The sequence below is a fragment of the Ambystoma mexicanum genome, chromosome 1q, assembly GCF_040938575.1.
Source record: "Ambystoma mexicanum isolate Mex_15411 chromosome 1q, UKY_AmexF1_1, whole genome shotgun sequence".
NCBI classification, from domain to species: Eukaryota; Metazoa; Chordata; class Amphibia; order Caudata; family Ambystomatidae; genus Ambystoma; species Ambystoma mexicanum.
This window is the reverse complement of record NC_090922.1, coordinates 1,381,813,064-1,381,957,242: the sequence shown is the minus strand read 5'-3', so window position 1 is coordinate 1,381,957,242 and position 144,179 is coordinate 1,381,813,064.

The following is a 144,179-nucleotide window of genomic DNA, read 5'->3' as shown; positions in this document are numbered from 1 at the left end:
CAGCCCACTTGAGGCACACCCAGGAATTGGAACCCACTCAAACACAGAAAACTAAACCGATCTGCACCACGTCATCTGCTAGCCTGAGGCCTCCCAAAAACCCGCACCCATAAGCCTCTGGGAACTGACCTCAGAAACGCGAGCGGCTAGAAACAGCGGAAGAACTGGGGCTGGGTCCCCAGGTAAATTACCAAACAAGTGCCGGAGCCGGGCCTGCACTCCGCAGGAGATCGCATTCATAACCTCCAAGCCGAGGGATGTCTCCCCCCAAGATCAAACCGAAACTAGTCACGATGGACTCCTTTACAACAAGCAGATCTCAAAGACAATCAGCACAACAAGACCGGGAGACCCCCGAAAACTCGCCCCAACAGGAAGAGGACCTTAAACACACGCAAGTCCTCCAAGCAATAGCTGCCCTCCGCACATCACTCGAGGGACGACTGGAAGAGGTAAAGTCGGATATGCAACTCATGCGCCAGGATGCCCGCAACCTAACGGAACGAGTCACTCTGGCAGAGACTACCCTACATGAAAACACTGAAGACACCCGAGATCTAAAAAAGTTGGTCAGAGATTTGGAACAAAAGGTGGCAAGACTGGAGGCCCGCTCTGAGGATGCCGAAGGCCGCGCGCGCCGTAACAATATTCGCATACTGGGAATTCCTGAAGACCTGGAAGGTTCGGACCCGACGACCTTCATTGAAACGCTCCTACAACAAGAGATAGGGGCGGGAAACCTCTCCCAGGGGTTCTCTGTTGAAAGGGCCCACAGATCTCTCCAGAGGCGTCCTCCTCCCGGATCTCATCCCCGGCCGATCATAGCCAAGATCTTAAATTTCAGAGACCGCGAAACCATACTACGGTTTTCCAGAGAAGGCGGGGAGATAAAAAGAAAAGACTCAACAATAGTTATATATCCGGACTACACCCCGGCGGTGCAGCAGGCCAGAAATTCCTACATTCCAATAAAAGCTCGGCTGAGAAAGCTCAACTTGAAATATATGCTGCTCTACCCGTCACGTCTCAAGATTTTGTATAACGGAAAGGCGACATTCCTGGAAACCCCGGCTGCCGCCAACTTGTGGCTCGAGCATAATAATCTGGCGGACGACAAGGAAACACCACAGAACCCAGATCGGAGATAACCGTTCTCCCCCCGGTGAAAGCAGGCAAAAGACAGTTCCCTCCCCAAAAATAAAAGCACAGGCAATAACGAACTGCAGACGAATGAATCACCCCGTAAGTCCTGCTGTGATGTATGCTACATCGGACGAGAGCTCGGAGGAACACACGAGCGGCGGACAAGCAACCCACCCCACCAAAGAAAGGTGTAAGCACTTTGCTCACACACAACCTGATCCGGAAGGCCAGGACTGGCCTGGAAGGCTCAGGAACCCCTGAGCGCTGCAAGTTAAAAGCAACTGCTAGGGACAGTTTGAAAAGTTTTGTCCAGTTTTTCCCCATTTAACAAGATGGGAGTTCCACAAGTTCAAAAATCTCCAATCAGCGGAAAGTTCGAAGTCGGAATGAGAGCCCAGACGATGAGGAGGCCGGGACACAGCGGAAAAGATGGTCGGCAGGGGCCAAATAACTGTAAGTGTAACTCAACTGCCCCGAAATGTCGTCTAATGCTAACATAAAGATATTGACCTGGAACGTGAGGGGCCTGGGCTCTTACCTACGCCGTAATAGAATCAAATCCTATTTGACCAGAAAGAAAGTGCAGATAGCGCTACTGCAAGAGACACACTGCACGGCGGAATCACTGGCGAGGTTGAGGGAGCACTGGGGAGGCCAAGGGGTCGGAACTTCGTACTCCAAATATGCAAGAGGAGTATTTACCTGGATTCACCCACAACTCCCTTTCCATCTAATTAAGTCGGAGACAGACCCAGAGGGGAGGTTCGTAATACTATGGGGCAGACTAGAACAAACAGAAATCTGCATATTCAACTCTTACCTCCCTAATACCAACATCCCATCCCACTTAAATTCTATGTACGCTAAGATTGCACCATACAGACATGGAATCCTTTTCTGGGGGGGAGACTTCAACTGTGTCCATGATGCAAAACTAGATAGGTCCCTCCCGCACCCAAAGGGACCTTCAGCAGCCACAACTGCCCTCTCCCTACTAATACATAGGCTGCACCTATCAGACACCTGGAGAGAGTGTCATCCTGACGCCCGGGGTTACTCATATTTCTCCTCCCCTCACGGTCTCCACACGAGGCTAGACTATGTCTTCATAAGCAATGAACACTTGCCACAAATAGCCGACGCCCAATATCTAGGCAGAACCATTTCCGACCACTCGCCACTCCTGGTGGACTGGAACCACACGGGCCCCAGGCCTCCCATTCCAATGTGGAGAATGCCGGTAGACGCCCTTGATGATCCAGTATTCAGAGATGACCTACACGAATTTATAGAGAGCTTCATTGAAAGTAACACCGGAAGCGTGGACCGAACAGGCACGTTGTGGGACGCCCTAAAAGTAGTGACAAGGGGGGAAATCATAGCCAGAGCAGGGGGCATTAGGAAACAACTTAGAGGCGAGCTGAACCACTGGGAACAGCAGATTGAACAACTGGAAAGGGCCCCGGCTACCACGGAGCAGAGAGAGATCAACCTCAAAGAACTTAGAAATAACACCACTTTAGCATGGGACAGGCTCGCCAAATTTGACTATGCCACCAAAACCGACAGAATACACACTGAGGCAGATAAACCTGGTAGAATGCTAGCTTGGCTCTGCAGGAAAGAACACCCCAGACACACAATCATGGGGCTACAGACTGAAGACGGAGGGGTAGCACAGACACAGCAAGCCATAAACAAAACCTTTAAGGACTTTTATGAACACCTTTACTCCCACAAGGATCAGGTTCCCCTAGAGCAAATCATGAACACCCTGGAAGAAATAGGGCTCCCAAAGATACCCCCGGAACAATCGGAGGCCCTAGACGCAGACATTACACCCGAGGATATCTCTGAGGCAATCAGATCACTGGCCACCCGTAAGACTCCTGGGAGCGACGGCCTGCCCACTGAATTTTACAAGGCATATGAGTCCACCCTATCGCCCCTCCTACACGAGCTCTTTCGAGAAGCACATGAAATAGGAATTCTACCCGACACCATGAGGGAGACCCTCCTGATCCCGATCATTAAGCCTAATAAGCCCCCTGATAGATGCGACTCTTACCGTCCGATAGCAATCCTTAATTGCGACGTGAAAATCCTAACGACAGTATTAGCGAACAGATTAGCCAGAATCATAGGGGATGTAATACATGAAGATCAGTGCGGCTTCGTACCAGCCCGAAATACTACCATGAATTTGCGCAGGGTGCAACATGTTATTGACCAAACTGTAGACTGCACAGAACCGTACGCCCTGTTGTCCCTTGATGCTATCAAGGCGTTTGATTCGATCTTTTGGGAATGGCTAATAGCAGTATTGGAGGAGTTTGGCTTCGGCCCAGGGTTCATTCGGTGGATCAAGATATTATACACAGAGCCTAGAGCCAGAGTAAAAACCGGGAAACATATATCAGAGGTTTGGAACATATGCAGGGGAACCAGACAGGGTTGCCCTCTCTCCCCTATGCTCTATGTGCTGGGACTAGAGCCCATTGCAATCTACTTCCGTAAACAATTTTTCGACGCTGGAATCCGGCTGGGCAACTCGGACCACATTATCTCCCTCTATGCGGACGATGTTTTACTATTTGTCAAAGACCCATACAACAATGTGCCCACGATGATGGACGTCCTCGACAATTTTGCGAAGTTTTCAGGTATACAATTCAGCCGAGCAAAATCCTGTCTTTTCCCCCTGGCCAACCTTAAGGGATCGGTTACATCGCAACCTCCCCTGGCGGGAATAAAATGGGAACACACCTCGTTCAAATACTTAGGGTTACACATAATGCACTCCCCAGACCAAATGCATGAACACAACACTAAGGCTGCTCTTCCCGCCTTAAGAAAATCCATGGCCTTTTGGGCGAAACTTCCCCTATCCATGATGGGCAGGGCCTCCATAATCAAAATGATCGTCCTCCCTAGATTTTTGTATGGGTTCCAAAACGTACACTCCTATATCAAAGCATCCTTCTTTCGCCTAATGGAAAAGTTGATAAGAGACTTCTTGGTGGGGAAGGGAAGACGTAAGATAGCACTTACTACCTTATCATTACCGTACACCCAGGGGGGAATCCAACTCCCAAACTTCGAAAAATACTATCTGGCAGCTCAACTTGGCTTTATCACCAAATGGCTAGCTGACGATGCCACCTCAGAAACACCACTCTTGCTACCGCTGATCTCCCCGCTGTATATGAAAGAACTTCCCTGGGCTCCCGCCCACCTGATACTTAATGCTCCAATGTTGGTCACTCTTGGCCGCAGGGTCTGGCGCAGGGCTGAATCCCTTGCCCATGCCAAATACCAATACTCCCCGAACATACCGCTGATCTCGAACCTATGCAAAACCCCAGAGGACTTACAGTATCTCAGACACTGGGAACAAAAGGGGATATACTCATGGGGGGACCTATACACAGAGGGGGAGTTCAAAGCATTCGAAACCCTTCAGGAAGAAAATGATGTTCACGCTGGCCAGTTTTTGTGGTACCAAAAATTGAGATCTACTGCAAGAACCAAATGGCCAACATGGCCAGAAGAACCAGAATCAAGCCCCCTGATCACGCTACTATATGAATTGGGCGAGCGAGGAAGACTGGTGTCTCAGATCTATGGCTGCCTAAGCGACTCCCCCAACCCACGCAGCGCCAGCCTGAAATCCAGATGGGAAGCAGATATAGGCCGAGAACTATCGGATGGCGAATGGGAAAGGGCCCTGACATTTCCTAGGACAGTGTCTAGAAATCATAGATTTAGACAAATACAACTGAACCTCTTGCACCGAACATACTTAACCCCATCCAGGCTAGCCAAACTTCACACAACTCAGAGTTCCAAATGCACATGGTGCGAAATGGACAATGCGGATCTCCTTCACACATTCTGGCACTGCGCCAGGTCACAGTCCCTGTGGTTCTTTATTCAACAAACCAGTGCGAAACTGGGGCTAACCAGATACGAATGGTCTCCGGCGGTATGCCTATTGGGCACATATCCCAGACCAGCAAAACTAAAACACCTTGCCAAATTAATGGACATCATGTGCATCCTGGCTAAGAGGACAATCGCGATGTCCTGGAAGAAACCATCGGGGCCTCAACAGAAAATCTGGCACAAGGAACTTAAACGCTGGGTGCTAGCAGAAACAAAAGCCTGGGAGCAAAGTGTGGCCAGATCCGCAGAAGCCTCGAGCATGACCTTAGACGCCTGGAAGGGACTCACAGACCCCTTGTTCTATCCCTCCGATGATAAGCCCCCATGAGCCGACATGAACCCACCACAAGAAGATTCATAGACTAAATGAGAGCCCCGGAAGCGGTCCGCCTTTGGCCGCTTGTAGTCCCGACCCGAAGCCCCACCCTCCCCGGAGGATTTAACCCCCCTTTACGCCCCCATCTGACACCGGATTCTCAGGAAACAGAAACTGGAGATAGTTAGTGTTTTATTGTTTTAATGTTTCAATGTTTTAATGTTAAAGTTGCTAATGTTATTGATCCAAGATGCTATGCAAGTCATCCTCCAATGGCAGTTGAGATAACTGCCCTGTGTTTGTACTTAATAACAAATGCCAATAAACAAATTTTAAAATAAAATGCACCTTCTAAAAATGTCTATTACAAATCCTGTTAACACCAACTGGTCAGTATTTGTCACTCCTTGAAGCATGTGGTGGCCCCCTCCTTTGGAATTTGCTTCTATCAGCCAGGAGTTTCCTGTGCTGCAGCAGTTTTACGGTCTTTCACACCTTTAATGCACTGGGTTGGAGAATGGTCATTGTTCCTTTGCCCTCTGTAGACCAGATTCTGTTCAAACCCTGCAATTAACACCTCCCGTGAGTTTCTGCTGAGAGATGGCCTTCCTTCTGGGAGAAAAACCTGCTTTTCAAGTTATGGCAACTTCAGCCAAGTTAATTAACGTTTTAAACCTAACAAAACCCACATTTGTTGCATCACATACAAATACATTTCTTTCTTGGCCTTAAAATCTGTGGAATCAAAACACAAATAAAATCTGTATTCCTTTTTGCAACAATCCTGTTTATGTTGCTACTTCAGCAGACTTTTGAGTTTTAGGTCACTATAAAGCTGCCTTAGTGCTCCTCTAACAGCTGTCATTCAGGTCGCCCCGGGGACTGCACCCCGATTTTGGCATAGAGGCTGTCAGTTTTCAGATTTTGTATGTTTCACAGTGTTCCATTTGATTCATGGATTTAGCACCAGGCAGGATTGTGAATGTTGAAAGCATATGTATTGTGTTGTAGGCATTTTGGAGTTTTTGGCAACAAAGCAACTGACAATTGTAGGCACATTTTTGGGTTTCATTTGCAAAGTGCTGCTTTTCTCTGTGCACTCTGTTTGCAGGTCATGGATCCCACTGGCACACATCTGCAGGGAGTGCTCTCTTCCACTGCACATGCACCATGGGTGGCAGGTTGTGCCTGCCTCTTTTTGTGTGCTGAAGCACACGTTTTTCTGTAGGTTTTTGGCACGCACAAGGGTTGTGCCGCCATTGTTGCTGTTTCTTTCCCCATAATTGGCAGGGTGATGCTGCATAGAATGGCGGAGTGGGTCAATACATCCCACAGAGCCCCGTTCTCGACTTGATTGTGACTGCCGTCAAGGGGAAGTCGGGAGATTAGGATGTTCTTTTCTTTGTCCGTGTGGAGAAGTTCAGCTGCTTCTCCCGTCAGTGCTGAAGGGACACGCTCTCCTCACAGGTTCTGGTCAGGAGTCTTGCTGGTCTGGTTGGGAGTATGGAGCAGCACTCCTGGCTCCCTGGTTCTTTCCTCCCGGTCCCCGGGTGGTCCTTCTCGGTGATTAGATGATTCTTAGTTCCAATGCTAGAAAACAGAACATAGCGTGGTTATGGAAATTTCCCCACTACTACTCCCCTAGGGTGTAGTGGGGCAGATGCATGCATTGAATACAATTTACAATATTCCCCATCTATGTTTACTAATGGTTTTAACAGGTGGATTCTTCTAGGTTTCCGGATTTTCCCCCTCTGGGTTTCCGGTTGGTTCCTCTATTAGCCACAATGTATGTCTGGGATGGCAACTCTTCAGCTGGTTTGTGTGGACCCACTTATCTTCCCCTTCTGCCAAACTTACCTTGGGGATGTGGATTCTGTAGGCGAATGGTGAGATTCTGTCCACAATTTCAAAAGGACCCCACCAAGTTGGGAGGAATTTGCGCTCTTTGGCTTGGTTCCTTTGGAAATTGTACAAGTAGACCCAGTCTCCTACTTGGTATTCCTTTTTAGTTGTCTTAAGATCATAGTGGGTCTTCATACTGTCTGCAGATCTTTCTAGATTCCGCTGAGCATAGGCAAAGGCATGTTGAAGGTGTTTTCTCAGATTCTCAACATACTCATGAGTTGTGGAGTCATTTATTAAGGTTTGCTCAGGGTTCTGTAGAGCAGATGCTGGGGTAGCACCATCCTTCGTCATCATCAGCTCAAATGGAGACATTTTTGTTGCAGAAGAATGGGTAGATCTGATGGCCATCAGGACAAGGGGTAATCGAATGTCCCAACTTGGCCCAGAATCTGCCAAAAACGTTTTTTAATATACTCACAGTAGTTTTGTTGTACCTGTAAACTCCACCACTAGAGGATACCGGTAGGCAATGTGAAGTTTCCTTTTGACCCCAAGTATCTCTCACATCTTTGTCATCACTTTGATAGTGAAGTGGCTACCTCGGTCTGACTCAATCCTTCGGGGTAGTCCAAAACTCGAGAAGATGTGATTGATCATCAGGGCAGCTGCTGTTTCTGTCTTGCAATTTGGGGCCAGGAGACATTCCACCCATTTAGTGAACAAGCATGTTACGGCCAACATGTACTTGTTCCCCCTAGAGGAGCAAATCATGGGCCTGAAAAAATTGACTTGCAATTCTGACCAAGGCAGTGTCATCCCACTCTTTTGGAGGGGAGCACGTTGTGCGAGTGATGTTGGCTGAAATTGTGCGCACACAAGACACCCCTTCAGGTATTGGTCAAGGTCCTGCCTTATGTGTGGCCAGTATGCAAACTCTCGCAAGATTTCTAATGTCATATGAAACCCCTGATGACCGGCTGTGGCCGCATCATGGGCGTGACTTAGCATCAGGCTTCGGTATGAGGTGGGGACCACCCACTGGTCATGGCCAGATATGGATCTCCTCACCAGCAAACCGTCTTGGATTCGAACATTTTTGGACATTTCATCAACGCTCTGAGGTCCTCTTTCCCAAGGTAATCGGTATCCGTCAGGGGAAAGTTCTCATTGTCCTCAAAGTGTTGATAAAACTTAACAAATATTGGATCCCCCTTTTGAGCCGTAATCAAATCAGCATCTGGGGTCTCCTTACTCCATTGTGCTGTTGAGTGTTCATTGTGAGCATTTGTCTGGAACCTAGTGATAGCAGTGACCTGGATTTCCCCCAACAGGGACTAAATCTCAAGTAGATCCCCTTGGATGGCTCCGGTTTTGGCCATTTGATCAGCTAGGACATTTCCAGTTTTGTCTGGTCCCTCTACTTTAGAATGACCCTTGATCTTTTTCCAGTAGATGGTCACCCCATTCGAGGTGACCAGATCATCAATATTTTGTATTAATTTTCCATGTTGTAAAGGTTTATTATTAGCACATAGGATGCCTCTGGTTTTCCAGTTAACCATGTGCTCCATAAACCCGTTCCGTACATAATCTCTATCAGTGATTATGACCAGTTCATGGAGTTGGTGTTGGACAGCAGTGAGAATGGCTTGATGCACAGCCATCATCTCTGCCACTTGACTACTTCGGGGACAGATTTTGTACCCAGTGGAGGGTTCTGGGGCAGCATTCACCCATGCATTCCCTACGCCGGCCACAAGTTCCTTTTCCCTGGTGTTGTCAACATGGTAGGAGCACCCATCCACATAGACAGTGGAGATTCCCTCACAGTTGTCTTCTTCCTTGTGTGGGGAATTAAGGTATGCCTCCATGTTGTCCTTGATTTTAAGACTTTCGTCTTCAAGACAGTTTTCTCTGGCACAATCATGCAAGCCAGCCATACCTTGCGCGAGGGGACTCTTCTTGTTTTGGCCATATCTGACCTCCACAGGAATGCCTTGCATTGACAGAATCCAGGAAGTAATTCGGGAATTACTCACATTTCCTGCCCGGATTCTGTCACTTTGAAGATATTGCAAAGGTTGGTGTGGAGTCTCCACTTTGATGTGTTCCCCATGGATAAACGGGCGGTAATTCTTCAATGCCCACACCGTTGCCAGGAGTGCCTTCTCACAATCGTTGAATTTTTCCTCCACAGCGGATAAAGTATTACTCGCATAGGAGATTACTTTAATGACCTTGTCATGCTTTTGATATAGTGCTGCAGTCAAGCATGTATCTGATAACCCAGTCTCCAAGAAGAACTCCTTGTTATTGACCGGGTAAGATAGGCAAGGCACTTGTTAGAGGCTTCTTTTGAGTTGTTTTACTGCCTGGGCTTGTTCCGGACCCCACTCCCACTTGACCACCCCCTTCAAAAGATGGCTCAGAGGTCTTGTGATCTCTGCGTAATCCTCAATGAACTTTCTGCTGATAATTAGTTAGTCCAAGGATGCTCCTTAGATCCTGTAGAGTTGTGGGGTCTTTTATTTTCTGGAGTGCTTCTACTTTCTTTTCCTGGGGGACAGAGACCCTTAGGAGTTATCTCATGCCCCAAGAAATTGACACAGGTCCTGCACCACTGTGCCTTTTGGAAAGAGAATTTTGCTCCGGCTGCCCTCAACTGGGTCAGAACATAACGGATCTCCGCTATGTGTTCCTCCACAGTTGAGCTTTTCATTAGAACATCATCTACATAGGCCAGGTTGCCCCTTTCACCCAAGTCGGCCATGGCCTTATGCAGAAAGATGTTAAATTCATTGCCGGAGTTGATGTATCCGAACAGAGTCCGGGTCAAAGTGTACTGCTGCCCCGAAATTAAAGGCCAGCTTGTATTGGTCCTCCTTACTGAAAGGCACAGTCCAGTACCCATTGGTCAGGTCAATTGCAGTGAATACCTGTGACCCTTGGATCTGGGCCAGCCCTTGGTTAATGTAGGGAAGAGGCCATCGGGAATATATGGACCCATTTCTTGAGCTCCCTTAGGTCAGCACAGAGTCTCCACTGGCCGTTTGGTTTCAAAATCCCCAGCACCGGATCATTGAAGGTGCTGTGGACTGGACGAATTATCCCACGGGACTCAAGGTTCTTAATTATTTCAGTAAGGTACTCTATTGATGCGAGAGGCACGTGATACTGCTTCACAAACACTGGAGTCATGCCAGGGTCTGTGGGAATTGTTGTTGTGTGGATGTCGGTGTGACCACAGTCATATGAGTCCACCGCAAAGAGATCTTGAAAATCTAAGAAAATGTGTTTCAATTTTTGCTTTTGCACCAGAGTCTCACAGGCATCAGCTAGGCTGACTCTCTCTTCAACCATTTGCCTGAAGCCCAGAAAGACTTCTGGTTTGGCTATCTCAGCAGCCTGCTCCAGCTGGATCCCTGGTCAAAGTACTGATTTGGACTTATGGCTTCTGGTGGGGAAGGCAGTCCTTGTGGACTTGAAAGATCACCTCATCCCTCCTAAAGTCACAGGTCCCATCTTCCTTACCATAAGGGCAGGAAGAGTACACCAGATGTTCCCCCTATGCCGGGTGAAGATCCTGTCTGGTGTTGTGTCATTGTCGCTATCACTGTCAAAACAGTCCTTGGGGATTGGTCCTAACAGTTTGTTACCTAAATGTATGGAAAAATGTCAGTCATCAACCACCATTCCAATAATTGCGCCTGCGCCCAGAGTGATACTCTTTAGGTCTATGTTATCCACCTCTATTGGAATGGTGTTGTGTTCTATATTGACTAGTGCTGTTGGGTTTACCCTCAATCCCTGCTGTTGGAAATGAGCACTGAGATGAAAATAGGCATCAGGATTTTACAGTTTCTGTCCGCTTTTAATTTTTACTTCCAGTGAGAATTGTCGGGTCCGTTATGGGATGGTGACTTCCTCTCCAATCTGAATTTCGACTGCATATGGCAGCAGTTGAGCTGACTGAAATGCTTTTTCTGGGTCATCAAAGTCCATGGGATTACCTGCTAATCGGGACCAGGTTTTGAAGTTTATTAGGTCCAAATTAATGGCAAAGCGATTGAGAATGTCACTGCCTAAATAAAATACAACAGGGACATTTTACTATGGAAATTTTAGGCATACACCTGCTAGGCAGGAGATGTTTGGAATTGGGTGTTTCCAGGTCCATTTCCCATTTGTCTACCAATTTAAATGTGGGAATGGCTGGATCTTTTGGGAGTTTGTGGAACATGGTCTCGCTGATGAAGCTCTTACCGTTGTTCACACACACTTGGGCGAGAACAGAGTCCTTCCCTTCATTTAACTGAATAGGGATGAACAACTGCTCTCTAATCTTCTGAATATCAGCCAAACTTTGTGCCTATTTCTCATCATTTTGGACTATAGGAGGAGGATTTTCTAATTGTGAATTTGTATAGAATTTCAGAGTGTTCCCTTCCAGTGTGGAATGCCACCTTAGACTGGAAGGAAGGTTGATTTTCAAAAATAGAGAGGACTCCCCCTCACCAGTTTGTTGTCCTACTGCATTTACTGTCACGTCTGGGATTTGGTTATTCTGGAAGTGGAATTCAATTTGGTCAGGTTTTTGTTCAACCATGTGGCATGTGCCATTTAAACTAACATGGTTGAAATTTTGTTTCAATTTTATTGGTCGGTTAATCTGGGTCCAGAGGACCTTGTTTACACAATCTATGAGGGAAGACAACCTACACATGATGTCATTCCCTAATAAATATTGTGTGCCCTCTGGAGTCACAACTATAACTGGGTGCTTCACCTTGTGCCGTCCAATTTTGATGTCTAAATCAGCAGTCCCTTGGACAGGAATTTCCTTCCCATCAAAGTTCTGAAGTTGTCCAGGAAGAAGGGTGAGAGGGATTTGGTATTTCTCCCCCTTCCCGAATTCAGCTGATCAAAGGCCCTTTTTGACAGAAGGGTGGCTTGGGATCCAGTGTCATCCAGTGCCAAAATTGTACATTTCCCCTGTATTTGGACCAGGGCATAAAATGTTCCCTCCTTTTCCTCAAGGGAGCAAAGATGATGCACATTTTCAGCCAATTGGTGGGTTAATTTCTTTGCTTTGTATTCTGATAGAGGGGCGATTTGGGCAGGATTTTGTTTGGGATCTGGAGAACCTGTAAGAAAAAGGTAGCAAAATTGGATATGGGGGAAGTTTTGGGCTCCCCTGGTTCTGATTCTGGGCTGCCCCCCCCTTTTTGGAGGCAGTCTCCAGAATTGTTTTGCATCAAGTTATTTTCTTGCTGGTCATTCTGGGGTTTGATGATGGGCGGTTTTAACTCAGTCCCCACTGCTACCCAGTCTTGATCAGGATCTCTTGGGACCCATTTTTCTTTGGGAGGAGTTCCCCCATCCCTGAAGGAGAAGATCCTTTTCCCAGAATCCTCTGAGGACCCCTCTCCTTCAAATTGGAAGATTTGCACCTCCTCCACAAAGTGGGCCTTTTTAGGCTCTTTATTTCTCTTACCCACCCTCTGTTCCTTAGGTTGAAGACTTTCGGGGGCAGGAAATTTTGGTTCCGGTTCCTGGGTTTCCAGGGGCTTTTCACAAGTGGGAAAGTAAGCTTCCTCTAAGGCGTTACACCCCCCATTCCCTTGTGCTTCCTCCCTGGGAACCGGTGGGTTGTCAGGGTTGTCTCCTGGTCATTGTTCTGGAGCACCAGACCCTTGATTTGAGGAGTTCTGAGTCACCATGTTCATTGGAGGGTTTTGCTGCGCCCTCAACATGCGACCCAGATCCTGTGCCATGTTCTGGATCTGGCGCTCCAGTTGGGGCACCCGCTCTGGCTGGTACGGGGTCCTCTGGTCTACCCTTTGTTCATCACGCGAAGGGTAACTATCCCTTCTTCCATAATACCCCTTGTTAGGATAGTTTTGGTACCCCTCCACCCTTGGCCTTCCCTCTCCTGGATTGGGCTGTCTGGGCTCAGGAAAGTGTGGAAAGAAAGAAGGGTTGTTGTGGGGGTTGAGGTTTGGCGGGAAAGAAATTCACCCGGCATTTGATGAATTACTGCCCTCCTGGGGAAAGTGAGGAAGGAAGTTCCCTGGGTTAGCAGCTGCCTGGTTGGATCCCCCACCTTGGGCTGGAGGAGTCCACACATAGCCCAGGATGGATCTGTTGCCCTTGTAACGGGGGCTGATGTAGTCAGGGGAGCTAGGGTTCCCATTTGTGGGGTTACCTCCCTGACTCCCTGTTTGGGTCTGGGGTTGGTAGGATTCTGTGTGGGAATGTTTTTAGGCCCTCCATCTCCAGATCTAAAATGGGAACAACCTTCACCTCTGCCACCTTAGCAGCAGCAGGGGTATTTGTTGGTTTTGGGCTTTTGTTAGTATTTTTACTTTCTAGTGGCTTCTGCACTTCATTGATGCGCGTTGCTTGTTCAATGACCCAGTCTAGTGATCTTTTCTCATGAAAGTCCCTCACCGCGTAGGTCATAATGTATTTAGGGAGGGCATGAAAGAAGGTGCTCCATACTGTCAGTGCGCACCCTTCTGGTGGTCTGTGCAAAGGCACGTTTCAGTTCTTGGACACATTCTTGTGGGGCCTGGTCTTCCCCACATTGCAGGTTGTAGGCTGCCTTGCGGGCCTCTTAAGGGTTTCTATGAATAGAAAAATGCTTTAGGATGGCTGCCCTATAGGTGGACCATCTTGAATGGTTCTGATCCTCCAACCCTGCAAAGAAGCTGGAGTATTCAGGCGAAAGTGTCCACTCGACATACTGACTACAGCTTTGGCTGTCCTTCAGGTAAAAAGTCTCCATCATTTGCTCAAACAATTCAAGGTGCTCTCAAACAGAATATTTTGCATTTTTGAGGTAGGGCGTGATGACACTCCCAATAGCTTTGATTTGCTTCAGGGGATCTTTCAGCAGAGCCCTCTTAACTTTGTTGGCCTTTTTAGTTCTGGTCACCCTGGTCCACTCATCCTCTGACTCAGAGGCACTGCTGCCAGAGGTAGCTGTCTGTTCCTCTAGGCTCTCCCTGATTCTGCAATCTTGGGAATGGCTGGCAGAATGTGGGGGCCTAGTCTCTTGGGACCTTTGGCACTCAGCAGAGACTTCTCATTCTCACTTGCTCCCAGGATTGGCTGAGTACCCCCACCCCCACTTTCCTAGCTGGGAAGAGGTTTTTTTGTATGCTTTTAGTGGGCCTAGTCTCATAGAATTCCCCACCAAATTTTATTGAATTATCTCTTGGTAGGTGATATTTCTGAGGGCCCAGTTCTCTGATGCTCTGCTCACTGGAGTCTCCCTGGTCAGAGAAACTGGCCCTAGCATTTGGGAACCTGTACATAGACGCCTGCCCATCCATTTCTGTGAGGCGCTGACCTGTCAGTCCCATGTTTCCCATTGTGTTGAAGTCTACCATCCCTGTGGCCCTTGGTTCATATGAGCCAGTGGACATGGGGGTGGCAGAGTCCATGCAATTGAAGGGATTAAAGTCCCTGATGTCAGGGTTCCTGAGGTTATCAGGAGTTTCTCTCTCCCATCTTACTTCATCTCTTTCAGCCCCTACTACCTGATGATATGCCAGAATCTGACCCTTTTGTTCCTCTATTAAGGCCTTACTGGTCTCTATGAGTCGTTCTTGCATGGCTATCTGTCTATGGAGCCTGTCATTCTTTTCACGGAGAGCCTATTGTCTCTCTGTGCTTCCTGCCTGCATTGGGAGTATTGGGCCAATTTCTGCTGCAGGAGACTCACCTCCTGAGTTTGGTCCTTACTGGCCGATTATTCTTTGCAGGAGCATCCTCCACCCGCCTGGTGTGCTCTAACAGCTTTTTGTAATTCACCAAGTTCCTGAAGGGACGAGTGATTTTCTTCTAACTTTGTTTTTAAATAACTGACTTCCTGGCCTAAGGGGTTTGTTTGTTTGTTTGTTTGTTTGTTTTATTCACTTTTTATGTGCCCCAAACCCAAGGGTAGCAGGGCGCAGTGGCAAGGAAATGCAAAATTTACAGGTTACATCATAGCATAACGTACAGTAGAGAATACAATAGGTCTCTGGAACACAAATAATTACAAAATATACAAAGTTCAAGTAAGGTCAATCAGAGTTGCAGATGTATAGAGTCAAGAGTTAGTGCAAGTAATTCCAGTAGGAGGTAGGTGACAAAGGTCAACTGAGGTCAGTCGAGGTGAGGCGTTGAATGACATTTTTTCTGAAACGAAGATAGGGCAAGTCCGCTCTCAAGTCTTGTGGTAGTGAGTTCCAGGTTTATGCAGCCTTTACCGGGAAGCTATTTCCTCTGATCGTAGTGAGTCTAAAGTTCAGTACTGTGAAACAATTAGAATTGACAGCTCTGGTCGGTCTGAGAGATGTTCTCCTGTGGAATTTGTCAAACAGGTATCTAGGGGCGGAGTTATTAAGGGCTTTGTGGGTCAGGGATAACATCTTGAGATTTATTTTATTCTCTGTGGTCAACCAATTGTGATGGCGTCTGGCGGAGGAGATTTGGGATCTTTTGTTTATGCCTAGTACTGCTCTCAGGGCATTATTTTGTAGTATTTGTAGTCTTTGAGTTATTGTTTTATTAGCTCCGGAATATAGAGCGTTGCAGTAATCAATTCTGGAGAGTATTAAAGCTCTAGCCAGGATTCAGCAGCTCTTATTGGAGAGGAATGGTTTACCGGTTCTTATCAGTTTGCACATGTAATCCGTGGAGGAGGCAAGGGATTTTAGCTGTATATCAAGTGAAAGGGTAGAATCAAGATAGAATCCCAGGGTTTTTACATCCTTGGACACTTGGATGATATTCCCATCTATGTTGAATGAGGAGAATTCCTGGCCTAGTTTTTTGATATTGGCTTGGGTGCCCAGGATAATCAACTCTGTCTTATCATCGTTCAGACAGAGGCAATGAGTGGCCATCCATGCCTGGATGATAAGATATACATTGTTCACCAATTCCGTGTCTTTCGCATGATCCCCAGAAAGCGGGAGGAGGATCTGTGTATCATCTGCATAATTAGTGTAGGTGATACCGAGATGGTCCAAATCATCAAACAAGGGCTTGGTGAAGATATTGTATAGAGTTAGGAGACACAGGAGCCCTGGGGGACACTGCATGAGATGGGGGTGGGATCTGCCGCTGCTGAGGGGGAGAAGACTATCATCGTTCTTTCACTCAGGAATGACTCGATCCATCTAATGGCTTCCGGGGAGAAATGGGCGGCGGAATCCAGGTGACTACAGAGGACTTTATGGTCCACCAAATCAAAGGCAGCTGAGAGGTCCAGGAGTAGCAAGAGTACTGTTCTCCCTTTGTCTCTCAGCTCGTCAATTTGGGATTTCAAGTCAATAAGGGCAGTTTCTGTTCTGTGTAGGGGACGGAAGCCCGATTGTCTCTCTCCTAGGAGGTTATGTAGTTCTAGATGCTTTTGAATTTGGTTGTATGCAGCTTTGTCCAGAATTTTGAGAAGAAACGGTACCGTAGTGATAGGGCAGTAATTAGTGGGGATGAGGGGGTCTAGTGTCTGCTTTTTAAGGAGGGGGGAGTACCCAGGACTGTTTAAGGTTGGCAGGGATGGTGCCTGAGGCAAAGGAGGCGTTAATCAATTTAGTGATAAAGGGAGATAATTCTCTGGCAGCGTCTTTTATTAATTGTGCAGGGCAGATGTCACCTTTACAATTAGATGGTTTAAGCGACAGGATAATTTTTTCTACTTCCAAGGTGGTCATTTTGGAGAAGTGGAAGGTATTACTATGCACCATTAAATTATTGGTATGGGTCATTTTAGGCGAATCCTGAATTTTGAGTACCCCTTTTTTTTTTTGCTGGACTTTATTTTGGAGTGTGATAATTTTATTTGTTAGGGCTTGCTGGATATCTGTGCACCAAGGTTTGTCCTTGGTACAGGCGTCCGGTGTGGCGATAGGAGACTCAAGTTCCTTTAGAATGGAAAAAAGCTCTTTCATGCTGGAATTGGATTTGGCTATACGATCATCATACGAGTTACGTTTTGCCTGGCAAACTTCTTTTTTGTAAAGTGAGGAGAGAGACGTTAATTTAGCTTTGTTATCGACTGAGGGGCAGAGCCTCCAGGTGGTTTCACTCTTTCTTTTCAGAATGCGTAGGTCTCTTAGCTGTGGAGTAAACCATTTATTTAGATGAGCTTTCGGTTTGCTTGATCTAAGTTTGAGGGGTGCCAGTTTATCTAGAGTAGAGAGCATGATATTATTAAATTATTGCACTAGGGTGCTGGGGTTCAGATTAGCTGATAATGCATTGAGGGTCGGTAATATAGCTGGGATCACTTTCTCTGCTGTGATACATTTTTTATTTCTGGTTAAGCAAAGTGGCACTAGTGGAAGGGCCGTGGGGTTAGGTCTGGAAGTAGCTAGGTTAAAGGACACCAAAGAATGGTCTGTCCAAGGTAAGGGCATTATGGACGAAATAGTGGCTGAACAGTTACAGTCAGCTATCCAATCTAACGTTCTTCCCTTCAGGTGCATAGGCTTGTCAACTCTTTAATTAGGCCTAGTACGTGAATAGTATTGGCTACCACTGTAGCATTAGTATCCGTGGTGTCGTGGAAACCTAAGTTAAAGTCCCCAAGGAGGATTAGTTGAGAACAAGGTTTGAGGTTATTAGTGAGTAGTTTGTGGAGATCCTCTTCAAAGGTGCCTAAGGGGCCTGGGGGTCTATATAGAAGGTGAATGGTGAGTGCTTGATTATTATTTATCTGGAGTTTGGCAGATAGGGTTTCGTAGGATTGGATCGATTGGGTGGGTATTAGTCTGAGTGAGAGGCTCGTTTTAGAGATTATGGCGATTCCGCCACCTCTTGCACCTTCTCGGTCGTGTCTGATAATCATGTAGCCATCCGGGATAGCTAGCATGAGCGAAGGTCCTGCTGCATTATGTAACCAAGTCTCTGTGATTGCGAGAAAGTCAAGGTTACCTTCTGAGATTAGGTCGGCAATGTCTAGGGCATGGGCGACAAGCGATCTCATGTTAAGGAGTGCTCCAACGATAGTTGGAGTCTTAGTGACATCTGTGGCTTGGGGGCATAGAGTAGTAGATGTATTAGGTGTTTTAGTCTTGTTATTCTGAATTGGGCAAATATTGCAATTGGGTTGAAGAGGTAGCCTAGTATAACGAGGTTTACAGACCTGCTGAAAGTTGGTTTTGATGTTGGTAGGGGGAAGAGACCTGCGGAGAGGTTTGTGCAGTTTAGTTAGTCTGGCACGGAGTCTAAGATTTCTACTAAGTGTGTCACATGGGAGTGATACAGAGGTGGCTGTCTCAGGGGACCCATGGCTAGGATGTAGATATTGGCCAGGAGAGTTACAGATCAAATGTATTGCAGACGTCAAAGGAGGCAGGGTGTTAGGTAGGTTAGCATCTAGCATGATAAGTGAGTGTAGGATAGTCCTCAGTAGGACTGTGTAAATAGCTTTCTTGAGTTAGAGATCCCCTCTGTGCAGCCAGGTCATCCCTCTGTTTTTTAAGGGCACAAGATTTCTGGCGCTCCTCATCAAACTCTGTTTGGGATTCTAGATCCTTAATAATTAATGTATTATTGTCCTCTTTTAAGGATTGTAGGTGGTTCTGTAATGTGACTACCTGCTCTGCGCAGGCTCTATTAAAATGTAACTGTTGTGCCAGCTTTTGTTGGCTCCGTTTTAAAGAGTCCAACCTTTCTTGACATTTTTTTTGCAGTTTCAGTACCTGGGCATCTTGCTCTGAATTATTTTGCAGTAAGAGCGTCAGATCTTCTTGCAATTTGGTTGCATACTGCTTAGCCTCTGTTTCAGCTTCTTGGCTTTTCTGTAGCCTTTGCTCTGCAGAGTCCAGATTGGGCTGGATTTTCTGCAGAGCTTCCCATTGCCTCTTTGTGAAGTATACATGGTCTGCATACTTTTCCTGTATGACTCCTATGTGGAGGTACAGATAGGGCGCTATTTTGGCAATTTTGCATTGCTCCTCTTTTATTTTAGTGGTCATGTACAGCTCACTGAGTGCTTGATGTAATGGCCCCTTGTCCTGCCAGATATTAAGGTTGTTTTCAGTGACTTCTTGTTTTATTTCCTGAATCCATACCTGTTCGTCCTGTTCTACCCATTCATCCCTGAAAAACAATTTGTGCAGTAGGTGTTCCCCTGCAATATGGATTTCCACTGAGGTCACCATTCCGGAAATATTAATTTTCTTCTGACTTATCTCAGGGTTACTTCACTTTTGCAAACAGGCCCAACTCCTTTGAGTATTTCTTTTGAAGGGTGTTTTTACAGGGTAGCACAGTATGGTAACCTAACAAGGTGTATGTACCCCATCAGCTAGCACGCTGTGTTAGACTGTCACGAGGGGTATGTCTAATTCAGGATCTCGCGACGAGCCCCCAAGTTGTAAATGATTTCAATCCAGCACAGACCGAAGTCAATAGCCCAGCATGTAGTGCACAACTGAAACACTTATTTATTTTTGTCTAAAAGTATAATATTCTGAACGATATACCACTCATATCACACCCTTCTCCTGGAACCTCCCCGGTCACACTGAACCAGGAATCAGGATGGTTGGCAAAGGTAAATATTTATTTATGTATTTAAAATGTAATCACAATATGTTTTAATAGGTAAACAACAATCACCAATGGGGTGACAGAACACTGAATAATATCTTTAGTAGACTAGGAATAGGGAAGAAGCAAAACAAATGCAGCACAGAAAATAATACTTTTGTGTTGGTTCAAATCAGATAGCACTGTGGTTAGCAGTTCCCCCTGCAGCACCCCTCAACTCCCCAATAGGCAATGTAAAGAGATAGGAGGAGAGAGCAGGTATTCAGGAATGGCACAAATGAAACAGAATATCAGTCCCACTTCCCCCCTTTCAACACGACAGAAAACGAAATGGACTGCCCAGCTGCCAGAATGGCTTTTAAGATTGCCTTTAGAATGGACTGGGCCAAAACACCAAATAAGGTCAAAATTGTTGAAATTGTTATACATTCTTATGGGAGTCACTTTGGATAGTTGTACACAAGCACAAGTAATGATTTGGTCAGCAGAAAACAATTGAAATCTTACGGTCCAATGCAGAAGCAGTTAAGAGCTATTTTACACGTGTAAACTTTTTAGATTTCCAAAATCGCGGCACACTTTTCACTGCGCGATATTCATGATAACTGGAGAATTGCATTGATTTGGGTGCTATGGATAGATATGTATGATGGCTACAAGTAGGAGTTGAAATTTCGTTTCTATCACAAAAACTGAGAGAGTTACATAGTTTGTTAGTAAAGGTTGTTTTTGTAAAATAGGCGCAAAAATGGAAAACAGAATGCATTTTTAAAAATGACAAATGAGTTTGCTTACACGAGGGGATGACTATGAAGAAGCGACTACCACACAGGGATTACAGTCACTGGATCAGGGTGACCACCTGATAAGGAAACCCAACTTCTTCAGATGAGAAAAGGGGCAGCGCAAGCATATTTCTAACAATACTGGTTCTGAAGGAAAGATAGGATGGGTTTGGTAGGGATAAGACAAGGCAAAGATACTCCTAACAATACTGGTTCTGACTGAAAGATAGGATGGGTTGGATAGGGACAAGACTATGCAATTATACCATGGGACACAGTTCTTCCTATTTATACTCACTGGATACGTTTTTAAATGGGACCGTCAGCTCTGGTCATGGAGTTGGTCTGGTCTAAGAAAGGCAGCACCTCTGGCACTGGACTGGATCATCTAGGCTGGTCGCCAGATTGGCACAGGATCTGTTCTCCTACTGTGTGGGTATTTAGAGCAGCTGTATGGTGAGTTCCTCAGGCAAGCCTAGTGGTGGCAAGCCAGAGAATTTCTGGATACTGTTTCAAAAGGCCTTCTCACACCACACAGCGCTATACTGAGTGGGGAGAATACATTTGAGGATTTGGGGCCTTGCTGGAAATCAATAGTCTCTATTGCTGGCAAGAGATTTGGCATCTGGATCTGGAAGAATATTTAAAGCTGGATGTAGAATGCTGGATCAGAGTGCTTCGCCGGAATCAGGAAGGTGGCTGGATCTGAGAGTCCCCATGTGCTCTCAGCTGTCTCTATTTATGCCCCAAAAATGACATCACAAAGAGGTGTATGGGCCGGCTTAGCTAAGCTTGCCCCTTTGAAAGGTGATTGGGTCAGAGTCTACTCTCTGCTTTGATAGGAGGAGAGAAACAGAGTGTCATCTTTATGGTATCATTTTATGATGCTGAGAATCCACCCCTAGCGACTGGAACACAAAGTCAAATTTTGGCAAAATACATATTTACACATGTGCAAACTCTATAAAAATCGCATTTAAAGATTGCATAGTTTACATAGCAGCTATTCCTCAAAACCCTGTAGCTGTGGAATCATGTCTCCCCTTTCTACAGACATTTGCCCTTTTCGCTATGAACACACTTTTCAATTTTTATGCAAGTTTCCACAAATGTGTGTGTTTAACATGGGAATGAGTGTATAAAGTTTCACAATTCTAGTGGAAATACAGACCCCATAAACCCACATTCATTGCCATTCCTGTTCAGAATAAGCTACATGGTTGTACTAAGTTTTCAAAGGTAGTGCTAAAAATTAGGTTAATTAATCTGCCATTTTCAGATTTTGCACCCCTTTTGATAATAAGTTATGCACCTTCTAAAATGTCTATTACAAATCCTTTTAACACCAACTGGTCAATATTTGTCACTCCTTGAAGCATGTGGTGGCCCCCTCCGTTGGAATTTGCTTCTGTCAGCCAGGAGTTTCCTGTGCTGCAGCAGTTTTATGGTCTTTCACACCTTTAATGCACTGGGTTGGAGGATGGTCATTGTTCTTTTGCCCTCTGTAGACCAGATTCTGTTCAAACCCTGCAATTAACACCTCCCGTGAGTTTCTGCTGAGAGATGGCCTTCCTTCTGGGAGAAAAACCTGCTTTTCAAGTTATGGCAACTTCAGCCAAGTTAATTAACTTTTTAAACCTAACAAAACCCACATTTGTTGCATCACATACAAATACATTTCTTTCTTGGCCTTAAAATCTGTGGAATCAAAACACAAATAAAATCTGTATTCCTTTTTGTATCAATCCTGTTTATGTTGCTTCCTCAGCAGACTTTTGAGTTTTAGGTCACTATAAAGCTGCCTTATTGCTCCTCTGACAGCTGTCATTCAGGTTGCCCTGGGGAATGCACCCCGATTTTGGCATAGAGGCTGTCAGTTTTCAGATTTTGTATGTTTCACAGTGTTCCATTTGATACATGGATTTTAGCACCAGGCAAGATTGTGAATGTTGAAAAGTGTTGTGTTATAGGCATTTTGGAGTTTTTGGCAACAAAGCAACTGACAATTGTAGGCACATTTTTGGGTTTCATTTGCAAAGTGCTGCTTTTCTCTGTGCACTCTGTTTGCTGGTCATGGAGCCCACTGGCACATCTCTGCAGGGTGTGCTCTCTTCCACTGCACAAGCACCATGGGTGGCAGGTTGTGCCTCCCTCTTTTTGTGTGCTGAAGAACACGTTTTCTGTAGGTTTCTGTAGGTTTGTGTAGGTTTTTGGCACGCACAAGGGATTTGCTGCCATTTTTGCTGTTTCTTTCCCCACAACTGGCAGGGTGATGGCGCATAGCGGAGTGGGTCAATACGTCCCACATAGTTTAGTTCTATGTTTAAGGGACAGGGATAAGGACATTTTAACACACAGCGGGGACTCCTTAAGTTATTTGAAGTTACTAAGATATCAAAGATGCTTAAAGGTGAAAGACTATCCTACTCCAAATAGGGTTTAGATATCAGAGTAAAACCAATAGAAAATAATAAGCTTAACACAGCATTAACACATCAAGAAGAGAGCATCTCTTAACAAGTAGGTATTTATTTCCTTAACATAAGAATAACATGAATTCAATGGTTCAATGTACTTAATATTTATATTTTACATGTTTGCCAACTGATGACATTTAGAAATATAATTGGAAGATGTAATTTGCCAATACATTACTTTATCAAGAGAGTGTTATTAGCTTAAACATTAAAATAACACAAAATCAGAAGACAATTCATGATGTAAACTGATACTAACATTTTCATTTTTTCTTTTCATCTGCCTATGTTTTTCCTCTCCCGTTTCTCTCTACCAATTCTGCTACTTCATTTTTGAAATTTCATTAGCATATGTAACAAAAGAAACTTTCAATTCAAGTCAGGAGAAAAATTATGAAAAGATCACATGACCAAAACAGTTGTGACAATCACCCATACACACACATACTCAATTACAAACATACTCCATCCAACAATTAAGAACATATCACAAATTCCCAAAAATCTCAATGTAGCCAAACAAGAGATGACTTATAGAATTCATATTTCCATCTTCAGGCTATTTATCATGGACCGACCAGTTTTGACATATGAAATACAACTTAACACAACTTCATCAGGGATACATAATAGACCTGCAGTTTTGACATAGGGAAGACCATACTGCATTGTAGGTGGACCTAAAGATTCCAGGCTGACATCAATCATTTTATGACTGCATTTATGTATCAACATCATTGGAATTTATAATGCTGGGATTTCCAATGGCTAATAGTGGTGTCCTCCAGTAACACAGCCCCTTCAGATCCAGTCAAAATGAGCTACAATATGAGTTGCTGCGCCACATTTTATAGCAGCGAATAATGGTATCAGTGCAGCCAAGCACACAAAAACATGCATAGTTCTGTCATATATTTATGCTGCTCAGACTCGTGCCCAGCTTGTGATGTTCCCTATTAAACATTAGGGCCTGATTCACAGAGCATTTGCCAATGGGATTGCACCATTATAAAACTCTTCTGTGAATCAGGCCCTTACACTGGGAAACTCACTGAAGTAACAAAACAATTTGTCTTAGTAAATGAAAAGTATTTATGGGCCTGCACGATCAGTGTCCCCTGCACTGCCTCCGGATTTACTGTGCACTTAGAGACTGTAATGTAATGCTATGATCCTCTGCCTCCTTGCATTTACCCAGAGCCGTGCTGCCCTGGCTGCACCTACTTAGAGCAATGCTACCCTGATTGCCCTTCCCTCTTGCTGGCACTTCACCCTTCACTTCCCCTGCATTTTGCATTGTCACACTTGCACAATCTGAATGTCACAAGCACTAGTAAGATTGTTTGTCTTGTCCTCCCTCCGTCTCCCCTCCCTTGTCTTGCCACCCATAGAAACACTTGTGTACAGGCACACTATAAATGACTTATCATATCATGTTCACATTTATAGGAACTCCAATTATACAATATAAAACAACTCATTTGATTTCATTCTCCCTGAGCAAGAAAAGTCAGATACTGAATTTTTTTATTTCACTTATTTATTCTATAGTACATGCCATAACACATTCCTGAAGTGCATCGACCTATAATTAAATTGCATCAAATCCAAGTAGTAAAGTGACTGTGCTTCTACCAACGATTATGAAAGGATTAAATGACACATGATCTGAATACAAAATGACTTAAAAATGCAATGGCATTAGATACACAGAGTTATGCCAAAATAGATTATAATTTCAAAATCAAAACTTAATTATGCCTAACTAGCATTAGACCATTGATTAATTTGGGGGGGGGGCAGATGATTTTGCAATTAAAATGTGTCGCATAAAACCATTTAATAATTTGCCGCAATTACATTTTGGCGGGTGATGTTTGCACCACACCACTGCCTCTATAGAAGACCACCTCCATATATTCTTGATTACCCTTTCACTATGCTAGATAAATCACAATGCTAAAGAAAGTGTTGAGGCCATCATCATTCACGCTTGCACTAAAAACAGGAATCTTTTTGTGAACAAGACAAACCTAAGTCTCCTTAAACTGCATTCTGTTGCCTATCTGAAATGAAGGTCTTGGATGTCATAACACCGACTTAGAATTGCTCCAGAAAAAAAAGAAACACTACTCGAAATGATCGACTCAATAAAGCCGAGGTTTGCAACCTAAGTCTCACCAGATATTTTAAACTACGACTACAAACTCTCAATAGTGAGGGATTTTATGACTATTGACTATGTTGGCTAGGTCTGATGGGATTTGTAGTCTAAAACATTTGGAGAGCCAAAGATTGCAGACACCTGCGCTAAAGGATCTGACACATTTTAGGTTGTTTCCCAAAGGTCAGGGAAAAACACTGCAGTAAAATACATGTTTATCCTGCAAACTACCTGCAAATAGAGGATCTCTTGTTCATAGAGGCTCTATGATGAAATCCAGCGTTCAAATCTTGTAACCTCTCCAAAAGCATAAAAGAACTGCCTACTTAGACGAGAGATAGCTATTTTACAAATTATTGTTATGAAGCTAATGCCAGAAAATAGACAGGGTACATGCTACCCGAAAAATACTTGGAACAAAAAGGGTTATTAAAACATGATGCCCTCAAGAAGCCACTAAGCAAAAGGATCATACTCGACTTTGTGATTATAAAGCTGTTGATGGTGTTGGGGCTGGGATCTACCGGCAGGTCTAACCTAGTGTAGGCCCCTACCGCCAGCCAATTGCGGCAATCACTGACATCAGTGTTACCGGTGGCAGCAATTGTGGCATCCCCCTCCCATGGGCTCTATTTTAGTCCACCAGTATCCTGACAAAATTACTGTTGGGACACTGGGGGACTTGTAATGAGCCCCATTGTCTATCTTCCAGAGCATAGTGCAAAAGGTGTCTAGAACCGGACTCCAGAAGGCAAAGTATCTTTGAGGTGTTGTAAAGCCTGGTTGTAGATATGGTCGAAAAACAAAAATAGTCTGATTGGAAGCTAAATGAAAACCCAGGAATCTCATCAAAACTTCAAACACAAGATGCAATGAGTAAGAAGCACTTTAGGCACCTTCAGATTCATCTCAATATTGCCCAGTGGTGGCATCAAAGATTATCTCTACCATATCTCTGAGAATGTCCAAACATTACACATGTTGTGAAGAAAGAAGGATACAGTTCCCATTTTTCACAAAGCAGTGATCAGAAATTACCCTAAAGTCAATTTAGAAAGTGTGCACAATAACCACATTGTGCCAAGGTTGAATTTAGAAGTATGCCCAATAGCGTAACTGTGGTCTAGTTCAATTTAGAGAGTGTGTCTATTAACCTCACTGTGTCAAAGATTGAATTTAGAATGTGTGCCAGTAGCGTAACTGTGGTCTAGTTCAATTTAGAGAGTGTGTCTATTAACCTCACTGTGTCAAAGATTGAATTTAGAAAGTGTGCCAGTAGCGTAACTGTGGTCTAGTTCAATTGAGAAAGTGTGCCCAATAACCACTTTGTGCCAAAGTTTGATTTAGAAGCATGCCTAATAGCGTAACCGTGGTCTAGTTCAATCTAGAGCATGTGTCTAATAACCTCAATGTGTCAAAATTTGAATTTAGAAAGTGTGCCAGTAGCGTAACTGTGGTCCAGTTCAATTCAGAAAGTGTGCCTAATAACCACATTGTGCCAAAGTTGAATCTAGAAGTATGTCTAATAGCGTAATTGTGGCCTAGTTAAATTTAGAGACTGTACCTAATAGCGTAACTATGGTCTATTCAATTAGAGAGTGTACCTAAAAACATGACTGTCAATTAGTTCAATTTAGAAAGTGTGCCTAATAACCACATTGTGCGAAAATTGATTTTACAATTGTGCTTAATAGCGTAACTGTGGTGTAGTCAATTTAGAGAGTGTAACTAATAGCCTAATTGTTGGTGTAGTTCAATTTAGAGAGTGTATCTTATAACCTCACTGTGTCAAAGTCTGAATTTAGAAAGTGTGCCAGTAGCGTAGCTGTGATCTAGTTCAATTTAGAAAGTGTGCCTAATAACGACATTGTGCCAAAGTTGAATTTAGAATTGTGCGTAGTAGCGTAACTGTTGTCTAGCTTGACTTAGAGAGTGTACCTAATAGCGTAACTGTTGGTCTAGTTCAATTTAGAGAGTGTGTCTAATAACCTCACTGTGTCAAAGCTGAATTTAGAAGTATGCCTAATAGCATAACTGTGATCTAGTTCAATTTAGAAACTGTGCCTAATAACCACATTGTGACAAAGTTGAATTTAGAAGTATGCCTAATAGCGTAACTGTGATCTAGTTCAATTTAGAGTGTGTACCTAATAGTATAACTGTGGTCTAGTTCAATTTGGAGAGTGTACCTAATAGCGTGACTGTGGATTAGTTACATTTAGAAAGTGTGTCTAATAACCACATTGTGCCAAAGCTGAATTTAGAAATATGCCTAACAACGTAACTGGGATCTAGTTCAATTTAAAGAGTGTACCTAGAAACCACACTGTGCCATAGTTGAATTTAGAAACTGTGCCAATGCCGTAGCTGTGGTCTAGTTCAATATAAAAGTGTACCTAATGGAGTAACTGTGGCTTAGTTCAATTTAGTAAGTGTGCCTAAGAACGGAACTGTGGTCCAATTCATTTTAGAAAGTTCGAATAATCCTACCCTATGGCATAGTTGAACTTAGAAAGTGTGAATAATATTTTCCTGTGGTAAGACTGAACTTAGAAATTCTAAATAATATCAACCTGTGCTACTGCCAAACTAGAAAGCGTGCCAAACTGCGGTGTAGTTAAACTCTGAAAGTGTGAAAAATATCCTCCTGTGGTACAGCTGAAGTTAGAAACCGTCCCTAACTGTGGTATAGATAAACTTAGAGAGTGTGGATAATATCTTCCGGTGGCTCAGTTGAACATAGAAACTCAACTGACCAATTTCTCAAACTTCTCTCCGCCCACAAACCATCCGGCTCCCCGCTAGACCCCTGCCCAGCCATAACCCTCAAAGAAATATTTGCATCTATCTGCGCAGGTGAACACGCAAGAACCATCAAACGACTCCCTCTCCTCGGAATTTTCCTGACGCGTTCAAAACTGCTCATGTCAAGCCTCTTCTAAAAAAACTTCCCTCGACCCTCTCGACCCCAAAAACTACCGCCCCATTTCAAACACCAGGTTCCTTGCTAAACTCATTGACCGAACCGCCTACTCCCAACTAAATGCCTTTGTCGAAGCCAACAATCTCCTAGACCCCGCTCAATCAGGTTTTAGACCCCGACACAGAACCGAAACCACCCTAACCTCAATCTGGGATGACCTTAAAAACACTGCAGATTCTGCGGGATGCACTGCATTAATCCTTCTTGACCTATCCGCCGCCTTTGACACAATCAACCACTCAATCATCCTCGACCACCTCCACTCCCTAGCAATTCGTGGAAACGCTCTCAAATGGATAGCATCCTTCCTCAACAATAGGAACCAAATAACCCTACTCTCCTCCTATGGTTCCCCCACCCGACCAGTCAATACCGAAGTTCCACAAGGAGCATGCCTATCAGCCCTCCTGTTCAACCTCTATATGTCCACCCTTCCACGAATAATCTGCTTGCACAATATCCTGTGCTACAATTACGCCAATGACACCCAACTAATCCTAAAACTCCTTAATTGAAAACCCAACTGCCAACCCGACCTCGCCGCCTGCCTCCTTGATGTAGATCATTGGATGACCACAAATCACCTCCTGTTAAACCCCTCTAAAACTGAAATCATGGTATGTGGAACACCAAACTTCTTCCGCAGCCCCTATCCTGGCCATCTGCCATGGTCAATTTCCAGACAACCTCAAATTCAGTAAAAAAACCTTGGATGCACTCTCAACTCTGACCTAACCCTCTCGCTCCAAGTCAACAATGTCTCTAAGTCCTGCCACTACCACCTCAAAATTCTTCTCAAATTTTTCCATACCTCTCCTTTCCCAACAGACTCTCTGCGGTCCAATGAATTGTAATGTCAAGACTGGACTATGCTAACCCCCTCTACCTCGTAGTTCATGCGTACCACCTGACCAAACTACAAAGAACACAAAATGCTGCAGCCAAACTGCTACTAACACTTGGCCCAAGAGATCACATCTCCCCAGCTCTCAAACCTCTGCACTGGCTTCCGGTTGCCCGAAGGGTAACCTTCAAAACCTTATGTATCTCTCACCAAGCAATGCATAAAACTGGACCTCAATATCTTCAGGACAAACTAAAACCCTACCATCCACCACGCACTCTAAGATCAAGCTCTGCCCACTTCCTAGTGATACCAAAAACCAACTCAGTCAGGTTAGGTGGATCATCATTCTCAGCCCTGCTCCCACTCTGTGGAACTCACTTCAACCCCACATCTGACTCATCGAAGACCTCATGTATTTCTGCAATTACTGAAAACGTGGCTCTTCCCCTAAAAATCAACACTTAACACAAACAGTATAACAGCAACAATAAACAGTAGCCCAAGGGTGCTGTATCAAAAATAACTATCCAGCATCGAGACCCGATTGAGAAAAATGGAAAACTAAAACTGCTAATGTAAATTAAAACGGTTAAACTGAATAGAACAAATGAAGTGGATGAAAGGAATGAAGTGGATGAAAGGGATGAAGTAGATTCAGTGGGTGAAACAAATGCAGTGGATGAAACGGACGAAATGGATGCAGTGGATGAAACGGATGAAGCGGATGAATCGGATGCAGTAGGTGTAACGGATGGAACGGATGAAGTGGACGGAACGGGTGAAGTGGATGGATCGGATGAAGTGGATGGAACGGATGACATGGATCGAACGGATGAAGTGGATGGATCGGTTGAAGTGGATGGAACGGACAAAGTTGATGGAATGGACAAAATAGATGGAACAGATTAAGTGGATGGAACAGATAAAGTGGCTGGATCCGATGAAGTGGATGTATCGGATGAAGTGGATGAAACGGAAGAAGTGAATGGAACGGAACAAGTGGATGGAACGGAAATAAGCGGATGGTACAGAATAAGCGGATGGTATGGAATAAGTGGATGCAATGCAAACGGTTATAGGTTAAAGGATGGAATCAAAAGGATCGAATGACAAAAGGTTTGAGTCAAAAGGACCAAAAAAAAGGGTTGATTTTTTTGTTTTTGTTTTTGGACAGCCCCCTAACCCCCCTTTTTGGTGTAAAAAACTATTTTTTTACCTATACGGAAGCCAAAAAAAAAATATACATTTAAAAAAAGGCATTCAACCTTTTTGTTTTCGGTCCTTTTGACTCAAACCTTTTGTCATTCGATCCTTTACATTCAATCCTTTGACTGGATACGAACGGAAACAAGTGGGTGAAACGGAACAAATGGATTGATCCGGAATGAGGTGGATGGAACGGAAGAAGTGGTTGGAATGGAAGAAGGGGTTGGAACGGAAGAAGTGGTTGGAATGGGAGAAGTGGTTGGAACGGAAGAAGTCGACAGAACGGACAAAGAATTGGATAGAATGGAAGAAGAAAGGATTAAAAGAAGTATCCTGAATAGATTAAATGAAATGAACGGATGAAATATAAAGTACAGACCAAGTAAACGAAACAGAAAAGTAGATCGAACGCATGGAAAGGATGGAGTTGACAGATAAAGTGGACAAATGAATAAAATGGATAGAAAAGGTGACTGAATTGAGCAGAGGGAGTAGATGGAACAGATGGAGTTGGTAGAAAGGATAGAGCGGATCAAACACACAGAATGAATCATGTGGATAGAGTGAATGCAAAGGATGGAACGAAGAGCTAGCAGGAATGCGTTTTCTTGTCAAAACGAATGGATGAAGTGGATGGAACAGACTAATCAGATGGAACGAGGTAAACGTACTGGCTAGAAGAACGAATGGAACAGACAAAACACGTAGAGTGTTTAGAGCGGATGGAGTGGGTGGAACGGATGGAGTGGGTAGAACGAATGAATGGATGGAACAGACTGAACAGATGGTAGGCGTTGAACAGATAAAACGGATGAGTGGATTGAATTGGTAGGACTACCGAGCAGATTGAACAAATGGACAAATTAGTAGCTTTAACAAATGGGACCGATCAAATGGATAAAGTAGACAGTATAGATGGAGTTGATGAAACAAATGGAGTCGAGGGAACAGATGGACCAGATCAATCTGATGGAGTAGATGGAATAGATGAAGAGAATGGAACAGGTAGAGTGGGTGAGACAGGTAGAATGGATGGAACTGATGAAGTGGATGGAACTGATGGAATGGATGAACAGATGGCGTGTATAGATAGATGGTGAGGATGGAAAAGATGGAGTGGATGGAGCAAAAGGAGTGGATGGAACAGAAGGAGTGGATGGAACAGATGGAGTAGATGAACTGATGGAGTTGAATGAAAAGTTGGAATAGATAGGACGGATAGAGCAGATGGAACGAACAGAGCAGACTAGAGTTGATGGAAAAGATCGAGTAGATTGAATAGATGGAACAGGTGAAGTGGATAGAACAGATAGAGTGGCTAGAGCGTATAGACCAGATGGAACAGATATACCAGATGGAACAAATAGAGCAGATGGAACAAACAAAGCAGATAGAACAGATGGAGTGGATAGAACAGATGGAGTGGATGGAACAGATGGTGTGGAGGGAATGGATGAAGTAGATGGATCGGATGGAGTGGATGGAACGGATGGAGTGGATGAAATGGATGGAGCTAATGGAACAGATGGAGCAGATGGAACGGATGGAATGGATGGAACGGATGGAGTGGATGGAAAGGATGGAGTGGATAGAACAGATGCAGCGGATGGAACTGATGAAGTGAGTAAAACACATGGAACAGATCGAATGAATAAAAAGGATCGAACAGATGGAACACAATGAACAGATGGGAAGGATTAAATGGATCAACAGATTGGATGGAGTAGTTTATGTAGATGAAGGATCGATTGATGGAATTAATGGAATGACTAGTAAACTAAATGATGAACCAGACGAAATGTATGAGCAAACGAAGCTGAATGAACGGACAGAGTGAATAAAACGGATAGAATAGATGGTACAGATGAGCTCTCGATTTCAAGCACCTTACTGAAAACCACCATATCACTCCTCCACGCTTACTCTCTCCTATACACCACCGCTCAAATAGAACACAGCGATACTATGATACATTCGGTATAGCTGTTCTCATACTAACACCCACCACATTCTCCTCATCATCCTAATTAAACACAGCTAGCTGAGCACACACCGCTAGCCTAAGCGTCTCCTCAGGCCTAACGCAGCCAGAAATCAGTCTGGGTATCAACCCACCAGAATCAACACATATTCCTGACCTCCCAACTACCACACCTACCGCTAAGAAGCATCTATCATGCAAGTGCCACACCAGCTGCACACATATCCGGTGCACCCACTCACCTTATGACTCTCTCTCTCTCTCTCTCTCTCTCTCTCTCTCTCTCTAATGACTTGAACTACGGTTCCCGAGGGTGTTCAACCTACCATGACTTTGAGATCATACCAATGATACATAAGGCGCTATATAAATGCAAAGTAACATAACATAACATAAAGTGCCTGGATACTCTCAGTGATGAGTAGACTCACTGAGAGCCTTTGCGTAACGCCTCTCCTCCTTGCCAGTCGGTACACTGTACCCCTCCTCTTTTCCCCTCTATATCCTACCGCAGGCTCCATATCTGTTCTGTTGCTACTCCTGAAAAGTGCTATGTTATGCCTCTGTAATGTTTTACACTTCTGTAAAGAGCTCTGTTATTTATCTGTATTGGTGTATACCTCTGTAAAGCGCTCTGTTGCTTCTCAAGGCTAGGTCCACGTTCAGTAAATACCATAATAATACTAATAATAACAATAATAAAAGACTATCATCAAGGTGCACACAACTTGCACAGAGAAAAGCTACTACCAGCCTTAGAAACTTAGTAAATTAGAACAGGCTGCCAAAGGGCGAAATGACAGACAAGTGAAATGACACAACATGGATTCCTCAAGAAAACCACTGCTTCAGTCCCTGCTCAGAGCAGTTAAATAGGCACCTGTCTGATCTAGCTCAACCATTCATGAGGAAGCAGTATGTCTCCCATGTGAGAATCTCTTCCATTTAAAGTGGAGGGCAATGACCGATTTATTGAGATGCTCGAGATCAATGAGATAATGCAGCTCCCTGAGAGCACCAGTTGCCTTCATGTTGCTTTCTCTGAGATAGCAGGACAGACAGAGCCTTCACAGCCAAACATAAACTCTGTGGGGATCCCTTTTCCAATCATAGGATGCACCATCTTTTCTATCAAAGACTGTTTCCTTGAACATTTCGGAAAAGCGAGAGTGCAGTGACTTCAGCACGTGCCTACCTTAGTCGTGTGTTTAGGGAATTCATTTTGCACTTCAGTCCCTTTCTATCCACTTCCAAAGTGTAGAAAGACTCAAAACATAGTGTTCATCACTGTGCTTTCTTCCAGCATTTTGGATTAGCACTACGTTTTATGCCTGCAAGATATCTTCAGGCAGGCGTAAAATGAATGGATTCCTATGGAATCCACATTGATTTAGCACCTGCTGAGGAGCACATCGATTCCATAGTTTTACTCTTTACTTTTGCTCTCTGCCTCGTAGAAGTTCACGTTTGTATGCAGCAAACCCAACAGCATGTCAGTGCTAATGATGGAGGGCCTGTGTGTGCAATTTCCAATCAATTTAAAACACCCAGGGGCTGATTTACGGAATTTGTGTGCCAAAAAACAGGGATTTGTGCGCCATTCTGGCCACAAATCCCTGTTTAACAAATGGGGATTTGCGGGCAGAATGGCGCACAAATCCCTGTTTTTCGGTGCTCAAATTCCATGAATCAGCCCCCCAGGGTCATAATCAATAGAGTGTTGATTTCAAATACTGCCATACTCTATTCCCTTCAGTCCCATGTCCTTCTTCAGGACAGGAGCCCTCTGCATTCATCCATTATAAATTCTCGCTCTTTGGTAAATATTCAATCTTCTCATGCCCACAGATCGATGCTCTGTACAGGGCTGCACTTTGGGCTGCATCCTGTAAACATCTATGGATGGATTGACATTTTGCCTCCTAATTTTAATTTTTATATAGATTTATAGATTCATCTTAAACTTCAGACTATACTGAGAAATGTCACATAATGGTGTCATATTGTTTCAGATTACTGTCCCTGATAGGATAGGATAGTATCTCTAGGAATTGTTTTTTGAGTGTTATGTGCATATTGCGTGTATGTGCTTTATTGTGGCAATAAGCCACGAGACTGCGGGCCAATACCTCCCCAGGTAATGCCCCCGGGGCCGTAGTTACAGCAAAAAAAATGGCCCGCCGGGAAAGGGAAAACATAGTCCTTTTTTCCCTTTCCATGGCAGCCATCGGGAGCGGGCACGCTGGAAACACTATATTCCCAGCGCGTCCACTCCCGAGAAAAGAAGAAAAAAGAAGGTAAGTGGTGTATGGAAGGAAGAAAAAAAAAACATACCGCGGTCTCCAGCGGGGACGATGGAAGCCTCCAGCCATGTGGAGGCTTGGAGTGGGGATGCCCCCGCTCGAGTCTCCACACGGCTGGAGGTTTCCATCGTCCCCCGCCGCAGACTGCAGGATGGAAGGTAAGTGGGGTGGGGTGGGGTGGGAGGAGGGAGGAGGAAAGGGGAAACAACACAAAAAAAGTCTTACCCGAGTCCCCGGCGGGGGACGAGGGAATCCTCCAGCCATGGGGAGGCTCGGAGCGGGGATTGCCCCGTTTCGAGCCTCCTCATTGGCTGAGGGGCTGCCACGCCCCTCGCCGGGAACAGAATAGCCAGCACGCACGGCGTAAAAGGGAATACCGTGTGGTATAGCTTGCAAATGAGCCAATCACCACGCTGTATTCCCGTTGCACCGCCCGTGCCGGGTACTAATGATGTTGAATACTAATGATGATGTGAATTTATATATTTTGTGTAAGGTTTAAATGTATGAACCAAATTACAATAAGATTTTTTTTTTTTTTAAATGATCGTCATCTTTGTTTCTAATGTCAAGGTGCCACAACCCCTCAATTCACCTTTCACTGACAGATTTTGTCACAATCCGTTTCTACTTATTCAGACATCCAGCTAGTCAAAATATTTGACTTATCGTGTTGCATCTATTTTGTGCGCTAATACCCAAGCCTTGTTCCTCACAAATAAACTCTAGTACATGGAAATTGTTTGTGGCAACTGCCCATATTCAAATCATTTCATGAATTAGATTTGGGACATCTGCTGCCAATGTTGAAATTTAATTTGCCCTGTTATTAATATATATTATGAACAGCAATTGGGCCAATATAAAACACCTTACGCACCTCAGCCTCTACCAGAAATGGAGCTGTTACGTCACCACCTTGCCAATATCCCAGAAACACACATTTATTTGTATGCAACCTTTCTATTGCTTTTATTAAATTACATTCCACTTTCAGACCTTTTAAAAATCTCAAAGTAAGAATATATTAACACTATCTATAAAAAGTAGGTATAATATCCCCATGTATTACTATAAACAAATGCCTCGATTACAGTGCAGAGTCTAAATACCTGGTCAACTGGATCAGACCTTTTTAAAAAATCTGCTTGTAGAGGTGTTAAAATACTGCTTTCCTTCACATGTTGCTCAAGTCGCTGTGCCAACATTTTATCATCAACCTTCCCCGGGCATCAATGAAAGAAGGTATCAGGCAATAATATCCCTATATAGCTCAGGCGTCTCCTCAGGCCTAACGCAGCCAGAACTCAGTCTGGGTATCCACCCTCCAGACTGAACACATCCAACTGATTTCCTCAGCACCACACCCTGGTTCCCGAGGGCGTTCAACCGACCAACAGCGCTTTGAGGTCATACCAATGGTATATAAGGTTGCTATATGAATGCCAAGTAACATAACATATATATATGGTTGTCATATATAATGTCACCGGGAAAAGGTTGTGCGACATTAGATAGGTGACCATATATATAGGGACGGGAGAGCAGTGGTTGCAGGGGTGTCCCCGCATGTTCCATGTAATAATGTCCCAGCAAGAAAAATTGTATTTTTCATCAATTTTTTTACATGGCAATATTTTTGAGGGGACATTATTACATGGAACCTGAAAGAAATGGGACAGTAGTTCTCTGCTCTTTTTCTCGGCACCTTTTTATAAATCGATATGATCTTCGCACTTACCAAGGTCCTTTATGAAATGTGAACGCTGATGGCACTTAGTTAGTTTGTGAAAAGGAGACCCCCTTTCGATTTCGGACTTAAATCTATGGGACGCTCTAAAAGCCCATAGCTTTTCAATTTTCGGACATTTAAGCTCCAGGTTGAAACATCTAAAAAACAATCCTCTATATTATTCTGTGACATTTTGATCTACTGATGACAAACATATTTAGAGAGTTCCAAAGTGATCACGCCATTTGTGTAAGCTGTTCTCGAAGCTGAATTATTTGGACCATTCGCTACCAGACGCTACAACGTTTTCTGGACCTTAGTGTGTATTGCTGAGTTTAATATGCCCAGCTTTTATCCAAAGCTGCATTTCATTCTTGTTTAGATTGCATTTTTGTCTTTATTGCTCCTTGAGGACTTTAGATACATCTCAATGGCTTGAGTCCCTCACAAAGGCAGGAGCAGGTCCATTGTACAGTCCAGTGTTTGAGAACTCTGCAAATGTGGCAGCAATGATATAGTTGTTTCAATGACCCAGTCCTTATAAATATATTGTCTGACATTGGTTTAAAGTGCAAGGATTGTTTTGATTGGTCTAGAGGCAGTGTCCCTTTAGCATTTAAGGAAAGTGTCCCTTCGAGTTGAATGTTTCTCATTCATGCTCTTCATAGAACAGGGGTGTTCCATGATGTGCATTTTCTCACGGTTGTGTGGCATTCTAGTACGTTCCCCTTTTTGTTTTGTTCTGTTCTCAGGTGCGGGCACCCTATTCTCTGTCATGTGGCATTGTCGCGCCTTCAGCATTGGTCTTCACTGAATTGCAGCTGTCCCGATCCCCATTCTCGTCATTTAGTTGACATTGCTAGACCTTAGCGCCGGGCTCCCTCCTGTGTTATTGTTTTCTGATGACAGCATTGTTGAGGACCTCCTGTCACTCTCAGCACTGTTTCTTCTGTGCTGTGTGACATACTGTTTGTTGATGATGTAAGTGCACAGTGTCAAGATTCCCTTCTTGTCCTTTCACTGGATTAGGCCATTGTCAGCTGACTGATGGTGGAAGGGCACTGTGCTCATTCTTTTCTGGCCCATTGTTCTTTCAATGTGTTAGTTTATGTCCCTCTCAGTGATGCTGGAAGTGCATTGGGTTCAATATTTCTTTTATCTTTTCCTGCTGGTGCCGCTGTCATTCCTGGGTTATTGTGTTCAGTGATATTTGCCATGAACTTTGGTTGTTTCTTTATTCTTATTATGATGAATGTAGGTCCCACTGCTTTGATCACTCAATAACAGCACACATTATTTTATGCGAGTGATACCATCTGACGTGTGTCTGTAGAAGTGGGAGGTGGACATGGGGAGGGTTGTATTCTTCCGGCAGGTGTGATGTCTTTGGCCCCCATGCTGGCTTTCCCCTTTTTTTATTTTGAAAAAATGGTATTATTTGAAGAATTTTATTATTTGCTTCACACCTTTTAGTTGAAATCCCTCGTACCGTATTTCTTGCCTATTATAAAGAAAGGAGGGATATGGTGGCTTCGGTATGTCACTACCCTGGCCCTGTGTGAATAGGGTGGAATTCATGGCCCCACCTTGGTCTGCTTGCACCCATGTCATGCAGATGACATCACTAGTGGACCTCTGACCTTTGCTGACTTATATACCACTGGTGACAGTAGGGAACAGTTGGGTTATGTCCATGGTGGTGGACACCGGTGTTGCCCAACCTCCTTTGTAATCTACGCTACTCATGATGTAATATATAAGAAAAGATCTATCATATTCTGAAGCATCTGCCATCCGATACAGAGAGATATCCATGGTATCAAATAGTCCTCCCCCAGAATATAAATTCCCTCGTCCCACTAGAGGACCCCAGAACCATGGTCCAAGCCCAAGTAATCTACTGCTTGAAGGAAGAAAATGCCCTCCTCCTCATAGGCATCTCTGCCATGCCAATGGCCATCCGAAGAAATGTTCAACATGGCGCTCCATTCCTGCTCACAAGAGCAAAGAAATATGATCACATATCTCCCATCCAAAGGGAACTGTGCTGGATACGTGTGCCAGGCAGCGCACTCTCGGCAAAGCCTGCATCACATACAAGGCAACCACCACGCATGCGTCCACCTACCTTGCCACGAATATCACTGACTCATCTGGAAAATGCACACTCAGGAGCCAGACCATTAGAAGGCACACCACCCTTGCAGTTCAGCAAAGGGATTGCCTAGAGAACATCTGGGAACCTCAGCTCTGCCTCCCAGAGCACAACCACACTTGTGGGCCAGGACCTCTGATACCGCCAATCGGAATGTATTTCCTCTGAGGCAGATCTACCCTTTCGTTGTAATCCTCAACCAACATTGTAAATTGTTCTATTGCCCTTATCAATGCTAATACAGTCATAATCAGACCCGGCATACTGCTGTTCAGAGAGGGGAGGAAGTTACTGATGGGCCCATAGGTCAGTACTCACCCTCCTGAGCTTGTAAGACAAGATAGCTGCACCATGTGATGACAGGGGGTGCAGGATTCACATACTCCAGCACAACTCAATAATGAGGACTCGGTAAGTTGGCAAAGGGAAATCTGTTTAATAGCAAGTACATCAAACAGAGAAAACAAATGGAAATCATCAGCGTTGCGATCACCTCTCTCGTCCTGACTTCCTCAAACTTCAGTTGAACAGCCACTTTTATGCATAAAACTCATCATCATTGATATCTAACTTTACAAAAATCATCATGCAATATAATTGGTTAGGAAAGGTAACTTAAGTATAGGTGCTATATCTGTATACGGTAACAGAGCACGTGGATTGGATAACTCTTGTCAGGTGGGCGTCTAAGTCCAACCCTCTACATTACTCGTGATAGACGTCACTACAAGTACGACGTCTCATTGGTTCTACTGGCTATAGGACCCTAGATTACTTGGTCTATTGTGATTGGGCGGTTTACACCCCTAGACATAAATCCGCATTTTAGTTAGCAGCATGCAGAATGGAAACCCAGGTGCCTGGTGTCCCAAGTTTCACCCTGCCTCCCTTCTACCAATCAGTATCTTAGGGCTATGTGTCAATTAGTTCATTGGGTATGGCCTCGGAACTGTAGTCTCTTATCAGGAGAGGTTATGGCATCCTCGGGTTCTGGATGACATCAGGCGGCGGTACTTCTTTGCGCCTGGCAGGTCACGTGTCTGTTCACCATGAATCTGCTTCAGTTTCCAGCTTTTATTGTATTTAATTCTGCTTCGGCTCTGCCACCTGCCTGGGCCTCTCTTATCTTGCCCTTCACGGGCGAGCTGGTATGCTCCAGAGCCTGATTCTTGCGAGTTGATGCTCTCCTCCGCTTCACTGGTTGACCTCGATTTCCTAGGCATGAGCCGCTCTTTGTTGAGTTACGATTCCGCTCCTTCTCTTCCCTTTGGTTGGGTTTCAGAAACTTGGCCTGTCAGGCCTCCGGCCACCTTGGTACATTTCTGCTTTTACAAAATGGAGTTGCACTTGTATAATGTGCTTCTCGAGGTAAATATATAGTCGGCGCATGCCGCTTCTATTATTCTACTAAGCATTGCAAGCAGTATCGGTTTCTTAGCATCTTGCGTTTCAAGCCAATTTACACACGTTTAACAGGACAGTTGCTTACATCTTGTCTTGCAGCACCGTTTCCTTACGTTTTAACATTGTCTCTTCTCTGTGTCCATTACATTTATTTTCGTAGCTACTCGCACTGGCGTGCTTGTCTTCGATTGCCACTTTTGTTCATTTGCGAGTCTGTTCAGGCATTTATGTCATTTCTACTGGCCTTACATTAAGGCTTTTGGGGTCTCTTCGTGGACCGCATGATGGTACTCCTCATTTCATATCAGCGGCTGGTATGGCTGTCTGATAGGGTACCGCGCTGCCCAGGGTTGTCTTGTTATGGGCACTTCAACAGGCACGGATCTCCTAATGTATACTGGGCAGAGTCCCAGTGCGGTTCTCTGTTGGTTCATTTGCACTTCATATATCTCGCCCCTTGGCGGGTACCTTCCTGGCAGATCGAACTGAGGGGTGCAGGTCACGTCTGGAACCTCCTCTACACTGCGATTCTCGCAATTTTGCAAAAACACCTGCGAAAACGACAGTTTAGACAAAAACGACTGTTTTCTAAACAAAAAAACAAAGGGTCATGTTCTCACAACTTATTTGGGCACAAGTAATGAAGCGCTACCACATCTCGTCACTTGTGCCAAAAAAGGAGCAGCCTGATACACAAAGAAAAACTGACGGGGCGCATTTCATATACGCACGTTCAGATGGCCTTTTTACCTCTTTGCACAAATCAGTGCATCCCAAATTCACAAACAGGATGCACTTTTAAATGTGCAGAAAACTAAGGCAACCCTATGTGCTTAGTCTTTCCTGGAGCAATCACGCAATTTCTTTGTAAGTAACAGCAGCAGTATGACCAGCTGCTGACTCACTTGTATTTCTATTCCTCAAACAGGATGGACATGTGTTTATTTTTTGGATCAGAATTTGCAGGTACAGGCCTTTTAAGGGCCCATCAGAGTGAAATGCACGGCAAGGCGGCTGACCAGAGTGTCATGTGCGCAACAGTTCAGTCCCCAGGCAAAGCGCCGGTCACCTTTGAGGATAAGGAGACTTATTCATTTCCAAAAATGTGGTATCTAGAAACAGCACATCCAGTGCTCTATTTTCAGATGCTCAATTTTTTGAGAAGCTTGCCCAAAACCTACATTTCTAAAACATTTTAAAATTGTCAGAATATGAGGGGGAAGTCAAGGTAGGGGAGTGATGGATCAGGTGGGGAGAGATGGGCAAGAAAGCAGGGGGAGAGCAAGGGGCCAGATGGTGATGTGCAGGGCATGAGAGCAGAGAGGGAGCAGTGGGCCAGAAGTGGAGTGGTCGGCCAGAAAGCAGAGAGGGAGAGGTGGGCCAGAAAGCAGAGAGGTAGCAGAGTTCCAGAAAGCAGAGATTGAGGTGGGCCACAGGGGTAGCGGTGGGTCAGAAATCAGAGAGAGAGCGGAGTTCCAGAAAGCAGAGATTGCAGCGGGCTAGAGGGGTAATAGTGGGCCAGAAAGCAGTGAGGAAGCAGAGTTCCAGAAAGCAGAGATTGTGGTGAGCTACAGGGGTATGGGTGGGCCAAAAAGCAGAGAGGGAGCAGTTGGCCAGAGAGAGGCAGTGAGCTGTAGATTGGGAGAAAGGATGGGGGAAGAGTACTGTAATAAGCCACAAAATGTATAACTGCATGCAACAATATTCTGAAGGGTTTGCATAATTCAATACAAATATGCAATAAGGATGAAGCATACAATTCTATTGCATGACCCAACAGTAAACACACAGCTGCTACCACTATTGTGAAAAATGGATGAACTGCATTAACCCCAAGTGCACACCTTCATGGTGAATGGGTCTTGGTCAGAGCAGTAAAGGTGCTAGCATACTTGCAAATTACACTGCCCATGTGTTCCCTCGAGAGATTGCCAGTATCTACAACTGGGGTTCAAAAAAAGGCATCTCAGGGAGTTTGGAATACGTAGTCTCAGGAGGATAGCTCAGGGGCAACGTGCTCGCCTTGGAAGCAAGACGACACGGAGCAACACAGGTTCGATCCCCGGGTCTGCGCTTAGAAACCTCTTGGTATTAAGCGCGTTATAAATATCATATCATGGGACCACAGGATGATAGCAACACTCTGTGTGGTTACCAGATCACCTCTGGAGCTGAGTTTATGCCTTGCCTATACATTTAGCAGTCATTCAAGACTTTTTATATGGGGGACTCCGGATGTCTACTTTGGTTCCCACAAGCCTTGTAGACACCTCCTGCTTGGCTAAACACTTCTTTTCTTAGAATGGAGGGGAGCCACCCTCCAAAATGGTGAACTAGATCTCTGAAACATAGAGAGAATATTGAGTTGTAGCTGAGTTCACTCCCTTGACTACTGGGATGGCATGTTCATTATACCTTGAAATCATACATGACCTCAGAAACTGCAGAGGCAGTCTTCTCTAGGAGAAAATCCTTAAAATACAGATACCATAGAGGAGGTTAGGTCCTAGAAAACAAGGACCCACAATCATTGTCACTCAATCTCTGAAATTCAGAGATAATAAGTGCTTGTGTCAGTAGTGTGAGCAACATACTAGAGGCATATTTAAGTGATGTGTTGGGTGTTCTGACCCACGTTTGGACTATTATGCTACAACATTTGGTGCTGTGGGTTTAGGAAATCCAAGATGGCCGAAAAAGCCCACATGTGCGCCAGAATCTATGAAAACCGCGCAGTTGTGCACACTAAAATGGTTGCCTAACTTGCCACCCACCAATGCAAGCAGGATGGGCCGGGGTGCCATGAGTGAAATGTGTGCCAAAGGAAAAACCGCACTTTAAAATCACCTTTTGTTTCTCTGAATGCCAGCTCAAAATGCCTATTTGCAACACATCCAAAAATCTCACTGAACACCAGCGGACATCTGGCAGAATAAAGTCTTGTGGGCATACAAAATCTGGAAAGAGGATGAGCCTAAAACAATGTTCATCACAAAACTGGCTGGGCTATGCATGTCAGCAGCCTAACTGAAACTGGATTAAAACCACCAAAATCGAAATGTTTAAATTAAATGAGTGACCTACTTTTGAGTGTCACATAGGTTGCAATTGTTTAAATGTTATAGTTTTGAACTTAGAATCAGCATTCTAGCTGCATATGTAAAAATTGTCTTGACTTAAACTGGGGAACGAAAAGTGACATTTTATCTGAAACCTGGCTTAAGGAACTGAATTCTGCCCACCAGCTACCCCCGACAGGAGTTGAGACTTGCACAACAGCTGTGTTCCCAGGCCGACCTGCATTTTGCTGCTCCCACCAAAAGGGATATGACATTTCTCTGATTGAATTACCTGGCCTCTGCAGGAAATTGAACAAAGCCCTGTCCTGACTCAGGCAAATGTTTTATTATGGGGGCCATAAATGGCTTCCTATTGAACAATGGGCCTTCCAGGGCCCAGGCAGATGGTTTATTGCAGGTGTCGTAAAACAGCTTCCTCTTGGCAGAAGCTGGGAGGGGCAGGGTCTCTGAGCTTGGCAGAAACTGGAAAGACTGGTTTCTGTACCATGAGACCTGAAAAGACACACCCCTGTAGCCAGAATATGGTTTTAGAAAAAGATGAATAACTCATAGTACGGACTTTTCATAATTATTTAAATGATACCATAATTCTTGTGATTTTTCTGCCCACATTTTAAGAGGTTTTTAGAACCGGTGGCATGATCTGGGGTCAAGCTAGCAGTTAAGAGGGTATTACTTAAAATGTATGCATGTTAAAAATCTGACACTTCATCAATTAATGTCCATACTCCTTGCGCACATGTGTATAAATTTGGGGTAATGTCCGATATTGCGAAACCAGTTAAAAAGTGCAAATGTCGCCATTTCTGAATGCAAGCTCCCAGGAAGAGCAGATTTGGACAGGGTACACCTCCTGTGATATGTGAGGGGTGCATATGATTTTAAAACAATATGTACCTCTGCAAATATGTATTTGGTTCAAATCTAGATTTGTGTGCAAGTTGACAGGAGGAGTGGACTTTCTGCAGGCTGTAAAATGACATCACTCTGACACAACTTAGCTCCCCCAATCAGGGGAGAAATGAAAGCTTGGCCAATGACAAGTGGAGAGGGGTAGAGCTTAGTGATGCTGCTCACACACCCACTTTCAAAACACATAAAAGCAGACAGACAGGACAGATAGGGACTTTTCAATTCCATTTGCTGCAACGCGCTCTGCCGGACCATACAACATCCAGAGATCCAGACTTCAAATCCATCAATCTCCAGAATCCAGAGAGGCTAGACCAGCAGAGCAGAGCTGACCCAGATCACTGTGAAGTGCAGAGACCAGACCAGAGTCCAGTCTAAAACCTGACCAGATCCGTGGCGAGGCCCATTTAATTCAAGAATATAGTGTGAGTACCTAGCAGAACTGTGCAGAACCAATCTCTTAGTTAAAATAATATAATTCAATCTATTTAATCTAAGTAGAACTGCCTCCTAACTGTCACCTGTCATTTGTAAAGCTGTCACCTGTCATTTTCTAGTTGCAAGCTGCACTTGTCACTTTGAATTTTAACATTCCAAATCCGAAAAACTACCTTTATTTAATCGCTCATATCTCCGTGACCGTTTGTCCTAGAGACTTGCAGTAACTTTCATCTGGAAGCTGAGATCCTAGGCTGTCCTAGGACCCCAAAACGATAGTGCTCGTCCTTGTAGTTCCTCTGTAGTCGCGACAAACGCACTCGCGAATTTGCCGCGATTTGCAATTTTCTCAACGTGTGAAAACAGCAGTTTTCTTGCTTTCAGTTGCCAAAAATTCGTTTAACCTGCTAGTTACTCCTAGATCCTTGCTAAAGTGAGTCTGGACTAATATTAACTTGATACCACTCACCCTGAACCTCTAGAGGGAATTAAAAGCATTTTAGCGTATTTTTCACTTCATTGCCAGCACATATAAAAGCATTTTGGGCCTGTGTTGTAAACTTCTGTAGTCTAAGTTGCTGGGGTGAACTGAATTACATTTGATTGCATTTCTGAGAACTGTGTGCTTTCCTTCCATTTCCTTGCATTGCATAAAGGGGGGAGGGGATTGCCAGAGAAAAGTGATTACATTGTTTTGTTGAACGCATATTGAGTATTTTCTGTACTGTATTTTCATTTCACCTTGCATCCATTTGAAACCATAAAGTATTGTTGCTATCTTATCCATCCTATAACCACTCATCATTGATTATAAAGAAGTGTGCTAGTGCCAGACTATCCATTATTGATTACTGCTCAGATTCAGTGTGATATTCAATTATTAAATTATTATAAAGTCTGATATATATATATATATATTGTTTAAAAAATCAAATAAACCTTTTAACTTGCAAAACAGAACTACTTCTTGGCTCAGGGGGGTCAGGGGGATTCTAAGAGAGGGGTGTTATATAGGGGTAGTCATCCAGAACGCATGAACTGGACATAAATATATATCAATAAGGGTTTCCATTCAGTATCCCAGACTAGGCATTGACTTAGCTGTAGTGTTGAATTGAATCCTCTTACAGATGTTACTTTCTTCCATAAGAAAAGAGCTAACAGTCTCTAAGAATAAGATGTGTTAGGTTGAGTTTAGTGTTTAGACAGAGGGGAATCAATTGCAAAGTTATTGACAAAGTGATTATACAAAAGGCAGGCAGCAAGCTGAGCACAAGGTGTACTATAGCCTTACCTGTTGTCCTGAATAGTCCTTGTGACAGACTCCAGTGAGGTGCATACCCCAGACCTCTGCTGTGTACCCGAGGAGTCTCTTAGACTGACCCTCATGGACTTTCGAGGATAACTTGGCTGTCCCACCATGATTACATCAAAACATGAATAGGTCGCCAATGGCAAGATGGGCCATGAAGGCCGCTTTCTAAGTCTGGCCTATCCATTGCGTATATATACACAGCTAATGCAATGTGTGATCCCTTGTTATCACTGTTTCTTTAACATAAAATGTGAAATACTTTCTATGTTTATCTTTTCAACAAAAAAAGCAACGTGTGATTTCACAATTAAGACTGCAATTTTGCGATCAGCATTAACATCCAAATACCCATTGACAATACATACTTTAAAAGAGGAGTTGGGTAGCCTGGCACAAGGAACATCCTTTGCCATTGAGCTGAGGAACCTGCCCAACCCATTCACATGTAAGTTAAAGAGTAAGAGTGATATAACCTTGTTCTATGTCTCGTCCAATATTAAAAGCGGAGGTTGTGTCTCCACTAGGCCCAACAGGAACAAAGGTTGTTGTGTTAGTGTACAGTTCTGCTATTGGACTCAGTGGTTTTATTTCCACCCCAATGGCATTCAAGGTTGTCTGTAATGAAGGTTGAAATACTTTATCAAACGCCATGAATGCATTATAACGTTGTTCCCCTTTTACATGACAGCATTTACCTATTAACGGTGTTAGATGTAGGTATTGGTCTGTTGTCCTCCTAGCTAAACCCAATACACGTTGACAGTCTGTTATTGCATTGGTATTTTCAACCCAATCAAGTAGCATATTATTAAAGTGCTTGGAAGAATTTTTTGGCAGATGTCAGCGCTATTGTCTTTTAGTAGGTGAGCTAATTACGTTTCCCCTTCTTAAACATGGGGGAACTCACACTAACGAACCAGGCTGCTGGATGAATCCTTGATCTTAATGACCCTTAAAATGATTACAAATGTGTGATGCCCAGATGTAAGGGAATGTCTTCTTCAAATCTCTAGGGACCAGATCTGGCCGGGTGCTTTCTGATTAACTAAATTATTAATATCATGTTTGACTTCTGTTATATTAACTTGGTCTTCTGGATGTATTGTTACAGTAAAAGGCATAGTTTGAAGATCACCCTCACCCGCATTGGAGTTGTTAGAGCACTCTTAAAATAATCCAACCACTTTAACTATGGCAGATACATCTGATGTATTGTCTGTCTGAAGTATTTGCTAACATTTTCCAATTTTGAATTATTCCAATATAATTAAGAAATCTCTGGCACTGCGATGCGCATAGTATTTTCTTCTTGCCAATTGCTGTATTGCGGTGTGGTGTGTGCACCAGGAGACAATTAATATAATTAGATCATAAAACTGTTGCTATTCTGTAATGCATTCATTTTTGCTTATTATTTTCCATGAAGATACTTACATTCTTAAACATTTGTGTGGAAATATGTCCTAATGATTTAAGTCTGAGCATCACATACGGAATAAATACTTATAACATGACATACCTAGAAGCACTCGTCACTACATGAAACATCTATGTACAGATAAACATAGTGCGAGCAATTCTATGCTACATACATAGATAGCATATCCCCACACGCCCACATGGAGACTTTTATTGGATGAAACCATGCAAAACCATAGTTGTTGATTCTTGCATGTGCAATTTGAGGCAGAAACGTTTAGAAGCGAAAGTAATAGTTATTTCATATATGTTACCTAAAATGGATGCTGCGAGTGCTATGATAAGTGACAAATGTGTGATCGTGGAGTCAGGCTGATGAATACAACTAGCAGGGGTTAAAGGTGGCTAATTTATAACGATATTGTCCATATTTGCATTATCACTGGATATAGATGATAGAATGCCTTTATGAAGAGCATGTTGTAGGACTCATAGAGGACTCATATTAATTCAGGATTTGGCATAATAATTAGATACTAGCAGACTTAAACTTTCGATTTTCAAGAGTAGAATGTACTGAGCACTACTTTTGGGGATCAGCGAACGTTAGCACGTTCATTGGACGATCACAGGTGATTAAGGGAACTGGATTGATGACTAGGGTAAGGCAATCTTGGGGAATTAAAGGGATCGTGTTAACATTCCAACAATTATTCACAACCAGGGAAGGACACTCAACAAAACATGTGGCTGGAAATTCGGGCAAGAACACACAATGTACCGCCTGCATTTTCCAGCCATCCGATGCCCTTCCGTGAGTGGCACCATCCTGATAATGGGGAGGCAACAGTGAGCCTCTTCTTGTTGTATCCCTTGCCCTCATCCATCTGAGATATCCTTCACCCTTTCCCCACACCCCCCTTCCTTCCTTACTTAGTTGCTGGACCGGAGCTTTGTGCTCTGGTCCTGGCAATCTGTTCAACCCGCGGCCACCACAAGAGAAATAGACAAGAGATTACATTCCTTATATATTTACTATGGCGGCAGCCATATTTTTATTCGGAGATTGGGCTGTGCAAAACACACGCAGCCCATCTCTCTAGAAAGAAAAAGAATAAAACTATTTGCACCCTGCATGAATTCAGGGTTGCAAATAAAATAGCAATCACCCCTGCTTAATGGGGAGTACAGGACCGGTGCCTAGACTCGGCCTGGTGGACCATTGCCAGCCCAGCATGCCCTCATAAGGTTATTGCTATATTCAATACTTGCCAGTTTATACAACATAACATATAACAAGGTTGTTGCTCTTCTGCCACTGCCATTCTTGCCGATCACAAATGTTTTCACAATGCTGCTCAACAGTGGTTCTATCTACTGAACTTGCAGGGAAATGACCCGGTATCACGGCTTTGCTTCCTTTAAATCACAGAAACATAAGTCCATGGTTTAATGACTTACACGACATAGGGCCTCATTACGACCCTTGCGCTCCCGGAATGTAGGGGGCCAGTACGGGATCGGCCCCCTTCATTCCGGGAGCGCGTATTATGAGGTTTCCTTCGCGGGACCCGGATCAGACGTCTGGTAAAACCAGACGTCTTTTCCGGGGCCCCCCGAGGGGAAGAGGGAGGTAACAACGGGACACTTATAATGTGCCCGTTGTTACCTCATCCCCATTCCCATTGAGCCCTATGGGGTCTCAAATGGGAATGGTGAATGGTTCCTGCAAGGAGGACTTACCAGGTCCTCCTATGTCAGAATGACCCAGTAAGTCTCCATTGCAGGAACCCAGTAAAGGAGTCCAATTTGGAGGCAGCCATGGAGTTAATAGCTCCATGGCTACCTCCAAACTCGTAATGAGGCCCATAGTGTCTGAATTACACAAACACAACATCATTGCATCAGTCCTGATCGTTCAACAACCTTTAGCTTGTTCTAAGATATTGAATATGCTTATGTTTTAGCTAACATGTAACACCTTGATGAGACATGGTTAGTGTATAATTAAAGCCTTTTTGCAGCTGAAATTCAATGAAGAAGTTGTCTTAACCTGTAATCACTCATCCCTTTTGCTTGACACAAGCACATACAGGATGAGCTTCAAGAAGTGGCAGATATCTTCACTATTCACCGAAAACAACATTGTTATGTGGCATCATTGATACCTAGTTGGCATGCTTGAACTTGATCAAAAGCCACTCCCCTCCCATCAGGGTTCATGTGACCCCAAAATATTCACCGGTCCCCTTGGGGTCTCATATTCCACCTCAACCTCAATGTTGTGATCAATGAGTCCTCTCTTAACCAGAGTTGGGCACTTGAGTCAGAAACTAGTATTTTATGTATCGATGGGGTACCATAAGGAAGAAAATCATGTTTACCCTCTTTCAAATATTACTTGTTTTGTTTCAATCATGATAAGGGTATGAAATGGGCTGGACCCCATTCTGTTCCGAGGCCCAAATCCCTCATGCTATGCTCGCCCAGTAGCTCCCAAGAATTGCTCTTGTGCTATAATACGTGTGAGTCTAAAGCTGTATGAGCTCTGTGCAGAAATAGCTTCCAGCTTGTGCACAACGCTGTCTAAATAGGTTTACATTTTTTGTAATCTAAAGGCCTTTTTCTTTTAGGGTGAGTTTTGTGACAAGTGAAACGAGCAGAGCGTCCAGCTTACATTTCTTGCTAATAACTGCTGAACCCATATGCATGCATAATTATTTTCCGACCCCATACCCTCACCCGGAATAATTTGGCTCACACATTGTTGTCAAGTGTTGGCAATAAAAGCCCGTAGGTTTTTATTGTACAGATATGGTTATGGGGATAACAATAATCACATATCATCTTAGTAACATACTTTTGGGAACAGGGTCTTGGGGTTACCCCCTCTGGCCCGTGCCCGCCTTCTCATGTCCCATGACTTGTTGTGGGCACCGTACAGTGCCTTGTACTTCTTTTTCTTTGTTCTTCTCCCTTATTTGTCGGGTGGGATGGTTTTGTGGTAAAGAAGCAAAGGTTTGGAAGACCCTGAGTAAACAGTGCACTGCCTGTGTGTTTGGGTCCCCGTCAGGGTCCACAAACTGTTTGTGTTTTCTCAGAGCATGCCGCTCTGTATTTATAAGACCCAGGGGAGCCCTGGGTCTTTGATATGTATAGTAGTGGGGGCTGTTGTGTTCCAGCCCCTGGCTGGATAGCTGACTCTCTGGCCCCCTGGGGGGACAAGTCTTTGAACCTGGTCTCTACCTGACTGTTGGTTTACTTAGGTGCTTAGCACCTTGCTGTATGGAGGAAGGGTGAGGTGATTGTTCACACTTCACCCTTCCACAGCTTTGTGTTGCACAGACTGCGTGTTCCTCTGGCTTGGGGGAAGGATAGTAGCAGAGAGGGGGAGAGGTTGGGCTGCCCCTCTCCAGGCCTGCTGATGGTAATAGCAGTTACCCTGCCTTGCTTTGGGCGGCTCTGCAGCATTGCCCAGAAGGATTTCCTTCTAAAACACTAGAACAGCCATATTTCAAATATGAAATGATGTGTTTTTTCTTTATTTCCCAAAATGCTGTTTGTTTTTATGCAAATCACCAGGGTTGAGTTCCTTGAAGAGATGTGTTTGACATGACCTGGGGCTCTGCCCATCTGGCACGCCCACACAGCCTCCATCTAGGGTGAAGTGGTGGGGGGGGGTCCCCAGAGCACATTCTTTCCATTTCCAGCACTAATCGTGAGGTCCCCAAACTAGAAATTGAAGGGAAAATGTTTGTAGCATAGGTGGGCCTCACACAAAGACTAAACAATGTTTTTTAGGGTAAGGCGGACGTGTAGTTGAAATAGTAACACTACTATTCCCAGAAAACGCCTTACTAACATTCGAAATGCTAGATCTTGCAGAAGGAAAGGCTCCAGAAATCTGCATTTTTGGACTTGGTGTCTTGCTCATATATTTCTACTCCAGGAGGGATTTGCAACTGAAATGACCTCGGCCAGAAATAGATATTTCATTTACAATATCTATGCGGTCTAATGAGTTTGCCATTGGCAGTATGACTAACCACATTACTTAATGTAAGAGCGCTGGTCCCAAAATGCCCCTTATAAAGACCAATATAATTTTAATAATATGACCCATTTTGGATACGCCTTGGCTTTATAAGACAACTATGGTGGTGATGGGCTCAGTACAAGTACTGCATAACATGAGTTGCTTGAACATTAAATACGCGCTTTCACCAAGGTATGGCTTGTTAAATCAGGGCCCCTTAGTTGTGTGGGTGATGATATTAGTTGCTGGCCTGAGCAGCGGCATTATTCGCTAAGGTGCGCCTTGGAGCTCCAGCTGCACTGCCCACTGGGTATTCGCCGAAGCCATAAGTGTATTCATTTAAAACGCTCCCTTGTTTTCGTCAATGACACTCGATGGGCTCACTGTATAATAGCTGCAAATATTCAGCAATGAAAGACTGTTGCTAAGGGATGTCAAGCAGCTGGGTTATGTCCTTGCACATTTAAAAGGTGTCATTGTGCTAATTCCCATTTTAGCTGATATAAATGAACGTTTGCATATGCTTTGACTGCAACCGAACCAAAAAGCATTTGCTAAGACAATGACACCACCTAAATAGATATCTTGGTTGTTCCGTCGTAGAATAGATACACATTTTAGCCAAACGTATAAGACACTAGTTTAGGCTCATTTGGGAAAGAACAGTCATTGTTTTACAACAATAAATGTGAAGAGGCCACATAGGCCGGATTTATAAAAGCCTTTTACAATGGCACAATCCCATTGGAACACGGGCTGTAAATCAGGTCCATACTCTTTCATTGTTCTGGTCACATTAGTAATGGCGAAGAAAATAAAGAAGAAAGCCTGTTAGAGAGCTATGTGACATTGGGAGCGAATGGCACAAATCACACACACACACAGGCGTGCGCGCACGCAGCCATGCACACATGCAGTAAAACACACACACGCACGCCATGCACACACACACACACACACACAAACACACACACATGCATTCACACAACCACACACATTCATTTGTTTGATGAAATGATGCATGCACTAAAGGTTTCTTATAGACTTACAAATTCCAAACTCTTCACCACATAATAGTTGTCCTAAACGGCTGCACCACCGCCAACCCCTCTAAAAACATGAGCTACCAACGCTCTATTCCTTGTCAGCCCCAACCCAGACCTCTTGGTCGCCCAAACTTTACTTTGTCTTGGGGCAGCACTAGCCACTCTTGGGAACTTTGATTCCTTTGATTCTGTTGTGGACCGTCTTCCCCGCTTGCAACCTTTTGTGCTTGCACGTGTTCTTGTCGATGTCGTTCCATTCGCTAAAAATCCAAGAGTAGATGATGTGACACCACACAAACAGACATTGACATACAATGTTACAGTAATAATAATATAACAGTAAATTAGAACACGTTACCTCTGACCTAAAGGTTTGCACATGTTAAAAAAGAGTACAAATAGCTACTAAAGCAGATACATTGCTATTTTTTGTAACCATCATGTTCATCCGGGGTTATTACTTGTCATAGAAACGGCCAAGCATGTATTGTCAGAATGCCCCAGTCTCACTGAGGTATATAATAGACACTATAGAAGATATGTACACAATTTTGACACCATAAATGACATAGGGCCTCATTACACGGACGGCGGTAAGGGTTAACGGTCACCGTTAATGGCAACGGTGACCGTTAACCCTTACCACTGTACTACGAGGTCCCTTTGCGGGTTGGTGCTCTAACGCCTGCTTTTTGCAGGCGTTAAAAACCAACCCGCTAAGGGACCTCGGAGCTAATTACGGCACCGCAAAATTGCGGTGCCGTAATTAGCGCCTTCCCCATTCCCATAGAGCCCTATGGGGCAGAAATGGGAATGGGGAAGGGCAATGGCGGAAGGGGGATTTACCGCCCCACCGACCTTGGAATGGGGCGGTAAATCCCCTTTCCGCCAAGGCGGTGCCGGTAATTTAACGGCATGGTCCAGGGTGCTAATAGCACCCTGGATCACCGCCTTCCGTGTAATGAGGCCCATAGCTTTTTGGGCACAGTGTATCAACCCAAGAAACATGAAGTTATATATCTCGATGTATAATGTCTGTCTAAAGGCAGAAAAACGTCTGGAAATAACTATATAACAGTGAGTCGATACATTCTTCATTCTCACACATGCACACTGCAGAAAGTTCAAGTTAGACAGCAAGTAGATGTAATTCTGGAATTCATATGTTTTAACTTGGTCAATTGAAAATTATTGTACACCTATGTATTTTTTTTGTTAGAAATTACATGTTTAAACTAACAAAGACTATGGGCCTCATTACGACCCTGGAGGTAGCCAATGCCGCTATTTGCGGCATGGCTATAACCATATCGGGTCCGGGTTCCTGGAATGGGGAAATACCGGGCCATTACAACCTTGGAGGGCCCAGTATTTCCCCATTCCAGGAACTAGGGCCCTGTACAACCCCATTCCCATTTGAGCCCCCCATAGGGCTCAGTGGGAATGAGGAGGATGCAAACAATGGGCCCGTTAATGACTGGCCCATTGTTTGCACCATGGCCTGCCTCCGGGACCCGCTAAGGACGCCTGGTAAAGCCAGGCGTCCTTAGCGGGTCCCGTGAGGAGACCTCATAATGAGGCGGTAGGGAGTTAATGGGGCCGGCAGCTCTACCGGCCGCGTTAACCCCGTACGGCCTTCCTCATAATGAGGCCCTATATCTTACATGACTGTGTTCCGACCACTTTGGCTCTCCTTCTGATCACTAAGAGTGAGAGTTGATGTGTGTATAGTAAATGTGAGCTCAGAGAATTTTGGATTAGTAACATGAATACATGGTCCGTCCGTGTCTGTTATGCATAATTCATAATGAAGCCTTGTGCAACATCCATGAGGAAACCCTGAGTGCAAAACACCTTTGTGAGCAGTTTATTTAAAAAAAGTTCCCTACCTGAGCTTGCAGAGGAGAACCGAGCACAAGAGAGGCTCACTGGGAGGAGAAACCCTCCGGCCCATAAGTGAGCTGTGCTTTTGTGGTGAGCTTCACTTTTGTTCTGAGCTGCGCTGTGTATGGATGGCTATCAGATGGGCTAAAGAGACACTGTCTTGCACTCCGGATGATCAAGCAGCAGGAAAAGGAAGTTTGTGTCTCATCGCCTGTGAATTGGTGGCCTTAGTTAGGGGAAAAAAGGCTTCTATCATTTAAAACAGTGTCACAGTGGGGCAGGACTGCATCAGCTCTTGGTGTTGCAAAGACAGGCTCAACGTTTTTCAAATTGTTCAGGGTGAAAGCATTTTTTCCAGAGAGCAGCTGAAGTTAAAGACAACTGAGATGCAGCCTGCAGTGCATCCACTGTTGAAATCAGGGCTACTGTTGAGGAAGAGGCCCTAAATGCTAAATTTAAAAATGTGGTTTGGAATGAGACCTGCACAATCCTCAACAAGTCATGATAAAGGGCCTCATTACAACCCTGGCGTTGGACCATGGTGCTATTAGCACCATGGTCCATGCCGGATTCCGCCATGGTGGATGGCGGATTTACCGTCCCATTCCAAGGTTGGCGGGGCGGTAAATCCCCATTCCCATTTTTGGCCCATAGGGCTCAATGGGAATGGGGAAGGCGCTAATTACGGCACCGTAAATTACGGTACCGTAATTAGCACCAAGGTCCCTTAGCGGGTTGGACTTTACGCCTGCAAAAAGCAGGCGTTAAAGTGTGAATCTGGCATTAAGGGTTTAACGGCGCCGCAGCCTTTTACGGCGCCGTTAACCCCTTAACGCCAGGGTTGTAATGAGGCCCAATGTCATGGAAGCTTCATCACTATGGTAACGGCCATCCCACAGTGCTCGTTCTGCTCACTTACTCGTGCAACTCTACAAACTTTACAAAATGTTCCCTTGCTGAATGTAGACAAAAGAAGTGGAATGACCTTTGAGTGGAATTTTATAATGGCCTGTGGCAGGTAGTGGCCAGCTGGCCTATAGGGAACTCTGTCGATTTCCCGGTAGGCCTCTGCACTATGGGCCTCTTTTGTGTGGCATTTCCAAATGTTCCCATAGGAAAAGGATTGGGCTTGCTGAAAAAGTGCAATATGGGGCCACTTTGAACATTATTTCCAGGGACTCTTTTGGATTGGAAACAGCTCAACATAAAAAGATATGTGTATCCCATGGTTATGCTAGCAGATTTCTCAACTGTGAAGGCTACTGCTGCAAATGCCTGTTCGCAGGGATAGTTTTCTCTCATTACTGGGTCTAAAATCCCGCTGTAGAATGCTAATGGTTTGTGCCCCATGGTAGTTTTCTGTGTAAGGACAGCTGCCATCCAACTCTGTTAGAATGGGAAACTAAAAATAATTAGGCATTGTAATTAGGGATCCCTAACTCAGGAGCTGTGCTGATTGCTAGTTTTAATTCATGGAAAGCATTGATCCCCTTACCTATTCAGACTATGTCACTGTTATCTTTCTGTGCTTCCTTGAGTCCCTATAAAAGCGGTCTGACATGCGTGCTGTAGTCGATGACCCACGCTCTGAATAATTATAAAGACCTTGAAATTGCTATAATTCCTTCACTGTCTCTGGTCTGGATGTCTTCATGACGGCTTCTGCTCTTTCAGGCATCACTTTCCTTCTTTTGATATTAGCTGACCTGTGTATATTACATCTTCCTGGCAATATTACATTTTCTTTTTGTCCACCTTGTATCCCTTGCCTGCCAATATTGTCACCGGTTGTACTGAGTCCACTGCGCTCTACCTCTAAGACTGTGGGCACTTCTGGTCAAAAGAAAAGTTCTGTATGTAATCACAATAGTTTATCCTATAATCTTGAAAGCTGTGCTAACAATTTGTGTGCTCTATCAAGGAATGCTTCTAGGTCTAATGGCACACCAATTTGTGCTTACTGGCCATATAATGCTGTTTAACATTCTTGTACATTTACATAATGAATCCCTAACGTAGAACATATTATTGCCTGGTCAGTAAATGCTATTGTCATGTTTAATTTGCTCATCAAATCTCTCCCCAATATGTTAACTGATGTCTTGCAGGAATATAAAAATGGAATGGAAAGGTCATGTTCTTCTATGGTGACATGATGGTGGGTAATTTGTCAGTAAAAGGAACTGTAGTTGTCACCAAAGAGAATCTGTGTGCGTTCATGGCAATGCATGATAAAGGAAATCTCCCTTCTCTAACACAGGATTGGGCCCTTGTATCTACTAAAAAAGGAAAATATGTTGTCACCTACACCGACTCTCAGTTTCTCTTGTGGGTCTGTGTAACAGATAGGATGGAACACATCAAATCTCCCTATGTGGGATGTTCTATTGTGGGTATAGGACCAGTCTTGTGCTGGTAAAATGATTTCCCCCCACTACTGTCAATTCCCCATATTGCTGGTGTGGGTGCTTGTGGCAATATGTTTGCATTCTGTGGTGTCAACGCACTCTGTTGTGCTGGTGCCTCTGTCTGTATTGGTGCTTGCTGTGTATGCATAGTGGCTTGCTGTGTTTGGGTTGGCATCCCTTGTTGTGTATGCTGTATTGTTGGTGCTAGTGTCTAATAATGTGTGTGATCTTGGACATAACATTCAGGTGGCTCTACACTATATGGTGGGGGGTAAGCTGTCCCCCCTCTTGGGTCAGCCTTTGGCAGTTCTGATGCATCCCTCTCTTGCTTCTAATTTGTTGTGAAATGTGCCCAATCTTCCTGCCTGTCCAACATTGCTCAGTCAGTCCCCCAAATCTACGTTGTCCCCCATTGAACTCCCCCCCTGTGGAGCCTGACATATGGACCCTCTGCCCCTGGGTGCAGTGTATATAACAAATAATTTTACTCTCCCCCCATTTGTGCAAAGTTTCCATTCAATGCTGACTGCACCTGCTGTGCCCCTTGGGTAGTAAACGCTTCTCCTCTGCTTGTCAATACAGCCTCATCCACTGAGAACTTTGACCTTTTTTTCTGCACTAACCTTGCTTCCTCCATCCTCCTGTCCTCAACTTTCTTTCTGTTATTCTCTTGTTTTAATCAACAGTGGTGAACAATAGTCAGTGAATCTCCACATCCATGGCTTTGCTTCCATTCCCACAATCTTTTTTAATTGTCTTTGCACTTCCTCAGGAAGCTCTTGGCATGGAATTTGATTATACCACGGTTCTCTAATTTCTAGCCTCCATTATTCTTGAATTTCCTAATTATACATCGTCAGGTCTTTGTCTGCTCTTATTTTATGAGTCATAATAGTGGTCATGTCTGACGAGTCTGGGTATTGAACCATAAGTGCTCTCTATACGTTAGCTTGACGCTTATTAAATGGTGCTCCGTCATGGTCCATATTTGGTGCCGCCACACCAGGATAGCGGCCATTTCCAAATGTCATCTTACCTCTCCCCTAATATGGTACCAAGCAAGTTTTACATTTACCCTAGTGCTGAGGCCATCCCAGCTGTCATTCTCTCCAATTCATACATCCATTTACCCAGCCCTGACATCAGTGTTGGTAGTTTACAAACCAGATTATTTTTGTCCATTTATGGCCACGATATATACTGTGGCAGTCCTCCCCCTTTCTCTAATAAAGGGAACTTTGTGAACTCAGCTCAGCACCCTGTTCGAACGCATCCGCGCCCTTAGTCTTCGTCACTATGTCTGTCATTCTAGTTCGCTTCTATTCTGGTAAATATCTATTTACATGCAGTGCTTTGTCATCTACACTACTCTACCACATCTGTGGGTGCTTAGGGTATTGACTGAGATCTGGCCTCCTTACTGGTTCTTCTAATTCTAACCAAACTACCTCTTATCCTAGTCCATGCTTGTAGACAGTGCTCTTGTGGCCTCTTCCTCTCCAATTGTCCTCACTCTCTTCATCTTCAAACATAGTAACATCACTTTCATCCCCTTCATCATCATCCCTATCTTCAAAGTCAAGACTCCCAAGCGGACTTGACCTATCCGTTACACCCATTACTTCCTATAATACATTCCTTTCTCCACCTTGTGGAGACATTTTTCTACTGGCCATCATGCTGTTGGTGATATTACACATACTGTGCTTCTGTGGCAGTGTCCGGAACCTCAGGATGATTGCTACTGCTGGGGCGCCTGAGAGTGCATATGTAGGGCTGCACCTATTGAGAAAGGACAGGTATTACCTGAAGTCTCCAAGTGTAACGTCCCACATCCCTCCCTGGCCTCCTTCTGGTTCCCCTTAGTGCCTTCCCTACGGGTACTTAGCTCCTCTAGTAGTGGGCTCTCCGTCTTGCTGTCTATCACCGGGGCACCAATCTTCAGTAATGGAGGTTCACCACCATTTTTCTCACTGGTATTCAAGCGCAGACCGGCTGTGGCCTGATCATGCACTTGCTGTTCCTTAATGTCTATGGCCGTGTGAAGTGGCCTGTTAGAATCCGGTGGCCTGGCCCAGCTGGTATCCTCAGTGTGGTTCCTATGTGAAATACAAGTGCTCCTTCTGAAATGTCCTTAAAGTCTTTGGGTATCTCTGGTGAGTGGAAAACTCTTGCTTGTTATGTCTCTTGGAATCAGTAGCGGATAGTTGTGGTAACGCTGCACGCTGCATGCTTCCTCTGGAAGAAGAGGAGGTAAGTGACAGCTGCACGCATTAGTCGGGGTGCTGCATGCTTGCCTTATGTTTCATTCACCTGATATCCTTCCTCTTTCAGATGCAGCTTGTGTCAGGGCTCCCTGAGAGTAGCAGAAGTGAGCCGGATGAGGGATAGAGTGTCAGTGCTTCTACGGAACAGACCAGAGCTTCAGGAGCTGAAGAAATGTGAGCTGAATGAGGGTTGTCCACATGAGCAAAATTCCTGTAAATCTGCTCTGTGAAAAGACTTGGGGTTACCAGTGTTTTAGGCTTTTCCCTTTGTGCTAAGGTAGGTGCACCCACACTGTGAGGTACCATTTACATCAGGACACCTGTGGGAATGCGGTAAGGTAGGCCATGTGTTGTTGGCGGCATGTGGTGGGTGACCGAGTGAAATGTGCGCAAATGATGGGTATTTTCACCAAACTTCGGACCTTCCCGGGGATTGTGGGTAATAAATTCTGGGAAAATTTGCCCAAGTCAGACCTCTGTGGATTCTCACGGGTGTCCACTTTTCAGAAATGCATGGGGTTCCCTGTTTTTCTTGGTGGCATGGATACCTAGTCCTAAATCTGTAGGTTGTCCACATGAGCAAAATTCCAGATAATCTGCTCTGTGAAAAGAATTGGGGTTAACAGTGTTTTAGGCTTTTCCCTTTGCACCCAGGTAGGTGCACCCACACATGTGAGGTACCATTTTTGTGGGGAGACCCGTGGGAACACGGAAAGGTAGGCCATGTGTTGTTGGCAGCGTGTTTTGGTGAGGGACCAGAGTGAAATGTTCGGGAATTGTGTTATTTTCCACCGAATTTCGGAATTTGCTGAGGATGTTGGTAATAAATTCTGGGCCGATTCGTGCAAGTCAGACATTTGTGGATTCCCGCGTGTGTCCTCTTTTTGGAAATGCATGGGGTTTCCGGTTTTCCTTGGTGGCATGGACACCCTAGGCCCAAATCTGTAGGTTGTCCCTCTGAGCAGAATTCCTGAAAATCTGCTCTGCGGAAAGACTTGGGATTACCAGTGTATTAGGCTTTTCCCTATGCGCCCAGGTAGGTACACCCAAGCATTTGAGGTACTGTTTTTATCAGGACACCTGTGGGAACGTGGGAAGGTATGCCATGTGTTGTTGGCAGCGTGTTTCGGTGGCTGACCAGAGTGAAATGTGCATGAATTGTGTTTCTTTTTCTGTCATTTTCTCGATTTTGACCCAAACTATGGAATTTTTGCCTATATACTTGTTGCCTGACCTACACAAATCACTCTTTCCCAATCTTGGAATTTTGTCTACTTTTCAGAAATGTATGCCTTTCTGGCTTCCCATTCAGCTTTGCTACCTTTTTCTTCCATTCCATCCACGCATGGTCTATTGGACAAAAAAGGTCAAAATCGCCTACCTCTCACAAAACGGCTGATTAGCATATTTAAAATATGTTTTTTTGGTTTCTACTCAACCTGTTCCTGAAAGCCTGGTAAATGGCGAATGCAGCACAGCAAACCATTTGTACCTAGCTCTTACAAGGAAAAAAACACAGGCTTCTTTGTACAAACATTTTATTGGCATTTTCTGAAAAAATCCACTTTCTCCCTTTTTGGATATTTTCTGTCACCCCCTACAGCAAACTAGGATTCCTGGGTGGCGTTACACCCGCCTCCATGTGGGGAAAAAAGGGGGAAATGTGGCCAAGAAATCTCATGTAACAAAGAAGTTACAAGGGATTGAATGGCGACATAACAAAATCACCAAAACAGACCTTGGCAGTGGAGGGGAAATAACCATGGCAGTTAAGTGGTTATTATGCATAAGTAAGGGGGGTTTGGGGAGTTTTTCTCTACCGGCCTATATCCTGGGTTTGAGTCTCAACCAGAGTCTTTAGCTCACCATCCTTTCACAGAAGAGAAATGTACACTACATATAAGTCTTTGACCTGTCCAAGGGCAGTCCAGCACTGAAATGTCAGGCAATTCCCTTCTGAACAAGAGTATCAACAGCAACCCCAGACATGTGTTTCGGCCTGGTTGGGCCTCATCAGTGAGGTGGAGCTGTGCCTCTCTACCGACCTATATCCTGGTTTCGACTCTCAACCAGTGTCTTTCGCTTTGCCGGGTTACAGCTTTTCTTCCGGAACTAGGACATAAACTGCCTGCCTCGATCTGATATCACAATGGACGGGAAACCATGGAGCCTGACCACCTGTTCCAGAAAGACCTTAGGCAGAGTGGACACCATTGGGAGACCTTTCAGTGCCAATAAATGAGCTATTTTGTCCAATTGGTCCACCACCACAGGACTGTATTGTGCCCATTACAGGTAGGTGAGTCTATGATGAAATCTATTGATATGGTGTGCCAGGGTGCTGCCAGGACCGCTAATGGCTGTAGGTGGCCCAACAGTTTCTATTTGTGGGCCTTATTTTGTGCACAGACCCTGCATGTTATTACATATTGAGTGACATCCTTACGCCACCTGGGCCACCAGTAAAAATGCCTGATCTTGGATATAGGGCCTCATTACAAGCATGGCGGTCCGGGAATTATGTTACCGGTAAACATGCTGGTACCATAGTTTCCGAACCGCCATACTACATGCTCTGCTCGTGGGTGCCGTTTCACCCACCAGGGTTTTCCTGGCGGGTGTAAAGGCACCCGTGAGCAGAGCACGTCAGATGCACCGGCACAACTCTGTATGTGCCGGTGCATCCAACCTCCCCATCCCTATTCAGCCCTATTGGGCAGAATGGGGATTGAGAGGCCCTTGATTCCGGCACCTGCAAATGGGCAATTACCAGGTCAGCCAATCTCGACATGACCTGGTTCTTGCCCATTCATGGGTGCCGGAAAAAATGCAACTCCGGCGGCAGCCGTGCCCTTAATAAGGGCACAGCTACTGCCAGAGTTGTAATGAGGCCCATAGTCCTAACGATTCCGGGGTGTCCTTCCAATAGTGCACCATGATAGCTTGCCAGAACATGATCTTTCAACGTATGCTTTGGTAGGTACAAGCGCTCCTGATAATATGGTAAACCGTCTTGGATCAATCATTGGGAGTGTTTGGCAGCCCAGACCTGGAATCCATCTTTGGACATGTTTGGTTTCACTGCCACGTTCAAATCTTCCAGGGGTGAAGGTGTCGTTGTTAGCACACCCAGGAGCTTGTCTCTTGGGATGATGGCCACTGGTTCGGGTATAGCATACGCCTAAACCCCCTTCCCTAAGTGCAACATTGCATTTGCCTTGCATTGTGCACTCCTGGTCGGTATGTCATTACAAAGTCATACTCCGCGAAGAATAGCGCCCACATTAGTTGACGCGATGATTGGGCTTTTGCTGATCACAGGTATTACAGATTGCAGTGATCTGTGATGCCTGTAATGGGTTGTCTGACTCCTAGTAAATAATGGCTCCATTCTTTGAGGGCCGCTTTGATGGCTAACAGTTCCTTGTCTGTGATCGTGTAGTTTAGCTCAGCTGCTGTGAATGTCTTGGACCAAAACACTACAGGATGTAGTTGACCAGTGTCCGGGTTCTTCTGGGAGAGAACAGCCCCCATAGCGATGTTTGAAGCATCTGTGTCCACCACGTATGGGAGGTCTGGTTTTGGGTGCTGCAAGACTGGGGCTGTTGTGAACTTGTGTTTCAGGGTCTGAAATGCTTCTACCACCTCCGGGGGGCAGTCAAACCTTTTATTCTATTCTTTCGAAGCAAGGATGTGATCGGATATACTAACTGGGAGAATCCGGGGATGAAATGTCGATAGCAATTTGCGAACCCCAAGAAGCGTTGGACTCCTTTTATGGAAGTTAGTGTGGGCCAGTTGAGAATCTCATCTACCTCCGATTGTCCATCCAGATCCCCTGAGGAGTTAGGACAAAACCCAGGTTCTCGACTTCTGAGACATGACAGGCGCATTTCTCCAGTTTTGCATAAAGCCAGTGTTGTTGTAGTTTTTCAAGGACAGCTCGTAGGTGGACAATGTGGTCCTGGATAGTGGCTGAGTAAATCAAGATATCATCGATATACACCACTGCACACATGTATAACAACTCGTGCAGGATGTTATTCATAAAATACTGGAATGCTGCGGGGGCATTGCAGAGCCCGAAGCGCATTAACTGATATTCATAGAGACCATATTTGGTATGAAAGGTGGTCTTCCATTCATCTCCATTCTTTACACACACCAAATGGTATGCCACCCGGAGATACAATTTGGTATAGATCTTGGCATTCTTAACTTGGTCAGGAGAACTGGTATCAGCGGGAGTGGGTATTGATTCTTCATTGTTATCTAGTTCAACGAATGATAGTCATTGCATGTTCTTAGGTCCCCCTCCTTCTTTGTCACAAAAAAGATAGTAGAGGCTGCCCAGGGACTTAGACGGTTGAATGAATCCGTTGGCGAGGTACTGGTCTATATAAGTCTTGAGATGGAGGTTTTCCTGTTCCGTCAGTGCATAAATCCGACTACAATGGACTTGGGATCCATGAATGAGGTTGATTTGGCAGTCATACGGCCTATGTGGTGGAGGGGTATTCACTTCTTCCTTTTGAAATACATCCTCCAAGCCTGGGGTGGGACCGGTCTTCTTAATGCACTTTTCTGTTACGCTCACCTGGTATCTACGTGGGTCCCACACGATACTGAATAGAGGTCCAAGCGCTATCCGGGAGCCCTCTCTTCTTGGTTATGTGCCAGACGTTGGGTAGCGCCTATAACAGGAGAATGGAGGTTTAAGATACTGGTTCTGTGATGGGTGGACTCCCACCTCCCTTTGGTCCAAATCCCCTCCCTTGGGGTTATTGCTCACCTTAGGTTTTTGTGTGTTGAACTCTCCGTCCTGCGTCTCTGTGCAGGGGCGCGTGGTTGGTGCGGGCATTCCGTGGACCTAGTTGCATCACTGGTCCGTGTGCCCTTATGTCGGGTCCAGACCGCTGTGACTCAGACTTACTGTCTTCCAGGTTATAATGTCTTTTCCGTCTTTATTCTGTCTCTTTCTTTCCCTCCATTTTCTCTGTCTTCTTGGCGTCTTGCTCCACTACACTGTTCCCTAACAATGTCTCTTCTATTTTCACAGGGATGGTTGCGATCTCGGAGTTGCTGCACCAATGGCGAATACCAGGGTGGGTTATTGATGTGCAGAGCGCTGCGCTGTTTATTGGTGTTAATTGCTAACCTGTGTTCTCTTCTCTTCTTTGTATAGGTTGCAGTGATGTTCTGAAGTGATGAGTGATCGAAGCGCTGCTTGCCCATGTAAGTGCTTTGTTAATGCTGACCTTGTTCCTTCTCCCTTGCAGGTTGTGGTGAAACCCAGAGATGGGCGAGGTAAGAGAAGCGCAGAGTGCTGCCAGGACTCTCTGATTGCCCAGGTAAGAATTGTTATTAATGCTGTCCTTGTATCTTTACCCTTGCAGGTTGCGGCAAACTCCGGAGTTGGGCGAGGTAAGCAAAGCACAAGATGGATTCAAGGCTGGTTACTTCACAGGTAAGTGTTCTTGCTCGCTAATGCTGTTCTTGTTCTTCCAGGCTATTAATGGAATCCAGATCTAGGGCTTCAGGATCGGGCCGCCGGAGAAGCAGATGATCAGGAGCTGGACATGGTGAGCGTTACGCTGCAGGAGTGCAGAATAACGCAAAGCGTGTTCTGCTGTTTGGGTGTGGTTTAAATAGCCCAGGTAAAGTAGTTCCAGGTCAAATAGTTCCAGGAAGAGCCACACCCAAAAGATTAGACCGCATGGCTTGGTTCTAAAGAACTGAGCTGTGCAATAGGCCTCCATGTTGGATTAAGGTTCAAAACTGGTATTACTTTATTCCTGATAATGAGCCTGGTGCCAAAGGTGCCAGAACTGACTCCATGTATGTTTCTGATGGAGTTTTAAGGGCCTTGTGGCCAGTGTGAAGGGCTTTAGCCCCACTGCTGCCAGGGGGCTGTTATACCTGAAGGGGTCAGGGGCATGGATTGTGACATTTTCCTGGTCCCCAGGAGCACGGCCTTCCCTGTAACATGAGTGTCCACCCTTGTCGGAGAAGGTTAAAGTTCTTGCACATGAGTCGATGCAGGGGTTGTGGATTTCTAGCCAGGGCATTCCGAGCATTATTTGGAACCCTGGAGCACTGATTAGGTCAAACAAGATATCTTCCCTGTGCCCGTCCTGGCAGAGCAGCTCGATCTCTTCTGTGCATTGAGTCACTTGCCCGAATAGTAACTGCGTACCATCTACTGCCGTGACATTCTCAGCGATAGGTTTAGATCAAATGCAAACCCCTGATCCTGTGTGCAATGTCGTTGTCCATATAGTTGCCTTCTGTACCACTGTCCACATACGCTTCACGGCTACCTTCTCTTTGCCCAACAAGCTGGCCTCTATGCTTGCCAAGCATTGGAGTTTTCTGACAGGCTTCCATCCTCGCCCTTGTCCAGGGCTCCTACAGTCTTCCTTGGTGGTTTTACAGGACAATCTCAAAGGAAATGACCCGCCTTCCGGCAGACACAATTACGTTGTCTTCTCTTTTCTCTCTGATCTCTAGTGAGCGGACTACCAACACCTCCCAACTGCATAGGTTCAGGGTGGGCCTCGAGGTGACGTGCGGGACTTTCTTTTGTGCAAACATACAATGCTCTTCTCTTCTCAACACTGCAATCCTGTAAGCGGTGGTCTAATTGGATGGCCAGGTCAATGTATTCAGCACAACCCTCTGGGGGATTGACCAACTGAGCCAGTACATCTTTTAGTTATCCTCACAGACCCTGATAAAACAAGGTGATTCTTTTTGCCTCAGGCCAGTTTGTTGAAGGTGGCTACATAGGCCGAAAGATCCTGACTGGCCTGTCATAGTGAAAACAGTTTGTTGAAATGTTCTGGGGGAGCCAATGGCACTGCACCGGGAACTACCAGATGGACCGGAGCTACTGAAGGAACTTGGGGACCAAAACCCGGTAATGGGGCCTGCCACACCTGAGTCTGGAGCAACTGCCTAGCCAATTCCTCGGTGCAAACCCTACTTACTACTACCTCCTGCCATAGTGCGCTTGTCTCAGCTCTGGCTGAATGGACCTCAGCTCAGAGCTCCCCTAACAATTGTGATAACTGGTCCTCTTCAGAGGTGTCTATGACGCTCAGGCAGAGCCTTTGCGTGGGCTTTGCTTTCTGTTACACTTACCTTGCCTCTACGGGAGCGTCCGGATCCTCTGGATGATTGCTACTGCTGGGGCGTCTGAGCGTGTGGCTGTAGGGCTGCACCTATTGAGAAAGGAAAGGTAACTGAAGTGCCACTGTGTAACTTCCCACACCCCTCCCTGGCCTCCTTCTGGTTACCCTTAGTGCCTTCCCTATGGGTACTTAGCTCACTTGGGAGTATGTAGTAATGGGCTCTCCATCCTGCCGTCTATCACAGGGACGCCAATCTTCAGTATTGGAGGTGCACCACCAGTTTCCTCACTGGTATCCAAGCTCGGACCGGCTGTCGCCTGATAGTGCACTTGCTGTTCCTTAATGTCTATGACCGTGTGAAGTGGCCAGTTAGAGTTCGGTGACCTGGCCCAGGTGGCCTAGCTCCAGCTGGTATCCTCAGCATGGTTCCTACGTGGAATACAAATGCCCCTTCTGTAATGTCCTTAAAGTCTTTGGTTATCTCTGGTGAGTGGAAAACTTGTGCTTGTTATGTCTCTTGGAATCAGTAGCGACTGGTTGCGGTAGCGCAGTAACGCGGCATGCCACGTTACTCCAGTCTATGTGTGATCTTAGTGCATGTGAGATGTGTTGTGCCCTATGGTCGCTTTCTGACCACATTTGAATTGTGTTGTGCCCTATGGTCGCTCCCTGACCACATTTGTATTGTTTTGTGCCCTATGGTCACTCCCTGACCACATTTGAATTGTGTTGTGCCCTATGGTCGCTTCCTGACTACATTTGAATTGTGTTGTGCCCTATGGTCGCCTCCAGACCACATTTGAATTGTGTTGTGCCCTATGGTCGCTTCCTGTCCACATCTGAATTGTGTTGTGCCCTATGGTTGCTTCCTGTCCACATCTGAATTGTATTGTGCCTAATGTACCTTATGTCACCAATGCCCCGTATTCGCCATTCCTCTGCATGTCACCGCAGCCTTAACATGCTACTCTGCCTTACCGCGATCATGTTCCCCTTTTGTGTCATGCAAAGAAACATACTCTGCACTGGCAATAGTTACATAGCCCACAAAAATGGTCTAGCCACACCTGCTTGCCCAAGACATTACCCTATCACGTGCCCCACACCATTCCTGCCTACCACACCAGCCTTCCTCCCTGTATCACAATCCGCCTATCCTACCTATGGCCACTCAGATGTCTCCAAGCAGAACCCTACCGACACGAGAGCATCATGCCCCACCCTTGACTACACCGCCTCCTTAACCGATAACCTAACTGTCTCTCAAACCACTACCTTCATCCCTACCGATCGGAACATTAGACTTGGTGCCAGAACCCACCACAGAACTAACAAACGCCCAGCCAAACTACCCAATAAGACCAACAATCACACTGTAACACCTATCAATTCCACCCCTCCCATTCCTAAAGGAGCTCTTCTAAATGTTAGATCACTAGTCACCCCTTCCATAGAAGTCGCCGACATTATTCTAACTAACAACCTGGACTTCCTTGCTGTAACCGAAACTTGGTTGCATGATGCTGCAGGACCATCTCTTACCCTAGCTATACCTGATAACTACACCATCCTCAGAGCAGATAGACCTAACGCTCGAGGAGGTGGTGTAGCCATCATCTTTAAGTCTTCGCTTGATATTAGACTAGCCTCCTCTCCTCCACTTAAATCATGTGAGCATCTCACAGTCAAATTACAAACTTCCCCCAAGAGCACCATCACGCTGCATTTAATTTACAGATGCCCGGGCCCACCTGGCTCATTTCAGGAAGACATCACCTCACTAGTTGCCGAAAGTTCCAAACCGTCAGCACAAATGATTATACTTGGAGACTTCAATCTTGGGTTTAATGACCCTCTCGACACCCCAGCCATTGCCCTGTCCACGGCATTAGAGGAGCATGGCCTCCAAACCCTCCCACTCGAAGGGCAGAATCCTTGACTGGGTAACTGCCCTTAACTGCAACATTACCATGAAAGATCCCGTACAGCTTATCTGGACTGATCACCACTTCCTCCCATTTGACATTAATACTAGCAATTTAGAGCATAAAAGGCCGGTAATTGCACCTGCCTGTCCAACTAGGAAAAAGAGTAACATCACAGCAGAAGCTTTAATACCCTTGGTGACCCCTACTCTGAACGCACTACCAGATACAACTGACTTGAACCTACTGGTCAATGTCTATAATGATTCCATGGCCAAAGCCATCAACATCATTGCCCCACTAAAAATGCGCAAAGGGAAACCAAAAGCGCACCTGAATACATGGTACACCCCGGAGCTCAAACTTCTCCGTCAACAAAAAAGTAAACTCGAAGCACTATGGAAATCAGTGCCTTCAGTAAATAACAGAACTAATCTCACCAATATCTCCACTCTCTACAAAAATGAGATTACTCGCGCAAAGAGAGAATCTATCAACTCCAGGATCTCTCAGGCAAGCTCTAGCACAAATGAGCTCTTTAACATCCTAAAGGAATTAGAAAACCCCACTCCTCCCACTGATTCTTGCACTAAGGATAAACTTTGGTGCACAGGGATCCAGAATGCTCTTGCTAACAAAATTTCAGGGCTCCAAACCAAAATTGACAACAAACGACAACAACTCACTCATGGCCCTACTTCCAGTTCCACCCCTCCTCCACTTACCGCCACTAGCTCAGGCTTTACTTTCAAAAAAGTATCTATACCGGAGGTACAAAAAATTATAGCATCTTTGAAACCCTCGAATTGCAAGGGGAACAGTTGCCCCGCACAGATCGTAAAAGATGCAGCCAGGGATCTCTCCCCCTTCATTACCAAATTAATAAACCTGTCATTCTCCAATAACTCGGTCACCAGTAATCTGAAACAATCCTGGGTCCTACCACTACTAAAAAAAACAACCCTCGACCCAGAAATACCCACGAATTATAGACCCATTACCACCGTCCAATTTTTACTAAAAATTCTTGACAGAGTGGCCTATCTACAAATCCAGGATTACCTCGAGACAAACCATTTATTAGGAACTCGCCAATCTGGCTTTCAACCACAACACGGGACAGAAACGGCCCTTGTTGATCTCAAGTGCCAGATAGACAAACTCAAAGATAAAGGGAAGGCTGCCATTCTTCTTCTCTTCGACCTCTCCGCTGCCTTTGACCTGGTTGACCATAAAATCCTGTGCAACCATTTGTCATCGGAAGCACACTTCTCCCACTCTGCGGTCACATGGATCCAATCCTTCCTGGACAATAGAACCATGCGGGTCTTCTCACCCCTAGCAGCGGCCGACCCTATCTCCATTACTTGCGGTGTCCCACAAGGATCTTGTGTCTCACCCACTTTGTATAATATATTTACAAAGCCCCTATTCGACATACTGGACCATCTGGGTGTCACCTACACGAATTACGCAGATGACACCCAGATACTCCTCACCCTATCCGGTAATTACAACTTGGACGCCAACTGGATCAATGAAGTCTTCTCCATCATTCAGGCATGGATGGCCACACATGGCCTTTGCCTGAATGATGACAAGACCGAACTGCTCCTTGTCGGCTCACCCAACACCATCCGGAAACTCTGTCCCAGCTACACCAGCTTCACCATTGACGGTAACACCAGCCCCATCGCCAAGAGTGTAAAAACCCTTGGTTTCTACCTAAACACGAATACCAACCTAGCCAAACATATCAATATGACTGCCTCAGCCACTGCCTACACTGGTAAACTAATTAGGGCCTGCAGACCGCTGATCTCCCCCAACAACTGCCTCACTCTAGCCAGAGCACTCATTCAATCCAAACTGGATTACTGTAATAGCCTTTATGTAGGCGCCAACAAAACGGTAATCAATAAATTGCAAGTTCTACAAAATAACGCACTCCGTGCCGCCCTAAATATTCCCAGAAGAGAACATATCTCCGCTACAAGAATTTCATGCAAATGGCTTTCCATCCAACAACAAATGGACCTAACAACCATATGCCTCACCTACAAAGCTCTTAACCACCTAGCCCCACCCTATCTCACTAACAAATTTACATCAAGACAGAATACCAGAACCACTAGATCCTCTAATACATTACAACTGACGGTGCCCAAATACTCCCTCAAAAGAGCTGGTGGATTCAGCTTCCCAGCTCCAGCCTCACAACTATGGAACACCGTTCCACTGGATATCAAATCCACACCCACCTTCCAACCCTTCAGAACTAAGGTCATCACCTGGTTACTCAACAAATAACCAACCATGTATGCATGCATCTATAATGTATGAATGTGTCCTTTATTAGGTTTGCCTATTATTATCCATGTACTAACTGCTTTCTCGTCAACTATACATATGCCTCACTACTGTACTTTTGTTCCCTAACGTTGCCTATAACTTGATGTTCAAAGCGCACATATACCCCTGGGTCAGGAGCGCTATACAAATAAATAAACAAACAAACAAACAAACAAACGTGCTTCTCTGGAAGAAGATGAGGTAAGTGACAGCTGTGCGAGTTACTCGGGGTGCTGCGTGCTTGCCTTATGTTTCATTCACCTGATCTCATTCCTCTTTCAGATGCAGCTTGTATTGGGGCTCCGCAGAGTAGCAGAAGTTAGCCAGATGAGGGATGGAGTGCTGGAGCTGCTACGTAACGGACAGGAGCTTCAGGAGCTAAAGACATGTGAGCCGAATGAGAGATAGAACTCCAGCGCTTCTGAGGGACGAACTGGAGCAGTCTGGGATCCAGGAATGTCCATGCGATATCAATGGTAAGTAGCAGCACGTTTGAAATCAGTAATGCTGTGGTGCACGTTTCATGTTCTTCCCTTTCTTTTGCAGGTCGGGTGCTCGCCGGTAAACGTTACACTGCTCAAAGCAGAATAACGTGAAGCAAAGGCAGCACATTTATAGCCAGCCACACCCATCGACTAGATATGCACACAGTAAGGAGTCCACTGGACTGCTGCTACAGCCATATTAGGGAAACCAGAAGGCCAATGAGCTAACCCTGTCTAACCAGTTCTTTTGGCTGCAATAAGCACAAGGTGCGCCAGGCCTCAGTCCATCTTGCACCCACATCAGTTCCCTTGACAAAGAATTGCCCAGACTCCCTAACTTTAGATGGTAGGATGTTGTAGGCCTGCAGGGTGTGTATATGGTCATGAGAGGTGCCATCCCTTCTGTTCCTCTACAGGTTACTAACCCTACTTCATATGGCCCCTTCTTCTCTTTCATCCGAAATAGTATGTTTCTCAAGAATTTCATCTACTTCCCTACAGCGTCTTTCTAAGCTTCTCTCTCTCTCGCTTTCTGTTCCTGTCTCCTGTTTCTCTCTTTGTCTAGGAGCACACGTCCCCTGATAATATCATCAACTTCTTTTCTCCATCCTTCTCTGCTTTTTTCTATTTCTCGTTGTCTTTCTCTGCCAGCTCTTCCTCCTTTTGTCTTTCCTTTTTCCTTTCTTCTTCTCTTCTCCCTTTCCCTTTCTGCCTCTCACTTCTTCTCTCTTTCTCGTTCTTCATAATTTCCGCTCTCTTCCTCTCTCCTCCACTTCTTTCTCTAGCCTTTCTGTGACTTCCATTTCTCTTTCTTTAAAATCGCACATGCTCTTTCCATCTAGCTTGAGCATTATCTGTCCCCCTACCAATTCATTCAGCATAATCGCTGTCTCGTCTTTTCACTCTGCTTATCTCTCGTTCTCCGTCAAGTCCATCTTCTGTCAATGTTGCCTCTTAATCCTAGTGCTCGTCAAATTCCATATGTGTGGACACTGGCCTTTGTTTATTTATCTTTTCACCATTTATAATGTCTTCACTATCGTATGCGGGTGGCTCATATATGGGCTTAGTGCATCCTGCCCTGTTCGTAATGCTTGTAATGGGTACAATCACTGCTCGTCTAAGGGTGGATTGTTACTTTGGGGAGGAGGAGAGGAGCCATAAGTGCTTTAGCCCCCTCGTCATTCTGATTGAGCATCCATTTCTTCGAGGGTGGCTCGTCAATCTTCTCTCTTCTCTGCATCGTCCACAAGGCCTTCTGGGGCCTGGGGCCTCAATACCTTCAACTATCTCTTCCTAAATACCTTCCTTCTCGAGCTCTTCACTCATCTGCCTCCAATTCCCTCAGTGTCAGTCGCTTCTCCAAACAACAAGCTGGTGGTAGATCTCTCTCTTCGGCTGGGGCCTCCCTCTGGAACAGCCTCCCTGCCTCCCTGAAACTTGAGGAGAATCATCTTTGGTTCTGCAAGCACCTCAAAACGTTTCTCTTCTTGTCAGCTTTTTCCCCTCTTCTCTCTTGCTGATTCCCTGGCCATCACGGGAACTGCACTGGTTACCTGGCCACCTCCGTTTCTCGGGCCTGATCCCTCCCCCGCTAGTCGGTTCCTGCCCATCCCTGCACTTGGTGACTGTTTTCTGTATCCCTTGACACTGACGTTTGCACTTACCACTTTTACTTGCCACCTGCTGGCAGTACTTCATTATTGTTCACTTATTGTTATTTTTTTTTGTTCTCTATCCCCTGTACTGCACTATTCTCTTCCATTCCCCCCCCCCGGCACTTCTCCTCCTTCCCCTCCCTTGCACTTGTGCGGTCTGAATGACACCTGGCCTAGTAGGATCGTTTGTCTGTCTTCCCCTGTTTCCCCCTCCCTTGCCTTGAAACACTTGTGTATAGGCGCGTTATAAATGCCATATCTTATCATATCATATCATATCATGAACTTTCCAAAATCGCTATTCTATTCTGTAACTTTTTTCCCTTATGCGTGGCATGTAAATATGCCATCATGTGTTGCATCACCAATTTCGAATGAGTGCTCTCTTGCGGCCATGGCATAAACATTTTGCCCACAGTGTCCTTCACCCACTGGGTGTGGTACTTAAGGGTGTAGTCCTTGTACCGGGGTAACGCCTTACGCAAACAAATAATGGGAGTGTTCCCCATGATATGTCACAGTTTTGACTTCCCAATATACTTACCTAACGTTTATTTGAATTACCTACACACTCCTTTTACCTCCCTTTTCAAACCCTTCCCCAACAATACTTCACTTATGCATCTCTCTGCGAGACCATGCCTCCTGCGTCACCCAATACTCCCGAACAACACCCATACACCGCTCGCACCCTTAGAAGTACTTCACCGCTCCCACACTGGACCACAATCTTTGGGTACAAACCACAACTTCTCTTCCTCCACAATATACACCAAAATGCACACAAATTCACTTTCACAAAACCTAAACTGCCATACAACACAGGACTGGTGCCAGCAATCACTGCACAAATAAATATATTATGGCTGTCTTCCCAATTCCTGCTGAGGTTATCTTTCTTTTAATTATTATTACCCCGTAAAGAAGTTTACTAAGCAGTCTTTCCTGACTTTGTCAGAAGATAAGTCATCATTATTACCTCTTAAGCTATCTCTTCATCTACAATGTTTTCACTTCAACACAATTCCTCAATATAATAACAAGATCTCCCCCTTGTTTTGGCAACCCAATGCTTATACTTACATCCATGATAGTGTGACGGTCTTTGGTATCAAGTTTCCCCTAATCCCCAGCTGCACTCTGGCCTACAGGGTGTCTCTCGGAAAGGAATTTTCTCTAAGGGAGCTCCTGTCAACCTCTGCTACCATCTGTAATGATAGCCTGGAAATACCCCAAATTCATGCAGAAGTTCAGGAGGCTGAAAAACGACCAAAAAAATGGAAATAACCAATGTGAAAGACAAAACCCAGTTTTATTAACTTCCAAAATAAAACAGGTACAAAATACAAACAGATGTATTCGCTCTCAAGAGCTTGCATACAAAAAATCAGCTTATAAGGTAGAGAATCATCATACCTGACATCACACTGCAATCTTGCTTACAAAAACCTGTGGGTGAGGGGATTGCTTTAAGGAAATGAATATATACACATTCTATATGGGGTAAACTCCTGATTGGATAATCACAATCTGATGGCTCCTCCTGAGACCACCTCTAAATTGATAATAATAAAAATACATTGTTTATATGATTAACTGGCTCTTGTCCTGATAACATCTTCAATAAAGGCCTGTCGGCCTTGGGAACTTCTGTACCCTGTACGCACCGGGCCTTTCCAAAAATGGCCGTCGGCAATACCAGAAGACCGAAGGCTTAGACTTGTCTCCTTTTGCCTCACCTGATTGGCTGGACCTGGGCACACACTCCCAGGTAGCCCTAAGGCCGGTGCCCTTCGAAGGGCTGCTTCAAAGGGCAGTGGTTCTTCCCTGTCTGGCCCTGTCCCCTTCATCTGCCCTAGAGCGCTCCCTCGAACCTCCATTCCATCCCAGTGCTCCCAGGTAAGAGCAACAATGTGTAATCTTGCTGACCATTTCCTGTTTTGCCATGTACCTGTTCTACCCCCCTCCAATCTGAGACTGCTCACACACTGTGGCCTCTGCACTTCACCTCCCCTGAGTCAGAGTCCACCCTCAACTAGCAGCATGTTTTCTGTGCGTCTCCCCTCACCCTCGGCCGCTCTGTTGCCTTCACTTGCACCCTACTTTGCTGGGACCCACACTAAACCTATGTCCAGGTCTAGAACCACCCATCCCCTCCTATAGTCCAGGAAGCCTTGTGCTACCCCTGTCCAGAACCGTCTACTTTTTATTTGTACTCTTTTCTCTCTGCAACTTTCTGTACTCCCAGCTCTGATTTTCTGATGACTTCTCAGCCACATTGGTTTCTCTGCCACCAGACTGCTCCTGGAACTGTTGTGTGTTTACATCGCTGCACTCTCCACTTTATATTGTATTATATGCCCTCTGGGATATTCAAACCTAGGTGTGTTTTGTTTTATACATTTTTGCACATCTGCCTAAAAATGGAAACTGGCTGGGCCTGTTTGTGATTATACTTTTGTATACCTGATGTAGCCCCCCATACCATGAGGAGCGGCTCTGCCAGTTTATGCACCTACCTGATTGTGACTGCTCATTTGTATATCTGGTGTAGCCCCCATACCATGAGGGGTGGCTTTGCCAGTTTATGCACCTACCTGATTGCGACTGGTCATTTATATACCTAATGTAGCCCCCCCGTACCATGAGGTGCGGCTTTGTCAGTTTATGCACCTACCTGATGGCAACTGATCATTTGTACACCTGATATAGCCCCCTGTACCTTGAGGCACAGCTTTGCCGTTTTATGCACCTAACTGATTGCGACTGCTCATAGGTATACCTGACCTAGCCCCCCACCCCATCAGGCCTGGCTCTGCCAGTTTATGCATTCACCTGACTGTGGCTGTATTACCTAAGATTGTCATCTCGCACTTTCTGTAACTAGCGCCCTGATGCCAGAGGGTTTGGTGCACTGCTATAAATAAACGATTGTTTTTCATAATATGCGATTGGCGGCTTAGAATTGGGGGTCATGATTGCTTGGCATTCTACTGTTCAATCTTGGACAACTGACAAGTCGTCATGTCATGAGCCAGACGGGAGTAGGGGGAGAGGGGAGTGCGAACAGCTTTCCATTCAATTAAAATAGATACCATCACTTATTTCTAAACCATGAGCCAGAACATCTTCTTTGTAGTTAACCTTGTATTGTGCCTCATGTCTGGGAATATGCATAAGGGGTGAGGCATGTTTCCTATCTGTATTCATTGCTGATGAAGAGACAGTGTGATGAGACCACGTCTGGAATTATTTCACCCTGCATTTATGGGGATTTTAGCTGATTTTAGTGGCCGTATTATGGCTTTCTCTACCACTGGGGGCCCTCTTGATCCATTCTCTATCAAGTCTTAAGGCTTATAATATTCCTGCACCTGGCTTCCAAAGGCTGGTTATTAACTTAATTAATCTAGGAATATATGTCTTGCGCCTTGGCAATTGTTATCTTGTGTTCTCATTGAGATGCTCGGGCACTCCTTATTTGTTCAGTAATCTTGGCTGGGTCTGCATAGCTACTGTCAGACCTCTAAACAGATCTGTATTTCAGTTAATTCAGCATTTTAAGTTCTCGTGAGTCCTTTTTTTTCTTGAAGTGTACTGCGGTTTCCATTTTGGAAAAGATGGCTGCCCATTACTGTTGCATTTCTATGTTAGTGAGCTAAATATGCATGTCATTCATGTTGCATTCAGTTTATACGTTGCTTACATTAATATTCTTCTTGTCTAAATGGATGCAGTTAATATTCTTCGTATATAAATACATATGTGGCCTAGTGTATGTGTTCTTCATGTTGAGTGCATATTTGCTTCGTATGTATTGCATGAATGTGTGATGTTTCAGGGTGAATTTGTTAATTCTCGTCATCTTTAGTTTCAATCATATTCATATTCTGCTGTACCAGTTTGGGATATGGGTGGTATGGCTGCCTTAGTGAGTTTCTTACTTGTGCGATACTGGGGTGGGGAATGGGCAGTAGCTATGGCGGACATATTCATCTGTCTTTCAACAATATTCAAAACAGTCTCTAATAACTGTTGCTTTGTTGAACGTGAACTAAAGAATGACTTAAACTAACACGTAATGAATACCTGTGATCTACCAAACACCACTGGGTATAAATATCATTGAGAGCCAGCTACTGAAGTGTATTGATAATGATTTATGTGGGTGATTCTTCCTCTTTATTTGCTGGTTAAATTGACTAAATTAATTGGACAAAACAAAAAGTAAACATGTGCTGCCCAAAAGAAATAGTCAATAGATGTTGTCATTCGGATAAGGGATGAGTCTTAATGAGAAGGCAATTTGTCCTGTGGTTGCTTTCTGTTTGGTCTGGAGGCTGGTGCTGCTAGATATATAGTGTGTTTTCATTCTGCAAGAGGGTATAAAAGTTCTTCTTAGGATTGTAAATATCGTCATAGCTTAAATAGTTGGTTGCTTGAGCAATTTTGTTATGAATGTTATTTTGTTAAGTTACATTGAATTATTTATTTATTTATTTATTTTCTTTACATAATTGTAACGGGCCAAAAGTCCACAGGCATCAGGGTGCACAAAAACACATGAGACAGAAACGAGAAAGAGGAAAGGAAGAGGCCTATTCTGTGAGTGACAAAAAGCAAGGTTTAATTGAACATTGCAGTTTTCAGCAAACGGTGAAAGGTGGGGCAATTCCCCTCCTGTCTTATGTTCAGAGGTAGTTCATTCCAAACTATGCCTGTCTGTACTGGGAGGGATCTACCTTTCCCTTCGGTCCACTTAAATCTAGGACAACACAAGAGATTAGTGCTGCAGCAACACCTAGCTCATAGTTTACAGAACCTAATATTGATTGGCACAAGTTCATTATGGGCCTCATTCCGAGTATGGCGTTAAGGGATAGCGGCCACCGCTAACGAGAGCGGTGGCGGTAATCCCTTACCGCCATACTCCGAGTTCCCTTAGCGCCATGGTGCTTTTAACACCTGCTTTTAGCAGGCGTTAAATACCATGGCGCTAAGGGACCTTGATGTTAATTACGCCACCGTAATTTACGGTGGCGTAATTGACGCCTTCCCCACTCCCATTATGCCCTATGGGGCGAGAATGGGAATGGGGAAGGGTAAATGGGGATTGGGGAATTACCGCCCCGCCAACCTTGGAATGGGGCGGTAATTCCGCCAACCACCAAGGCGCTGCCGGTCCGGGTACGGCGTCAACCAAGGCGTTAATAGCGCCATTGGTTAGCGCCGTACTCGGAATGAGGCCCTATGTCTCCTCTTCCACTCCCCTACAATTTACCAGGCATAATTCTATACTTGTCCAACTCAGAACTTCTGTCAGCTGGCTTTGAACCTAGCGTTCTGCCTAACTAAATAAATCTAGTGAAAGTCTCCTCACTACCAGGGCCCACTTTAGCACATCTCAAGTCTGTCATGGCACCACTCACCAACTAACTACATCCAGCACCATCCTTTGTCGGTCCTAGATATTGCCATCACAATTAAACTCTGCTCTGATCTGAGCTGTACTCTCCTGAGTCCTACACTAATACTGATCCATAACTTTTCACACTTGAGAAACACAGATCGCTACTTCAAGAACTATATTACCGTCTACTCATCTCAGTTGTTTTTCCTCTCTGGTTTTGGTCATTCAATTGTCTAATGTCCCTTTCCTACCTATTACTTCCATCCCAAACCTCCCCTTTCTTTCCACAGGCTAAGGTCTTGCGACACCCTGGCAGGTTCACAATATGCCCCCTTTAGGACAACAAGTGCTGTAAGACCGCTACGGTGGTGATGAGCACAGTATAAATATTGGATAAGATAACATAACTCATGGTGCGCAAACAACTCTCTCCAGCTATCTTTCAATGCTGTGCCCCATAGAATACAGTAGTTTCCCACAACAAATTTGGTCCAATTGTACACATAGCTCCTCCACCATGCATTCCTAAGCATATTATCTACCCCCACAATCATCCCAACTAGCTACCCGACTTTGCTCCTCCCTACCATTATTGCATGTGCTATCATACTCTTCCTGTGCCTCTCTGACAGGCAACACCCTTCAATGCCATACCCTATGGCAGGAGGAGTTATACAAATGCATAATATCAGTGAATAACGTGACCTCAGATACCGGCCCCACACACACACCCCTTCAATGAATAAGGTCCTATGCATGGGCAAATGCAATATAAGCTATGGACACTTGGCAGGACACACTTTTGAGATGATGGTCCAACCATCTGTCTGGGGTTTCTGTTGGTACTCTTGTTCAGAGGAGAATTGCCTAGTATTTCGCTGCTGGACTGCCCCAGGGCAGGACAAAGACTGATATGTTTGGGATATTTCTTCTCTGTGAAAGATAGTGAGCTAAAGACTCTGGGTAAGTCTCTTGTAATATGCAAATTAACAAGGGAGGTCCTGGGTGTCCCTCTGCTGGACATTAGTCCTGGTTACGAGAGACTTACCCACAGTCTTTAGCTCAGAGGAGAATTGTTCAGAGGAGAATGGCCTAGCATTTCGGTGTTGACTGCCCCAGGGCAGGACAAAGACTGATATGTTTGGGATATTTCTTCTCTGTGAAAGATAGTGAGCTAAAGACTCTGTGTAAGTCTCTCGTAACCAGGACTAATGTCTGGCATAGGGACTCCCAGGACCCCCCTTGTTAATTTGCATATTCAAGTAACTTTGGGTCTCACCCTAAGTTACTAGGGGAATCCAGACGTGGACCCCTTGCTCACTATTCTTAGAGAGGCACTGATCCACCCTACTGATGAGGTCCAACCAGACCAAAACACGTGTCTGGGGTTTCTGTTGGTCCTCTTGTTCAGAGGAGAATTACCTAGCATTTCGGTGCTGGACTGCCCCAGGGCAGGACAAAGATTGATATGTTTGGGATAGTTCTTCTCTGTGAAAGATAGTGAGCTAAAGACTCTGGGTAAGTCTCTCGTAACCAGGACTAATGTCTGGCAGAGGGACTCCCAGGACCCCCCTTGTTAATTTGCATTTCAAGTAACTTTGGGTCTCACCCTACGTTACTAGGGGAATCCAGACGTGGACCCCTTGCTCACTATTCTTAGAGAGGCACAGATCCACCCTACTGATGAGGTCTAACCAGACCGGAACACGTGCCTGGGGTTTCTGTTGGTACTCTTTTTCAGAGGAGAATTGCCTAGCATTTCGGTGCTGGACTGCCCCAGGGCAGGACAAAGACTGATATGTTTGGGATATTTCTTCTCTGTGAACGATCTCTCGTAACCAGGACTAATGTCTGGCAGAGGGACTCCCAGGACCCCCCTTGTTAATTTGCATATTCAAGTAACTTTGGGTCTCACCCTAATTTACTAGGGGAATCCAGACGTGGACCCCTTGCTCACTATTCTTAGAGAGGCACAGATCCACCCTACTGATAAGGTCCAACCAGACCAAAACACGAGTCTGGGGTTTCTGTTGGTACTCTTGTTCAGAGGAGAATTGCCTAGCATTTCGGTGTTGACTGCCCCAGGGCAGGACAAAGACTGATATGTTTGGGATATTTCTTCTCTGTGAAAGATAGTGAGCTAAAGACTCTGGGTAAGTCTCTCATAACCAGGACTAATGTCTGGCAGAGGGACTCCCAGGACCCACCTTGTTAATTTGCATATTCAAGTAACGTTGGGTCTCACCCTAAATTACTAGGGGAATCGAGACGTGGACCCCTTGCTCACTATTCTTAGAGAGGCACAGATCCACCCTAATGATGAGGTCCAACCAGACCGAAACACGTGTCTGGGGTTTCTGTTGGTACTCTTGTTCAGAGGAGAATTGCCTAGCATTTCGGTGCTGGACTGCCCCAGGGCAGGACAAAGACAGATATGATTGGGATATTTCTTCTCTGTGAAAGATAGTGAGCTAAAGACTCTGGCTAAGTTTCTCGTATCCAGGACTAATGTGTGGCAGAGGGACTCCCAGGACCCCCCCTTGTTAATTTGCATATTCAAGTAACTTTGGGTCTCACCCTAAGTTACTAGGGGAATCCAGACGTGGACCCCTTGCTCACTATTCTTAGAGAGGCACAGATCCACCCTACTGATGAGGTCCAACCAGACCGAAACACGTGTCTGGGGTTTCTGTTGGTGCTCTTGTTCAGAGGAGAATTGCCTAGCATTTCGGTGCTGGACTGCCCCAGGGCAGGACAAAGACTGATATGTTTGGGATATTTCTTCTCTGTGAAAGATAGTGAGCTAAAGAGTCTGGGTAAGTCTCTCGTAACCAGGACTAATGTCTGGCAGAGGGACTCCCAGGACCCCCCTTGTTAATTTGCATATTCAAGTAACTTTGGGTCTCACCCTAAGTTACTAGGGGAATCCAGACGTGGACCCCTTGCTCACTATTCTTAGAGAGGCACAGATCCACCCTACTGATGAGGTCCACCCAGACCGAAACACGTGTCTGGGGTTTCTGTTGGTACTCTTGTTCAGAGGAGAATTGCCTAGCATTTCGGTGCTGGACTGCCCCAGGGCAGGACAAAGACTGATATGTTTGGGATATTTCTTCTCTGTGAAAGATAGTGAGCTAAAGACTCTGGGTTAGTCTCTCGTAATCAGGACTAATGTCTGGCAGAGGGACTCCCAGGACGCCCCCTTGTTAATTTTCATATTCAAGTAACTTTGGGTCTCACCCTAAGTTACTAGGGGAATCCAGACGTGGACCCCTTGCTCACTATTCTTAGAGAGGCACAGATCCACCCTACTGATGAGGTCCAACCAGACCGAAACACGTGTCTGGGGTATCTGTTGGTACTCTTGTTCAGAGGAGAATTGCCTAGCATTTCGGTGCTGGACTGCCCCAGGGCAGGACAAAGACTGATATGTTTGGGATCTTTCTTCTCTGTGAAAGATAGTGAGCTAAAGACTCTGGGTAAGTCTCTCGTAACCAGGACTAATGTCTGGCAGAGGGACTCCCAGAACCCCCCTTGTTAATTTGGATGTATAGGGAACCAGAGGCCAATGAAGTGCCACTCCATCTGCACTGATTAGTTCTTAAATTATATGTAAAGACCTTGAGATCCTGATCCGAATGAATCATTGTAATCACTGTAAAAATAAGGAACAAACAACAAACGATGTAATTAACCCCCTACCAACTGGTGACATCCATCAGCAAGGACAATGCAAGCCACAAGGAAAGTAATGAAGATCCACTCACCACAACGGCGACATATCCGTGTTGATATTATTCAGAGACTGTATACAAAGAAACATTAACACAATTAACAAGAGCTCAAGTGAAAAGTCACTTCTAACCAACATGATAAGCAGATCATATGACCTAGATATTGGTCACTTAAAACAAAAGACAGACTGCTCTGATTTGAAAGGATAATGGAATCAATGAACACGGAAAAAAGACGCCATGTTACGGTACTAAACTAAGCCCATCAAAGATTGGAATTAGGTAGTAACAAACGGTCCGGGACACTCTAGTGTCCCAATTCCATGTACAACGCACTGAACAAAAATTAAACTGAAAAATAATCAATGAATTAAACGAGATATAATAAAAAGGTGAAAAAAAAACAAAGGTAAAGATGAAAACTGAAAAGATGAATAAACAAGGATTTAATTAGGGCATAATTATGAAACAACAAGGTGAAACATTCTCCAATGAAAACAATATTCACAAAGATTAAAGATGGCAATACATTTACATTTTCCCCATCTAGTATAAGGTTTGTAACTAGGATAGCATATGTTAATTAGGATATGCGACCGGGCAGATGGGGAGCAGGTGCAAGTGGAACTAGGTCACCTGGCCTAAGTCCCGCCCACCTGGTGCCTTCCTGCCTGTCGCCTTTTTCACCACTTAGCAAGCCCTGCCCACCTGGTGCCTTCCTGCTTGCCGCTCTTTTTTACCACTTTGCAAGCCCCGCCCAACTGGTACCTTCCTGCTTGCTGCTCTTTTTCCCCACTTAAGGAGCCCTCCAGCCTCTTTTTCTTTGCAGATGGGGAGCTGGTGCAAGTGGATCTAGATCACCTGGCCAAGTCCCGCCCATCTGGTGCCTTCCCGAATGCTGCTCTTTTTCACCACTTAGCAAGCCCCGCCCACCTGGTGCCTTCCTGCTTGCTGCTTTTTTCACTACTTAAGGAGCCCTCCAGCCTCTGTTCCTTTGCAGATGGGGAGCAGTTGCAAGTGGATCTAGGTCACCTAGCCTAAGCACCACCCACCTTCTTAGCCCTACCTCTTCCTTCCTGCTCTTAACTCTTAGATCAAGGGTGTCTCTCGCCCGGGCATCCAAAGGGCAGACGAAGAAAAGGGCAATTCCTGTTTGGACCTGTTCGGACCAGGAGGACCCAGGGCCAGACCCCCTGCTCAGACAGCAGGTAAGCATGCACCAACATGTGTTTGCTCCCTCTGTCCCCACAGGCAATCCTCACCCCCTCTCGTCCCCCGGTATTGTTCCCTTGTGCCCCCACCATTCTCGCACACAGGTGTTGCCTGTGTTGCTTGATTCTTGTACCCTGCTCCCCAATAACCCTCTCAAGCCTACTTCTGCAGGAGTCTGTCCTGATAAATTCTGGTTTGACCATCACCGTCTTGTGGCCAGTGTTGGATTTGACTTTTATGGACTTCATTGATTCACAGTGCGTCACCCTTTCTCAACTCTCATGCTGGCATTCCTTTGCATCTTGTACTAATGATGGCCCTGAATCTCGCTGTTCCCATCTTCATCTTGTATCCTGGCTCGCAACATTTAGTGTTAGTACTGACTTCTGCAATTGTATTCACTCTCCCCTCTTGCTTCTCCACTCCTTTGACTGCTAACTCTGTTCTCTCCTCCTTTCCCTTCTCCCTTTTCCTATCTCCTCCACTCCTTCCCTTACTTTCTTCTATGCACTTACTCTATCAGAATTGTCCCTGGACCTAGTATGATAGCAACCTCGTTTGTCTCCTCCCCACTCTCCTTACTGGTTTTATCCTTCTCACCCCACCTCCAGCACTATCTGAAATGTCGCCAGGCCTAGTATGATAGTTGCTTGTTTTGTTCCTCCCCTACCTTTCTGCACCCCTCTCCCTCACCTTTTGTTTTTGTCCGGCTCTACCAGAAATGTCGTCAGGCCTAGTACGGTAGTTGCCTGTATGTTTCCATTTCTTTCCCACTCTCCCCCTCCCTTCCTTATCTATGTTTTAGCTCTTGCTCTATCTGAAATGTCGTCAGGCCAAGTACGATGGTTCATGGCCTGTAAGAATGTCATTGTATTTTCCCTTGTTCCCTCCCTTGCCTTGAAGCCCTTTGGAACACATTGTGTATAGGCGCTATATAAATAACTGTCATATCATATCAGTGTATAGACACTAATGACTGTGTATTTAGAGTCCATTACAAATGCTAGACAAAGAAAGACCTGCAGGCCGATTCATGGAAATACAGTCAAAAGTATTGCACGCGGCTGGCGCAGAGTGTTCCCGTGCGAATGTCTGCGCCAGCCGCGTGCGATAAAATCCATTTCAGCCCACATCGTATTCATGGATTAATCCTCCAAAACAAGCCGTGGCGCAGAGTATCGCAGCGACCCTGCAGGAGCGCCAGTTACGCCCCCAAGAACGCCCTCGCGGAAGGAAAAGCCATCAAGATTGCAAAACCATCGCAAAGGGCTGCGCCAACCCTGTACCAGTGCGAGAAGCAACACACGCGACCTGGGGGAGCGTGTGCGTGTAATTCAGGGGTGCGCGAGAAGTTCCACACGCGTTAGGCCTGGGCGCGTGCATTTCAGGGGCTTGCGGGTGCTGCCACACGCGATCGGGCCTGGGGGGAGCGTGTGCGTGTAATTCAGGGGTGCGCGAGAAGTTCCACACGCGATTGGCCTGGGCGCGTGTATTTCATGGGCTCGCGGGTGCTTCCACACGCGATCGGGCCTGGGGGGAGCGTGTGCGTGTAATTCAGGGGTGCGCGAGAAGTTCCACACGCGATTGGCCTGGGCGCGTGTATTTCAGGGGCTCGCGGGTGGTTTCACACGCGATCGGCCCTGGGGGAGCGTGTGCGTGCATTTCAGTGGTGCGCGGGAAGTTCCACACGCGATTGGCCTGGGCGCGTGCATTTCAGGGGTGCGCGGGAAGTTCCACACGCGATTGGCCTGGGCGCGTGCATTTCAGGGGTGCGCGGGAAGTTCCACACGCGATTGGCCTGGGCGCGTGTATTTCAGGGGTGCGCGGGAAGTTCCACACGCGATTGGCCTGGGCGCGTGCATTTCAGGGGTGCACGGGAAGTTCCACACGCGATTGGCCTGGGCGCGTGTATTTCAGGGGTGCGTGGGAAGTTCCACACGCGATTGGCCTGGGCGCGTGTATTTCAGGGGTGCGCGGGAAGTTCCACACGCGATTGGCCTGGGCGCGTGTATTTCAGGGGTGCGCGGGAAGTTCCACACGCGTTAGGCCTGGGCGCGTGCATTTCAGGGGCTCGCGGGTGCTGCCACACGCGATCGGGCCTGGGGGGAGCGTGTGCGTGTAATTCAGGGGTGCGCGAGAAGTTCCACACGCGATTGGCCTGGGCGCGTGTATTTCATGGGCTCGCGGGTGCTTCCACACGCGATCAGGCCTGGGGGGAGCGTGTGCGTGTATTCCAGGGGTGCGCGAGGAGTTTTACACGCGTTAGGGCTGGGTGCGTGTATTTCAGGGGCTTGCGGGTGGTTTCACACGCGATCGGCCCTGGGGGAGCGTGTGCGTGCATTTCAGGGGTGCGCGGGAAGTTCCACACGCGATTGGCCTGGGCGCGTGCATTTCAGGGGTGCGCGGGAAGTTCCACACGCGATTGGCCTGGGCGCGTGTATTTCAGGGGTGCGTGGGAAGTTCCACGCGCGATTGGCCTGGGCGCGTGTATTTCAGGGGTGCGCGGGAAGTTCCACACGCGATTGGCCTGGGCGCGTGTATTTCAGGGGTGCGCGAGGAGTTTTACACGCGTTAGGGCTGGGTGCGTGTATTGCAGGGGTGCGCAAGAAGTTTTACACGCGATTGGGCTGCGTGCGGGTATTAGGGGTGCGCGCGAAGTTTCACACGCGATTTCAGCAGGGTACGTGTATTTCAGGGGTGCCGGGGAGTCCTACATGTGATTTGCCAGTGTGGGTCCACCCAGGTGTTCCCTGTACACCCTCCACGGCCCCTGCAGGCAGCCCACACCACAGGGGACTACCCTGCATCCCTGGTCATGTCCCGCAGGCAGCCCACCCAGCATGGGCATGCCCCCCAGCAAAGGCACATGTCTCCTTGCACCAATGATCACCAACTCATGTCCCCTTGCACCCCCACCCCCAGCATTGCGGGGCACCTGCCAGCAGGCCCCCACCCATGTCTCCCAGCACCCCCACCCCACCCCCAGTCACCAGGGGCAGCCTCCACCAGGCCCCCACCCATGTCTCCCAGCACCCCCACCCCCCCAGTCACCAGGGGCAGCCTCCACCAGGCCCCCACCCATGTCTCCCAGCACCCCCACCCCCCCCAGTCACCAGGGGCAGCCTCCACCAGGCCCCCACCCATGTCTCCCAGCACCCCCACCCCCCAGCAGTGCAGGGGCACCCACCACCAGGCCCCCACCCATGTCTCCCACCACCCCCACCCCCCCAGCACTGTGGGGCACCTGCCAGCAGGCCCCCACCCATGTCCAACTCATGTCTCCCACCACCCCCACCCCCCAGCACTGTGGGGCACCTGCCAGCAGGCCCCCACCCATGTCCAACTCATGTTCCCCACCACCCCCACACCCCAGCACTGTGGGGCACCTGCCAGCAGGCCCCCACTCATGTCCCACTCATGTCCCCTTGCACCCCCACCCCCCAGCACTGTGGGGCACCTGCCAGCAGGCCCCCAACCATGTCCCCCTGCCCCCAGGTCCTGACGATACACAATCATGGCAGTAATGGGCAGCATACCCAGCACAAACACCCAGCCAAGGATTGCATCCACCCACATAGCAAATGCAGTTACATGATACAACCCCAATGGCAAGTATGTAAATGAACACATGTCCGTCACACACACATACACAATGGGTGCAAGTGAATGTCAAAACCCATATCATGACATGCATGAAACCAATGAGAAAATACCACAAAAGAAAGTTATAAAAACATGTATTCTCGAAGAAAATGAAGTAAACAAATCAAACATACTACAATGGGGATAACAAAATAAATTGTCCATGTCCGATAAGTAATGTAAAAATCAAAAAAACAAAGGAATCCAAAAACTAATGTTGTCCAAAGCAAAATCATGATGAAAAAAAATAAGGGAAAACCATTGCCTCATGGTGAACACAAATATAAATCAAGAAAATGTATTTTAAAAAATCCAACTATACACAAGAATATTCCGGGGTCCATGAGCCCAACACTATAAATGAAACCTACTACTACCTAATAAAATAACTATATACAGAAAAGTGGCCATTGTCCGAGCGGTCCAAAAAAATCTCAAAAAATAAAGGAAACCTAACACTAACTAACTAAAGAACTATATACAATGGCAGCGGGCAAGTCCTGCGGCTCACTCTGTGATGTTGCCGGCCAGGGCATCATCGAACTCCATGTCGATGTCCTGGAGGCGGGACTCTGTCCTGGCCCCGAGGTCTCGCAGGGATAACCCCATGTTCACCTCAAACTCCCTGCGAGCTTCCTCGAGGCACTCAGCCCGCCTCAACGCCCAACGCATGGAGAACTCCGCCCTGACCATGGTGAGCCGCTCCTCTTCCGCCCGCTGCCGCTCCGCACCTATCCGCTGGACCAACTGCTCCCACACGGAAGACACTACCATCCCAGGGTTCTCCTGCCCTCCGGCGGATGCCTGCCCCTCTGATCTTGATGGCCCCGAGCCATGATGCCACCCAGGTCGAGCCTGCTGCTGCCTCCGACGCCACTGCCTCTGCCAGCACGAAGGCATCCAGGCTGATGGAAACCACCGACGCCGTCGTGCACGTGCCCTGCCCGATGATGCCGTCACATCCTCCATCTGCTGGGGTCCAGTTGCTGTGGTGTCCACCCCTGCTGGACCTCTGACTCCCGACTGTGGCAGGGATGGGATCCCCACCGAGCTGGCTGCATTGGTCACGGCAGGTCCACAGGGGGCCCTGGTGGCATCTGGGCCGGAAGACGGCAAAGAGAACGACTGGCGTATAGTCTCCACAGAGGAGGAGAGGGCCGCCAGATTGGCCGACACATGCAGGAAACCCCGAACATGGACGATCCCAATTGGGCCACGTCGGCACGGTGCTCTTCGTGATGACGTGCGTGCTCCTCCTGGGAAGCACGCACGGCATCATGAATCACAGCCGTGCGCATCGCGACCCCAATCAGGACCTTCTCCACACGGCCAGGGGTCCCCTCGTCCGCAGGTGGAGGGGAGTCAGATGACATGGACATCCCCTCTACCTGCGGACGGGCCTGGGACGGGGCATCCCTGCTGGTGCAAGGTTGTGCACCCACAGGTTCAGGGACAGCAACATGCACAGGACCCTCCACGGTGACCTACCTATGCTGCCTCCTGCCCCTGCCCCTGGACTGCACCACTTGCACCAGCAGGGATGCCCCCACCAGGCCCCATGTGCGCCTCAGTGGCGGCCTCCTCCTCCTCTGTGGAAACCACCAACCTGGATGGCTCCTCACCGTCTACCGCAGTGGCAGGCCCCTGTGGGGGCTCACCCACCCCTTCCGCTGCAGCCGTGGGGGCATCCCCGCCGCCTTGCTCCACAGCGCCGTCTCCGCCCTCTGCTTCACTAGCCGCTGCGTAGAGGGAGACATAGAACACAAGCATCAGGGTACTGTACAATGGTCCCCTAGACAGGAAGCAATAGCAGAAGAGTGCCACTGTCAAAGTACACTTCCATCATGTCACACCACAACACATGTGTCAGTCCAGGCAAAACACACACAGTGACAGTCATGGTGCGTGCCATGGACATTTCAATACATGTCCAATGGACTCTCGAATCATACAATGTAATGGGACTCACATGCATCATGGGTCATGCCTATCACATGCACACACTTCACCTCAGTCACATCCATCTGGCCCCGTACACCCCAATCACAGTGCATACAAGGATGACTAGGCTGCATCCGTGAATCTGTACATTGTCACAGACATGTGTCATGCATCCATGGCACTCACAAGTCACAGACACGCAGGTCAGGCACACAGACATGGATACCACATATGTATCTGGCATCAGCACCCATCCCTCGCCCCCACCCATGTCCAGGAACAGAGACTGCCATGCTCTCATGTGTGCAATCTGCACAGGGCTCCCCATGTCGCATTCAAACACATGCAAAAACCGTGCGGTTCACACATTACAGGTCGCACATGCATTCCCATGATGTCCCTGCACACATACATGCGTACATGGCCTATGTCACACATGCAGGCAAGTATCAGACAACCAGCACACTGCAACATGCCCTGTCTCACACAGCAATGCTTGGCCACTTACCGCTCAACTCCAGACGGGTCTCCCTCTCAAGGACCTGGGCGTGGAGCGCTGGGTGTACGTGTTCCAGGACCCTCAACTGGATGGAACTCATGCGGCCCCGGCTCCCCTCCACGAGGCGCCGGGCCTTCATGAGGGTCCTGGACCTCAAGTCCTCCCAGCGCTTCTTGACCTTCTGGATGGTGCGGGTTGCCACCCCCTCCGCGTTGATGGCAACCACACAGTCGGCCCAGATCCTCTCCCGTCCTTCCCTGTTGGCGCGGGACGATCCGAAGAGGGCATCATACTGCCCCAGGACTTGCTCCACCAGGACACCAACTTCGGTGGCAGTGAAGCTGGTGCCCCCCTGCCCCTCCGGCCGGGGGTTGCCACTGGTGTCAGATGTAGATGTGCCCGACATGGCAACCCCAGGGGCAGGAGTGGGTGGGCAACTGGGTCCTGGGGCTGGGCTGTGGAGCGATGTTATTCGAGTCGGGAGTCTTCTGTACCAGCAGGGGTGGACACAGCAACTGGACCCCTGCAGATGGCTGATGTGCAGGCACCAAATGGCAGGGCACGGTGGCAGCAGGCAGCAGCAGATGGCACGTGGGAGGCTGCTCGGGGCACTGGGGGGCAGTGATTCGGCCTTCTGGGCAGGAGCGTGGTCTTCCGTGTGTTTTCGCGTGGCCAGCTTGATACGGAGTGATTTGGCACGTGAAAATCCTGCACGTCAGCGTGAAATTCGAGGAAAGGGCCTTAGCGCGTAAGCGCGTCAGCACGCGTACGCGATTTCATTGGACCAAAGGCCCTTACAGCGTAAGCGCGTCTGTACAGTTTCGCACACGGGCGTTGCCCTGGCAGGGCTTCTCTGTACGTGCTTTTCGTGCGGTGCGTGTGTTTTCCATCCGTTGGGGTTCACTCGCTATTACTTCGCAGCGGGTGTTGGCTATGCGTTCTTCTACATGCAAGGCAGATGGTGAGTTGTACCCCGCACCCCCACGCCCCATCGCGTGTGAAACCACCCGCAGGCCCCTGAAATACACGCACCCCGCTCCCCCAGGCCCCATCGCGTGTGAAACCACCCGCAGGCCCATGAAATACACGCACCCCGCTCCCGCAGGCCCCTGAAATACACGCACCCCGCTCCCCCAGGCCCCATCGCGTGTGAAACCACCCGCAGGCCCCTGATATACACGCACCCCGCTCCCCCAGGCCCCATCGCGTGTGAAACCACCCGCAGGCCCCTGAAATACACGCACCCCGCTCCCCCAGGCCCCATCGCGTGTGAAACTTCTCGCGCACCCCTGATATACACGCACCCAGCCAAAACGCGTGTAGAACTTCTCGCGCACCCCTGGAATACACGAGCCCAGGACAATCGCGTGTGAAAACACCCGCGAGCCCCTGAAATACACGCACACGCTCCCCCAGGCCCGATCGCGTGTGAATCTTCTCGCGCACCCCTGAAATACACGCGCCCAGGACAATCGCGTGTGAAAACACCCACGAGCCCCTGAAATACACGCGCCCAGGCCAATCGCGTGTGGAACTTCACGCGCACCCCTGAAATACACGCACACGCTCCCCCAGGCCCGATCGCGTGTGGGCCTTCTCGCGCGTGTAGGACTTTGGCGCACATTTTTTTCCTGCGCAGGGACGCTACCGCCGGCTTTCGTGTGGCGGACATGTATGGGCCTGTGCGCGTCTTTGGCCGTGCGCTGTTTTTCCCTATTCGATTCCATGAATACGTGTTGTAGGCGAGCGTGTGGGCGTTCTGCGCACTTGCCTCCTGTACTTCCCCCGTGACGCCCACATTTTCACGAGTTGTTCCCCATTCTGCGTGTGACGCCCCGTGTTACGCCTACTTTTGTTCTGTGCGCCGCGCTATGTGCGAATTCGCTGTGGCCTTATCGCACGGCGTTCGATGACCTGTGCGCCAGCGTGCGCCAGCGTGTGCCGCGCACTTTCTCAGCGTACATCCCACATTTCGCGCGTGCCCGTGCTTCCATGAATGGATGTGCGCTGTTTTCTGTGCGATTTTCTGCGATTTTTTCTGTGCCACTGCGAATCGCACGTTTTCACACGCGTGCGCCGGTTTTTCCGCGCACATTATTTCCATGAATCGGCCTGCTGATGTCTAGATGAATGTGCTGCACACATTAATGATAAATACCTCATTTATAATGTGACCCTGTACACTCTATTCTATGTTCCGATTTAGAACGGATGACATATTCATGGTCATATGTCCCTTATAATTGAATATAATAAACAGACATCTTGTCATCTTCATGTTGAGATATCCATTATATTATTATACAACAGAGCCAAATTGCATAAAATCATCTCCAATCTCAGCATTGTATGGAGTAGACAGAGTATATACAAAACAATATCAAACAATTTATGATCCACAATAGACGCAGTTAGCATATATTTTTTGACAGAGTGCTGATTAACCTAATCAAAACATTGTCATTAGGAACTTTGGACACAACATATCCAATAAATTAATCCAATACATCTCACATTGTGCAAATCATATAGACTTATCGTGTAGACTTATAACTGTCTCTGCTTCAGGTATGGAATTCTTCCAGAATCATAAATCTAATCTGCTAGATGCGCTGTTTCTCCTGAAAGTGTTGCTCACAAGCGAGTTAATGTTGTTGGTGAAAATATTAGCCTTGTGTTCATGCCATCTCTGATGAGCAGATCTAGATTTTTGGCTTATATATTTAATGGTTTATTTGATTATTTGCATTTTTTTTTGTCCAAATATTTTTTTATTGAAAATCGATCAAACATGAAATTCATCGTGGAACATAAGGCAGTGATAAATAGCCAGGGGGCATCGAGGCCCTGGTATATATATAACAAGCCACATGAACATTTAATGAAATAAAAAACTCCAGTCATAATACATGTTGTATAATCTCTAAGAGCAATTTTCTGACCAATGTGTGGATGGGAGATGGTATCAACTTTAATGATATCATTATTACAATTACTGCAGGTGAAGCACGGAAATATACCCCTCTTACATGTATGTTAAGTCCTCTGTGGGTCCATAGGAGGTATCTTTGCCCATACTAGTCTGTCTCTCATGTTTCTAGCCTGTTTAAAGGCCATCATCAGTGGTTTTGTTAACAATTTCAAACAATTGTGAATAACAGTGTAAACAATTCCAGCTTCTCTTAATGATGCGAGAAATATGCACACTTTGTCTACAGAATTTGGAGATGTTTAATAATGAAATTTCTTCACTTTTTTGACTATATTGTAATAAAGATTCTCTGTCAACCAAATTCTCTCGCTGTAGCGCTTCAGCCAGAACTACATAAGGATTACCCCTTGCACCAAATATCCTTCTAAGATTTTCACTCCTGTTTGAATATCTCTGGGTCTGGAAAAATGCTTTTTAGCCTCAATAACTGACTGTGAGGAAGACACTCTGTCATAGATCTGAGATGAAAACTACCAAAATGTAATACATTGTGATTGTCTGTGGAAGAAGGTTGCTGTTGACATAATGGGACCTATTCAGGGTTTGGGTGATGGTTTCTGTTTGTGATGGTAGATTACCATACCAAATGGGTTGAGTGGTGTCGTGTCAGGGAGGTTACGGCAAGAGATCTTGTTGAGGTCTTGGAGGGTGTGTTCTATCAAGAGGGTTTTCCCACAGAAATTGTTACAGATAATGGGGTGCAGTTCTGTTATGATTTGATGATGGAATTCTTAAGCAGTTATGCCATTAAACATACTCCCACCACTCACACCACCGTTACCATCCGAGGGCCAATGGGTTGGTGGAAATAATTAACAGGTTCATCAAGGGTAGCATCCAATTGGCCTTAAGATCAAAGTTACCGTGGAAAGTGGTCCTTAATCAACTGCTGTGGGATTTACTTACTACACTGCACTCAGTGACCAAGGTATCACCCTTTGTTTCATTGAAGGGCAGAGAGCCCGGGGCTAAAATATGTCCAGGTTGGTTTGGGTTGGCCAACCCTGTCGCAGTAGACAGGTGTTCCATTATGGACTTGATTAAGAAGAGTCAAAGGGAAGCCAAGGATCTGTTTGATTATGAGAAGAGTGTGAAGGCTTATGTGTGGAAAGTAGGAAATTGGGTGTTCATTCGCAATCCCAGGTCAATTTACAAGTGTCTGGAAAACACATTTCTTGGACCTAAGAGAATGTCTGCTGTTAGGAATGGAGTTGTGATTGTTGAGGGAGGTCAAGTGTGGTTGATGGGCAGGTTAGTGCCTTGTGGTGAAGGTAATGATTATGGTAGTGGGCCATCATTAGAAGAGGAGGGTGAAGGTTTGTCAGCAGGAACATATATGACTGCGATATGGAATATGGCCCAATGATTACATGTTGAAGAGTGAGAAGGGAGCCAGGATGGATGAGGGACTTTGTGCATGATTGAAGGTCAGAAGAGTTTAAGGTGCACAAGGTTACACCTGCAAAGCATTGCCTATGTTCATTCTTCTAATTTTTGTGACACTGTATTCTTTTAATGTCTTAGTATTGTATCACTCTGTTCACTCTGTAGCATACTACATTTCAGTTGTTTTGGTCAAGTTCTGTTCAACCGCTTGTTATTCTCATGTTATGTTTGACACCCGGTATTGTTTAAAGTGTTAAAGGGGGAGATGTGTTATATTCCATCTCCTGAGCCTTCTACCCGCATGGAATGCGGAAGGCTCGCGAGATGGATTGTGGTGGTTGGAAGCAGTGAAGGAAGCCTGCTGCACCTGACTGTTTCCACAGGCCACAATAAAGGAACCAAACACTTACCGGCATAGATCTCGTCATTTCATTGGACATCAAGGAAATGTAATTCCGGAGAACCAATCTATAATGTGATTTACACGTGGATGAACCATATTCAAAAACTCAAAAAATTCTTGTAACTCAGATCTTGTACCAGCCCAAAAAACTAACATATAATCAATGTACCTCTTACAGAATACAATCTTCTCTACCCAATTTATATTATCCATTCAACCACTTCAATCCCTTCATTATGAGGGATGGATGTGTACAAACTGCAAACTTCCATCAAGAATAGAATCTAATTGTCATCGAAGTCATTAAGTTCACTGACACAGTTGAAAGCACTTGTTGTATCACGTGAATAAGTCTCCATTTTTTTAACAAGGGGTATTAAAATGTTATCGACATAGATAGCCAGAGAGTAAAATGTGCTCTTGGTCCCTCTGTAGAGATTGGCTTTCTGGGAATATTTATCATTGCAGCATCTGTCTGTAAACTAAAAATGGACAACCCTAAAATTGTACAATGAGGGGCACAGTTCTAATTATATGAATCTATTGAAGACCAGCCCTTTTACTTTTTGGAACTAGTTTTGCTTAGTCATCATTAGGTCAGGCTTGCTGGCTGTTGGTCAATATGAGGGAATATTGTGATCTAATCCAGTCCCATGATATTTACAATTACATGGTGTAGAACGAACAGGCTGTAATTGCATTGTCTATTTTACCCTAACCTTCTACAACCCAATGCCTTCAAGTCTATCTTTCTGCAGAGATGTGGTATTCATAATGGACCATATAGGATCAGCAACCCCTTTTGGTAGTGTGGGTGATTCTCAAAGCATATTTACGAGCCTCCATAATGTACTATTCATCTAAGCAATCAGGTGACTAGGCACACAAGGAATGAAGGGTCAAAACATGTTTGAGGCGCTTCATAAAGTGTATTGCCAGCATGATACTATTAATACGATTGGCATGTTCAGTGTTCTATTTGCTTTAACAAATTATTAAAATTGTCCAATCATGGATAATGATGAATCGGGTAGTGCAGGACCTTTCACAACATTTATAGGATTTGCAAGTTCCTAGCATTTCAGACCCATTAATAATCACAAATAGTCAGTCTTTAATGGGAATTCAGAATTTGTCAAGGATAATGGGGGCGTCTTTGAAGTCTTTTCCAATTACTATCATATGTTACATCTTGTAGGATTGGCACATTCCCAAGTCGATATTGATGAACTGTGAGTGGCATTAACATACACAAACTATATCAGGTAGGACAGGCAGGAATGTTAGTGAATTAGTGAAAATAAAATCAGACCAATTTTATGCGAGAAACCTTCTGGCAAATATTTTGGATACGATGAAATCCCAAATGATTTAAATAAATAGAACATATGCTGTCTTGTTCCTATCCAAAGCTTGTGCTTTATGAAATTGTTTAGAAAAATACCAGCCTGACTCCACATTACTAACAGAAAAGTTGAAATGCTACATTTCTGTCTCATAACACTCTTTGTTTTCCTTTGAATCATGATGTGAAAGATTTACAAAGATTTGGACATACAAACTGGCAGCTGTTTTTTTTCTGATATTATTCGTCCAGACCGAAATTGATTTATACCTGGAAAATAAAAACAGGCCAATGTCAATATAAACATACATGCCATTTAAATTGGCACTTCCGAGGGCTCCTAGCTGTCCTTAATCTCTCTTGAGGATGAAAACATCTTTGATCAACTGGGGATTTCCTCTGAAGTTGCACACCGGAAAAGTTTATGAAGAGGGTGAGGGCTACTTATCTCCCAAGGATGATTATGGAAAATAGTGGCGGTGGAGAAGGCTCCTTAATATCACCAGGCACACTTAGCAGTGGTAACCCTGTTACTCGTTGCTATTTGCAATGTATATGAAGCCCTTTGCACCAATGATAAGAAACAGAAAACGTATAACTCAATGTTCTCGAGGCCCATATATAAGTATTAAGATCATGATAAATGCCAAGGTAATATTGATTTTCTCAGATGATCATTAAGAAGCAGTATTAAGAGTTTTTACAATAGCATTATGCTTTGGTACAGTGTCCATGTAAAATTGAAATCGCTCCAAAAAGGAAGCAAGGTACAGAGTTTAGAAGCTCATCACTGACAAATGGCAATCTTATTCTGGTGTGTAGGGATTGAAATTATTGATGGATTGACATTATATAGACATTCTCCTTAAATGCCTATGCATTTTTAGGTTTTTGACGACTCGTATGAACAGAAACATACATACATTTTTTAATTGAGTTGTTTCAGGATTGCAATGGAAGAATACGGTTATTCAAAGTAGTGCATCAAAACTCTCCATTGCTATCAGAGTGGGGATTTAATAGTCTGCAATGTGTTTGTGTATATCCGGCCTACATTGACCATCACAATGAAGGCTTTTCTAACCAATAATGCAATTCTTAGATAGCTAAAGATGCTATCAACATACTATAGAACTGTCAGTAACACCAGGTTTGGCATATAAAATGTTATAACAAATGTCAACATAAGACATTGGAAGTCTGGCCAGCATTCCAAATTATTTGTGTGCACCAGAAAATGAGGCAAATATAGTAGTCCAGGATAGGCAAATATTTAGGTGCACTCAATTTAAATATTTCAAAGAATTCTCAAAGAAGTATGAATTTTCGAGCAAAATGGGATTTGAATATTTACAGTCTACAGATTAAAACTTGTAGAATGCTGAACAAATGAACAAATTAAAGAATAAACAATTGTGCTGAAAAGGGATGCTAACCAACCCTAGTTTGCTATGTTGTCAAGTGGCTTCATTCAGGGTAGTATTAGTCAGGCTTAGTAGAATGTCGGAAATGTTGAGATTTGTATATATACCTCTCTGATGGAACTTACTGTTCATTGAATTCAACAGCTATTGATGACTTACTGCAAAACAATGAAAATCAAGTAATTGTGCATCATCCACTTAGGATTTGGCTATCATCAGAATCTCTAAAGAATAGTTCTCAGATGACCCATTGAATGTACAAATCATGTGAGTGTCATTGACACATGAACACATTCCCAACCCTCCTGCATTTCAATGTCTATTGGCTGTACATAAATACTTAGAAGAAGAGTTGAATGGGCTATAACTCAAATAAATACTACATGTGACATGACATATTTTAAATTAACAGCTCTCCAGATTGTTTGGACTATATTTTAAATACGAATGAGCTAAACCAGTTTGGAAATAAGGTCAAGATATTTGCAATCTCAGACAATCCAGGAAGCAAATAAAGCTTTTAAATGCAAAGTGTATATTAGTACTAAGGAAGTTCAGCGTGGTATGTAGGAACACACTTATCAGCTGTGAGAGTAGCACCATAAAAGGGGAGGGGGACTCTTTCTGTTATCTGTGAAATTAAGAGCTTAATAAATCGAATCCATAAATCCTGGGGCACAGGTAAGTGTAATGAAACTTAGCGGTACAATGAAGCATGGTAAATGTGCCTCAATAGCTATCCTCTGCTTCATACGTGTGCAAGCATTTGTTTTTCCAAAAAAAAAAAACACTGCAGCTGGTTCATTAGCACAGTAGCATGCGATCACAGGACAGCATTAAGAGAAGCACACAGATGTTGTTATTTTTCGAGGTCAACTGATTAGAGCTTGCAAGGTGTTGCCAGTGAAAGAGAAATATATGACCATTTGATAATTCAAAATAATTGATCATTTATGAAATGTGATTTTCTAGTGAAGCCCAAAAGAACCACAGCAGTTTAAAATCGCCCACAGACTGTTTTCCCCATATGCAACAATTATGCAGCAGTAAGTCCATGGTTCAAGGCACTGATTGTGTCATGGTGGGTAGCCGTTCCCATGAGTCGGGCAGAGGTCACCAGGGCGGAATAATAAAGATCCACTGGTCGTCTCAAATATTTCACATAATTTTGTATTGTGGGAATTGGGGGTGGATTGTGACGTCACAACTCTGTCACTCAGGGCAGTGTGGGAAGGCTCATGGACCCAATGATCAATAGCAATGTATGTATTCCTATATGGGTCCAAAATGCAAGATCCAATCGGGGGATTTTTTCTATGTTGCAAGATCGCAAATGTTAATTATTTAGCTTTCTATTAAAGTTTTAATTTCGAGGGCGGTTCTTTACAGTGCCTTTTCATGCAGTTCTGTTCTGCGATCTGTTTGAATTTGTTGTCCAAGCTGCCTTTGGGGCCCTGAATAACATTGTGTTGCTTCTTGCACCGACATACACTTCTTTTGTATTTTTTTGGTGAGTTCTACGAGGAGACCCCCGATACAGAAGCATTGAGCAGGACTGATGAGCAGGCACCTTTAAACATCCAAATGGGTTCTCTTTATGGCACTGCCAGTCTTGAAGCAAGATTTCAAATTATACCATTATAATGTGACTCCACAAATTATTAGATGAAGCACTTTTCTCAGGCCAATGACCTCATGTCTGGTGGTTGATTAACAGAATAGGTACAATCAGGGATAGCAATTGATGTGCTGCTCAGCTTACCTCCACACAATGTGGAGACCCTCTATCAAATCAGAAACAGGTTAATTTAGTAATATGTGTTGCAACATGAAAAGGAAAAGTAGACATATGGAAAATAAACAAGAATATGTTTTGATACAATCCTAAAGCATTTTAATTTTGTATTTCTTTTATCCTGCCTCCCATTCTCCTTTCACGAAGACCACAATCTGGTAAAACGCCACTTCTTTTAAAATATAACTTGGTTATAAATTGTGATAGTGTTATATATTTATCAAATGAGAATACATACATTACTGAATGGGCTGAACACAGGCTATTTACCTCATGCTGTACTGTCTTCTATGTGTCATTTTTTTATTTTAAATTCTAGAAGGCTACATCACTCTTGTGGGTAACAAAGCCCTTTACCTAGGCAGGAGAGAGAAGAATAGAGGGGGGGAGATACGGGGAGGCTGTAGAGGTCGTGGCTTGTGGCATCGTGGACTGAAGGCTTAAGGAGCAGGAGAATGGCCCTTCTGAAGAGATGATGAGGTCACCAAGTCAGAAATGTGCCTGGAGTGCAAGGTTTATGGTGAAACGAGAGGTCAGGCAGGTGGAAAGTCATCAAACCCTCCATTGCCATAATGTATTTTAATCCCACCGCATCCTGTCTATATACATCATCTTCCCTCTGATCACTTGCTCTTTGCAGTGCTTATGCTTTTCTTCTGATTGCATCCCATGCAGAAATCACAACCGGATCTCCAGCATTCGCTCATGCGCACACACTGCAGAGATCGTCTGATGGAGGTGACAATGAAACACGAAGGCAGCAGACATTACAGCAGATCCCAACTGCCCAGGCTGCTCTCAGAAAAGGCTGGAAAAGCAGGCAGAGTCTGTAGGCATTGCCGCCTCTGTGTGCCCACATTAGAATACTGCTGTGGTTGGAGATGCATTTTGATTACCTGCACTCTGGGAGGAAATGCAAGGAAAGGATTTCCGTGGCGCTGGTCTTTCTCCGTGAATTTGAATGAGAATGGCGTAGATGCAGCAAAACCCATGACAACCTGGTTTCCGTGACCTTTCCCACATACACATCATTTCACACCCTCGTTAAAATGTCTGTGTCACTGGTTTCGGGTGCCCTTGTTAGTGTGGCATCAGTTGCCAACCATGACCTTGGTAGTGTCCGGCTTGGCATGCCTATTTAAACCCCATGCATTAAACATAGCTGTAAACCTTTTATTTCACCACGGTGGGTGAAAACACCCGATTTTCAGGCCAATTCATGGAAATACAGTCAAAAGTATCGCACGCGGCTGGCGCAGAGTGTTCCCGTGCGAATGTCTGCGCCAGCCGCGTGCGATAAAATCCATTTCAGCGCACATCGTATTCATGGATTAATCCTCCAAAACAAGCCGTGGCGCAGAGTATCGCAGCGACCCTGCAGCAGCGCCAGTTACGCCCCCAAGAACGCCCTCGCGCAAGGAAAAGCCATCAAGATCGCAAAACCATCGCAAAGGGCTGCGCCAACCCTGTACCAGTGCGAGAAGCAACACACGCAACCTGGGGGAGCGTGTGCGTGTAATTCAGGGGTGCGTGAGAAGTTCCACACGCGTTAGGCCTGGGCGCATGCATTTCAGGGGCTCGCGGGTGCTGCCACACGCGATCGGGCCTGGGGGGAGCGTGTGCGTGTAATTCAGGGGTGCGCGAGAAGTTCCACACGCGATTGGCCTGGGCGCGTGTATTTCATGGGCTCGCGGGTGCTTCCACACGCGATCGGGCCTGGGGGGAGCGTGTGCGTGTAATTCAGGGGTGCGCGAGAAGTTCCACACGCGATTGGCCTGGGCGCGTGTATTTCAGGGGCTCGCGGGTGGTTTCACACGCGATCGGCCCTGGGGGAGCGTGTGCGTGCATTTCAGGGGTGTGCGGGAAGTTCCACACGCGATTGGCCTGGGCGCGTGCATTTCAGGGGTGCGCGGGAAGTTCCACACGCGATTGGCCTGGGCGCGTGCATTTCAGGGGTGCGCGGGAAGTTCCACACGCGATTGGCCTGGGTGCGTGTATTTCAGGGGTGCGCGGGAAGTTCCACACGTGATTGGCCTGGGCGCGTGCATTTCAGGGGTGCGCGGGAAGTTCCACACGCGAGTGGCCTGGGCGCGTGTATTTCAGGGGTGCGTGGGAAGTTCCACACGCGATTGGCCTGGGCGCGTGTATTTCAGGGGTGCGCGGGAAGTTCCACACGCGATTGGCCTGGGCGCGTGTATTTCAGGGGTGCGCGGGAAGTTCCACACGCGTTAGGCCTGGGCGCGTGCCTTTCAGGGGCTCGCGGGTGCTGCCACACGCGATCGGGCCTGGGGGGAGCGTGTGCGTGTAATTCAGGGGTGCGCGAGAAGTTCCACACGCGATTGGCCTGGGCGCGTGTATTTCATGGGCTCGCGGGTGCTTCCACACGCGATCGGGCCTGGGGGGAGCGTGTGCGTTTATTCCAGGGGTGCGCGAGGAGTTTTACACGCGTTAGGGCTGGGTGCGTGTATTTCAGGGGCTCGCGGGTGGTTTCACACGCGATCGGCCCTGGGGGAGCGTGTGCGTGCATTTCAGGGGTGCGCGGGAAGTTCCACACGCGATTGGCCTGGGCGCGTGTATTTCAGGGGTGCGCGGGAAGTTCCACACGCGATTGGCCTGGGCGCGTGTATTTCAGGGGTGCGCGGGAAGTTCCACACGCGTTAGGCCTGGGCATGTGCATTTCAGGGGCTCGCGGGTGCTGCCACACGCGATCAGGCCTGGGGGGAGCATGTGCGTGTAATTCAGGGGTGCGCGAGAAGTTCCACACGCGATTGGCCTGGGCGCGTGTATTTCATGGGCTCGCGGGTGCTTCCACACGCGATCGGGCCTGGGGGGAGCGTGTGCGTGTATTCCAGGGGTGCGCAAGGAGTTTTACACGCGTTAGGGCTGGGTGCGTGTATTTCAGGGGCTCGCGGGTGGTTTCACACGCGATCGGCCCTGGGGGAGCGTGTGCGTGCATTTCAGGGGTGCGCGGGAAGTTCCACAAGCGATTGGCCTGGGCGCGTGCATTTCAGGGGTGCGCGGGAAGTTCCACACGCGATTGGCCTGGGTGCGTGTATTTCAGGGGTGCGTGGGAAGTTCCACGCGCGATTGGCCTGGGCGCGTGTATTTCAGGGGTGCGCGGGAAGAACCACACGCATTAGGCCTGGGCGCGTGCATTTCAGGGGCTCGCGGGTGCTGCCACACGCGATCGGGCCTGGGGGGAGCGTGTGCGTGTAATTCAGGGGTGCGCGAGAAGTTCCACACGCGATTGGCCTGGGCGCGTGTATTTCATGGGCTCGCGGGTGCTTCCACACGCGATCGGGCTTGGGGGGAGCGTGTGCGTGTATTCCAGGGGTGCACGAGGAGTTTTACACGCGTTAGGGCTGGGTGCGTGTATTTCAGGGGCTCGCGGGTGGTTTCACACGCGATCGGCCCTGGGGGAGCGTGTGCGTGCATTTCAGGGGTGTGCGGGAAGTTCCACACGCGATTGGCCTGGGCGCGTGTATTTCAGGGGTGCGCGGGAAGTTCCACACGCGATTGGCCTGGGCGCGTGTATTTCAGGGGTGCGCGGGAAGTTCCACACGCGTTAGGCCTGGGCACGTGCATTTCAGGGGCTCGCGGGTGCTGCCACACGCGATCAGGCCTGGGGGGAGCATGTGCGTGTAATTCAGGGGTGCGCGAGAAGTTCCACACGCGATTGGCCTGGGCGCGTGTATTTCATGGGCTCGCGGGTGCTTCCACACGCGATCGGGCCTGGGGGGAGCGTGTGCGTGTATTCCAGGGGTGCGCAAGGAGTTTTACACGCGTTAGGGCTGGGTGCGTGTATTTCAGGGGCTCGCGGGTGGTTTCACACGCGATCGGCCCTGGGGGAGCGTGTGCGTGCATTTCAGGGGTGCGCGGGAAGTTCCACATGCGATTGGCCTGGGCGCGTGCATTTCAGGGGTGCGCAGGAAGTTCCACACGCGATTGGCCTGGGCGCGTGTATTTCAGGGGTGCGTGGGAAGTTCCACGCGCGATTGGCCTGGGCGCGTGTATTTCAGGGGTGCGCGGGAAGTTCCACACGCGATTGGCCTGGGCGCGTGTATTTCAGGGGTGCGCGAGAAGTTTTACACACGATTGGGCTGCGTGCGGGTATTAGGGGTGCGCGCAAAGTTTCACACGCGATTTCAGCAGGGTACGTGTATTTCAGGGGTGCCGGGGAGTCCTACATGTGATTTGCCAGTGTGGGTCCTCCCAGGTGTTCCCTGTACACCCTCCACGGCCCCTGCAGGCAGCCCACACCACAGGGGACTACCCTGCATCCCTGGTCATGTCCCGCAGGCAGCCCACCCAACATGGGCATGCCCCCCAGCAAAGGCACATGTCTCCTTGCACCAATGATCACCAACTCATGTCCCCTTGCACCCCCACCCCCAGCATTGCGGGGCACCTGCCAGTAGGCCCCCACCCATGTCTCCCAGCACCCCCACCCCCCCCAGTCACCAGGGGCAGCCTCCACCAGGACCCCACCCATGTCTCCCAGCACCCCCACCCCCCAGTCACCAGGGGCAGCCTCCACCAGGCCCCCACCCATGTCTCCCAGCACCCCCACCCCCCCAGTCACCAGGGACAGCCTCCACCAGGCCCCCACCCATGTCTCCCAGCACCCCCACCCCCCAGCAGTGCAGGGGCACCCACCACCAGGCCCCCACCCATGTCTCCCACCACCCCCACCCCCCAGCACTGTGGGGCACCTGCCAGCAGGCCCCCACCCATGTCCAACTCATGTCTCCCACCACCCCCACCCCCCAGCACTGTGGGGCACCTGCCAGCAGGCCCCCACCCATGTCCAACTCATGTTCCCCACCACCCCCACCCCCCAGCACTGTTGGGCACCTGCCAGCAGGCCCCCACTCATGTCCCACTCATGTCCTCTTGCACCCCCACCCCCCAGCACTGTGGGGCACCTGCCAGCAGGCCCCCAACCATGTCCCCCTGCCCCCAGGTCCTGACAATACACAATCATGGCAGTAATGGGCAGCATACCCAGCACAAACACCCAGCCAAGGATTGCATCCACCCACATAGCAAATGCAATTACATGATACAACCCCAATGGCAAGTATGTAAATGAACACATGTCCGTCACACACACATACACAATGGGTGCAAGTGAATGTCAAAACCCATATCATGACATGCATGAAACCAATGAGAAAATACCACAAAAGAAAGTTATAAAAACATGTATTCTCGAAGAAAATGAAGTAAACAAATCAAACATACAACAATGGGGATAACAAAATAAATTGTCCATGTCCGATAAGTAATGTAAAAATCAAAAAAACAAAGGAATCCAAAAACTAATGTTGTCCAAAGCAAAATCATGGTGAAAAAAAATAAGGGAAAACCATTGCCTCATGGTGAACACAAATATAAATCAAAAAAATGTATTTTAAAAAATCCAACTATACACAAGAATATTCCAGGGTCCATGAGCCCAACACTATAAATGAAACCTACTACTACCTAATAAAAAAACTATATACAGAAAAGTGGCCATTGTCCGAGCGGTCCAAAAAAATCTCAAAAAATAAAGGAAACCTAACACTAACTAACTAAAGAACTATATACAATGGCAGCGGGAAGTCCTGCGGCTCACTCTGTGATGTTGCCGGCCAGGGCATCATCGAACTCCATGTCGATGGCCTGGAGGCGGGACTCTGTCCTGGCCCCGAGGTCTCGCAGGGATAACCCCATGTTCACCTCAAACTCCCTGCGAGCTTCCTCGAGGCACTCAGCCCGCCTCAACGCCCGACGCATGGAGAACTCCGCCCTGACCATGGTGAGCCGCTCCTCTTCCGCCCGCTGCCGCTCCGCACCTATCCGCTGGACCAACTGCTCCCACACGGAAGACACTACCATCCCAGGGTTCTCCTGCCCTCCGGCCGATGCCTGCCCCTCTGATCTTGATGGCCCCGAGCCATGATGCCTCCCACGTCGAGCCTGCTGCTGCCTCCGACGCCACTGCCTCTGCCAGCACAACGGCATCCAGGCTGATGGAAACCACCGACGCCGTCGTGCACGTGCCCTGCCCGATGATGCCGTCACATCCTCCATCTGCTGGGGTCCAGTTGCTGTGGTGTCCACCCCTGCTGGACCTCTGACTCCCGACTGTGGCAGGGATGGGATCCCCACCGAGCTGGCTGCATTGGTCAGGGCAGGTCCACAGGGGGCCCTGGTGGCATCTGGGCCCGAAGACGGCAAGGAGAACGACTGGCGTATAGTCTCCACAGAGGAGGAGAGGGCCGCCAGATTGGCCGACACATGCAGGAAACCCCCGAACATGGACGATCCCAATTGGGCCACGTCGGCACTGTGCTCTTTGTGATGACGTGCGTGCTCCTCCTGGGAAGCACGCACGGCATCACGAATCACAGCCGTGCGCATCGCGACCCCAATCAGGACCTTCTCCACATGGCCAGGGGTCCCCTCGTCCGCAGGTGGAGGGGAGTCAGATGACATGGACATCCCCTCTACCTGCGGACGGGCCTGGGACGGGGCATCCCTGCTGGGCAAGGTGGTGCACCCACAGGTTCAGGGACAGCGACATGCACAGGCCCCTCCACAGTGACCTGTGCTGCCTCCTGCCCCTGCCCCTGGACTGCACCACTTGCACCAGCAGGGATGCCCCCACCAGGCCCCATGTGCGCCTCAGTGGCGGCCTCCTCCTCCTCTGTGGAAACCACCAACCTGGATGGCTCCTCACCGTCTACCGCCGTGGCAAGCCCCTGTGGGGGCTCACCCACCCCTTCCGCTGCAGCCGTAGGGGCATCCCCGCCGCCTTGCTCCACAGCGCCGTCTCCGCCCTCTCCTTCACTAGCCGCTGCGTAGAGGGAGACATAGAACACAAGCATCAGGGTACTGTACAATGGTCCCCTAGAAAGGAAGCAATAGCAGATGAGTGCCACTGTCAAAGTACACTTCCATCATGTCACACCACAACACATGTGTCAGTCCAGGCAAAACGCACACAGTGACAGTCATGGTGCGTGCCATGGACATTTCAATACATGTCCAATGGACTCTCGAATCATACAATGTAATGGGACTCACATGCATCATGGGTCATGCCTATCACATGCACACACTTCACCTCAGTCACATCCATCTGGCCCCATACACCCCAATCACAGTGCATACAAGGATGACTAGGCTGCATCAGTGAATCTGTACATTGTCACAGACATGTGTCATGCATCCATGGCACTCACAAGTCACAGACACGCAGGTCAGGCACACAGACATGGATACCACATATGTATCTGGCATCAGCACCCATCCCTCGCCCCCACCCATGTCCAGGAACAGAGACTGCCATGCTCTCATGTGTGCAATCTGCACAGGGCTCCCCATGTCGCATTCAAACACATGCAACAACCGTGCGGTTCACACATTACAGGTCGCACATGCATTCCCATGATGTCCCTGCACACATACATGCGTACATGGCCTATGTCACACATGCAGGCAAGTATCAGACAACCAGCACACTGCAACATGCCCTGTCTCACACAGCAATGCTTGGCCACTTACCGCTCAACTCCAGACGGGTCTCCCTCTCAAGGACCTGGGCGTGGAGCGCTGGGTGTACGCGTTCCAGGACCCTCAACTGGATGGAACTCATGCGGCCCCGGCTCCCCTCCACGAGGCGCCGGGCCTTCATGAGGGTCCTGGACCTCAAGTCCTCCCAGCGCTTCTTGACCTTCTGGATGGTGCGGGTTGCCACCCCCTCCGCGTTGATGGCAACCACACAGTCGGCCCAGATCCTCTCCCGTCCTTCCCTGTTGGCGCGGGACGATCCGAAGAGGGCATCATACTGCCCCAGGACTTGCTCCACCAGGACACCAACTTCGGTGGCAGTGAAGCTGGTGCCCCTCTGCCCCTCTGGCCGGGGGTTGCCACTGGTGTCAGATGTAGATGTGCCCGACATGGCAACCCCAGGGGCAGGAGTGGGTGGGCAACTGGGTCCTGGGGCTGGGCTGTGGAGCGATGTTATTCGAGTCGGGAGTCTTCTGTACCAGCAGGGGTGGACACAGCAACTGGACCCCTGCAGATGGCTGATGTGCAGGCACCAAATGGCAGGGCACGGTGGCAGCAAGCAGGCAGGCAGCAGCAGATGGCACGTGGGAGGCTGCTCGGGGCACTGGGGGGCAGTGATTCGGCCTTCTGGGCAGGAGCGTGGTCTTCCGTGTGTTTTCGCGTGGCCAGCTTGATACGGAGTGATTTGGCACGTGAAAATCCTGCACGTCAGCGTGAAATTCGAGGAAAGGGCCTTATCGCGTAAGCGCGTCAGCACGCGTACGCGATTTCATTGGACCAAAGGCCCTTACAGCGTAAGCGCGTCTGTGCAGTTTCGCGCACGGGCATTGCCCTGGCAGGGCTTCTCTGTACGTGCTTTTCGTGTGGTGCGTGTGTTTTCCATCCGTTGGGGTTCACTCGCTATTACTTCGCAGCGGGTGTTGGCTACGCGTTCTTCTACATGCAAGGCAGACGGTGAGTGGTACCCCGCTCCCCATCGCGTGTGAAACCACCCGCAGGCCCCTGAAATACACGCACCCCGCTCCCCCAGGCCCCATCGCGTGTGAAACCACCCGCAGGCCCCTGAAATACACGCACCCCGCTCCCCCAGGCCCCATCGCGTGTGAAACCACCCGCAGGCCCCTGAAATACACGCACCCCGCTCCCCCAGGCCCCATCGCGTGTGAAACCACCCGCAGGCCCCTGATATACACGCACCCCGCTCCCCCGGGCCCCATCGCGTGTGAAACCACCCGCAGGCCCCTGAAATACACGCACCCCGCTCCCCCCAGGCCCCATCGCGTGTGAAACCACCCGCAGGCCCCTGAAATACACACCCCGCTCCCCCAGGCCCCATCGCGTGTGAAACCACCCGCAGGCCCCTGAAATACACGCACCCCGCTCCCCCAGGCCACATCGCGTGTGAAACTTCTCGCGCACCCTTGAGATACACGCACCCAGCCAAATCGCGTGTAGAACTTCTCGCGCACCCCTGGAATACAAGCGCCCAGGACAATCGCGTCTGAAAACACCCGCGAGCCCCTGAAATACACGCGCCCAGGCCAATCGCGTGTGAAAACACCCGCGAGCCCCTGAAATACACGCGCCCAGGCCAATCGCGTGTGGAACTTCACGCGCACCCCTGAAATACACACACACGCTCCCCCAGGCCCGATCGTGTGTGGGCCTTCTCGCGCATGTAGGACTTTGGCGCACATTTTTTTCCTGCGCAGGGACGCTACCGCCTGCTTTCGTGTGGCGGACATGTGTGGGCCTGTGCGCGTCTTTGGCTGTGCGCTGTTTTTCCCTATTCGATTCCATGAATACGTGTTGTAGGCGAGCGTGTGGGTGTTCTGCGCACTTGCCTCCTGTACTTCCCCCGTGACGCCCACATTTTCACGAGTTGTTCCCCATTCTGCGTGTGACGCCCCGTGTTACGCCTACTTTTGTTCTGTGCGCCGCGCTATGTGCGAATTCGCTGTGGCCTTATCGCACGGCGTTCGATGACCTGTGCACCAGCGTGCGCCAGCATGCGCCGCGCACTTTCTCAGCGCACATCCCACATTTCGCGCGTGCCCGTGCTTCCATGAATGGATGTGCGCTGTTTTCTGTGTGATTTTCTGCGATTTTTTCGGTGCCACTGCGAATCGCACGTTTTCGCACGCGTGCGCCGGTTTTTCCGCGCACATTATTTCCATGAATCGGCCTGTTTGTTTTTGGCGCGCGAGAGTCCATTGAATTGAATGGCGTGTGAGTTGAGGGCTATAATACAATTGTTCATGATTTCTTCAATGCGCTCGTGCCGACACAGACTGGATCAGTAATGCTTGCTGCATAAAAGGTGCTGGTCGCCATTACAGTGAATGCCTATGGACTCCGACTGCTGCATGCACGTACTACAAACCAAGCAGAATCTCTAAGGATAGTTCTTCGCCAACCACACCTGAACAGCGATACAGACAGCGATGCATTGATGGCACAGAGCAAATACAATGGATTGGTTCTGGGTCTTCTGGGAAACTTAATTGAAAGTGTGTGTACACTGTACAACAGCCGTTACTATACCTGTGTCTTGTATAGCGTGCCTTCTGCCATTTGGATGGCCTCTTGCCGCTGCATATTTTTTTAAACAACATTATTAACACTGTATATAGTCCCGAATTTCAAGTAGTCATCGTCATCTGTATTTTTATAAGGAATACGCTGTTCGCTAAATCCGACAGTTCCACGGCATCATGTACAAACAATCCAATTGCAAACATAAAATGGATGATAACACCGAAGAGAATAACAGGAAGAATATACAATGTGTATATTTGGAAAATTCATCATTCATTTGATATCAACAGTGTCTGCTAGAAAACACAATAGACACATAAACCTGACAAAGAGTTACACGATGTTCACTAGTAGTGTTCACTTTTTTGCACTTTTGGTTTAAATGCTTGAATGATGCGCCCATGTCATATGTTCACATTTTTTTTAAGAACATGAATCTGGTGGTTGAAAAATAAAACGCGCTAGAATGGAATTGCACACTAGGATCTGGCTCTGTGGGAGAACCCCACCCACACCTGGGCTGTCTGCCTTGCAGGGGAGCATTTGCTTAAGTGTTTCCAATTAGCTGATCTTTCTCTGTGTTTTCTTTGTGTTTATCTCCAGGCTTCTGAAGAAAAGGCCCCTCTACAGAAGCCACATGGCTGGAATGCTTCATCGCCATTGTGGTTAAGAATAGCCCGAATCTCTGACATCATCTGCCCCCAATTTTGTTCTAGTTGACCTAAAGACCCCGACCTGTCAGACCAGTGCACATCTGTGCCCACCGCTAAAAAGGAGCAATGTCTACAAGGAACATGTGCCATGCGGTGCATGTGATATGCATGAGAAACTGCAAAAGGGCCTTCTTCCTGTGCTTCCCTATTAACGCACCCCAACCCGCAGAATACAGGCTCAGAGTTACCCAAACCGCACAGATGAATGCAGCCGCAATGATCTGACACTGCACGTTCATGCCATAGAGAGGGTGTCTCATGTAAGGCCTAGCATACAAGGAAATAGAAATGCTATGTTATGTAACCCACTAGTTTCACTCTGTTCCATATTGTCCTGTACATGCACTTCTGTGAGGATAGTTTTGCATGGGAACATTGCATTCATATCTGAGACCCAGCTTCCCCTCTTAACGCTTCACCTTCAAAATTGCACAAAGGAGTCCCTTGGCCCACATGGGAGTGATAGCTTAAACCACACTTTCAAATCCTGAGGCAGTCTGAATGGGTTTATATGTTTCATGGTTACACGTACTATGTTATGGGGAGTGTTGTGAAACATTAAATGAGCACACAGTTCACTGTGCCTCCTCCTGTGTGTATTTAGAGAATCAAGCATATACCGCTTTTATCACAGATATATGTGTGAAATATAAAGAGATGTGATCATAATTATGTTCCCAAAATACTGTCTGATTGTATGCAAAGCAACCAGGAACCCCCATTGCTGCTATCTGTACCATTCCTGGTTATCCTATAAGTATTTAAAAACAGTACAATAAGAGTGTGCCAGATTGACCGTTTTGTATTGATAACATTCTATCAAAAAATAATGTGTATGGTTAGTTTATTTTGTGATAAAGTGCGTTGGGAGTAAGGCAAGTATAATGTTCTTGTTATAGATGTACTATACGCTGGAAGTGAACATTTCAAAAGCTTTAAACATGTCTACTTACAATGTTAATACAATCTTAATACAATTAATTAAACTACTTATATACTTTACAGCTGTTGTCACCAGGGGACCTCCTAAGATTAAAACCAATGTTTTTTTTATTTTTTTTTATTTTTGTCATTGGGCAGCAAGGCAATGCTTAAGTTTGTATCCCGGACACTGGTTGGTAGTGATGTTGAACTTACATATGTGTTATTATATGCACAAAAACTAACAATTATCAAAACATACAAAGTAACAAAGCAAGTTGTAGAATACTGCAGCGTAGACCCCTGTCAGAATCCAGCAAGCCATGCAGATCCTACCTCTGTCCGTGTCACCTTCAACCAAAGAAAAAGAACCCTCAGTGTGATAGTGACATTCCCGTAAAACACACGTAATGACAATATATGTATTCAAACATGAGGCAAGTTCTATCTCAAAGAATGCCAATGTCTCTGCTGCACTCATTGTACCTTTGACCTTAGAACATCACCTCATTCACTCCTTCAAGATTTGTGTGTGTTTCCCGATGGTCATGCCCATGTCAGCCCCAGGTAGATGACTGTAGCCAACACACACCTGATGAAGGCTGCACATTTGTGACACCGAAGTTGGGTGAAGAGATGGCCAAACCACACTGTGTCGACCTTTTCTAAACAGCTACCACCAACACTGCTTAAGCTAGGGCGGATTAAATACAAATAAAAAAGAAATTGAGAACGAGCACTGGAAAATACCAGGGTCCGGAAATTGTAAATTGGTAAGAAGGAGCTATGGGGTTCATAGATCAAAACTGTAAATATGGGTTGTACTTGTGTCTGTAACAGTTATGTGTTTTCATGATTGTATAAAACATTGTATGAATGTGTATAAATGAATTGTTTTTAAAGAGAAATATGTGTTAACCTGGTACAAAATAATAAACAGATGTTTTTATTAGAAATTGAAACATTCTATGGTACTGGTTTGAATAACTAGAGGTGGAGAGTGTGACATAAATAGCCTTAGTGATTGTTGCTTTTTGTTTTGCCAACACACACCTGACAATGCAACTCTTGCCCACAGAGATAGAGACAGGCACTGAGAGAGCGAGAGAGAAAGCATGAAGAGTAGGATAGAGAGTTATAGAGAATGAAATAGCCAAAATTGATGAATGGTAGACCAGGTACAATTAGTTATTTGAATTTCTGATTACCCATATGTATTTGTTTATCATTTGACAGTTCCAATTGTGTTGTTCTGTCTTCTAGCTTTCCACTTTTATTGGCATCTGGCGGCCTCTGGGAATGCAGAAATAGAAATGCACATGATTTCCAGAGTGATGCAAATCCTAACATGTATAAATAGGAGATTTACCACTACCAAAAATGTGTTTTCCTACTACCACTTATTATGTTAGGCTGGAATATGCCAATAAAGAGAAAACACTCAATAACAGAGTAACTCCAAGTGCATGATTTAACCCAGCTTTATTCGAAAACAAACAGCCGCTTATACAGCGTGCAAAGGACAATATCAAAATGGCATTAGGAACAACACGTTTTTAAGCAAAGCTGAAGTCATGGTTAGTAATCATAAAAAACTGTGTTCTCACTCGATTGGTTGGTAGAGTATAGAATATATAGATACCTATTGGTGAACTTTTTACTATTTGTTCTTTCTACAACTAATAACTCCTTCTAGGTACATCCTTCTACAAATGATACATTTTAATCTAACATTCTGTTGGTTGGCACTCTAATACACTAGTCGATAAAAGAACATAACTTGATTGGCCAGTTAATGCTCATTTGGCCTCAAGCACTTTTATGCTGTGCCAAGTTACGTTGCGAGGTTGGAGAGTGAAAGTGAGAGGCCCCCAAAAATATGGAGTCAATCAAGACACATCCCTGGAGGGAATGAGACCAAGACCAAGTGCTGGTTATATGAAAAGGCTTTATCTAAAATAGGGCAAGCAGAATCTACTGCTCACGCCGAGAGCGCTCTGCAGAAAACATGTTACAATTTACTTTTATACAAAAAATGTGTCATCAAGCAGAGGGGAGGTCTAATGGGCACATGAACAGTTGGGATTGGTCACTAAGGGCAAACATCTATAGGTGCTATAGGGTCAGAGGGCTGTGGTTGGCTCAGGAGCACGTGGTGTAGTGATGATGCTTCTCAGGTCAATCGGTCAACTGGGCTCATCGAGTTGGTATGTGAGATCGGCAACTCTGGTTTTGTTTCTTTGTTAAATAACCATTTGACATTTTCCCTTGTGGCCGCACACTCCCATTCATTCACTACCACAATCCGCTTGTCCAACGAGCTCAGAGACCTATGGTGCTTAAGCACTTAGAAAGAACGTGGTTCAGACACAGGTTAATTTATTATTGGGCATAGGTTAAGACTCAACCATGAAATGCAGTACTTGGCTTGTCGAGACACTTCAAAATATACTGAATAGAGAGGTGAGGCTTTTGAGGTCACTGTGTGATCTGGGGTGTCCATCTGATAAACAACAAAGGGGGCTCTAAATCTGAGGCTGGGACTACACTTTAAAAATAGGTCACACAAAGTCGTAAGTCTCATTGTGGGGGCTTACTGGTCGGTTGTCCAAACATCATTAAATCTCTGCTAATCTACCTTGACACCATGAGGGGCAAAAGAGAATCGAAGCATCTTTGCGGTATAGGTCCGTGTTGCACAAAGAAACAGGGCCTTTAGAGATAGATATTACATACAGGCCTTTATACGTGGCTTACAATATTACATTTAAGTTATACTGGTTTAGAATATACTGTATTTTTGAACTGGCTAAATATTCTCATTATAACAAAACTCATTAAGAAACTAAACGTGTTCTTAAGCTAGTGTTCATCCTCCATTAAAACAGTTCATGGCTCAGGGTCTGTGCATGCGGCCTTATCGAATGTTGCTGTATTACATTACATTTACACGTCATTGCACATATATTTCATTTGAACTAAAGAACTAAAGAATGAGGTAGCTTAGTGCTTGCGTGTACAGTGTTATGCTGATTATGCATTTCGTTATTGCAATCTATTTCTCTTAGCAGTGACATACCATACGTTAATTGACATCGCACATCGCACTTTCATGACTGAATTCTAACATTACACAGATATTATACCGTGTGCTTAATATGCTTTTTGTTCTACTATTATCCTTGTACTATCTTGCATGCAAAAAAGGCACTTTGGCTCTCTTCTTATTAAGGTGCAAACAATCAAACAGACTTGAGGGTCGCTTCTAACTGTTGACCCTATTTTAAGGAATATGGGGATGGTGCTCTTTATGGCCAGGGTCTGTTGGGTGTGGGGCAGGTTTATAGAGCTTCTGTGCTGGCCCCTGCTCATGGCCGTATCAGGGTCATTGAAGTGAGACAGGAGACAGAAGATACAGTGTAAGGTTTGTTGCATTCTCACGGCTAGTCTCTCATGAGAACCGAACAACTGCAGAGACTGCAAAGGGGAGGAGGTGGGGGGAGTAGCTTCCTTGTTGTGTGAGCCTGGGTGGAAGAACTGCAGGCCTGCGTTGAAACTTCACAACTGTCCTGCCACTACAAAATGGAGTCGGTAGCTCACAAAATGGAGTCCCATTAATTCTAGTCTTACGCTGTCTTAAGGCGGGGTCACAGGTCCTAAGGGTATTCCCGCAAGAGTGCTCTGGGGCCGGGGCCCTGAACACAAAGCAGCCGCAACTGGGCCTACCCAGGAAGTGTGAAGATGGGGGGGTTCCAAGACCCCCTCCTTCTACACATTCCCCCCTTTCGTTTCTTATGTAAAGAATATTGTAACTGCCCTAACCTCTCACGTTCTTCTTCCTCAGCAAATGTTTTATCCCATGCAGGTGTCCCCTTTATTGGCATCCATGCTCTGCATACCGCTCTGAGGTTTCCCCCCCCTTCTAGCATACTCATTTGGGGTGCAGGTCATATAAATACACCCTCCTTCACCCTCCAGGTCCACCCATACTTCCTTGTACCATTGTAGTACTCTAGGTTCTTTTATGGTTGTGTGATATAAATTATCCACTCTGTGCCCTGTGTTATATATGGCAGTCATTCTGTATTTGGGCTCTGAACTATTTCCTGTTTGCACTTCTGCCTCCTGTTTGATTTGCGCCACTCCATTTGCACGGCCCATTGTTACCATCATCAGCGCACCATTAGGTACCATATTTACGCAGCATCAGAGTCCTAACTGGCACACACAAAAAATGAGGAGCAAACAGACGATGAGTGGTATGAGGAGTTTCACTGTCAATCCAAGCCAGGATGGTACCCAGGAAAAAAGATTATCAAACCAGGTGCTGGGCTGTGCCCCTCCTTCGTCCTTCATACGCACTCCGAGGTCTCGCAATGCTGCTATCACGTGTGAGAGGGAACTGTTCTCCGCGTCTGCAGAAGGCACGAAAGTGCAACATGTGCTCCCAATTCTTTGGCAAACACCTCCATCAATCGCTCTTAACAGGTCTAGCACATACCTGTGCTGCATGGTCATTAGTCGTAGGGCTCTCAGTTCTACTTTGATGACATTGAACCCTTCTTCAGTGTCATTGGCCAGTTGGATGAGCTCCCACCTTGTTATCTGGAGCCATTTGGCATTTGCTCTCGCCTGGATGCTGGATCAGGAATTTGTGCCAGGAGGTATGATGATTTTGCTGAAATATAATTTGATGATCGTTTCTTCCTCTTCATTGTGCTCTATAACCCTTCCTCATCCATGGCATACACGGGACCTTCTTCAGCCAGTTTTGGGGAAGTTCGTTTGGCGCCACCACTTGTGTGCTTCCTCCTTGGATGTGGCTTTCTGGGATAACCATTGGTGTGGAATGCAGCATTGCCAGGGAGCATGTGCCCCTCCATGATTGCGGGAGGTGCAGGTATGCCATGTTGCCACAAACCCAGTATGTGTTCATCATTGCGGCCGCTCCTTTCTTCATGTCAGGTATTGTAAGAGTTTTGTTGCAATTTTTGTTTTCCCCCATGTTCTTTTTACCTTCTCCACGGAAGCAGAGTTCATAAGAAATGTCTTTTTGCAGTTTGGAGGGTTTCTCGATGGCGGTAACCCAAGTGAGCTTCATTATGTGTTCAGTCCATATGGAAGCGCATGTTCTCTGTACCCATGAAAGTTTTTCTTCAGACTGCCCTCGCAGTGCTTCTGCTTTGCATAGTATTTCTTCGTTCTGCCATTTATTGTCTGAGTGCAATGTTCCTTTTATCACCATAAAAGGGTCCTTTACACAAATTACTCCTTGCGGCCGGGAGTAACATGTCCGCTCGTTTTGCAATAGTTCAAATGAAACAGCGTGTGCTTGAAAAGTATTTTTAATTCGACACAGCGTGAGATGTAGGAGACATTGTGCCTCTGCAAATGGAATTTCCTGTGGCAGTAATACCTTGGGAGTGCCTGAGGCATGAGGTATAAGCCAGCACACGTAACAACTCTCGTTAGTTGTTTGTTTTGCCGTGTTGCTCATGTCAGCATATTATTTGTTTGTCTGGTGTGGGTGCTGCGGGTCATCAACCGTGTCTAAGCCAAATTTATAATGCTCTTCCCATTTTTCCTGTTGTGTTTCCCTCTTTTTCCTTCAACGTGCACCTCCCTCATTTCCCTGGACCTGTTGCCACCCTCTTTTCCCTCCCATTCTGTATATAAATTATAGTAGCTGACAGCCATATATTTATTATCACTGCTCTCTTCTCTGATGGTTATGTTTCCTGAAGTTGCGGTTTCTGAGACTGGCATGGTGGTTGGATATGGGTGGTTTTGCACCCAAGTGTGTTCTGAAGGAGTTCTGTCATTCATTGTGTAGACGCTTAAATCAGATTCTTTTACATATGGGGACTGTGGGGTGGTTTACAACATTGTGACACTTGTGGTGCTATTATGTTCATCCCCATGGCTCCCGTGGGCCCTTATTAATTTAACACCGTCCCTAATTAGATGAGTCCCTTTCTTGATTGTTTTCATGCCCACACCCCCCCGGCTCACATCAATTGAAATATATGTAATTGCCGAATACAAGAACAGGCCAAATAATGTTGAAAAGAATACCACTGCACACAAACAACACAATAATTAGGATAAACATGTCTTCTTTCTCTTTTCCTATCTACACTATCATGTGTTGCTGCTGGGACCTCGTTCATGCCCATTGTAAATGAAATATGAGCATTTGTTAATCATGCATATTACTCTTCCATTTTTTATCCACCTTTTACTTGTGAATCAAGTTCAGTTTTTCCAAATTACATTTGTTTTTCATTTCTTAATATGGGTGAACATTTCTATTTCATCCTTCCATTCCCCTTCTCCACACCTCAAGTCTGGGGGAGAGGAACTGAGGGAGACATGTTACTGCCAGTTGGAGGTATCAATAAAAAGGAAAAACTTTACTTCTATGTATATTTTCAATCACATTGGAAAAGAGAAAAAGGTGAAAAGAGAGAGAGCAGACATGCATTTGTTACCTTATCCTGTCACACATATTACTAGTACTTGTTGATACTATACATCAATTTTAATACCTTCATTTAATCTTGGTTTTCTTTTTATTCTGTGCCTGATACCTATCTTTGTATTCCTGCTTTTCCCACCTTCTATGTTTGTGCGCTTTGCTCATTTCTGTTACCTTCGTGGTCTGTGCAGTCCGTACTCCCATGAGCCTTGCGAACATCTGTTAAGTGCCCCCAATACCTTAGGCCCTGCACCTTGACTGCTGTAGGTGTGCAGTATATCTCCTTGTATGGAGGATGGAACCTTGGTCTGTTCCACCTTCGGACAAAACTCCTCACATATACCATGTCCCCTGTCATCAACTGGCAGTCTGGACTATCTGTTGCTGTGGTGGTTGTATCAGTGGTGTTTTCCTGTGTGAATGATAGTGCTATTTGTTTGGCTATGGTTCGTGCTGCTCTTGTCAAATTTCTCAGATACTAATGAAATTCTTCTCCTAGCACTGTGGCACTTTAGTGCGCATCGGATTGTCTGCGCAGAGGTGAGTGAGCTGTGTGCATCCTCCTACCTGTCTCAATTTCATGGGGTGGTCCTTGCTAGGCTGGTTCCTCATTTCAAAAAGAGCTATGGGTAAACAATACACCCAGTTCTTCTTGAGTGTATGGCACAGTTTTGACAATCTACTCTTGAGTAATCTATTAATTTTTTCAACAATTCTGTTTGATTGCGCATGATATATCGTACAGAGCTTATGAGTTATACATAGCATTGCAGTAATGTGCTTAAACATGTAATTCGCAAAGTGTGTTCCATTGTCAGAACGTATGATGTCACAAATGCCACAGCAGGGAAACACTTCCCTGATCAAGAACTTGGTGGCACACCGGGCGTCTGGATGAGCACAGGGGCCTGCTTCCACCCACCGGGAAAAGGGGCATACTACAACAATCAAGTATCCGGCCCAATTACACCACTCTCCCATGTCTGCATAATCTATATGCAGTTCTCTGAATGGCCTTTCAGTTTTTGGCAATGTTCCTCGGAGGGATCGTAATGTCAAGTCAGAGTTGTAGGTCTGGCATGTGATACATTCTATTATTAATTTTGTCATGTGCTCCTGTAATCCTAGAGCGAACCAATCTTCCTGTATGTTTGCAATAATGTGCTGCTTTGCATTGTGGGCTGGAAGTGGAATTGTTTGAATGCTACCTCTAGCAATTTTGCTGGTATCAAAACCCTTACCAGTGTTATTCTGTCTCCATAATAGTTCAGTGGACGACTGGCTACATCCCCTTTTCACCCATGTCTCCTTTTCCTCACTGGGCGCATCCTGCTGAAGCTCAATTATCTGAGAGATTGGTAATGAGTTGAATCCTTCGGCCTGTGCTTCCTCTACTATTGTCTGTATTATGTACTCACCTGTTGGGGTTTTTGGTAAATAGGAGGCTTCCTTGGTGGCAGCGTCTGCTGCCACGTTTCCCAACGAGATGACGTCATCACATCGTGTGTGGGCCTGACATTTCACGACAGCTACAAGCAGAGGCTTTTTTAATGCGTCACTTAATTCCCTTAGTAGTGTTGCATGCTGAACTGGGGACCCGTCTGCCCTTCTGAATCCTCTCCTCCCCCATCTTTCTAATCCTCCATGTTTTGTTGTTGCCATATAGGCAGAATCTGTGTAGATGGTTACTGCGCACCCCTTTGCTGTGTGTAATGCTTCTATGAGCGCTACCAGTTCTGCTGCTTGGGCTGAGGAGTGCGGTGGTAATCTTTTCTGTATGATCACTTCAAATTCCCCATCCTCTACCCGAACTACTGCTGCTCCTTCATGCTTTTCTCTCGTTTCACAATCTATGGAAGCAGACCCATCTACGAAGTAAATTTCTCCTTCTGACAGTGCATTTTCATGTGCTTTAGGCGTGTCATCATCATCTCCTGTGTATGTTGTGCAGGCGCGCTGCTGCATGTCTTCAACTATGCATGCTTCTGTGATAAATGTTGCTGGGTTTACACTTTTGCACCGCACAATATGAATGTTCGTGCTTGATATGATCAACTCATATGCGGTGGTCCTTTGGGTAGTCAGTGTGCTTTTCGATCTTGCAAGGATGGCAAAAAGAGAGTGTTCTACATATAACGTGACAGAGCATCTCACCACAATTGTTGAACTCTTTTTCGATGGTGAACGTGGCGGCTGCGAGAGCCTGTTCGCAAGCAAAATGTTCTTGCATTACTGCATCTAGTGTTCCACTGTAAAATGCCAGGGGCTTGTGACCCAGGATGCTTTTTGTGTCAGTACAGCTGTCATGAGTGTGCCATTGCAATGTGAGAACAAATAGAATTTCCGCTCATAATTAGGAGTCACGAGAACTGGGGCAGTGGATATCAATTCTTTGAGTGTGTCAAAAGCTGTGTGCATTTCTTGCGTCCATTGTATTTTGATGTGTTCCCGCTGTGCTTCCTAGAGTGCCTTTAACAGGAGTTTTGTGTATGCTGCATAATCTAGTATCCAGGCTTGGCAATAATTACACATGCCAAGAAACTTCTGCATCTCTTTTACTGTGTTAGGCTCTTTTACTGCTTTTATCGCTGCTGCTCTGTCAGGTATTATTCTCTTACCATCTTTAGATATCAGCTGACCTAAGTGTAGCACTTCTGTCAAGCAGAATTGCAGTTTTTGTCTGTCTACCTTGTACCCTTTCTGGGAAAGGTGTGTTAAAAGGGTAATAGAATCTTCCCTGCACTCTTTTTCATCTTTACCGCAGACCAACAAATTGTCCACGTAATGAATTATTGGGCTCATTGTGTGTATGTTTCCAAGGTCTTCATGCAATATTCTGGTGAAAATATTGGGACTTTCGCAGTACCCTTGGGGCAATCTACAGTGCTCATATCTCTTCCCCCCCTAGCGTAAATGCTGTCAGGTACCATGAACCTTGATCGAGTGGAATTGAAAAGAAGGCATTTTTTAGGTCCACTACTGTGAAATGTGTGGCCTTTGTCGGGATGCGGCATAGGATTGAGGCAGGATTTTGGACCAGAGGGAACTCCTTCTGTACTATGTCATTGAGGGGGCGTAGGGCCTGGATCCCCTCCCTTTGCTTTCTTTATCGGTTAAATGCATGTGTTGCAGGGCACTATTATTCCCTGTATCATTAGTGCATATATTGTGTCTTTTATTCCCTCCTCAGCTTCCCTAGGTATGAGGTATTGTTTTAACCAGGGTTAGATGGCTCCGGGTTTGAGGTTTATCTTTACAGGTGTCACTTCATGCAGAAGCCCTACATCGTGCGGGCCTGTGGTCCACAACTTCTGCAGTACCTGGGACATGTCTTCCTCAAAGTATGCTGGTGGTGCTTTAATGATCGCCACGAGGGGTAGTGGTACCTCTCTTCGTTGGACCATTACATCGGGATTGCAATCTCCATTACTATTTCCCCATCACCCTCTGTATGACTAAAAAGTTCCTCCTCTGTTAAATCCTGCAGGGCCGTATTGGTGTCGATGCACAGCACTGTTCCCCACTGGCATCCCTGCATGTCCATTGCAATTACTGCTATTCTTTTTGACGACAACTGTACTGCATGTATATCTAAGGACACTATTGAGCCTAGCACTATTTCTGGGTCCGCGATGGGGCGGAAAATGAATTCTGAAGGCACTCTCCATTTTTCATTTTTCAACTCTGGCACCACTCTTGCTAGTATTCTCAACCCTTGTATGAACATATCTTTATTTACAGGTATATAACGTGTTTGCGGGAAGATTGCTTGTGTGTGTGTTGCTAACATGGCTTGAATCGCACATATGCCTGGTGTAGAGCACACTATTCCTCTGTCAGTGAAGGATAGGGTCATGTTGAGCTTGCTGAGAAGATCCCTTCCCAGCAAATTAATGGATGGCTCCTCGTAATCCAGCAGGGGTGCCCGTACAGTTTTTCCCCCCATCGTTATGTCGAGCTCTTCAGTGTATGGAACCTCAACCACAGCCCCAGAGAATTCTTGCGTTTCTGAAGTCCGATTAGAAAGCGGGAACCTGCCTTCTTTGAGACATGATTTTTCTGCTTCCGAATCCACTATAAAAATGGATTGTTTGTTTCCTATCACCGCCCCTACCAGTGGTTCCTCTGCTGCGTCAAGGGTCGTCGACAGTACTGGATATGAACATGTTCCCTGTGGGCTGTCCTATGCTGAATGCCATGGAAGTTCATCAACATCAAAAACATTTCCTGTTACCATTGCTGTTCCTCTACATGGTGTAGGTGCTCCATTTGCAGTAGTAGCGTAAGGGTTACTGCGAGTGGGGGCGGTACGTTCATGAACCTGGGGGTGTTGAGATGTGTTTTGTGGGGGCATCTGATGCTCATTCATGTACCTAAGGTCGGGCTGGATTTCTCTTCTATTCCCACCCATCGGTAACCCGTAGGGCCTCCCTGTGTGGGGATGTCCATTCTGTTGTTCGGTTGGGTATGAATTAGTGGGTCTGCTCTGACATTCTCTCATGAAATGCCCCACCTCCTGCAATTCCAACACTGTCCTTGCCCTCCTCTGGGCCCTCCATACCCGGCACCCCCTCCTCTCGGTCCCCTGAATCCTCCTCTATTGCCCCGCCCACCTCTCAATGGCCACTGTGGTCCCTCATACTGATTTTCCCCTGCCCATGAGTCCTGGCTGTTACCTTTCCAGTTGGCTGCCATTTGCATCGGTATTCCCATTTGTCTGTCGTCCTCATCCTGCTCCCTTCCTGCCGTGCTGGTTGCTGCTACTGCACTAACCTTCAATAGTTTGCTTTGTACTAATTTAGCCTCGCCTGCCAACCGCCGCTGAGCTATCTCCTTTTCCTTCTCTTTGATCCTTTTATAGTGGTGCACTTTTATGTTTTGAATCTTAGGCCAGGCCTTGGCTTCTATCCCAGCTATTTTATCAAGTGCCTTCTGTACTTCCTTCGGGAGCCCTCTTTTTATAATGAAATAAAACAGGGAAGTTGATTGGTCCCAGGCCGTGCCCGTTTCCGCTCTCCACATGTCCTGCACCCGAAGAATGAAATACATTGCATCTTCCCCATCTCCCATTGTACACTGCATAACTGACTGTAAATCTGGAGTGTATGGAAATGTTTCTCTCAAGGCATCCCACACGCGTGCTTGCACTGTATTAAATGAGGCCCCATCATGGCGGTCACAATCTAATGTTATTCCGTGAAACCCCGCCTTCACCCAGACCCTGTTTGCTTGGTCTCCCACTGCAGATACCAGCAGGCTTTTAACATCCCCCACCACTAAGAGCACTCCTCAATGCATAAAATCTCAAATGCATATATCTACTTGCTGGCGCCTCCTGACAGTGGGGGTAACTGTTCGACAAGTTGGCTTTGTCCATTTGGGCCCATGGTATGTAATGTGGCCTTCCCGCCCACCTGTGTATTAGTGGCAGCTGTAGATTCCCCGCCCCCCTTTTTGGTACTCACCTTCTTCCCTTTCTTCCCGACGTCTGCCATGCGGCCTGTTCTGTTCCTTAACCTCCCTCTCCACTCTTCCATGGGAGACAACCCCTTCCCAAATGAAGCCCCACCTGTAGCAGCTCTTAGTCTCCTTTCTTCGTCTTCTTGCTCCTCTATGTCACACCAATATTCTTCCTCCCTGTCTGATGTCACCCCTCCCTCTTCTAACTCGCGTTCACTGTCGGCTGTGTTTATTTCTATGATTCGCGCGGGGGTGTCATTTATTCGAAATAGTATCTCTCCTTTTTTCCATCCATCTTCCCCTACCCCTACACTGGGCTGGGGCGTCTCATCACGTTCTACCCGGGGGGTGAGTGACCCCCCTTGTTCTCCCATAGCCCTTAGGCGGGACAGCTCAGTTCGAGCCATTGTTAGTCGCAAATCTAGATCTTGTGTCAGTTTCTCAATATCGATTGTAGGGGTAATCACCTGTCTCGTTACTCCTTGACTCTCATACGGGGGTGGGGCTGTGGCAGAAGGCTTAGGTGTGAAGGGTGCTGTGGGTTGTGTTACATATACAGGGTCACTATATCCCACTGCAGGCACTGGTTTTAACAATAAGGCATATACACGTGTTTCTTCTATCTTGTTCTCATTCTGTGTAATTGGCCCTTCAGCTGCCAGTTGTTGTCAGGGGAGATGCTTTACGCTCACCACTTTTCTCTGGGGGCCCTTCCTCGAACAGCTGCCACAGGTCCAAAATATCCTTCCTGTTTTGCAACTGTCTCCCTTTATATTTAATAAACAGACAGGTGGCAACCGTATCTAGTACTGCTTTGTCGAAAGACTTCTCGTATGATCAACTCAATATGATATGCAAACCTTCTTAAAAGAAATTGACTTTTTACTCACTTTCCATCAATTATAAACCACATCAGTTTAAATACACTTCTCCTCGACACAATTTTAAATCATTTCACTGACGTTTGTCAACAAAAAACAATACTTCCACAACGAATAACATAAACAACATAAACTCCACCTCACCTTCTCTAGTGCCCCTTCTACCCCCACTTGATCTCTTCCCCTTATTTTATATTCCCTTTGAATGATTCTCCCACTTTACTCTACTTAGATTTACCTAAGAGGGAGAGAGAGATAGACAAGACAAAGTTTAGAAAAAAAGTGTGTCTAAATACTACTCCGGGTCTTCCTTGAGACCCCTACGTTATCTTCTTTTACCTCAGTTTCCAATATCCATGTATCCTGTACTAGTCGAGATAGCACTATGTGGCGCCGCCTTCCACCCCCCACCGGAGATAGGATCCCTTTAACCTCTTTTCACCTTGTGCTCTGTCACTGTCCTAATGGCCATGTGCGATAGAATGAGAATAGAATGGAATATAGAAAAGACCCAGACCCCCAGGACCTTTCCCCCTGTGCTACAGATCTCTAGACCTGTTCAACCCAAATCATGCCGTCTGTCCCAAAACCTTCTAATTTGACTCCCACCCTCCTTTTAATATCACCCGCACTTGATACTCACGCGTCCGTCTTGATCCGAGACCCTCTGGACCCGATCGGTCAGTGAGCCGCTCCTCGCTCAAAGACCACGCCCGGCTCCGGTGACTGGTACGGTGGGTTTTGTAAAGGGGGATCCGTACCCTTTTGCCCTACTGCGTGCGCACGTCTAGGTGTACCAGTTGCTGTTGGCGGCTAGCTCTTGAGGGAGCGTGCGTTGGGTCATAACAGGGGGAAGTCTCATGCCAAAAGGACGAAAAAGAATGCTATCACGTCGGGGTCACTGATGAAAGTGAGAGGCCCCCAAAAATACAGTTAATTCTCTCCCAATGGAGTCAATCAAGACACATCCAGGAGGGAATGAGACCAAGACCAAGTGCTGGTTATATGAAAAGGCTTTATCTAAAATAGGGCAAGCAGAATCTACTCTGCTCACGCCGAGAGCGCTCTGCAGAAAACATGTTACAATTTACTTTTATACAAAAAATGTGTCATCAAGCAGAGGGGAGGTCTAATGGGCACATGAACAGTTGGGATTGGTCACTAAGGGCAAACATCTATAGGTGCTATAGGGTCAGAGGGCTGTGGTTGGCTCAGGAGCACGTGGTGTAGTGATGATGCTTCTCAGGTCAATCGGTCAACTGGGCTCATCGAGTTGGTATGTGAGATCCGCAACTCTGGTGTTGTTTCTTTGTTAAATAACCATTTGACATTTTCCCTTGTGGCCACACACTCCCATTCATCCACCACCATAATTCGCTTGTCCAACAAACTCAGAGACCTATGGTGCTTAAGCACTTAGAAAGAACGTAGTTCAAGTGCAGGTTAATTCATTATTGGGCATAGGTTAAGACTCAACCATGAAATGCAGTGCTTGACCTGTCGAGACACTTCAAAATATACTGACTAGAGAGGTGAGGCTTTTGAGGTCACTCTGTGATCCGGGGTGTCCATCTGATAAACAACAAAGGGGGCTCTAAATCTGAGGCTGGGACTTCACTTTAAAAATAGGTCACACAAAGGCACATACCATCTCGGTCGTAAGTCTCATTGTGGGGGGTTACTGGTCGGTTGTCCAAACATCATTAAATCTCTGCTAATCTACCTTGATACCATAAGGAGCAAAAGAGAATCGAAGCATCTTTGCGGTATAGTTCCGTGTTGCACAAAGAAACAGGGCCTTTAGAGATAGATATTACATACAGGCCTTTATACGTGGCTTACAATATTACATTTAAGTTATACTGGTTTAGAATATACTGTATTTTTGAACTGGCTAAATATTCTCATTATAACAAAACTCATTAAGAAACTGAACGTGTTCTTAAGCTAGTGTTCATCCTCCATTAAAACAGTTCATGGTTCAGGGTCTGTGCATGCGGCCCTAACGCATGTTGCTGTATCACGTTTACACATCAACGCACATATATTTACATTTAAACTGAAGAATGAGGTAGTTTAGTGCTGGCGTGTACAGTGTTATGCTGATTATGCATTTCGTTATTGCAATCTATTTCTCTTAGCCGTGTCATACCATACGTTAATATACATCGCACTTTCATGACTGAATTCTAACGTTGGAACTTTTAATTACACATATATTATACTGTGTGCTTAATTTGCTTATTGTTCTACTATTATCCTTGTATTATCTCGCATGCAAAAAAGGCACTTTGGCTCTCTTCGTATTAAGTCGCAAACAATCAAACAGACTTGAGGGTTGCTTTTAACTGTTGACACTATTTTAAGGAATATGGGGATGGTGTTCTTTATGGCCAGGGTCTGTTGGGTGTGGGGCAGGTTTATAGAGACAGATAGCTTCTGCACTGGCCCCTGCTCAGGGCAGTATCAGGGTCAGTGAAGTGAGACGGGAGACAGAAGATACACTGTAAAGTTTGTTGCATTCTTGCGGCTAGTCTCTCATGAGAACCGAACAACTGCAGGGACGGCAAAGGGGAGGAGGTGGGGAGAGTAGCTTCCTCGTTGTGTGAGCCTGGCTGGAAGAACTGCAGGCCTGCGTTGAAACTTCATAACTGTCCTGCCACTAAACAATGGAGTCAGTAGCTCACAAAATGGAGTCTCATTAATTCTGGTCTTACCCTGTCTTAAGGGGTCACAAGTTCTAAGGGTATTCCCGCACAAGTGCTTCAGGGCCGGAGCCCTGAACCCAAAGCAGCTGCAACTGGGCCTAGTGTGAAGATGAAGGGGTGGTTCCAAGACCCCCCTCCTTCCACGCAAGAGATGGGGCAATACGCTATGATCCGGTTTAAAGAAATGACTCCCTTTTCATTCCCAGGACTGATACCTTATGTGTAAATCATCTGTTTGTTGCCTTGGCCGTTCGTCTTTCTGTCTAGACGTACTGAGGAAGTGGCAGGTGCACTCTTTGTGGGACTGGAATAATTGACTGTACAGAAGCAGATGACGTCATCTCTAATGCCCGCCCCCTCACCTCCTTCATACTGGAAGAATAGCAGGGAGACTATGTGCATGACACCAGGTATTATCCCAATACCGCATCGAAGATATGAAAGACGTTATGCACTCAGACAACCGTATCAAATGTACCCTTGCACTGATGTGGTAGAAGGATGTCTGCCTAGACCATTTGACATAGAGGAGCTGTAAGTGAAAACTGACAAGTGACGTCATGAAGAGAAGATAGTAAGATGCACTGAAATGAAATGAAAATATTTAAAGAATGATAATATAACTGAAGAGAAGTAGAAAATGTATATATGCAGAAACGCAAGGTAGATGAGACATATAGAAGCTTGCTGGAGTAGAAACTATAAACGTGAGGGAAGCTGCCAGGATGAAAAGATGGGCGTCGAATTGTGTGAAAACTACCTAAGGGACAAACCAAGGCTGCAAGGATGAAAGACGGTGAAGAAACAGTTTTGTGCAAGGAATAGGATATCTGTTTGGCTGAGACTGAGGATGACACCTCAAGAAATAATTGGAAGGTACAGAGGGAGTCAACATAGATAAGCTATGAATGAAGGACACATTTCTCTTAGATTAAGTAGAAGTGAAATCATTTGCAAGTGCCAAGTATTGAACAATTAAGGATGAAAGAAGCATGTGTAAGACAGAACAACAAAGTCTCCAGAGGCCAAGAGGAGTAATAACACCCAGTATAATTTAATCAAATAGCAGTACATGAAAGGTTGAAATGCACACATTTGTGGTCTACTGACATGTGGTGAAAGACTCGAAAACACGGCCTATTCATTAAGCTCCGACTGAAGATAGCAATGCACCTACACTCCCTTAAAGGTCCCAGACAAGGGAACAGCCATCAATGTCAGCTACAAAGAAGAATGCTTGGCTCATGGTCTTACTGATAAGAGATGGTAGGCTAACTGACCAAAGTGGGCAGTGGTCTGATGTTGTTCCCTGCACCTCGGTATCGTTTTGCTTACGTGCTGCTAACAAGCCGAATGTCCAAGGTTAGGAGAGTATGCCAACCAATCATAAGGGGCTATCTAGCAGCATTTTATATAATGTTGCAGAAGCCTATGCATTGTTATTGTTTCTCTATAATCTGTATTATACGTATGTTGAGGTAATTTGAGGTGTGTCTAATAGATAAGAGGCAGCCAATGGTGTTATTAACACTTATGCATAGTATAGGTATGTGTGTTCCCCTAACCAATTTCTTCCGTCTGTAGGATTTGTTATTTGCCACATAGGGTGAAGTCATAGCTGACCCACACCGAAGTATAAAATCTTTGTATAATGGAAAAGTAACTGAGAGTGAGTAAGCTGCAGGCCAGATTTCCCTACTTTGTTTGAGCTGACAATCGAGTAGTACTTTGCCATATTCTTTGAGCCTGTCCTGTTATTTGGGTCAGAGATCACTTATTATGGTAATTCCATTCTGTGAATGAGATACGCCCAAAGGTGCTAGTGGACATGACCATTGTTTTAGCCACGTGGTACATGACCACTGTTCAGAGCTCAATGTTATCTATTTATTGAAGTTTTGCTATCCTGACGTGTATGTGCTTTCTTTCGGGAGCCATTTGGGCTGCTGTGTGTTCATTCATTATGGGATCAATTGGCATGGTAGCTATTTGCTCCTGGCCTTCAAGGATATGTCTATTGCTCACTGTTACCAATTGAAACTAATTAACATTGATAATTGCAAGCATTGTGCACTGGGAAATGTTATCCGGTGCGGTTTTGGATTCTGCATGAAACTCCTCTCGGCACACTGACCTTTGTGCTTGGGCTACTGTATGAACATCGTGAGGACTAGAATTTCATGTTAAGCTATTTTTTGTCTAGAAGTACTCTTTCAGAAATGAGGCCTTGCAGGATTTCTTCTGAGTAATGGCGGTACTTTGGTTCCTTTTCTGCCATGTTAGTTGTCTTTGTGTCTTTGCATGCATTCTACTATTCATTATTCCCTGCACATGTATGCTGCAACCTCTCTCTGCCTGCTCATGTCTATAGTACTTGTATAACCCTGTGTGGGTCTTCTGCACCCTATCCTACTAATGTGAATGCAAACTACTTGTCGCCCTGCTTGCATCATTCAACCTATTGTGCTATTCATGGCGCTTTCTGTGACCCTTAGTGTTTTACTCACTGTTTATAGATCAGTTCTCAACTTTTATCTTTGTTCATGCTCGGAACGGCTGGGAACATGACCATACCTGGTGCAACTCTCATCTCCATTATCACACTCTCCCCTCTGGTCAATTTATTGACCACACCTCCATTCCCCTTCATCCTGTCATACCGATACTTAGGTATCCATACCATAGGCATCTGCTCCTTGTTGTAAATACTCTTCTGGGCCAACTGTCGATAAGTAGCAATCCCCATCTCCTTCACAATCGACCCAGTGCTGGGTATAATTTTCAGGGTTGGATGGGGGAGTTGCATCTGGTACCTGGGAGTTCAATAGGTTTGTTGATAACGTGCACTTGATGTAGTTCATCTGTTTGAGTGTGGATGTGTACCACGTTATCTTTACCCAATATCTCTATCATCATGTGCTGCTCTACAACCTTTTTCACCATTTTACTGCACTGCGCTAACATTATTTCCAGGATGCAGAGACCTGTTAGTACCAATACCAGAACTGCTATTATTATTTTGAACGCAATACATTGCCAGGTCGGAACCCATGATAACAGAGCCGAAACGAGTCCTCATCTTCACCTTCACATGTTTCCTGGACCATTTGTGTGTGAAAATTGTGCAGGGAGGTTATTGCTTCTGTCAAGCACCCATTCTGCTCATCATGTGCTGGCTTGAATGTGCAACAGATTCAGACAATGTATTCACATACGCCACCCTATATGGCAGTTAGGATGGTTAGTATACCTAGTTTACCTATTTTGGAGAGCCATCAATATGATTGCTCTCAGCTCTTCCTTAATTGCATTGGGCCCTTTCTCAGTGGCATTTGTGGCCTGCAGTAACTCACATCTTGTTATATGCAACCATTTGGCATTTGCATCCATTTACAGCCATTTGCAAGACAAGGGGCAAGAAGAGACACAAAGAACATCAATGCCTTGCTAAACAGCCTGTGTTCAGAAGGGATAGTGTTCAGTGCATCATCAAATGCCATAGAAAAGTAATCCTCTCTTCTGTACACCTTATCTTTCTGTCCCCATTTTACCATAGGGTAGTCTCCAATTTACACATCACTTTGAAGCAACACCACTGTTGGTGCATGTACTACTGCTAGTGAGCATGTGCCACCCCAATTCGGTGGGAGCTGCATATAAGCCTGTGAACCACAGGCCCAATAGTGGTCCATTAGTACCGATGTGCCTACTTTCATGCCTGGCATATATATGATGCGTGGGCACCCTGTATTATTCCCTTACTGCACTGTGCCATTATTTCTGAAACAGAGCAATGGATTTTCTATCTCTGTTATGTGCACTGGCCCTTCTTCATCCACCACCCAAGTTAACAGTCTGGCATATTTTTTCCATTCTTCTAGGCACATTATATTGGCATTTTCTACAGGTCCCCATAGTTATCCTTTTAGTGCTTCTGCTCTACGTCCCATTATTCCATCTAACCAACCCCAAAAGGTAAACACCTCTCCTACTATGTGTAACTGTGATCTGTCCTAGCAAAGGGTATCTCTTTCCCTTGATTGTCAGTACATTTTAACAATGGATGGTTAGTCACTGTTACTTCACCTCTTTGTGGTCCTCATCACCTTATTCACCATTTTTTTTTCTTTTGTAAAGTTATCTTCATAAAGGGATTCTGCTTTTGTTACCCATTTTAAGGAAAGAAGACTTCCCTGGAATTGTCCCCTTTTTTTGCACATTGAATTGTGAGTAAGGCATTGTGCCGAGGTTACTGGTAGTTCCTTGTCCACAAACAATTTAGAGACACTCAAGACGTATGGAAGGATTGAGCATACGAAACAGTTTTAATCCAATTTCGTCCTTCCCACCTTGATCATATGCCTGAATCAAAGGTTATTAATTTTTTGGGCAAAACCTTCAAAGTGTTCTCTGAGGAGGTATGTGTTATTCCTAACATCTCTGCTAACTTGTGCCATCTCTTCACTCATGTTAGCAGCTATTTACTGCCATTGTGTAGACAAACCTACAGAAACATAAGGAAAGAAAAAAATTATAACGATACTGAAAGTGTCAATTTTCTCCAAATATCTCTTCTTTTGCAGTTGAGGTATTAGAGAGCCAATCTTTGATGCTCTCGAGAAATACATTGTTCAATAGGGTGCTGTCATGTATCACATTGCTGGCCAGCTCTCACTCTCACTCTCATCTTTGGTCTGGTCAACTCTACTTCTTCTTCTGACAGGGGGGCGTGTTTAGTGTCTCTCTCAATTTTACAAGGTGTTCCTTCAAAAAGTCGTAGAAGTTTCATAATACCATTGGCCTGGGTCTGTAACACTGAGTGGACAGAGCTCCAGGACAGCAAATGGTACTGCCCCTGGCCTTGCGTGCCTGTCTCCCATGTGGATCGTGCATCCCCAGGCCCAGTGGTGGTCCCAGAGAGCCTAGCAGGGTCCCCATCGCTCCCCAAAGGGAAAAGCTGTAATGCAGCATGGCTAGAGCTCCAAGACAGTGGAGGATACTGTCCCCAGTTTTGGACACCTGTCTCCCATGTGGGTCACCTGTCCAGAGGCCCAGCGGCAGTCTCAGGTAGCCCTGGCAGGGTCCCAATCCCTCCCTGGAGGGGAAAGCTGTTATTCAGCCCAGCCAGAGCTTTAGGGCAGCGGGGGGGTGGGGCTACGCCCGGCCTTGTACATGGGTTAACTGCCCCATCTCAACAGCGGTTGCATGGAGTCCCGGCAGGGTCCTGCAGGGAATGTTGTAATGAAGCCCAGCCAGAGCTCTAGGATGGCCAGAAGTGCTGCACCCGGACTTGGGCGTCTACCTCGCACATGTGCTGACTGCTTGTTAGCCCATTGGTGGTCCCAGGGAGCCCTGTCAGGGACCCGATCCCTCCCTGGAGGGAAAAGCTCATACCTGGCCCAACCAAAGATCCAAAATGGCCAGGCGTACTTCGACAGACAACTCGCGAAACAGTCCTCAAACCTAAAATCCTTTCGCTGGTGGCTTAGTGCTCCTTACTGCTTCTCAGGGTTGGCAAAATGGGACCAGACCCTCAATTCTGTTCCCACATGGAAGCAGAAAGGTTCTGCCCGTCCATGGGGGTATTCCTCAGGGGGCTGACCATACAAGTATCGGGCCAGCCTCCTGATGCCCCCATGTTTGCTGCTGGTAAAATTGCCCAACAGCACTAATATACACCCAAAGAAGGCAAAATGACATTAAGCCATCTTCTTGGCATTTTCTGGGGCTGAGGGTGGGGGCGGATTGGCCTGGGGGATGCCACCTCAGAATTATGTACCTGGTGGCCTAGTGGTCCTTGCTGGGTCCCTGGGGTTGCAAAATGGGGGTCAGACCCTTAATTTCGACCCCCCAATGGAAGCAGCAAGAACCTGCTCCTCCCACAGGCACCATGCCAGTCCTCTGATGCCCCCAAGTGAGCATTTTTGGTACATTATTTTTTTGTTGTTGCCTTCCTTTGGGGTAAATGGGTGCTAAACTGCCCCCACCTGCCCCCAAAGAAGGCAAAACAGTGTGCCGCCATAGATCTTCGTTTTTCTTGGCGGGGATTGGGGATTGTTTGGCTTGGGGGCCCCCCACCCCTAAATCAATTCCCTGGTGGTCCGTGCGCCGACGTGATCATATCTCACCCCTGACCCCAAACGCAAAAGGGGAAGGCCTCCCATCACTGCCTGGGGCTCAGGGAGATTGTTGTTCATCAAGGTCCGCCCCCTCCCCCAATGGTAAGTAGTGTAAAGAACAAGCTATCTTGTCTTCCGCAGTGTGAATGTAGTGCAGAGGTTGAGATACCTCGTCCTTTGCACTTAAGGGGTTAAACAGTTATTGGAAACAGTTATTGGAATTGCTGCACCCAATTGTGATTTCAAGTGCCCCACAGGATAATGGGTGCTCAAACCTGTCAAAAACAAACACAATGGAAGAAGTTTAGCCACCAAGTATGTTGGTGTTTGAGACTGCTTTGTAGGTGATACAGTTTGTTTCCAATATGATCCTGGCGAGGAGAGGGAATCAGTGTAGTGGTTGCAAGGTTGGAGAGATATGGTCACATTTGCGAGAACCTGTAATGGCGAACTGCAGCATGGTGTGCTGCTTTGATGGGGGCCGGGTGTGCAGCTGGAAAGCCAGTAAGGATGGAATTTCACCCATTTATGTGTGATATAACATGAGCTTGGACAAACATATGGAATTCATTCAGGGGAATGAAGGGTTTTATTTGCAGATTGTGTAGTTCGTAAGCCATGCAGTTTGTGCGTTCTTTGATATGTGCGTTATGAAGGAAAGGCTACTATCATCAATGAAGCCCAGCGATTTGGCTGAGATTGACAGCTGAGGGATGACTCATTCCAGGCACATGCCATCCAACCAATGTTGCACGAGTTGTTGTTTGGTGGGGGACCAATGAGGACTTATTTGGTCTAAGTCGGGTTCAGCTTAAGGTAAGCATTTGACATCCATGTTTGCATAGTAGCCAGGCATTCGTGGAGACGAGCAATATGCTGGAGGCCACTGACCTCAAGTTACAGCTGAGTGTTATCAGTGTTCTGATGGATGGCTATGTTGTGGTCCTTTAGGAGAGTTCCCAAGGGTTCCATGTATAGATTGAAAATGATTGGGGAAAGAATGGAACCTTGGTGGACTCCACACAGGACTTGGAGTCAGTTGCATCTAAATGAGCCCATCTACACGAACTGGTGCCTACCGGATAAGTAGAAAGAAAACCATTTTAGGACCATTCTAGAGAAGCCTATTCAGTCAGCGAGGATGGAGAGCAGTATTTGGTAATCAGCTGTGTCAAAGGCAGAGGAAAGTTCTCAGAGGACTAGGAGACACGTACCACCAGTCAGAGATTCTGAATGCATCATCCACCACTTGGATGGTTACAATCTTGGTGCTACATTAGCCAGACTGGTAATCAAAGAGGAGGACAAGCTGGTCAATTTTAGTAGTAGTAGTCGGTCGCAACTGATTTCTCGATAAACTTCCCGATGAATGGGAGGCTGGTGATGGATATGTAGTTGGCTAGGTCCTCTGGGTCAGGCAAGGTTTTTTGACAAGATCAAATGAGACCTTCACTGAGGGCGGAAATTCACAATGCCAAGGACTGCGTTAAGTGAAGGACTAGTAGTGGGTTTTGGTGAAGCGAGTCTGTCTGAGAGATCCTAAGGAGAGAGGAGGGTGATGCCGATCCAGGAAGGCTGTGCCTGGCAGGAGATGGATGTTGACATCTCAAATGAGGATAATGTTAGAGTAGGAACATTTTTGCAGAGGAGTGACATTTAGAAAAATCATCATTTAAGTTACCACTCCCTTGGGTTGGCCTGTCAATAAGGTGGAATGTAACTGAATGATAACTTGAGATGGAGAACCGACATGACTGGGATTCAAAGGAGCTTTGTGTGTGGGTTGGGATTACCATGATGCAGTCAATATTTTGAATACTGTAGCCGTGGGGTAGGGGGACATCAAAGATGTAAGGAGAGGGGGGCATAAACCACGATTCAGTAATGAAAAGGGCATCAAGATTGTTGTTCATTATGAATTTGATGATATCTGCAGCCTGTGTGACCACCGGGCAATCATTAACTATCATTACCCGGGCAGACTTGTGCAGAAAGCAAAAGTTTTTGGGGTGTATGGGGATATTGATGAGGTTTGCCAGGGTAACTGTGCAGGGCTGCTTTGGGCGTTTGGCTGTGCGATCCATGGAGAGGATGGGGATGGGTTATGGCGAGTGGTGATACATGGTAATATTTACCTGGTGCAGTGCAAGCAGAGTACCTGGCCTTTGGCCGTTAACAGGTCCTAACAACACAAAACAGGTGTAGCCCCTTTTCTATGACTTTTCTATAACTCATAGTTCAGCGGTATTTTAAGAACAAGTGTGTTGTACTGCCTTTACTGCTGTGTGGCCTTGTATGCTTCAAGATGTTGTTAATTCAGTCAGTCACAGTGCGTTCCTTGATATTCCTTTTCTACATATTGTGATGTTATGATTTAATGTTTCTGGCACCACTTTCTTCATCTTGAATGTATCTCTTCATTCTTATCCAAATTTTCACTTGGCGTACCCGCTTTGGGACACCATCGCTTAAATCAGGGTTGTCCAACTCCAGGACTCGAGGGCCGGATCTAGTTGGATTTTCAGAATACTAAACAAGGAGAGAAGTCGGTGCACACCGGAGTAGGGAATATTTCAAAACCATATGTTTAGGAATAACACCAGGTGGGTGTTGTTATTCATAATTTATGAGGTGCAGAGGAGGAAAGAAAGGTTTTGGCACACAAACCCTATAGTAAACAAGAACAGAGAAGAGGACCCAAGATTGGAGTCCTCCCGTCCCCTGCACATTCTGGGTATATAGGGGCAAGGCGTAAAATTCTTAAAAGTTAGTAATTTTGATAATAATGATGTAAAAAGTGTTTCAATTACTGTTTTTCAATAAATGGGAGCTAATCCTCCCCTCACTTTTTACATCATTATTATCAAAGTTTTTTGTCCTAGCCAGAAAGATCAGAATTTAACATATTATTTCACATACATTGTGCTAAACTACTAACTTTAAGAATTTTTACGCCTTGCCGCGTATTACCAGAGTGTGCAGGGGACGGGAGGCCTCCAATCTTGGATCCTATTCTCTGTTCTTGGATTTTCAGAATACCCCTCATTATTATTCATGAGATAGATTTGCATACAATGACTCTAAATTGATGGAATTGTTTTCTCAAGAATATTGAGGGATATCTGGAAAACCTACCAAGTTTCCGGCCCTCGAACATGGAGTTGGACAACCCTGCCTTTAATGATCTTCATCACTATGTACTTAGGGATAAGGGCATCACAGGATAAAGTCATGCAGAGAGTCCCGTAGCAGACACAGTAAAAACTGGTTAAAAAGTGCCATATCATTGCCTTGATAAAAAGCATTTGTCAGACACCTGTGTCAGCAATTCTGATACAAGTGTTTAAGAAATAACACATTTAAAAAAAAAAAATTTAAAAAATGGAAACGAGTCACAAGCGGTTACGCTATATCATGGATGGTATTATGGAGTGTGTAACATTTGGTTAGCCAAAACCTCCTTCATCCACTTTCTGCATCAAAATGAACTTCGGAACACGAGGCCTTTTCCCAACTCCCCATAAAAAAGTTTGAAAGAGATTCTCAATCTTCAAAAATAGTTTTTTATAAATTAACAATGGAATGGATTGAACAATATACAATATTTTGGGTAACAGAACCATCTTAATGCCATTTATTTTAGCCCATAGAGACAAATTTAATCTATCCCATTTCGTAACCATTAAGGCCATCTTAGCCAACACCTTATCCAAATTGCATTGCACTATTTTATTCAAATCCCCAACAATACCAATTCCCAAATAAGTGACCCCCCCCCAGGCGACCAGCCACAATTCCAAATGTCCCTAATAACATTATCGCAAGTTCTAGACAGCGGAAAAATCTCCGTTTTTTTCCCAATTAGCTTTGTGGCCAGACAATTTACCAACCTCCTCAAACATCTCCCTTACCACAATACCACATTCACTTGGATTGGATAACAAAATCAACATATTATCAGCATATGACAAAAGCTGAACCTCAACCTTCCCAACACTAATTCTCTTTATCAGTTCACATTGGCCGATATACACTGCAAGTGGTTCCAATGCTAAATTAAACAAAAACGGCGACAATGGGCAGCCTTGGCGCGTACCTCTCGATAACTGAAATAACCTTGAGATAACACCATTAACCAACAACCTAGCCCTAACACTATTGTGAATACATCCTATCATCTTCATAAATACAGGTCCAAAACCCATCTGCAACAAAGTATATTCCATGAATCTCCAATTGACTCTGTCAAATGCTTTTTCAGCATCGAAAAAAACAATGATCTTGTCTGATTCCTTCCCATAATGTACTCCATCCAACACAGTCCGTATATTATCATACCCAAAACGCCCTGGTATAAAACCTACCTGAGATTCGTCAATCAAATCACCTATACATGACTTCAATCTATTGGCCCATATTTTTGTAAACATTTTCAAGTCTACATTCAGTAACAAAATTGGCCTATAATTTCCACATCGCTTAGTATCCTTATTCGGCTTCGGGATCACAATGAGTAATGCCTCCTTCATTGAATCACACATCTGACCCGACTCTATAAGTACATTATAGACCTCACATAAGATAGGAGCCAAGTCTGCTTCAACTTTCCTATAAAATTGTGAGACTATACCATCCGGTCCAGGGGATTTACCATCTTTCATCTGCGAGATTTCCAAATTAACTTCAGACACATCAGTCATAGCCTCCAGCTGATTTCTTTTATCCAAAGACCACTTGGAAAGAGTAATCTTATCTAAGAAAGCTGCTAAACTGTCATCCTCAGGCTGTACATATTCTCTGTACAAATTCTCATAAAAACCTCTGAAGTGTTCACAAAGGTCTTCAGTGTTATTTAAAGTAACACCATCATCTGTCAGAATAGATGAAACATTTGTATCCACCGCAATTCCCTTAAGCTTATTAGCCAACAATCTCCCATTCCTAACCCCAAATGCCCAAACCCGTTGCTTTGAATAAAACATACATTTATCCGCCAAAACCTGTACATAGTCATTTACCTCAGACTCCAACTTCCTTAGACGTGTCCTGTTCTGTACCGAGTCATTATCAGCACAGACCTTCTGCATAAACTTCACCTCTTCTTCCATCTTCTTAAGTTCTTCCTGACTTTTCTTCCTAGCATGAGCTCATCTTCTAATCAGTTCACCCTTAAGAACTTCCTTAAAACAATCCCAAACAGATGTAACCCTAGCTGTACCTCTATTATCCTCAAAGAAACAATGAATGAAGTTCTCCAATCCCAATTTAACAGTATCATCATTAAAGAAAGCAGCCTGCATTCTCCATCTCCTCGATCTTCTACCCACACTTCCAAAATTCACCTGCATATCAAGCAAAGCATGATCCGAGATACCTCTTTCCTCAATATTGGAGCTCTCTACCTGATTAATTAACACCTTACTAATGAAAAAATTATCTATCCTAGAGTAAGAATTATGGACAAGAGAATAAAACGTATAATCCTTCTCGATCGGATGAAGTTCCCTCCATACATCTCCAAGTCCATATTTAAATAGTAATTCACGCAATTTTGCACTTATCTTCTCCCCAGACGCAGTCTGATTTCCGGTCTAAATTATTATTCATAACTACATTAAAGTCCCCACCTAACATAATCGTCTCACCCTCCATCTTATCCAGCAAAAGGTCCAACTTGGTGAGAAAGTCAACAGTTGATGAACACGGAGCATAAACTGTCCCAAACGTTATAATTTTCCCATCGTAAACGACATCAAGCAGCAAAATCTGTCCCTCATCAGCTGATAGTGTTTTGTTCACCGTCACCGGAAGGCCTTTCCTAAACAATACACTCACCCCCCACGATCTAGAATCATAATAATTAGAAATTACATGCAAGTATTTTGGACTGACCAAGTAACCTTCACTTTGCTCAGTTAAATGAGTTTCCCGGAGCAGAACCACATCTGCTCTACTCCTCCAAATCTGCAGCAAAACCTTGCGTCTCTTAATAGCACCTCCTATCCCCTTAACATTCCACATAGTACAGCCCTCAAACTCAATATATCTTTACTGTGACCACTATACAGTGAGAGAAAAAAAAAGAAAAAAAAAGGGGGAAAGGACACACATGCACACATACACAACTAAAGCATTTAACAAATGAAAAGGTACAATATACATCGAACTTGAAATAAGCAAAAATATATACATCTAGAACATTAGTCCGAGCCATACCCACCAGAGATACATCCCATGCCCTTCCATGAATCAAGTTAAGCAAAGAAAATTCCCCATTAAGCAAACTAGTAAAGAACACACAAAAAGAATATATACCAAACCTCCCCAACCCACCATAAACATGAAAAATAAAAAGGCGAAAAGTGAAGCAAGACACTTAATGAAGCAAAAACATATGCCAATACTACTTCGACGAACAGTTCAACTCAACATGAGGACCAAAGCCGTCCATGTGTCCTAAATGACATAAGAATAAAGAAAATAATACAAAACATCAGCAAACAACTGAGAAATGACGCATCACTCCCTCACTCATAACGACTATACAGGCAAACACATCCACCACAACACACCTCACCACTACATCATTCATACGCCCAGCATATCACAAACTTGTTCCTCCTATAACCTATTTCAACACTAATTCAAAGGTGCACAGATTGACCTATTTCCACACTCCACCATCCTGAAACACAATATACATTTTTAAGCCACATAAGCCCACAAAAGCACATACCATACATTCTGGGTAGACATCCAATTTTCTTAACACCCAATCCAACCACACACCTGCCACCCACAACGCTGTCATATCATCTGTTAACAGACCTATACACACTACATACACAAATTCCCGTATCCAAACTTTTCAAGAGCAGATAAATAAATATACATATGCAAGGACAGTAACCATATCCTGCTCCAAACTATCAGCGGAGCAGACTATTTCAAACCCAATACGTGGCACCTCAAAAGCGAGTATTCTTGTAAGATAACATAAATTTTCTTATCCCCTCAACTCCCAGCCGCTAAACACCACATAGGATGCACCATTATTCAGCTGTAAACACTGCAAATTGCACATAGAATACATGACTGTCTTGGGGTCTCGTGTGTTTTTCGTTCTCGCCGATGTGCAATTAACACTGGAGCTCTAAGGATTTCAGTTCATATATTCTAAGCAAATAAGGACTCCACCAGAATAAACAACTCACTACCTGTGAAATCCTCCGCCACGCCAGTCCGTCATTCCACATAGTTCCGCTCCACAGCACATAGGTCACATGTCTTTTTTTTTTTTTATAAATCTTTTTTATTGGTTTATTAAACAGAGAACAAAAGAAAAAAAGAAAAAAGAGAAGGTAGCACATTCAACGTGAGTACACAAAAGACATTAGGAGACCCAACATCAAGGTCGCAGTAGATAGCAGTGCATAACATAACTCTTGACGTGTGTAGTACAGCGGGGAGGGGGGGTGGGGGTCGAGAAGCCGCACCGCCCGCCCGGCAGCTGTGCAGGGCGTCGGCGCTGTCCCTTGTTTTGGCCTTAACATTTTATAGTTCCCATTTTCCCCATATTTTCGGAAACTTACGGGGGGAACCCCTCGCATTATAAATTCGCCTCTCCAGGGAGGCGCATCTGTCCATTTCATTGGACCATCTGTCAATGGTTATCCTGTCCCCCGAGCCCCATGTGGCTGCCGTGAGTCTCTTTCCCGCACCAAGTGCTACTCCTAGAAATATTCTTTCGTGTTTATTAAGGTCAGTTTCGCCTCCTATACCCAGCAGGATAAGTTTAGGGTCTCTCGGGATTGTGGTACCAAGTATTCTGGAGAGGCGGAGTAAACACGCAGTCCAAAACTCCTGCAGCACCCCGCATTCCCACAACATGTGGTACAAGGTACCCTCCGCCCTTTTGCATCGGGTGCATTCTGCGTTGCCATCCCCCCCCCCCCCAAGTGGCCATTTGCGTTCTGGAGTAGTAGGACCTGTGTAGGATTCGGAGCTGAATCAGCCGGAGTTTAGCATCGTTCCCAATTTCCCGCGGGGACATCAGGGCTTCCACCCACTCTTCTGCCTCCAGTTGCCCTAGGTCCTGTTCCCATTTATCCCTGAGGTTGACGAGCTCCCCGGATCCAAAGGAGTTAATTCCCTGATAGAGGGTGTAGATTACCTTGTAAGAGATACTTTGTGGGAGTATGTTTGTTTCCAAGGGAGAGCAGGCGGTTATATCGGGCAGGTTCGGGAATTGGGTATTAATGGCGTGCGTGAGTTGGAGGTATCTAAAGCGGTCCATGGGTGACAGCCCGTGCCTCGTCTGTAGGGTTTCAAAGTCTATCAGTCGCCCCTCCTGGACAATGTCCGCCAGTGTGGATATCCCTTTCCTCTCCCAGGTTTCAAAGTGACCCATTTTTTGTATTTCGGGAAGATGTGCATTACGCCAGAGGGGTTGGATCAGGGTTGGTCTGTCTTCCCAGCCTAAGTATCTATGTATCTCCCTCCAAACTCGCTTTATGTGACGGGACCCGGTCAGTGCCGCTCTTAGGTTCCTTGGGCTATCGTATAGTATATGCAGGGGGGAGGGTGGGCCAGTGTCCCCTGTCTCCACTCGGATGTGTGGTAGCAGCGGGTCTCTGTGTAGCCATTCATTTCCACCCCCGCTTGTGCCGCCCAGTAGTATGTGCGAATGTTGGGCAGTCCTATACCCCCTTCCCACACAGAGCGGTAGAGCGTTTTTAGGGCAATGCGTGGCTGTTTCCCTCCCCAGAGAAGTGTGCGGAGGGTCCGGTTGATATCTGCGAATGTTGTGGCCGGGATGGGGAGCGGGGCATTTTGGAGGACGTACAGAAATCTCGGAAGTGCCAGCATCTTAAAAAGTGCTGCCCTCCCGAGTAATGAAAGTGGGAGGGAGTGCCAATGGGCGACATCATTCTCCAGTTTTTCCATTATCGGGTGCAGGTTCAGTTTGGGGAAGTCCTCCTGTGTCCTGTTAATTCTTATGCCTAGGTAGGTGAAGCCCAGAATTGAAACGGAGTACGGACAGGGATCTGGGATTGCTTCCTCCCATCCCTGTACCAGGAAGTAGATTATTTTCTGTGTGTTGACCCGGAGTCCCATGAAGTGTTGGTATTCCTCCAGGGTTCTGGTCACTATCGGGCAGGAGATTATTGGGTTGCTCAAACATATCAAAAGGTCATCCGCATACAGCGAGACCCGTTCCTCCCCGCCCCGTGGCCAGGCGAATCCTGTCCATTGTGTATCAGTTCTCAACCGGATTGCCAAAGGCTCGATGGCGAGGATAAACAGCAGGGGAGAGAAGGGGCATCCCTGCCTGGTCCCCCTACTCAGCGGGAATGTGGCGGATGATTTCCCATTGACTCTTACAGAGGCCTCGGGGAGGGAGTAAAGGAGCTTAACCCAGGACATAAAGTATTGTCCAAAGCCCATGCGTTCCATTATGGCCCACAGGGCATCCCATCCCACTGTATCGAAAGCCTTCTCAAAGTTCACTGCCAGGAGGGCCAGCGGGGACGGGATCTCCTCAGCCCGATCAAGAGCAATCTGGACCCTGCGGAGATTCATTAATGTGGACTTACCGGGCATAAATCCACACTGATCCAGGTGGATTAGAGATCCCATCACCCCCAGCAGTCTACCGGCGAGGACTCTGGCTAGTATTTTGGCCTCCCCATTTATTAAAGAAATGGGCCTGTAGGAGGTGCAGTGCTCCGGGGGTTTCCCTGCTTTGGGGATCACCAATGTTGCCGTTTTTCGGAGGTCTGGGGGGAGGGTGCCCTGTTCTCTGCTACGGAGGAACATGGTGTGCATATGTTTCGTTGTGGTTACACTCAGTTTTTTACACAGTTCCACCGGGAACCCGTTGGGGCCAGGGATCTTCCCGGTCTATAGTTGAGAGAGGGCTTCCCCTACCTCGTCTTCGGTGATGGCTGTGTCTAACTGGTCTATCTGGGGCTCAGAAAGGTGGGGGATCGTGATCGCGTCCAGAAAGTTTGGGATGTTTGTTGGGGGTTCTCGTATTTGCGGGGAGTATAGTTCTCTGTAGTAGTTTGCAAATTCCCCGGCGATCTCAGCGTCCCCCGTTAGTAAATCCCCGTCCGGGGTTTGGATGGCCCGTACTTGTCCTTTACTCTGCTCCCTACGCTCCAGCCAGGCTAGTGTTTTGGTGGCTTTGTCTCCCCTCTCGTATATCTGGCTCCGGACCAGCCAGTGGGCGGTTCGGGCATTGTCTAAGGCCCTGTCTTTCAGGATTGTTTGGGCTATTACCAAGGCCTCATGTGCCTCCTTGGTTCCCTCTTCGAGGAATTGCTCCTCCCGCCTAGTTACCTGGGCCTCCGCTTCGGAGATTGCCTCGGTGTGCTGTTTGCGGTGAGCTGCCACCAAGGAAATTGCTTCCCCCCTCATGACGGTCTTGTATGCCTCCCACCTTATTATTGGGCAGTCCACAGCCTCCTCATTTAAGTCAAAGTATTCCGATGTTTTATTTGCAAGCCCCTCCAGTATTTCGGGTATCCCTAAATAATAGGTGTTCAGGCTCCAGGTGTGTTCCTGTTTTGCTGTCAAACCCTTGAGTTTCACCAACAGGGGGGAGTGGTCAGAGATCCCTCTCGCCAGGAGTTCTGCAGATAATAGTCGATGGGCCATGTTCATAGGGGTGAGGATATAATCGAGTCTGGATAGGGACCGGTGTGCGTTGGAATAGAACGAGTAGTCCCGATCCATGGGATGGGCTGCCCTCCATGTGTCAGATAGCCCCATAGCTTCTTCAAAGGTGCAGAGTTCAGTCAGGGTGTCCGCTGCTCTGCTGCCCACGTGTGTTCTGTCCCAGGCTATCTCCATGACCTCATTGAAATCTCCCCCTATTGCCCATGAGTCCGCCCGCTCTTCTAGTATTATATCTTGGAGCTCAACAAGGAGTTCCGCTGTAAGCGTGGGAGGTGCATACACTGCCACGAGGCCCCAAGACTCCCCCCGCAGTTCCCCCAATACCATCACAAACCTGCCCCGAGGGTCTGCTTTGACTTTCCTTGTGATAAACGGGAATCGTTTATGTAGGAGGATCATGACTCCCCTAGAGCCTCTGGAGAACCCAGCGAGGTATGTGTGTGGGTAATTTGTTTTCCTAAAGAGCCCACTGTTGGTACCGATCAGGTGGGTTTCTGTTATGAATGCAATGTCTGGGGAATGGCGGTTAAGGTATTGGCGTACCAGTTTACGCTTTATGCCCGACCCCAAGCCGTTCACGTTCCAGGTCAACAGAGATATTTGTCTCTTTTGTGTTATATCGGCGTGAGTCTTGGTTTGGGGTTATATGGAAGGATGCGGTGTGATTCCTGTGCTTCTATTTTGTCGGCCGTTTTGAGGCGTAACTGACATCTGAGCCCTTCTGCCGTTCTTATTTGATGATCAATTTTGTGTACTACATGTGCAAACTCTAGAACCCTAACCTGTGAACCGTAGGCCATGTCCGTGCAGATGGGTATATGCTGGTCAGTGGGGGGGACGTTTTGGTCCCTCTCATATCTCATGCAAGCATTTCTCTGAGTTTCTGTTTTGCTGACCATTACTGCTGGTACTTGTGACATGAGGCCTTTCCCTTCCTTCCCCAAGAAAACCCCCAAATTCCCCCCACCCTGCACTTCCCCCCAACCAGAAGTACCTGTTCCCCTAACCATTTAAACTACTAAAGGGGCAAAGGCCCCAACTCGGTGGCGGGGGGAGGGGTCAGAAGGACCCTACCCCGCAACTCCTGTGGTTCAAGGTAACCACTGAACGTAAAGTAGAACTAACAGTGAAGAGTCCACCTCAGGGGGCGCAGAGGTGTTAGTTGTCCACTTCCCCCACAGCCCCTCCAGGGCTGCCGGCTGTAAGGATCTCATACCGTTTCCTTAGTCCTGTCGGTCAGTAGTTGCACAATTTCAAGTGTGTCCCATGTTGATTGGAGATCTGAGTTTTCCGGCTTCTTCACGTGGTGGGGTGACCTGTCCAGCGGGGTGGTCGTTGTCTCCATCGTGCCTGCGGGGTGTGCTTCCACCCAGTCTATTCGGGCATGGAGTAGAGAGGACCTGTGTTTCTAACCACTCCCAGGCCTCGCAGGGGTTGTAGAACACATGAACCTTGCCGTTGTGGTATACTTTGAATGTTGCCGGAAAGAAGAGTGCGTATTTAATGCCCAGGGGGACAGTTTCTTTTTAATGGAGTCGTAGGATTGTTGCGACTTCTGGACCTCTCTCGTGTAGTCGGGGAAGAACCCGATTTGGTTACCATTGTAAGTGATGGGGCCAGCCGCCCTTGCCATGTGCAGCAGTGTGTCTCAGTCCCTGTAGTTCATGAGTTTTGCGATTACCGTTCGTGGGGGGGCCCCCGGGACTGGTCTGCCCGTCAGAACTCTGTGTGCTCTTTCTATTGAGAAAAATTTGGAGAGTTGCTTGGGAGCCATCAAGTCTGCTAGCCAGTCTTCCAGAAAGAGCTCCATGGAGGGCCCCTCCTCTTTCTCGGGAAGGCCGAGTATGCAGAGATTATTCCGGCGGGACCTACCCTCACTGTCTTCAGCTCTATTTTCCGTTCCATTTGTTCAAGGCGGCCTCCCAGATTTTTAACTGTGTCTTCGGTGTCGGATATTCGTTGTTCTGCTTCCCCAACCCTGGTAGTTAGGTTCCTTAAGTCTTGCCTCACAAAGGACACCTCGGAGGCCAAGCCGTCTATTTTGGTCTCTACCGAGGTTCTGGAGTCGTTGATTGCTGCCATGATGTCGGTGAGAGACTCGTTGTCCGCCCTACTAATTGGGTCCGGGAGAGCCGC